At 46.6% G+C, this 132,796-nt stretch overlaps 1 protein-coding gene across 1 annotated transcript; it reads left to right on the top strand.

The window, feature by feature from the left end:
• The first annotated feature begins 33,067 nt into the window (after window positions 1–33,067).
• On the top strand, window positions 33,068–101,221 carry LOC125944275 (uncharacterized). The gene is made up of 4 exons (XM_049664620.1): window positions 33,068–33,529; window positions 96,080–96,319; window positions 96,667–96,715; window positions 101,215–101,221. Exons 1-4 carry the CDS (start codon window positions 33,439–33,441, stop codon window positions 101,219–101,221), a joined length of 387 nt encoding a protein of 128 aa, XP_049520577.1. The 5' UTR covers window positions 33,068–33,438.
• Window positions 101,222–132,796: the final 31,575 nt, after the last annotated feature.

Here is a 132,796-nt window from a genome sequence, read left to right as displayed (position 1 = left end):
CTTGAATATGCTTGCGTTGCATGGGATCCCTATACTAAAGTCAATATTAACAAACTTGAGAGAATACAAAGAAAATCTGTTCGTTTTATTTACTCCAAGTTCAAAAGTTCGGATTCGCCCTCAGAGTTGATGTTGGCTAACGACATTCCTTCGCTTGAACAAAGAAGACGGAAACACAGGCTAGATTTTTTACATAATCTAATCAATCACAAATTGGCTCTGGACCCTTCACTATATGTGAGTCTTCTCTCCACAAGGTATACACGACACCATCGACCGGATACACTGACACCTATCTATGCTAGGACAGACAGCTACAAGTTCTCCTTCTTCCCCCGGACTATTTCTGAACGGAATTCGCTGCCCGCCCCTTACAACATGTGAATGCGTTGTATGTAAGTTCTTTTATATTGTTTTATTGTTTGTTTTGTTTTTGTTTTTGCATAGAATGTGTTCTCCTTGCTGTTGAATGAGCAAGGCAAGTCGTTGACTGTGAAACTCCCTTGCCTTTGGTGCGCAATACCCTAGCCTTTTTTTTCTTTTTACATCGTTCTGTTAATTGCACCATAGATTGATTAAGGTATTGCGTTTTTGATCTCTTCACGAAATGTTTCTGTGAGCAATATATAATTGTAAAGTCTATATATATGTATATATATATGTGTATATATATAATGAGTGTGTGTGTATATATTATACTGTATATGTCTTGCATTCAATGTCTGCCCGTCCTGCAAGGTCCACAATGTGGTCTGCAGTATGTACTAAATAAATAAATAAAATAAATATACAACTCCACCATATTCTAGAAAAGGTCATATTAGCCCAATTTATATAAAAAGTTTAACATTGTTGGTAGATGATTTTAGCATTCGCTGCAGCTATGAAAGTTCGTAAAAAGCTTTAGCACAAATATTATCAACATGCTTGGACAAGGATAAATGATAAGACCAGATGAAGCCTAAGCACTTGTATTGAAAAACCCTGTCTAAAGTTAGCCTGTTATTTGAATGGATAGAAATATTTGGTGATGTCTGTTTTACGAATTACTATATCACAATTTTGTTGAAATCATTCACTGCATGCCAGGACACAAAATTGGGAAAATGAATAATTCAGGCATTGACAGTCATAAGCAGAATTAATTTTGTGATATAGAAAACAATCACCAGCATACAATCAAACGCTACTTTCTGTGTTACTGGGAAGGTCACTTAGGTAAAGTAAAAAGAGTAAGTTGGCAAGCTCAGATACCTAAAGAACACCTGATGGCGCCTAGTGTGGCAGAATCAAACGAGTTGAAACTAACAAACTGCAAACAATTCGAGAGAAAGTTAGAAATGCAGTCAAGTAATGCAGAGTTTTAAGGATAATGCTCAGCTTATTCAGTGGTTAGAACAAATAACGGAACAAAAATAACAAAAATGGCATCTAACTGGATTCTAATGTCAAAAGCACGATCTCACGTAGCACGTAGGTCCTCTGTCGTTTGCGTATGTCTTGAAGGCGGCCCTGGACCACGTCAGATGGAATTGTCCGTGGTTCCAAGTGGCTGGTAGGTACTGGTAGAACAGTCCTAGTCTGGCGTCCCATCAGCCTCTGCACGGGGGACTGGAGCACATCATCACGTGGGGTATTGCGCTATTCAAGTAAAGCCATTTGAAACACCGACATTTTAAAGGAACACTTCTTTAAAAGATTTTTTGCTTCCTGAACCACTCTCTACGTCATGCCATTGGAACGCGGGTGATACGGGCTTGACGTGATGTGATCAACACCGAAGGTGTTGAGAAAGTCCTTAAACTCACGGCTGTTAAAAGGCGGTCCATTGTCCGTGCACAACTTCCTGGGCAAGCCATGGACCAAGAAAATTTGAGAATACCACGTGTTAAGAGAGCTTGCAGTTGTACGAAAATGCCGAATTTCAAAGGAGTAGAAGTCGACATTAAGGGCAAACTCATGGCCTTCAAAGGAGAACAAGTCCGTGCCAACAACTTCCCATGGTAGTGAGGGTACATCATGACTCAGGAGTGGCATTTTAGGGTTTCGAGGCTGATGTGTTCGGCACACTTTGCAGGCTTTACAGAACTGCTCGATTTTGCTCGAAATATTGGGCCAGAACATCACGATCAGTGCTCTCGCCCTTATCTTATCTACTACCACGCGCGCCGCGTGAAGAAGACTCCTCATTTCCGATATCTTTGATTGCGGTACAATTACCTTGTTGCTTCGAAACACCAGGCCGTCCTGTGCACGTACCTCGTCCCGGTATGCCCAGTACGGCCTAAGTGGCTCAAGGACTTCTTGCTAGTGAAGCGGCCACGTTGTATTCGCGTACTCCAGTAGCTTGATGAGGGTGTCGTCATCATTGGTTGCTGCTAGTAAATCTTGCAGAGAGTGTTGAGAGGCTGAAACACATTCAAGAACATTCACTTGAAATTGCAAGTTTTCTTCCATGAATCTTTTACTAGGAAACCTTGATAAGGCGTCAGCGAGGAACAGCTCTTTGCCTGGCTTGTACGTCACATTGATAGGATAACGTAGAGTTGGGCGCATGCGTTGCAGACGTAGCGGGCACTGGTATAGCGGCTTACTGAATATAGCAACTAAGGGGCGGTGGTCAGTTTCAACTGTTACTGCATGCTGTGCAAATATGTAGTCATGAAATTTGGTGCATCCATGAACACTAGCTAGAGTTTCTTTTTCTATTTGAGCGCATCTTGTCTGTGCCTCTGTGAGTGTCCGTGACGAAAAAGCAACGGGCTGTGCATCCTGTACAAGCACAGCGCCTACCCCCAGCTGGCTTGTATCAACTGATAGCGTTACGGGTTTGCTTGGGTCAAAATAGCGGAGGACAGGTGCTTGAATCAGAGCCTCACGCAATCTAAGAAAGCTTTCTTGCTGTTTTTCTGTCCAAACCCATGCGACGTCTTTTCGCAACAAAGTTCGTAGTGGCGCTGTCACTACAGACATGTTTGGGATAAAGCGCTGTGCAAAATTCATGGTGCCCAAAAGCACTTGATGTTCCTTACAGTTTTTTGGTGTCGCCATTTCCAGAATGTCTTGAACACGTTGCGTGTCCACACGCAGGCCTTCGGCGCTGAGAACGTGTCCCAGGTAGCGCACCTCTCGCTGCAAATAGAAGAATTTCTTCGAATTTAATCGAAGATTCTGTTCTCGGCAGCGCGTTAAAAGAAGCTGCAGACTGTGGTCGTGCTCTTGCTTAGTCTTGCCCCAGAGAAGAATGTCATCCATTACTACTGGGACATTTGGCAGACTTAGGACGCGATGCATCGCTGCCTGAAATACCTCCGGAGCAGAGGCAATGCTAAAAGGCATGCGCAAGAAGCGGTAGCGTCCATACAGTGTACTCATTGTACAAAGTTTGGAACTTCAGGAAAACAAAGAGTGAGGGAAGAAGAACGCGCCGCCTTACCAAAAGGGAAAGCTGGCAAAAATACATATCAGGCATAAACTCTTACACAGACGGAAAGAAAGCCTGGAACCGAGTTACCAAATTAAACTGCCTGTACACTCATCTGCCATTAGTAAACAACCAGGGAAACACTCTTGAAGACCAGGCTGATTTTCTAGGTGCCCACTTCGAGTACATTTCTAGCTCGGGTCATTACACAGATACATTTCAAAGATACCAGCGGCAAGCAGAGCAATTGCCCCTGCATCGGAAAATAACAAAGAATAACCTTACAACCGTCCATTTACCATGGCGGAATTTCAGGCATCACCGAGTTGCTGCAATAAGACAGCGCCCGGAAGAGACAGAAAAACTTATGACATGATCAAACACTTTCACCCTGAAACTCACAGAACACTTTTGTCGCTTTTTAACTCCATATTCTGTGGTGGGTATACCCCGGCTGCCTGGAAAGAGGCAATAATTATCCCTATTCTCAAAGAGGGCAAGGACCCGACTTCGGCCAGCAGTTATAAGTCTATAGCCCTAACAAGTTGCCTGTGCCAACTTTGAGAAAATGACTAACCAGCGCCTGATCCATTTTTTTGAGAGTAACAAAATACTAGATCCCTTACAGTGCGGTTTCAGGGAAAGTAGGTACACAACAGACCACCTTGTCCGCATCGAGACAAACATCCGGGATGCCTTCGTGCATAAACAGTTTTTTCTTGTCGGTGTTCTTAGACATGGAGAAAGCAGATGACACCACATGGCGTTTTGGAATCCTTCGTGATCTGGCAGGAATGGGCGTCCGAGGTAAATTGCTGAACGTGATTCAATGTTATCTCTCGAACCGCACATTCCGTGTTCGAGTTGGTAATGTCCTATCTCGTCCATTCACCCAAGAGACTGGTGTACCACAAGGAGGTGTGCTGAGTTGCACTCTATTGTAAAAATGAATACTCTCCACAGTGTCATACCACGAACAATGTTTTATTCCGTGTATGTGGATGATGTGCAAATCGGTTACAGATCTTGCAATTTTGCTATCTGGGAGGGACAGGTGCAGTTTGGCCTCAACAAGATTTCCAAGTGGGTGGACGAGAATGGATTTAGACTAAACGCACAAGAAAGCACGTGCGTCCTCTTCTCGAACAAAAGAGGTATGCAACCAGATCCCGTTATTGACCTTAATAGAGAACGGCTATCTGTGAGTCATGAATATAAATTTTTAGGCCTCATCTTAGATCCTAAGTTAACTTTTGTCCCTCACCTGAAGTACCTGAAAACAAAGTGCCTGAAGGCTATGAATCTGCTAAAGCTCTTGTCACGCAAATTATGGGGAAGCGACAGGAGATGCCTCCTTAGCTTATGCAAAAGCCCTGTATGGTCACGCCTTGACTACGGACCGATAGTTTATAACTCTGCAACACGTAGTGTTTTAAAGATGTTAGACCCCGTTAACAATCTGGGTATTCGGCATGCTACAGGCGCCTTCAGGACTAACCCTGTAGAAAGCCGGTATGTGGAGTCCGATGAATGGTCCCTGCGTCTCCAAAGAGCGTATTTAAGTCTCACTTATTCCCTGAAGGTAAAGGCAGATGTAGAACACCCATTTCATTCCACTATAAGCGACATATCGGCTGCCAGGCTGTATCAGAACCTGTCGTCTGTGAGGACCTCTTTGTCCCTGCGCCTAGAAGCGTCGGCGGAAGAAACAGGCATTCTACTTCAAGAGAATGTCTTAACGGCTCCCGGGCGGCTTCCACCACCTTGGGAGTAGCAGACTATTGAGTGCGATGTCTCTTTCATAGCGATCTCCAAGAACGCACCTGAGACTCATATACGTTCACACTTCCTCGAGCTTCAGGCGAAGTACTCGTGTGCAAAATTTTGCACTGACGCTTCCAAATCTGCTGGTGTTGCTTACGCAGCTCTGGGACCTTCTTTTTACACATCTGGTGCACTAAATCCACATACAAGTATTTTTACAACGGAAGCATACGCAATCCTCTCGGCAGTTAAACACAAAAAGCTAATGAATGTTACCAAAGCAAATGTGTTCACAGATTCATTGAGCGTCGTTAGAGCTATATTGAGTCTACGAAAACACAGAACTCAGTTTTTAACGAACTCTACAGCTGGTTATGCTCAGCTTACATGGGCAACGAAGTGGTCATAGTGTGCTGGGTACCTGGTCATAGAGGCATAAAAGACAATGTAGCTGCAGACGAAAGTGCCACGTCAGTAGTTTTTAAACATACAGATACAAACATAGCTATCCCTCCCACGGGACCTAAAGCCTTTCTTGCGCCATCAGTTGCGGAGATTTTGGCAAAGGCAGTGGGACAGCGAAGTGTCAAACAAGCTACATATGATGAAACCAAGAATAGGGAAATGGATGTCCGAGGAAACGGCAAGACAAAAGGATGTGCTTGTCTGCAGGTTAAGAATAGGTCATACCTATGGCACACACTCTTACCTCCTTTCTGGAAGTGATCTTCCAAAATGTGACAGGTGTGGCGACATTCTTACAGTCCTCCATGTTCTTTCCCAGTGCCCTGAAATAGATGCCCAGCGTAAAAAGTAATTTTATCCCACATATCGTCAGCACATCCCTCTTCACCCAGCATTCTTTCTTAACCATGAGCCGCCTTTTGATTTTAATACAGTCTTAAAGTTTTTAGCAGACTTAAACACTTTACAAATCATCTGGCCAGGGTATCTGTAGCGCAGCCTCGTCTTGCAGGCTGCAGCTGCAGTAGAAAACGTGTTTTCAGCACGTGCCTCTCAGCCCTTGATTTCAAGGAACCTGCTGAGGCACCAGTGCTATTGTATACGTTTTAGTACATCAATTATTAATAACGGAATTTTTATAGTCATGACTCTAATCATTAGTCATTGTCAATATTTTATTACCATTTTATTTTACACAATTGACAGCGTCTTTTAGGCCTTTTACAGCCTCGTTACATCAACCATTTTACTCATACACCATTCTATTTATAGTACACAGAAAAACCATCACCATTTGTCATGGCGCTCTTTGGCCATATCTGAGCCTTGCGCCAATAAAAACCACATATTATTATTATCATGCGCACGTGACGAACACTTGCGCTTTCTCTCTCGGGCCTTGACGGAGGAGATCGGGCAAAAGGGCACACCTACTGTCGCGGTATTGCATGATGGGAGAGGGCATCGCCTCGACGTCACGTGACCCTCGCAAGCCTGTCTGATTTGCACGCTTTTTGTCCGCGCAAGCTCTCGCTGCATTTGAAGTGCAACTTGGTGAGGACAAATCGAAATGAGCCAAGCGTTTCAACGCGCTGGCTTGCTGCTGAGGAGTTCATAGCTAGGACTGCTCAGAGGTGGTCAATTAGACATTATAGCTTAAAAATGCACAACTCATAAGAGCTTTGGTGCCCTCAGATATTTAAAGCCACTACTGCCGTAAAATGAACTGTGAACCGTGAAGCGCATAGTAGAATGTAGAGTTTTCGCTGTTTGCTAATCATTGTTCGAAATTGCTGTGTACAACTAGTTTAGCCTGTAGAAGCAAATATAAGATGCATGCTTATTGAGATATTTTGATGTCTCTTTTTTGTGATGCTTGTTCACTCGTTTGCCACTGGAACATCACATCACGCAACACCGTTGCGCCACACTAACGGTGTCAAGTGGTAACACTGCATGATGATCACATCAAAGAGAAGCGAAATAAGTACTCTTGTTAGGTGTGCATTATCACTTCCAGCAGCCAAACTAGAATGGCACAGCTGTCTCCAACAGTGAATGGTAGACAGCGCGAGCTGTAACCTTGGCCACATATGTATCCTGCTGTTTGCATTTCATTTGACACTGATAGCACTAATGCAATGGCTTCTTGTATGCCATTGGTCTTGACAAGGTACATCCAGTATATAAATTGGCTTGTAGTATCAGAATACTAATTATGCCAAAAATCAATAATTTAGATGGGACTGAAGCATATTTTTTTGCTACTCTGGCTACAGCTGTGTACTATCCGCACATACAAACTTTCAAGTATTAACTAAGGGGTCCTGAAGGTGCATATACATATACCAGCTGTTTGTTTTCATGTTATATTTACTTATAGGCTCATGAAGCGATAGCACAATTAATGCGACTAAAACAAAGAAAGAATAAATTTCTACCTAACTGCGCACCTTTCATTACTGCTGCATTTGCACAGCTGAAGTTAAGCAGCAATTATTCTCTAATCTTGACACTGACACTGCTAAAATTGAAAACCTGGCTTGAGATACCCGTACAAAAATGACTGTTGATTTTCCGTTGACGTATTGTTGGGGTATTGTTGAATCAACGGACTTTCAACAAAGTCTCTAAAGTCTTTGAGTTCGCTCAACAGTTGCACAATGATATTACCATTGAGAGCTTCTCAATAAATAATTTTTTGAGTAATTTGTGTAGATTTTCGTAGTTGTTTTTTTGTTGTGTAGCAGTTGAGTTTAGCATATACTAATTAGGACTCGCATATGAAGGCGACATTTCAAAACTTTATTAAGAAGCATTCTTTGCCTCATTCTTGTCACTTTGCGGTAGGTAGGTAGGTTCTAGTTTGGGCTCGCTTTCGTAAAAAGAAAACAGTGTGTGACCGACTTTGGCACCGAACGTTGACCGTCGAGCGCAGCAGCCCGGTGCTCTAACCTTTAGGCCACGAGCGCACGCGTACGTCTCTCGTTCCGAAACCAGTCAGCGTTTTGAATGCTCGGCGCGCGCGCCCCATGTAACTCCCTCGTCTTCTTGCGACAGCTCGCGCTTTCAGGCGCCACGTTAGACTGTACTATGTCCGGGACCAGCCCGCTTTCGTAGCCGTTTAGGCTACGTAGAAACTGCGACTTTGAACCATCTTCATGATCGCCCACGAGTGACTTGCTCGCCGGCGTACAAATGCCATCGTCGTTTTAACATACAACATATGGCATAGCCATAGGTGCGATCCAAAATGTGCACGTTTTAGGGAGCAAAAGAATGTGAAAATCACTTGCAAACACGGTGACTGCGTGCATGGGGAGTTCCCCAAAAGTAGACACGGCGGCAGCGCGGATGGTGGCGATAAGGCAGGCGCCGACAAGCGACGACGGTACCTTTGAGCACCGGACGCGCTGTGCGAGCCGTAGGATGCAAGCGCGCACAGGCTGTAAACATACACTTCAAAGGTCTTAGAATCTCCTGTGCCACACCCTGTGTCTCGAAAGCATAACACATTTTTTTATCCCACGGCCGTGGTGCTAGATATCAAACAACGAACGCGCTTTGAGAGCACAGCGCGTTGAAAGAGTTTCGGATTCAGCAACAGCCGCAACATTACGCAGCTAATCGCTGTCTCAGCGGCTGCTCCCGACACTCGCCTTGCAGAAGCATGCCATGGAAGCCTCCCTAGCCTGCAGCTCTCCTAGGTTCAGTGAAACAAACGAAGGCCAAAGAGAAATGAAAGAAATCAAACAACAGTTACGAGCCCACGTTATACCCTACTTTTTACCGCGTCATCTGCAAAGATGCTGCAAACTACTTAAACAAGTTATTGTTCCTAAAAATAAAGATGTTAGTCATAACTTTTACTCATAGGTGACGCAATGAACGCCAAACTAGTGTTTGAGCATGAGCAAGTGTGTGCGTGCGTGCGTGACTTAATTGTGAGCAGTCTACAGTGCACTAGAATAGGGGAGCAGTCTTTTGCAACGGTATCCAGTGTGCCGTTAGTTTCGTAGTCGCAATTTTGTTAATCGTATTATTTATTTTTTACGCTACAAATTAAGTTTTCCTTCAAAATTTATTATGTTTTCTATGAACAAAAATTATCAATTATTATTTATGGATTTTAGTGGTTATTTTTGGTAGGAACGATTTTATTAACTTAATACGATACTGAGGCTGTGACCGGTTTTCGACTCTGTCACTCGTCTGAACTTGTGCGGTGGTTCGTGCCGCGCGCGCTTTGTTGGAAGCATTTTTCTTTTGTTTTTCGACATCATGACGCAAGCTTTAGTGAAATTGCTCTATGATGATAAGTGGGATGTTTATCCGTTGAAGACGTTTGCTGACGCAGCTACTGGTCTGCGGGTGATGTTCGAGCCTGGCAGTTTTGATGAGTTGCGCGGCAGAATTCATGATGGAAGGAAGGCGAACAAAGCCGCAGCCTAACTTCTGCACACAGGTAAGTGATTTCGTTTTCTTGAGCACATAGCCGCGTTTTTTTCTTCACTTGGACGAGCGTGAGATGTTAAGCACACCGTTCACTTTCTGCAGGCAAACTGCATGCCCTGGAGCGATAGCGTGCGAAGCTAGCGCTTGCTGAAGCCGCTGCTTCGATTGAAATGTTCGTAATATTATCTACTAATTTGCTATCGCAATCGATGCTTCGCCTTTGGAGCGACACTGCGATATTAAAAAAAATATTCTTAATCTGTAGTGGCTCATCGTATACCTTAAGGCAAGTGTGCACATTTTCTCGCCTAGTCGTTAACTGCGGCTCTGCGTTGTGGCTAATGTCGCGGTGTGCTGCAAAATATATTTCGCCTTTTCGGTATGTGCGGAGAACAGCCTACCGATAAGTCCTGCATCGGCGCGATGATTACACGGATACACATCGTAAATGAACAGAGGCGTGGTGGCGACGTCGGCAAAGCCGCCGACGGGCTTGCCTTATCACACATCGCCACCCCAACCGCAGTAAGCATATTTATCAAACGTAACGTGTTGCCGTTTAAGGCGTACTGCACGCTTTTAATAGGCGATAACTCAAGCGCGCCGCCGTTCTCTGATACCTCTTTGAGCTGGGCCGACTCGAATGTGCGTTGCTTGCAGAAACTAAAGGAACGCCAGACGGCTCATCGGCGCCTCAAGCTAAGCGCCGCACTCGAGCACCGTTAGCGCGGCGAGGAATGGCTCGTTCATGAAGATAGCTCACTGCACAGACGCAAGCGTGCAATGCGCACAGGACGCGTACGCAACGCGCGGCACACAAATCGCGCGGAATGTTCTTAGCCACTCAGCAGCGGATACTAAGCTTCAAAGAAGCGGTGCCGGTTCTCACTAGCACGCTCGCGCGCGCATCGCTCTCGGCGAATTTTTAGGTCTGCCCTGCTGCTCCCGAAGATTCGGACTGCTGCTTGGTATCGGCTGTGTACTATAGCATGGTATTTCGTGTTGTGAGAGAGCCGGGAATATATTTCACCGGTGTGAAACAAACATCGCTGTGCGTATCTTTCGTAACATTTACTGTAACGCTCCATTTCATCATTTTCGCGACGGCCCTCTTGAAAGAGACGCAAATTTTTAATTGCCAGTGTATTGTGTACTAATATTTAGTGCGTGGTTATGTATATTGTGTGACATTTTTAATTTGCATTATCTAATTCTGTCTACATTCCCTTCTCTACAGGTTACACATGCACCAAATGCCCAGGTGCTAACGTGTCGTTCGTCAAGAACAGCTTGGCGTCGTTTCTCGGAAGAGACATCCATTCATCTGCGGCTGATTCACCAGGAAGCTTGCATCTCTGTTGCCACTCTGCGCCAAGTGGGATTTTTAACTATTTTTTATTCTGCCCTGTGGTGTACGCTGTGACGCTGTGAAGACTTACTTTCGATGTGTTCTGCCTTTTAGTTGTAAAGAATTGGCTACCTTGTGAGTGGAGGTAGTTCCTTTTTCTTGTGAGAATGTTTATCCTAACCAAGTGGTACATGCGTACTTGAAACAGCAGCACAGACGAGGGTAATGAAGTAAGTAGGAACACATACAAGCGCCGACTCAACTAGAAGTTTATTCTTGAAGACAGGTTGTAAACACATTGGAACTTGACAAAGATAATAAACCATGTATGCGTGGCCTTTGTGATTAAACAAAATTGTGTTTTCTGCTGTAAGGGGTAGAACGAACAATTGTTTCATCACAAAGACGAGAACACAAGAGAAATTATGGAAGCCTTATTTATTGATTTCAAAGAAGACAAATGCATAAGCTATCTGTTGCTCTTAATGGGAAAGAGTTGGGATTTTTAAAAGAGCTCTCCTTGTTTGGTGGTATCACTTATAGGACATCTTTGACTGTTTTTTTACCTGCATATTTATACTACAAAACACGTCTTTCGTTCCTTTTTTTTTGTTGCACCGGGCTGTCTGCCACGCATGCATGGCTATTTCTTTGTCAAGTTGGCCAGTGTGCTTAATATCTTTGTCGTCACGAACAAACTTCTAGTTGAGTCAGCATTATTGTGTGTTCCTACCTTGTTTCACCGTTCTCATCTTTCTTTGAGCTGTTTGTAAAGTATGTACACACACCAAATTACCAAAGTATCCGTAAAATTGAGATACACGAACTTATTTGCATTATTTATTTCTGCAAGAATGGTATAGCTTCTCATCTCGTTTGTTCTTAACGTTGTTGTACAGTTTTTGTAATATATAGCTTGGAAAGACGTTTTCTGTCAGATTAAATATGCATGTATGTCACTTTCGATATTTTTTTCAACATGGGTAGTGCAGCTCCTTCCGTCTTTCAGTTACTGCTTTGTCACAACTTTTATATATTTTATGCAGCGAAATGCTGGTGGAATTATATATATATTTATGTGCGCAAGTGTGGTAAATGGTGTTTTGTATGTGCTTTTATTTGCATTTTTTACTAGCTCTCCAATCTAGCTGTACAGTTATTGAAACCTTTTCTCATGCTTTATAATGAGTCGTTCTGGGCTCTTTGATGATGCAGGTGACCATTTATTTCACTGTTGGGAATTGAGTTAGCTGTGTGTCACTCCAGTTGTCTGTGTATTTTATGTCACTTTATTATATCGTTGAAAGTATTAGCCTTGCATTAGCTTTTTATTGACCGAGGTACCAGTTAGTTGCTGTGTAGGGTGAAAAAGGCCAAAAGAAATGATTTCGTTAGCTTTGTTCAAGTCCAGAAAAAATTCACTGATGAGCTCACTAAATTAGAAAATGCCACCAGTAAACTCTTCCGTACCCAAAAGTAACACAAAAAATTAAATACTGTTCACACTCGAGAGGGAAACAGCGCGAAAAAACACGTCAAGAAGGGAGACACACACCAGCGCTTCTTGTCCCTCTTGTCTTGTGTTTTTTGCGCTGTTTCCCTCTCGAGTATGCACCGACTAGCCCAAGCCTCTACTGTCTTGAAATACTGTGCAGTTCTTGACTTATGCCGGGGGGGGGGGGGGTGGTGAACTGCTTTTACAGCACAAATGTTTTAGAAGTTTACCTCTGAAAAACACGATTCAGGTGTTTTGTATATATACACATGAAGTCATTTGTTTCCAGTTTACTTGTTATTTTGCCTACTCACAGGCAGCCGTAAACCCTTCTGTGAGTGTTTACTGGGTGTGTGAAGTATTTTACTGTAAGGTATCCAGTGGTCTTCATTTTTGTATTTATGCATGCAAGCCAAGAGTTCATGTGTTCAAAGTTAGTTACAAGGGTATGCTTAAGGTCTGCCTTTGAGTCACTTGACTGTTGTTTTTACAAAATATATTTTTTTCTGCTGTAATTGTGAAATATAATTCTTTCTGCTGTAATAAACTTCAAGTTGAGTGAGCATTCATGTGTATTCTTGTCTTAATTCAGCGTTCACATCTCTGTTTGAGCTGCTGTTTGTCAAGTCTGTACATACACCAAATTGCCAAAGTGCTCGTAAAATTGTGACACATAAGTCTATTTGCATTGTTTATTCCTGCCAGAAGGCCATAGGTTTCCATCTTCCGTTTGTTTTTAACATTGCTGTACATCTTTGTAGGTCAAGTTCAAGGAGTCCCTTAGGTAGCCAATAAGAGTGATAACTTTGGAAAATTTATTAATTTCATCCATCATCATCACTGTTTTAAACCCACTAAGTTCTACTTTTCAGTTCTCATGACCCTGCTTTGTGCTGTGCTGTACAGGCACAGGAAGCTTTTTTATGCTGTAAGTGCAGGTGGTGTTGTATATCTTCCAGAAAAAATTGTTGCGAGTTTAACTAGGCATGTGTACGCTTTTGCTACATTTTTTCAGCATGTGTGCTATAGTTCTGCTCCCTTACACTTAATAGCACTGTACGCACTAGCTTATGTCTTCGGGTTTCATACAGTTGTGCCTTATATACTGTAATAATGTGTCATGTGCATGCTCTATTACATATTAGGGTACATGAAATATGTCAGTCGCTCCTTTGCTTCTGTTCGGATTAGGGAAAGTTATGTGAAGAGGCACCGGGGCATGCAAGTGCAAATAGCAAAGCAATTTCAAAATTAAGTGCACTAAAATGCCACAAGCCCAACAAAATATCAATCATATTTCAGTGGCAATTTTTGAAATATCAATGCCATCTCAACAGGCGCACAATGTACTTTTCAATGCTGTGTCAATAATCACTCAACAAATGGTCAACAGAACAATCACAACATTTCAAGACTGCATCAATGGAAACCCAACAGAAATTTAACAGAAATTGCACAATGATATGTATGAGCACAATGTGCTTTCAATACAAACTCAACAACTATTCAACATTGACTCGCCCAATTGTGTTTCAATAAAATTTCAGTGGCCAATATTCAAGAGCCCTCAACACTTTGCTCAATGATATCCCAACAAACTCCCAATGAATGCTCAATAAGATACTCAACATTGACCAATGATATTTCATTGCATTCTCAACAAAAATTTTTGTAAGGGTATATACACTGCTGTTTTACAAGTATAAGACAGGCGCTTTAGGAATATAATTTCAGCGTGCGAATTTATTTGTAGCACACTTTGGAGACAGACACCTTGAACGTGGTTTTATTCTCAAATTTTACTTAAGTGCTACCTCATTTCAATTCTGCAACTCTGATATGCCCATAACTAACTATTTATCTATTAATAATGAATATCGTTATTTGGGTAAAATGTGATTTCCGACATCCAGTATAGTCTTAGAATACCATACACAGACAATGTCTTCCTTCATGCCCGCATAGAATAAATGTGCAGCCTCTATAGATTATATGATCGATATAATATCATCAGCCTATATTTATGTCCACTGCAGGATGAAGGCCTATCCCTGCGCTGTTCAATTACCCCTGCTTTGCGCTAGCTGATTCCAACTTGCGCCTGCAAATTTGCTAACTTCATCACCCTACCTAGTTTTCTGCCGTCCTCGACTGCGCTTCCCTTCTTTTGGTATCCGTTCTGTAACTGTAATGGGCCACCGGTTATCCATCCTACGCATTACATTGCCTGCCCAGCTCCATTTGTTCCGCCTAATGTCAACTAGAATATCGGCTATCCCTGTTTGTTTTCTGATCCACACTGCTCTCTTCCTGTCTCTGAACGTTAGGCCCAACATTTTTCGTTCCATCGCTCCTTGTGCGGTCCTTAACTTGTTCTCGAGCTTCTTTGTTAACCTCGAAGTTTATATACATTGCTTAATTAAACAATCACTCCACAACAAAAATTTATACAGACCAATGAAGACACCAAAGAGGGCCAATTCTCTGAAGGGCTTCTTTCCCTTTCTTCCAGTTAGCAAAAATGTGTCAGCAAGCTCATCGGTTAAGCATCTCTTCATTACCCTTCTTACGCAGTCCTTCGGACATGACCCTCCATTAAGTCCAAAGTGGTGGATCTAAAAGACATTACAATGAGGCTTTATTGTTTTGCAGTGTTTTAAGAAAACATTACAATGGTGTAATCATGCATGCAATGAAATAGCATTGAAGAAGGTTCTTTGATTTTCATATGAAAATATTTCAAAAAAGGAAAGCAAGGACACTTGCCAAGGCTCTTCTGTTATCTTTGTTGGCAATAAAATCTTCCAAGAAAGACACCGCAGGATCGTCCGACAACGGTCAAATTGCGAGCACGCCTTCTTTGGCTGATGGAGCTTCTGATTCCGTGGTGTTTGCCAGGGCAGCCTCAATCCTTTTTAGGCCATTTCATTGTTCATATAATTTGGCTTCGATAGCTATAACTTTTCTGAGAAGGCCATCGAACAGTGCTGCGAATGAGAAGTAAAATGAATACTTGTGTTTAAGTCCTTTGTGTATAGGCTACCAACATTACATTCATGCACAAGAATTGCTGAGTGTAGCAGTGTAGTAATTCCATATACAGGGTGTCCCAGCATATTACGCACCTAAAGCTAAACAAAAAAAATTTGCTATGCAAAGAAGATAAAGTGCGTATGTAACATTTATTTCTGTAAATCACAGGAGTAATTTGCTAACTGTGTATTTCTTTATTTATTTGTCAAGCTGTCAATTTGAGGACCATAAATAATTGTAAGCGACATGGCAATCAGGTGTTTCCTGCAAGGTACACGGTGTGAGTTTGCTTTTTCGTCGAAGCAAGAAAGCTTGCATAATATAAAAAATGCCTTGCGACTACACACCTGTGAGCACATCATAACAGCGCCATTGAAGAGTCTCAATGGCAAAGCAATTAGCTGTTCATCTGTGGCTGGCTATTCAGCTAGCTAGGGCAGGGCGTTTCTCTGATGTTCACTCACAGTATTTTCTGGGCACTGTTGGCATGTTGATTGTCGCCACTCAGCTGGCCAGTTACAGATGATAAGCTATTGTGCTTCCCCGCTGAGACTGTTTGGTGGCACTGTTATGTCATCCACGCGAGTGCACAGTCACATGGTATTTCTCATATTTCGCAGCCTTTCTCTAACAGAAAAAGTAAACATATACAATGTGCACCTCAAATGCTATATTAACACGAGAGCTTCTTTGTTGCATTCGCCTGACCCTTTGTGCATGCATCAATCGCAAGAGAGAAATCTGGGTACTTGTTGCTTAAGATTCTGGCTTCTTAAAATCTGCATTTGCCTAGGTACGACGAAGTACGATGTGCTTTTCTCCTGTTTAACCGCTGCATGAACTGCATGAAGTTGAAACAGGGCCATAGTGGCTGATACAGAGTCCGTAAAGGAATCGGGAGCTTTCCGTCACCAGTGGTCGGCCCAAGTCAGTGGGGTGCTGGTAACAATAAAGCACGCAGCTTTGGGGTGTGCCTTCAGCACTCTTGCTATTTTGCCAGCGTTACTACTGCCATTCATAGGGTCATCGGTGATCGCCGCATTAACCACACCTGTGCGGTTGAAAACATAATTAAAGCGCTTTCGACATAAAAGGTGCCACTCAAGGCAATATTTCAACATCGCAGCAATATACGAAAGTAATGAATAGGTGTATGAGTACGAGTCCAACCAAGGACGTCACAGTCTTGAGCTTTTGTGCGGTGCCATAAAACACAAATGCGAACAACTTAGGAAGTATTTATTCGTGGTCGTGTGTTGCTTGCTCATAGCAGTTCAGCTAGGGACAAATGGAGCATAGCGCATACTTCACCGTAGCACCTACGCAAAGGCAGACGTTAAGAAGCAATAGTCCGCAGATTTCTGCCTCGCAAATCACAGACGCACAATTCAGCGTCACGCAAACTTGAGAAATAAGCATCTCATGATGGAAACAACTCATTTGGATGTCTCTTAAGGTTCTCTGTAATCCTCTAATTGACATCTGGAGTATTAGAACAAGAATTAAAAGGTTTTTAATATGCCAGGTATGTGGGCTTCCGAAAAAGTAAATAAATTGGCTAATTACTTCCAATTAACTAACTGGATGTCAGAGACAAGAAAAGTTACTGGCGGTTTCGTGACAAGATTGTAATCTGCATGCCCTTGGTCTTGTATTTGTGTAGCAACATCAGTTTTCCCCTAAAGCTTGGCGCATGATAGCTGGAATGTCCTGTATGTATGCAATGTACACTCTACATGAACACTTTTTCCTGTTTTTATTTCAAAAGCATCTCTAATGGTGGGTAATGTTTCACTATAAAAACAGAGAAATTGTATTTTACATTCTGAGAAATCGCGGAAGCAGGTCACCTTTGTACAAACAATATAGTCAGTTGCAGAGCCTTAAAAGAGACATGGGTACAGCCATTAACTGCATTTGTGAAAGCAAGATCTTATACGTTCCTCAAAAACCAAGATACACTGAAGTGTAGGCATTTATACGTATCTTTTAGTCCACTCTGGCTCTGTTCCCCTTGCTCGCATCGTGCTCGTGCCAGAAGAGGTGTGAACCTAGCAGGAGGGCTCACCAACGGCAATGATGTTCCATCACGTGCTAGGCTTTGCTGCCGTGGACTGATTGTCTCGGAATCACTGTCACTGTCAGAATTCACAATACGGGTCCTTTTCCGCATTTGCTGGAACCTTTCTGGAACAGCATCCTGCTCCTCGGCTTAAGGTATGCTCAGGCTAGCTGCAATTCACAGTAAACATATATGCACTGTACTATACTCTCCGCCTTCTTTCCATTCACACAATATGGCCCATGTCACTTTTGTTTATAGTGCTCGATGCTCGAAGTGTCAGAGAAGGCAAAGGAAATGTAACCTAAGCGCAAGAACTACAACTATGTGGCTTAAATATTTTCACATATGGTCATACATATGATGTGTACTTTGCATCCGCATTCTTTAAAGGGGCCATCAAACACTTTTCTAACCAATCATGAAGTGGCATCACTGTTACAAAGGATGTCATCTCACAAATCTCATGCCATGCACATTTTTCGAATCCTTCAAGTATAAATGCAATTATCACGCTGATATGCAGCTCTCTTTTCGTCTCCGGTAGCGCGATGGAAGCCGTGCAGGGGAGAAGCCAAAAGGGCGAAGCCTCGTCCAAAATCTGAATCTTGGCAGTGATAGGGCTCATCATGGCACGCTGTGGTGGCCGCGATAGACTACACTACGTCACCGTATGTCACGCGCAATTGTTGCGTATAGACCGGCAGTGTAAAGAAATGGTTGTCTTTTTGAGATCACAGACATATATATGTTTCATGCATTTAACTAAAAATTAGCAATTGTGTATTACTGAGAATGTTCTCACGAACACGAAATTGGCCAATAGCTGGTGGTGGGTCCAGCTGCTCTAATGATGCTGCATGACAACATTCAGGAAGTGAGAGCAAGCGAATTTTTGCGGTTTTCGACAGGCGACTGTGAATTCCCCGCTGCATGCACTACAATAATACTTGGATCACATGTTCACATGAGCGTCATGCCCAATTCGGCGACGTTTCCTTACTTCGTTGAAAAAGTGTTTCAGGACCCCTTTAATAATCGTATCTTGTCTCCACAGCAGTCAGCTTGAGTGCTCGGAGGTTCTAGTTCAATTATTGAGCGGCCTTTGGCAGAATATGCTGTTGATTTAGCACAATGAAAGCTCGCGTAAAGTGCCATAGTTAGTGCACTAATTATGTGTACCTAATGCTCTCTAAAATTCGAAATAATATGGAGGATCTTTGTCTTCATGCTCAAGAGTGTCAGGATTGGTTATGCAATAGCATGCTATAGACAAAGTGCTGTGCCACATTTCAGGTGTGCCGCACACTTACTCTTAGGATAGACTGCACCTATAAAGCACCTATGCCTACAGCTATGTAGCGCTGAATATAAAAGAAGGCATACAGAAAACACTGGATTGTAAGGGAGAAGCAAACTTTCAATGATTTTACTTGGCAGTGCAATATTGTGCTTACTAGAACAGATGGCGCTGGCAGTAGAGCCCCTAGGCATTCTTGCCTCACCCTCTTGTTCTGTGGCATCAGTTGTGAAGTCAGGCTTGAATTCGGCCTTTCTCTCCTTTCTTTTGGCCTCTGCATATGTGCCTAGATAAAATGCACAAAAGTTAAAAATGTTATCTAATGACACTTCAAAAGAAAACAATCACTTGCAAAATTCTTGCTATTTGTGCGGCAGCAAGTGGAGTTACAGACCGAGATCAGTGTTCTGTTTGCATGTCCCAAAAGGTTTCGCATATATGCAGTCTTATTTTCAGCTGAACGTTTTTTGTGAATATATACTTCTAGATGAATTTTCACCTCTTTCCAGTAGATAATTTTTTGTGTGTGTCGGGGTTACCAGTTTTCTTTTGTTGAACTTCACTAGTTTTGTTTATGGTGAGACATGCTGCATGACTGCACATCTTGCTCCGCAACACTGCAGCAATAGCTGTTCTTCATGAATAGAAGTTTTTGAAAGGCATTCCATAAAACTACTAAGATGTCTGTAGGGCACGCACGTACATAAGGAAAAAATAGTTCAGACAGTGTACTATTGTTCTGATGTAGTTACATTATCAACGTACCTCATTCCATACTAACAAGCCCAAATTGTCACGACTGTTAATCTATAGCAAGGACACGATGCCATACTGCGATGCGACTATGAAGGAATTAAGAGAGTGCATTTGGTATATTTGAGCACTAATAAGCCGACTACATTTGTAACATTAGGCAGAAGTTCCAAGCTCTGCGGAGCTCCAATAAATATAACAAGGAAAATGACTAGGTAACCACAACCTTGTGGTACATACCGTGAACCTGCCCAGCTCCTTCACCACAGGGGCTGAAGCATGAAGGCTGCAACAGCGGCATGGGCAAAGGTTCCCAAAACATATGTTTGTTGTCTCAAAGTAATACAAGAAAACTGGTTTGCAATCATATCGACAGGCATAACAAGTGCTTGCTATAAAGCATCTAACTCCTTTATTTGTCTCTCATGAAATCATATAGCTCAGTCTGTAATGTTTTCATGTTTGTGCACAGAAAAAAAAGCTTCTTACGAGGATAAGGCGAATTAAAAAGCTGTGGTCCTAATTCATATTGCCTAGGTTTAAGACTGATTTCAAGTGTGAGACAGCATTGCAGCACACTGTATATGTTTGGATCATGTACAACAGGTACTTGGCACACATAGAGCCAAGAGCAAGTAAACAAAGCTGAGGGCGACAGACTTCTTACTAAGAACAGTATTAAAATATCTATTTTCCATTACCACACAGATGCGGAATGTGCATTGGGCATACATTTGTAGCAGTGTATTGGACAGTTTATTCTTGGCTAATGGGCTTTCCGCTTGCTCCAGAGTTATTTCATAGTTTGCAAATGCCAAATCTGTGTGTTAAGAGCTTTGGTGCCTCTGCGAGTTCTCACACGCCGATATAAATGTTCACTCACTTACATATTCATAGCTTCCATTTAGTCAAGTTGCCTTTCTTTCCCAAGCTTCCCTTCGTGCAACCGGCAAATCTTGGATAAACTCCCTGCCTTTCCTTTTTTAGCTCTCTCTCTCTGTCTCTGTAAGTGCTTATATAGCAGTTTTTTTATCTTGCCTACATACTTTGCATGACGCAAATTAAATTTTGTAAGACAGCATATGTGTAATCTGCTCGCATGTCCACGATACCACATTTACACTGTTCCTGTGATGTTATGCCGTTGGTAAAGTGCTAACTAAGGGTCTCTTCAATTTGCCTACGATCATTGCACTAATTCATGGAGCGCAGCACTGTCATCTATGATTTGAAAGTGCAGCACATGTTGCTTCCACTTGATTGTACTTCATGAAAAAGGGGTTCAGCTCGAGTTCAGGCCTGCACTCACTACTAAATTTGGGATTTGGGAGTGCGGGCATTGTGCAAGCTCTTGGGTATGGACATGACATCATGGAAGTTGATTAGCTGTGTGTGGACATAAGTTTTTCCCTATTTCGTAAAACGTCCTTGGAAGCAAAAGATGGCAAGCTGGAAGTCTGATTACTACGATATTGTTATGGCATGCTAACAAAGGCTTACAATGTGTGAAAGTTTTGTCATTTAAGCTGCTCTCTTGCTACATATTTTCCAATAAAAATAGCATTGCACAACCACTTCACTGTGATCACATACACCATCACGATAGACATTGTGATAGTAAAATTGGAACAGCCTTGGCATTCCTGCGTGTGCTTTCGTCAAAAAGGCTCAACATATGGCAGATGACAGAGCTTATCTGCCGCTGTGCTTTTCTCATCGATTTGCAAGGAATGCAAGACACACAAGTTCCATGCTGCACTTGGATGAAATGAACTCATTCAAGTGTGAGCATGGCAATCTTAAGGACTAATTCAGAATGTGTTGCCAAAGGAAAAAGACCTTGTAATTGGGCTAAAGGAGAGCCAACACAAGCAATGACTGGCAAACTAGAACTTCTGCTGTCTGCACTTGTCCTTCTCCGTTGCACATGTTACAACACTAGTTACAAAAAAGTGGGACACAATTTTTGTCAGCACTCCTTCAACAGTAAATAAGCTTGCTGGCGGACCATTTAAAAGCCCAATTACCCATATTAGGTAACTTCTTAGTGCTTATCGTTAGGTCTCCAATGTTCATTGGAGGTTTTTAATGGTGAGCTCATAAAAAATTGGCTTTTAAAAACAGAACCAAGTCCCTCATTTTGGAGCAAGCTCGCACGAGAGTTCCTACTAAATCAGCGATAGTGAAACCGAGCGTCAGGAGTCGTAAGGAGTGGTGTTCGTCAAGACCACGTGTATACCTATGGAAGTTACGTAAAATATATGGCAAAAGCCAAGCCACGAAGCGAAAGGTCTCTTCAATTTTGCTGCACATTCCTTCTTTCCTTAGTCTGACAGCTAGTGCAACGCGCGCTGCCTGCACTGGGCAAGAAGAAAATAACCACGATCGACTGTACAGTTCTACACGCGATCGCTACTTTGAAAGTGCAGGCGTCACGCAAGCTCTTGGTTTTCCATGGTAGGCGTATTATGGCGAATAAACAGCATATCCATGGCCAGAATTCCATTCCCATGACACACAATTGAGAATATTACGATAATGAAAAATATGCGCTCCCTTTTGGTACTTGCAGCTATGTCGAAAAGGCTTGATCTCCCACAGCTATAGGACAAGCTCATTTGTTGCTGCACTTTTCTCCTCAATTTGGAAGGGCCACGAGGAATGCAGGTGGCGCATTGCATGTACGGTTTGACTGAAACGGTACTGTGCGCGGCACTCAGTACAAGAGGTTCAGAAGGTGCAGCCAAATTGAAGAGAAAGAAACCTTGCGGCGACTCGATGCTGCTGCACTGAAATAAAACAGGCGCCCTAGATTCACAGATATGCGAACGCGCTATCATAATTTTGAAAAGAGAAATGCCGGCCAAAACGCATTATGTACAATGTATTGTTTATTCCATTCCGTGTGACAAGCACTACGCCGGCCAAGATCGCTTGTCTCGCCGGCGCTCCACGGTATGTCACATGCTCTTTGCGTCACATGACGAAACTTTAGGGCGTGGTCACGCGTGCTTTTGACGCGCACGGTTTCGGTTTCACTCTGAAAATGAGTGGGAACTGTTCGCGCCAGCGTGCTTTAAATGAGGACTCTTTATCAATTTTAAAAGCACGCTTGTTATAAGCATACTATTAGTTACAAACGTCGAGTTGGCAGTGGCGGCCTAAAGTTACTACCTAATTGAAAAGTTGATTAGCGAATCTGTTAATTATGCAGCTAAATGATTTGGCAGGGAGTTTTCTTTTGCCATATCTTGTGAACATTTTCCTGTAAAAGGTATTGTGTCTCAATTTCCTAATTTTACTGATTAGAGATAGTCCTCCAAACATCCGCTATACGCTGTCGCATAACTAACTCATGACAGTAACATCGATCACTTGATAAGTCTCAGTGTATGAGAAGGAAACAAATTAAGCAGGAAAACCTCACATCTCCGACATTCGACAATCAATCGTCAGTTACTGTCAAAGTTGTGAGGTGTTGTGAAGCTGTAAGTCAGTCAGTGAGTAATTCACGCATGCATTGACAATGAGGGAGCAATTGCCTCTAGATAAGGAGTAATGTGCCCAGTTACGTGCGTACTTTGACTTTTTTCTTTCGTTTTTGGGCCGCAAACAGTGTGGAGTTTTACGCCGTTATACACAAACAAACGCCTCTTTCTGCGCTTCCGTTTCACTTACAACTAGAAGCTGGTTTGATAGAAATTCCACTGCAAAGCTAGATGATTTCAAGGACGGCCTCGAAAAATACTTATTCCCTGTAGCTACACAAGATCCATAAATAAAAAATGAATCACGTAACTTCGTTTTGCGCTCCTATCTGGATCGTTATACCTAGAGGCTGATATAACCTGGGCACACGAATGGTAACATTAACGTCACAAGGGTATAAAATGCACTCATGGTAGAAATTTTGTGCAGTTAAAAATAACCCTAATTATATGCATGTACCACTGCTGTCCCAAAGGAAAAAAAAACACTTAACTTGCACTCGGCCACGCAACGCTTGAAACAGCGAAGCTGGACGATCCTAGCCCAGATTTCCGGAAGTGCGCGCGAAGTTTTCATTTTATTACTCATGATGATGATAATTTCTTTTCGCGCGTCTCGGACTTACGGCCGTCATTGCGTGTTGCATAGCGCAGCTTGCAACACCGACACCGCGTACGAGCGGACCCGCTCCGTGAATGCGTCTCGCTCTCATGGCGCGCAAAACCTCTTCACGCCGCAGAGCACGAGCGTGCAAACGCGCCAGCTGTGGACGAAGACGATGACAAATGCATATTCTGCAAGGGTGGTTACGACGCTCGCCTTGGGACCGCGGGTTCGAATCCCGCCTCGGCAGGAAAGTTTTTCTTTCATTTATTGATAGTTTCTTGATACGAGCCACAATATACGGCTCGCTTAAAGTGCTTCGCTGCTAAACTCATTAGGCGACCAGCGCTGCGACCAGCGCCAAGTGTTAAATGCACCATTTCAGTCCCACCGATGCAACACAAGAGCTCGCGAGTGCGGCAAGAGAAATAGAACTCAATTCCGAAACAGGGTTGTGGTTCACGGCTGCTTCAAGTTTCCACCTAAATGGTGCATTTATTGCGGTCAGGTATCACAGAAAAAAAGGAAGGAAAATAATAAAAAATGAAGCATAGGATAAGGAAGAACAAACGGAGGCTCGCGCGAATTTATTGTCAATGATAACTTGCATCACAGACGACCGGACAGAACAACAAAAACTGTACCGGGAAGCACATGTGCTACGAGGATCAATGGTTTAAACGTTACTTACCTGCTGACGCCAAAGCGTAACAAGTGACCAAGTCAGAAATGCTTCCGCCACAAGGTTTGCTGAACCGCGCACGGACAGAGGCAGGCTTTGCACAAGATCAAACCTACACGACGATGAGTATGGCTGGCGCAGCCGTGCGTCTTCCTTCCTATCTCAAAGTTTCTGTTTCAAGCCCGTTTAGCGCGCAAACGGTCACGTGGTTGAAACAGACCCATGCTGCACGCTCATATGCTCGCGGTCAAGCATAGCCTTTCAGATGCAAAACAAAACTCAAGCTGCGCAAGTCGCGTTTTTATGTTTTTGACATCAAGCATAGGCTTCGAGATTAAAGACAAAATGCAGTGTTAAATTTTAGACGCTGTAAATATCTGCATTGCTAGGGCTGTGTGTTCTCAATTAGATAAACATGGAAACAGTATTATTGGACAAACTTTTTGTTATCTTAAAATACGTTTGATTGTTCTTATTGCGGTTAGTTGTTTATACGCAAATGTCGCAGAAGGAGCTCATTAGCGATGGCTTCTAGTAAAACTACGCAGTGTGAAAGTAGTAGATGGCGCGGTGTGAAAGAAGTGAGTGGTGAATGGAAAAACTGTAGTCCGTTTTGTAGGAAAGAGAAATATCTGCCTCATCGGGAGGTGAGTTTGTTCGCAGGTACACCTGTCTTCTGGCAAACGACGAGCAGCTCACAACTGCTGGCCCTGTATTAGCGGTCGTCTGGTGCAAACGTTTGTCCTACATGCGTGATTTGTGCGCCGCATATATTGTATGCTGCAGGCGTTGTGTCTCCTCATCCCCGTTCTCCTGATGGTTGCGTGTACGTGTTTTGTATACTGTGGAGTGATTGTTTTCGTGCGTGCGGGCAAACGCGTTCCAACAGTTGTGAAACTGGCCCTGTATTAGCGGTCGTCCGGTATGCGTGATTTGTGCGCCGCATATATTGTGTGCTGCCGGCGTTGTGTCTCCTGATCACCGTTTCTCCTGATGGTTGCGTGTACGTGTTTTGTATACTGTGGAGCGATTGTTTTCGTGCGTGCGGGCAAACGCGTTCCAGCAGTTGTGAAACTGGCCTTGTATTAGCGGTCGTCCGGTATGCGTGATTTGTGCGCCGCATATATTGTGTGCTGCCGGCATTGTGTCTCCTGATCACCGTTTCTCCTGATGGTTGCGTGTACGTGTTTTGTATACTGTGGAGCGATTGTTTTCGTGCGTGCGCGCAAACGCGTTCCAGCAGTTGTGAAACTGGCCCTGTATTAACGGTCGTCCGGTATGCGTGATTTGTGCGCCGCATATATTGTGTGCTGCAGGCGTTGTGTCTCCTGATCACCGTTCTCCTGATGGTTGCCTGTACGTGTTTTGTATACTGTGGAGCGATTGTTTTCGTGCGTGCGGGCAAACGCGTTCCAGCAGTTGTGAAACTGGCCCTGTATTAGCGGTCGTCCGGTGCGCGTGGTTTCGGCGCCGCATATATTGTGTGCTGCAGGCGTTGTGTCTCCTGATCACCGTTTCTCCTGATGGTTGCGTGTACGTGTTTTGTATACTGTGGAGCGATTGTTTTCGTGCGTGCGGGCAAACGCGTTCCAGCAGTTGTGAAACTGGCCCTGTATTAGCGGTCGTCCGGTATGCGTGATTTGTGCGCCGCATATATTGTGTGCTGCCGGCATTGTGTCTCCTGATCACCGTTTCTCCTGATGGTTGCGTGTACGTGTTTTGTATACTGTGGAGCGATTGTTTTCGTGCGTGCGCGCAAACGCGTTCCAGCAGTTGTGAAACTGGCCCTGTATTAACGGTCGTCCGGTATGCGTGATTTGTGCGCCGCATATATTGTGTGCTGCAGGCGTTGTGTCTCCTGATCACCGTTCTCCTGATGGTTGCCTGTACGTGTTTTGTATACTGTGGAGCGATTGTTTTCGTGCGTGCGGGCTAACGCGCTCCAGCAGTTGTAAAACTGGCCCTGGATTAGCGGTCGTCCGGTGCGCGTGGTTTCGGCGCCGCATATATTGTGTGCTGCAGGCGTTGTGTCTCCTGATCACCGTTCTGCTGATGGTTGCGTGTACGTGTTTTGTATACTGTGGAGCGATTGTTTTCGTGCGTGCGGGCTAACGCGCTCCAGCAGTTGTGAAACTGGCCCTGTTTTAGCGGTCGTCCGGTGCGCGTGATTCGTGCGCTGCATCTATTGTGCGGCATGCTCTATATGTGGCATGCTCACCGTCGCAGTTCGTGCAGTGGAGAGTGTCAGTGCAGTTGTCGGAAGCGTGTTCTTGTTTGCCACATTTTGCGCAAGTGAACCGGCCGCGGCAGCTTTGCGAGCCATGGCCAAATCTCTGACATTTGAAACATCTGCGTGGATTCGGAATGTAGGGTCTTACTCGTGTCTTTGTGTAGCAAGTTTCGAGAGAGTCTGGCAGTACACTCGTCGCAAAGGTGAGAATGAGATATTTTGTACGAATTTCCTTATTGTCTCGTTTGATCATAATTATTTGTAATTTGATAATATCCTGTTCCTTCCTACTTCAACTAGTTCTTCTTCGCTCAGATTCATAAGATCATCATCGGATACCACGCCTCTGGATGTATTCATTGAGCGATGTGGGGTTACCGTGATTTCGTCACCACCAAAAGCAAGGAGATTTGAAATCTTTTCATTCTGTAGTTTGTCGCGAACTTCAAGCAGTAGGTCGCCGCTAGCCATTTTAGTGATGTTGTATCCGGGACCCAGTACGTCTGTGAGAACTTTTGCAACGGTGAAAGGTGAAAGGGTGCTGACTGTATTTTCGGCGCATTTGCTATGTGTAACACGGTAGTGTGGGAAGGATTCCTTGCGTTGCACAAAAAATTGAATTTCTTCGGTGCGCCCTCTTTTCGAAAGAGGGCGATCAGGCAGTCGGGGAAATGTACTTCAAGCCATAAATACTTTTTGTTTTCGGCAGCTACGCCAGCCGCCCACCACCGAGCCCAACAAGGGGACACTACGAGACCCGAAGGAGACGCAGACGCCAGCTGTAACCTACTATAACCTAATATAAATATCCTAGGTTGGATAGAAGACACCAGGTTAACCCTTTCTGCCTGCGAATCGGAAATACGAGGAAGAGCGGAGGATACAGGGAAGATTGCAAGTGAGAGAGAAAGATGAAGATCGGAGAGGAGGACAGGAAAAGGCAACTACCGATTTCCCCCGGGTGGGTCAGTCCGGGGGTGCCGTCTACGCCAAGCAGAGGACAAAGGGGTGTGTTGCCTCTGGCGAGGGGCCATAAAGGTCCGAACACCCAGCATCGGCTCAACCCCCAGGATCCCCTTTCCCCGGACACGGCTAAGCCACGCATGGATAAGCGTGGGAGGGTCCAACCCCCATGCGCTCGTGTCCGTGCTGTCGCAACACACCAAACGCCTGCGGGGTATTCCTCTATAGACCTCAGTATTGCATCTGCGACCCTTTTACCTGAGCTTAAATGGAATGTTATTAGAAATCCATACGGGAGCGACCATTTCCCGATATGTCTGTGTACACCGAAGATGAATGAATATCCCCCACAGTTCCTCGGTGGAAAAATTCAGCCGACTGGGAACTGTTCGGAAAAATTAGTCTCATATCGCAGGCTGACATTTCTGCTCTAAGCCTACACGCTGCGGTTGAATACTTCACCGTTCTTTTTTGATTGATGCCGCAACCAAATGTATCAAAGAAACAAATCTAACAAACGCCGTGTTCTATGGTGGAACGAGGCGTGTCGTACGCGCATAAGAAGCAGAACACAGCATGGGGGTTGCTCCGCGATTCTCCGACAGAAGAAAACATGGTTTATTTTAAGCATGTCAAGTATCAGGGAAGGAGAACGCGCCGACAAGCTAGAATAGAGAGTTGGCAAAAATATATATGAGGAAAAACTATTACACAGATGAGACAAATGTCTCAATAGAGTGAACAGAATAAAAGGTCGACAACCTTACTAGCTAGCCTTAGTAAACACTCAGGGAGATAGTATGGAAGACCTGGCGAATTTTCTCGGCGCACATTTTGATCAAGTGTCCAGTTCGTCGCACTACTCTGACATATTTCAAGGACGCAAAACACGAATAGAACGGCAGCCATTAGAACGAAAAAGCGCAAAAGGCGAGCTAGACAACGGAACATTTGGCACAGTAGAGCTTGAAGCAGCACTAAACGGCTGCAACAAATCTGCCCCAGGTTCTGACCGCATTATATATGAAATGTTAAAGCACTTGCCATCTGAAACACAAAAAACCCTTCTTTCTATTTACAATGCTATATGGTCTTCTGGCCAGACTCCCTCTGTCTGGAAAGAGGCCATTATAATTCCCATTCTGAAACAGGGTAAGGACCCTTCCGTCGCAAAAAGTTATAGACCTATAGCGTTGACGAATTGCCAATTCAAACTCTTTGAAAAGGTGGTGAACAAACGCTTGCTGCACTATCTTGAAACCAACAAAATATTAGACCCATGCCAATGCGGCTTCAGGGAAGGTAGATCGACGACAGACCAGCTTGTTCGCATGGAAATGTATATCCGGGAAGCTTTTATCCAAAAACAGCTTGTAGTATCGGTATTCTTTGTTATGGAAAAGGCTTATGATACTACTTGGCGCTTTGGGATCCTTCGGGATCTTTCTAGAATGGGTTTACGCCGCAACTTGCTGACCATTATTGAGAGCTACCTCTCTGACAGAACGTTTCGTGTTAGAGTTGGCAAGGTGCAGTCTCCATCATTCACACAGGAGACAGGTGCAATGCAGGCTAGAGTGCTGAGCTGTACGCTCTTTATTGTAAAAATGAACTCCTTACATACCATCATACGTCGCACACTCTTTTATGTGGACGATGTACCGATTGCTTTTAGGTCGTGCAATCTTAGCATCTGCGAGAGACAGCTACAGCTTGGCCTAAACAAACTCTATAAGTGGTCACAACAAAATGCTTTTAAATTTAACCCTCCAAAAAGCACATGTGTTCTCTTCTCGAACCAGAGAGGCATATCACCAGAACCCTCTATTGACCTTAATTGGAGAACGACTATCCGTCAGCCGCGAACACAAATTTTTAGGTAGTATCTTGGACACAAAACTCAATTTTATTCCCCACTTGAAATATCTTAAAGCGAAGTGCCTGAAGACGATGAACCTGCTTAAGCTACTTTCTCGAACAAACTGGGGCAGTGACAGGAGGTGTCTGCTTAGCCTGTATAAGAGTCTTGTAAAATCACGCCTCGACTACGGAGCCGTTGTGTACCAATCCGCATCGGGTAGTGCTCTTAAAATTCTCGACCCAATCCACAATCTAGGTGGCTGGCAACAGGCGCATTGAGGACAAGTCTGTATGTCGAGGCGAACGAATGGTCCTTACACTTACGCAGAACATATCTAAGCTTATCCTAGTTTTTGAAATGTACATTGAATAACGAACATCCGTGTTACTCAACTGTACTTGACCAATCTTCTGTAAGACTTTACCGTAACCGCCCATCTGTTCGAACTCATCTGTCTGTGCGCTTAGAACAACTGGCTAATGAAACCGGTATTCAACATCGAAAAACAGTCCCAATGACTCCCACTTCTCTTGCACAACCTTGGGAATGGCAGACTACCCAGTGTGATATGTCTTTTGTCGAAATACCAAAACATGCGCCTGAGGTGCATATACATTCACACTTTCTCGAACTCCAGGCGAAGTAGTTCTGCGCGGAGTTTTTCACAGACGCTTCAAAGTTTTATGGTATAGTTTATGCAGCTCTCGGACCGTCATTTTCAACGTCCGGTGCATTACATCCAAACACCACCATTTTCACAGCGGAGGCATACGCGATCCTCTCTGCTGTGAAACAGATAAAGGAAACTGGTATATTAAAGGTTGTCATATTCACAGATTGTTTAAGCGTTGTTCGTGGCATATCAATTCTACGAATACACAAATACTCTATCCTAAATGAAGTCTACAACCTTCTATGCTCAGAATACATGTCGAACAACATAATGGTTCTTTGTTGGGTGCCTGGCCATAGAGGCCTAGAGGGCAACGTAGCTGCTGACGAAAGGGCTACATCTGTAGATTTTTGTGATGCAAATAATAATAAACCTGTACAATACATAGACCTTAAACCATCTTTACTATATAAACTACGGCAAAATAAGGCACAGGCAGTGAGACACGCAGGTATCCAATAAACTGCACCTAATAAAACGAAAAATGGAGAACAGGATATCTGAAAAAACAACAAGACACCAGGAAGTTCTGCTCTGTAAATTAAGAATTGGGCACACGTACAACACTCATTCGTATCTTCTAACTGGAACTAACCCTCCGACATGCAATAGGTGTGTCAGTTGACTTACAGTCCTTCATGTTCTCGTTTAGTGCCCATTATTAGGAGAGGAGAGAAAAAAGTTCTTCCCTTCCTTATACCGTCATAATATACATTTGCACCCAGTGTTCTTTTTAGGCAATGACCCTCTATTTAATTTTAAATCAGTAGTCAAGTTCTTAGGAGAAACGAATACCATAGAAATCATTTTATCAGGCTATTTGTAGCACAGCCCCTCCTTGGAGGCTGTAGCTGCAATGCAGTCACTTACAGAACACATGCCTCGCAGCCCTTGCGCTGAAGGGCTCTGCGGAGGCGCTAGTGCTGCTACAATTAACAAGTTTTATTATATTATTCTTCATAAAGTACTTTTATAACCATAGGACTCGCTTTTAATTGACATTATTTTAATAGTTACGTACCTTACACAATATACAGCGAATATTTTAGGCTAATATACAGCCACTCGATTTCCACCATATTCAACTTTTGCCATTGCCATTCATCACCAAGTGTCATGGACGCTCTTCGGTCATTTCAGGCCCTTGCGCAAAAAAAAACATTCATCATCATCATCAGGCATTACTGGACTCTTAAAAAAGTACGGGCCTGGACTGTAGGCTTTGAGTAGACCAGATTGCTTGCCATATGTTTTACATCCTCGTTCTCTTGTCATCGTCACTCATCATGCGCCTCTTTCTTCCCTTTTTCCTTTCCCCCAACGCAGAGTAGCTGGCTAGAGGAATATACCTTAGGCCTACCTCTCTGCATTTCGTATCATTAAACTTCTTTGTTTCTCTCGTGCTGCTTGCCTGGATGTCTGCAAATGATGGAAATTAGATAGAGAGTATCTGTCATAAATAGTTGTGTTGCCTTAATGCAATCTTCCCAAGCGTATGTTGTATTAAACTGCGACATCCCAGATTAGAGCTCAATACCTTTTGATTTGATGCAGGGTGATAGCACGCGAGTTTCAGAAAGAGTGGAACTGCTGGGAAACTATGCTCGCTTTCTCTGAACAAAAAATATATTAGCTATTATGGCTGCCCTTCCACTATTAGACTAGCAATGAACTTAACAAAACAGCACAAAACAAAGCAACGAAACGCAGAAGATAGCAGTTTGCCCCACAAGAGACAGCTTGAATTTGAACAACCAGAAAAACAGAAAACAGAAAACAGTGGCAGGAAGATGGCCTCTAGAAGAGATATCTAAGCTTAGCAACGCAACATGACTCCCTTCCACATGTCTTGCTGGAAACTAGCCTCAGCTGACTGGACATGGTTTCAGGAATACACCTGCCTATCACAAGATTTTATAAGTAATTGTAGTATAGATGATGCCGTATCATATTTTACTGCTTTTATTACTGACGTAGCTGAGAAGTTATTCATCAAACAAATGGGAGTTCGCTTTGGACGAAGTCATGATCCCATGAGGTCATGTGGATGCACTCCTTACTTCAAAAGAACTGGTATCATCACCAAGCACAAAGACAGAATATCTCGTGAGCTTGCTGAAGCCTTCCATATAAAAAAGGTTAGTCCATGATTGTGTATCGGAGCCATCTACTGTTTTGTTAGATTGCGAACCGCACTTCCTTAATAGCTATTTCTACGCTATTTAGAACTCCTGCGCACGCAGGCGTGTGGCCTTTTCGTGTTTTCTTTTTGAAGCGTTTGCTTCAATAAATTTGAGTTGTTGGACAGCGCTCTTCCTGTGTCCCTCTACCTTCGTGTCCTCAGTTGTCTCGCGCTGACCAATAAGTACACTTTTACACTGATCATGACTTCGGTACAAACCTGATAGAAGTGACCCCTCGAGCTTCAGTGCATGCACAGCCCATCTCGTGGGAGCCGACTGTCAGCAGTGAATACTTCACCGCGTGCGGCGAGAGCTCCAATGTTTACGCGCCAATTTTGCCGCCAAGGATCTGCACTTGCTCGTGCGATAGAAAAGTGCCCAGTGTGAAGGCGTCACAATAGTCAGCCTTCGCCGACGAACGCGCTCAGAAAACATGGTCGCGCGAGAGTACGCGCATATGGCACCGGTGCCTTTGTATGGGCGGTGAAAGGGCGACCACCGCCGAAATCCTTGAGAACGGGCGAAAGAGCCAAAGAAAGTGATTCACTTTAAAATGGCACTTTAAATAAGGGCTGCTGGTATTACTGATTTCTGCCTTCGCATCTGCCCTTGCACACTCGTTCATGTGGACAACAGTGACAACGATAAACACAGAGAATAAGCCTTTAAACAGCATGCAACAATGCTGCAGTGATCTTACTTACAGACGCAAACGAAGTAGCAGTGACCAAATTGGCGATATCACCAAGCACAATATTCGAGCGCATTTTAGAACGAGCTCGGCAAGAGAGCCTGATAACGCTTCGCATTGTACTGCATGTGCTGTGAGCAATGGCCACAGGCGCAGCCGGTAACAACGTTTTGTTGGGAGCGCTTCCTGTTCATTTCGTGTGATTTTAATGTGTTATCCTCTCTTTTTTTCAACGTAATAAAAAAACATTTATTCAGACTATTTCGTGTGCATTTTGAAACCATCTATCAGTATAGCTAGACAGTTTCGCGCCCGGCCGCCGCACGACTCTAGTGGCCACTTCTATCATTCCCCATATTATTGTATGTATGGAGTACACTGGCTTGACTCAGCCCGTGTGTTGTACAGTGGCACTGTGGCTTTGCTACGGGAAACAGTGCCTACGGCGGTCCGCTAGCAGCATCGATGAACCTCGCGGCACGTGACTGGAAAAGCAGCCCGACTACGGCTCGGCAGCTGGGCTTCACATGCAGCACGCCTGGGGTTCGCTGCACCGGTAGGAGGATTTCCAAGTGTCGGTAGTCTTCGACGCTGTGTGTGGTGTAGCTTGATATAACCCGCCGCGAGCGTCTTGTCGTAAAGTCGAGCCGCGTGGTTTTCCCTTCTGTGTCGCAAAGGGTTGGCGAACACTATTTCTTCATTTATTACATAGTGCTAGCCTTAATTCCAGGCCTTGGGCCGGAGTGAGTATACAGACTCACTGAAGTTTGGCGATATATTGATTATTTTTGTTCAGCAAGAGCTACGAAACCGGACAGTTATGTTAAAGAAGAATGAAAGCTTAATCGGCATGCGCGTAAGAAAATGAAACTGAATAGCACTGCCTGTTGACCGAGTAGAAATACAACAAAAATAAAACAAAGAAAAGAAGAATTACCGCGGTAACTGCTCTGGGACCCGCCGTGGTTGCTCAGTGGCTATGGTGTTGGGCTGCTGAGCACGAGGTCGCGGGATCGAATCCCGGCCACGGCGGCCGCATTTCGATGGGGGCGAAATGCGAAAACACCCGTGTACTTAGATTTAGGTGCACGTTAAAGAACCCCAGGTGGTCAAAATTTCCGGAGTCCCCCACTACGGCGTGCCTCATAATCAGAACTGGTTTTGGCACGTAAAACCCCATAATTTAATTTTTTTTAAACTGCTCTGGGACTTGTCTAAGTATGAGTAAGCATTGTGCCACATGCTTCTCTCCTCGCAGTCCGGTGTCATTATCAGTGTTATGAAACCTGCTCCGGCGAGTACAAACGACAGCGCTTCGGCGAAACGAACTGTTAAGGTCGGCGGCACAAGGCGCATTGATAACACAAGCAAAGTACTGCACCTGGCGACGCCAGGTGCGCTGATGACGCTCCGATCATTATAAGCCATTATCGCTCTTTAACGCCTTATCCATACGCGATGAACCATTAGGAACCGTGACCAAACGTACTCCGCCAGCAGCCGGCTGCATATGGGACGGCCGCGCGGACCGTATCTTGAAAGCGATCCGCGATGCCCACAGGGAGTGTTCTCACCACATAACGATGAACAGAGACGCGCGGGCCCGTATATTGAAAGCGATCTGCAAAGCGGGCAAAGTGCGGCGTGTGCCCAGACCTCCGTAAGCGCTGTGTTCTCGCCACTTCGTTCGCGTTGAAGCGACAGGCAGCACGAAGGTAAAGTCGTTTGCTGCTGCGGGCTCTACGTTGAAAGCGATCGTCTTACATGACGGACGGACGGACGGTTTTCTCTTTGGGTAAGCATAGAAATGCTTACGCATTTACAATACATTTCAAGCTTAGAAAAAGTACTCGGACTGTGTTAAAGCATGGTGCCAAGCGCGATAACAAATTAAGTCATTAAGCTATCCACAGTCTCAGCGGGCAGATCCTTACAATTCCAAATGTACATAGGAAGAACGATGTTTAAAAATATTAGCTCTAAATTAATTCTGTTCATTCGCGAATAGCGTTTCCGCGCCGAATAGTGAAATGGAGAAGTGTTGTTAGTCTCGCGCCTTTATTGGCTTATCTTTTATCGGCTCGCTGAGAGTATTGGGGGCGACGGCTTGCAGAGTCGCCATCTGTCGGAAGCGCCTCGCTTGCGTAGTATGAGGGATAACGCGGCGCGCTCCTCATAGGTTTGGCTGTCGGCGCGCAATAATAAAAAAAAAACACACGGGAGCCCTCCTGGTCATTTCTGTAAGTACTCTCCGAACGAGGGACGTTTCTTACTGTCAAAATAATAATATTGGGCAAACAGAAAGCGCAGAATAGTTTACAGGCGCTATCTCTTTACCGAATACGTACAGTGAACGCCCATTCCGCGCGTTCGCCGTGATGGAGTCCCCAGAACCAGCTTCATCCGTGATAGGTAGGCAATCGCTGAGAGCAGATTATGTAAAATATGTCCTTATAGTGTGCTGTCTGTATAACCAAATGGAGCATAACAGAATGAGCATAACAGAATGAAGCCTCAATGCAACGATCGCACGGCTTCACAGCGACCGACTGCGCGTCTGCATGCATGTCCGCGCACAATGTTTCGCTTTCGTTGCGAGCGCGTTTTCGCACCGTGCCGTGACCTTTGGGCCGCAGCATATGAACATTTGACAGTACACAAGCAATCATTGTGGCGTGGACGCTACCAGAGCTGTTCAAAATTAATTTCGTTTTAACTCCGGACTTCGACGCTATACGGCGACTCGTGTTGTGCCATCGCGAGGATTAAGTCTTGTTTTTTTTTATTTTCTTCCAAATTCTTAGACGCCTTCTCAAGTTGCGCCGCACTGTATGCGTAATGTTCTTCTCAGCAATGAACTTCCCGCTGCTTCTTTCTGTTAATCCAGTACATTCATTGTTTGGTGATAACACAAACATGAGTATTGAAAGCTTTCACGTGACGTAACAAACCCACCTTATAACAGTTTTGGGGCATCAACATGGCGACTACGAGCACTTCAGTCCAATCCATCTTATTGAAAGCTTTCACGTGACGTTACGGACCCAGGTTATCATCGTTTCGGTGCACCAACATGGCGGCTACAATGACGTCAGTGCAAGCCATCTATATGCCATGCCTTTTTTGGAAGTGCCTCCTACCGTTCCCTTTCCATTCTGGTGAGCTTGCCAACTGGTCTGAGAGCTGGCTAACCTCCCTGTCTTTCCGTCTATTCATACTCTATTGCCAATATCTAGCATAAACAAGCTCATAGACCAAATCTTCATGACATTAACCGGGCAGCGCGCGGGCGAGCTTCCCAGTGGGCGCTTTCTGCTACTCACCGAACATCGCCGCCTTAAGCCGTAGCAGAAACCTTCCTCGCGGAAGTGCCTGCTACACACCCGAGTTGTAGGCGATGGCTGCCTGCCGGTTCTAAGTTTCGCAATCCTAGCTACACGCAGCTTCTTGGCCTGCGGGTACGTCTGAAGGCGGCACTGGGCTCTGTTGCCTACGCGTACGGCACTGCGGTACCGAGCAAATGCCTACCATATCGAACGCGTTTAAAGGCAGCCGCTATATTTTACATTGCTTTCAAGTGTTGTCAAGCAGACACCCGAAGCGGAAAAACATCCCCACTTAATCAGAACCGTAGCGCAGGTGGGACTAAGCTTTTCGTTTTCAGCTCGCTTCGGCGTTTCCGAAGCAGACGACGCGGCCCCTGGGTCCACGTGATCCCTCATACGACGTCACGCCGATGGTGGCGCCAGCTTTTCCAGTGGTGGAGCTCGCCCCCAAAATTACCGTACGTTGATAGCATAGAGCCTGTCGTCACGCGTTCACCGCAACTTTCTTGCACCCGTTTTTAAGCTATAAAAGAAATAAACCTATTTTGCTTGTTGTGTTATGGCGTGTTGCCCATCGGGTTCCTTGCTCAAGAATCCCGTGAATTGAGGCTTGGACTCTATCAAGCTTACTTACCAATCAATAACGGTGCATTGTCAGCGAAACACAACCGTTTATAGCGCATTTAATAACGTTTCATCTAGCTATGGAATACAAGAACTCGAAGAAATGTGGGTTTGAGTCAAGTACAGCTTTAGAAAATTGTGTACAAGTATTGAGGAATGAAGGTTTGGCTAAATGATAAAGGCGTTTAGCAGCAAATACACGAATATTGCTACCGGCAAAATGTCACAGTACAATGCTTCTATTAGTCAAGATGTAAATCATATTGGCGTCGTAATCTGTGGAGCAAGCGGGAGGTAATAAAGAAACAATTAAGTTTTATTGTTGCGGGATTTTCGCCAGCTTTTGTGCTATTTTGTGCACTATTTTCCATTGTCTATGAAAGTAAATTTCGTCGCCGTGACGATACAGGAAACGAGATTATTTTTTCAGCTGCAGTATGGTTCTGCGTTACCAGCCACCCTCCCTCCCCCTAAAATTAAATAAATGCATATAAATAAAAGTTCTCAAACCTGAATCGGAAGATGTAAAGGACAGATCACTCCCCGCATACACATTCTTGATCTGCTATTAATTACCTAGAACGCTAATTACGATAACGCATGCTTTGTTTGTGGCCTGGAGAAATCTGCCATATCTAGCACTCAGAATTTCAATATAGCGCAGCTGGATTTATTTATCCTGATTATATAGCGCAGCTCGATTTCCTTATTCTGATTACTCATGTCATATTTTCTCTGAACTGAAATCTAAAGTAGGGATGCGTAATCTATATATCTACCGCTCAATTGTAAGTTTTCAGTTGGTAAAATACTCAATGTTGAGTTGGTAAAGTAGGATATTGATTGCTTTCGCACTTTTGAGGTAGCAGTTTCTAAATGCGTTCGGGCCAAGATCGGTATGCTCTCCAGGTCTTGGACCTGGCAGAAGGAAAATGGCAGAGATCACTAGTGTTTCTTACAGAACAGCCCGATTCACTCTCTGATATTTTAAGGAGAGTATTAGAGTCAAGCATCCAGCCAGGAATGGAAGCGGTCGCACTTAACCAGCTCCTAAGATGGCCAGAATCGTCAGAAAGCTGATCAGACAGAAAATGAAGAAAGTCGAGAAGAATTGGCAAAGGAGCATTGCGATAGTGAGGTTTCGGTTAGAAACATCGCAAAACGCTAAGTTTGTGCGTGATCACATTCTGGAAGTCGCCCGTTTTGGTTGACCTTTTGACGTCAGACCACCCTCATAGACGTTTCGCGTCAATGAACAGAAGTGCACGACGGCGTTGCTGAGCGAAACGCTTGAGAAGCGCACACGAATTCACCATCGAACGAGCTTCAGCCGATAAAATGACAATTTTCGTTACATTGGTGTTATAAATTGTTCGTAAATTTCATCTCCATAGCTATCTTCGTCACGTTTTGATGATGAAGCTACCAAGCGCGAACACATTTTAGCCAACCGGTATTACAGGTTTTCTATTCTTCTCCTAGTACATCGAGCCATTAGCCCAACGCTTATCTTGCCGTATAACGGACAAAGAAAAAAGCGTCTACTCAGACTACTGCGCATCTTATTTGTTTTTTCATGAGTATGGCCCGGACTACATCGAGCTTTCCACCAACGACTCTGTCATCCACTTAGATCCGCACCGTTTGTAGGCTACCATTGAATGCGCACGTTTCTGAAGCAACGGCTGATCCCTCAAGTTATGCCCACACCTAGAGCTGTTTGCGCAGAAAAAATGAAATCGTAACGAAAAATTGTAAGGGACACTCCGGGGTGGCGTTCGCGCGCTGGGGAACAAAGCGTCTGCTGAGAAATGAACAAATTGTGTTTCAAGGGATGGATGTATAGATTAAGTTCACCGCACCCTCCATCCAGTCCTAGGGTGAAAAGCTTATAATACCTTGAAAGAGAGCTTTAATGTTGCGCATCTCGCAGTTTCTGATTCAGCATTTACCTCATGAAAAGATAGCATCCGCATACTTCTTGTTGGCTCAACTCGGTAACTATTTTAAAACCCTTGCGAGGGCATTCAGCACATTCAAGTTTGTGAAACCAGATACTTTGGTTACGCGCAGATCTTCTGATGAAGTAAATACTCTGCACCGGCTTTGTCTGCTATTCTGTATAGCATCTATATGAAACATTTAGATTCAGTTCAGTACTTGGCGCTTCCGTGGCATTTCAGACTTATAGCTGAACTTTCTATTTTAGGACATGCTCAGTCCCAGTGTGCTTGTTTTCGCTAGCTGCTGCAAAAAACTCACTAAACCGAGACTTAATCTAGGTTACAATAGTACGCTTTAGACAGCGGTGAAGCTTGTGAAGCTGTACGCTCAGAGGTCAGGTAATCAATAAGTGAATGGGTTTTCCTGCCCAAATGTCAACAATGGCTCTTGGAGGAAGGCTGTGGTCGACGTCTCTTGAATAATTAGGCCTTTGGGGAGGGGGGGGGGGCTCTTCTGCTTTTTTTTCGTTTTTGTTTTGCTTCAGAGGCCTTAATTGTACAGACATGAATAACCACCAATTTCACCCATCACAGTGCGACGGCTCCGGTAGGCACAGCCCGGTATAGGCAACCTGCGTCCGCCAGGAGCCACCACTGTCGAATTGATATCAGCGCTGCCGTGCAGCATACCCTCGCGTTTGGGAGGAACCTCCTCCGACGTCAGGACGACGTTGTACCTCGTAGTGCGCTGTTGAAGTTGATGTTTATTTATATGCAAAACATAGGTACATCAATGTAATATATAGACGAGGGTTCCAGAGTATTAATACTGAAAACGGGACCCTCGGTTAGAAACTACAACAAAATTGTAAACTTGTTGGCAGCATAGCAGTGGATAGGATAATAGCATATTAGTTGCAAGAAAAAGCAAATCATAATAATAAAATAAAACACAACAAACAACGCTGTAATCAATGTAATGTAACAGAAATAACAACGGAAGTGACAAAAATTATATAGCTACTAAAGGCAAAATGAAAAAAGAATGAACCAAGAGAAAAAGAAAAGTGGCGCAGTATGAGCCCTGCAAAAAAAGAACAGGTCATACTTATGAGTGAGGTGACTATGAAAATACAAGAATTTATTAGAGTAAATTATCAGAGGTTAGAAGAAAATCATTTAGTGAAGATTTGAAACGCTGAAGTGTGAGTAGTATGTTAAGTGAAGCAGGAAAACGATTGCAAAGTGTAATGGTAGCGAATGTAGATGTTTTTTACCATAGTTAGTTCGAACTGATGGTAACAAAAATTGTGATTAGAAGCGAACCTAGTGAGGTTGGCATTTCTAAGGGAGCTACTTTTAATATATCGGAAGGTCAGCTAGAATCAAGCAATTTATAAAATATTATTGCTAAATGGTAGTTGAATAACTTTTTTACACATAAAATTTTGTAGTGCTCAAGCAGGCCAATAGCATTAGAGCGCGGTGAACTGTGGGTGATGATACATATTGCTTGATTTTGTATACGCTGAACTGAAGACAAATATCATAGATATGTGTTACCCCAAACGATTAATCCGTAGTTAATGTGTGAATGAATGAACGCAAAGTAGAGTGAAAGCAAAGCACAACGAGAAAAATAGTGTTGTGCCTTGATAAGCGCGCGGATACCAAACGCGCACTTCAGCTTGACATGGTTGATGTGCAGGTGAAACTTCAGATGGCTGTCTAGGATCACACCTAGAAATGAAACGGAGTCACTAATAGGAATGGAATGATTGCCTAAGGTTAACGAAGGAGAAATAATTAGTGACTTTTGGTGCGAATGGGAAGCTAAAAATTTCGTTTTAGATGGATTATTAACTAGATGGTTGTCGTTGCTCCGTTTCAATAGGTGGTGAAGAGTCTTATTTAGTTTGATTACTAGAGCAGAGATACGCTTATCAGCTATAGATATAGTTGTATCGTCAGAATACAGAACGTAATGACTTAAGTCTGTGACGTCTGGCATATCATTAATGTAAATAGAAAACAGGAAAGGCCCCAGTATTGAGCCCTGTGGTACCCATTGGTTAAGTTTTTTTAGAACGGGAAAAAGTTTCATAAGCATATACAATAAATTCCCTATCAGACAAATAAGTTTTCAAGAAGGCTAGGGTAGGGCCAGTTATTTTATATGCTTTAAGTTTATGAAATAAAATCATATGAAAAATAGTATCAAATGCCTTAGTAAGGTCTAAGAAAACGGAACCGAGGAATTCGTTATTGTCAAGACTATTCTTATTAAAATCAGTTAAGCAAAATAGAGCTAAGTTAGTGGAACTTCCATACCGAAAACCGAACTGGCAGGATTTAATTATACTGAATTTTTCCAAATACTTCCTTATTCTAATCAAAAACAATTTTTCAATTATTTTACTTAGCGAAGAAAGAATCGAAATTGGACGGTAATTTGAAAGTAATTCTTTATTACCTTTCTTAAAAACTGGAATAACCTTTGTACGTTTTACCAATTCCAATTTAACAACTCACTAGATTTAAAGATCAGGTTAATTACAACGCTCAGGGGCTCACATAGCGCATCAGCGACTAGTTTTAGGTGGCGCACTGCAATACCATCTAATCCCAGACTTGTGTTACGAAGATTACGCGTAATAGAAAGCACTTTATGCGGCGTGACAGGATGAACGAAAAATGAATGGCTCAGGCGGTCATTTTTTGGGCTCCCCCGCAGGGACGTCGGCTTCAGCAGGCGTTTGGTGTGTTGCGACACCACGTACCTGAGCACATGAGGGTTGGACCATCATGCGTGTAGCCGTGCGCGGCTTAGCCGTGTCCGGGGAAAGGGGGATCCTGGGGATTGAGCCGAAGCCGGGTGTTTGGACCTTTAAGGCCCCCCTGTCAAAATAATAATATTGGGCAAAAAAAAAACACACGGGAGCCCTCCTGGTCATTTCTGTAAGTACTCTCCGAACGAGGGACGTTTCTTACTGTCAAAATAATAATATTGGGCAAACAGAAAGCGCAGAATAGTTTACAGGCGCTATCTCTTTACCGAATACGTACAGTGAACGCCCATTCCGCGCGTTCGCCGTGATGGAGTCCCCAGAACCAGCTTCATCCGTGATAGGTAGGCAATCGCTGAGAGCAGATTATGTAAAATATGTCCTTATAGTGTGCTGTCTGTATAACCAAATGGAGCATAACAGAATGAGCATAACAGAATGAAGCCTCAATGCAACGATCGCACGGCTTCACAGCGACCGACTGCGCGTCTGCATGCATGTCCGCGCACAATGTTTCGCTTTCGTTGCGAGCGCGTTTTCGCACCATACCGTGACCTTTGGGCCGCAGCATATGAACATTTGACAGTACACAAGCAATCATTGTGGCGTGGACGCTACCAGAGCTGTTCAAAATTAATTTCGTTTTAACTCCGGACTTCGACGCTATACGGCGACTCGTGTTGTGCCATCGCGATGATTAAGTCTTGTTTTTTTTTTATTTTCTTCCAAATTCTTAGACGCCTTCTCAAGTTGCGCCGCACTGCATGCGTAATGTTCTTCTCAGCAATGAACTTCCCGCTGCTTCTTTTTGTTAATCCAGTACATTCATTGTTTGGTGATAACACAAACATGAGTATTGAAAGCTTTCACGTGACGTAACAAACCCACCTTATAACAGTTTTGGGGCATCAACATGGCGACTACGAGCACTTCAGTCCAATCCATCTTATTGAAAGCTTTCACGTGACGTTACGGACCCAGGTTATCATCGTTTCGGTGCACCAACATGGCGGCTACAATGACGTCAGTGCAAGCCATCTATATGCCATGCCTTTTTTGGAAGTGCCTCCTACCGTTCCCTTTTCATTCTGGTGAGCTTGCCAACTGGTCTGAGAGCTGGCTAACCTCCCTGTCTTTCCGTCTATTCATACTCTATTGCCAATATCTAGCATAAACAAGCTCATAGACCAAATCTTCATGACATTAACCGGGCAGCGCGCGGGCGAGCTTCCCAGTGGGCGCTTTCTGCTACTCACCGAACATCGCCGCCTTAAGCCGTAGCAGAAACCTTCCTCGCGGAAGTGCCTGCTACACACCCGAGTTGTAGGCGATGGCTGCCTGCCGGTTCTAAGTTTCGCAATCCTAGCTACACGCAGCTTCTTGGCCTGCGGGTACGTCTGAAGGCGGCACTGGGCTCTGTTGCCTACGCGTACGGCACTGCGGTACCGAGCAAATGCCTACCATATCGAACGCGTTTAAAGGCAGCCGCTATATTTTACATTGCTTTCAAGTGTTGTCAAGCAGACACCCGAAGCGGAAAAACATCCCAACTTAATCAGAACCGTAGCGCAGGTGCGACTAAGCTTTTCGTTTTCAGCTCGCTTCGGCGTTTCCGAAGCAGACGACGCGGCCCCTGGGTCCACGTGATCCCTCATACGACGTCACGCCGATGGTGGCGCCAGCTTTTCCAGTGGTGGAGCTCGCCCCCAAAATTACCGTACGTTGATAGCATAGAGCCTGTCGTCACGCGTTCACCGCAACTTTCTTGCACCCGTTTTTAAGCTATAAAAGAAATAAACCTATTTTGCTTGTTGTGTTATGGCGTGTTGCCCATCGGGTTCCTTGCTCAAGAATCCCGTGAATTGAGGCTTGGACTCTATCAAGCTTACTTACCAATCAATAACGGTGCATTGTCAGCGAAACACAACCGTTTATAGCGCATTTAATAACGTTTCATCTAGCTATGGAATACAAGAACTCGAAGAAATGTGGGTTTGAGTCAAGTACAGCTTTAGAAAATTGTGTACAAGTATTGAGGAATGAAGGTTTGGCTAAATGATAAAGGCGTTTAGCAGCAAATACACGAATATTGCTACCGGCAAAATGTCACAGTACAATGCTTCTATTAGTCAAGATGTAAATCATATTGGCGTCGTAATCTGTGGAGCAAGCGGGAGGTAATAAAGAAACAATTAAGTTTTATTGTTGCGGGATTTTCGCCAGCTTTTGTGCTATTTTGTGCACTATTTTCCATTGTCTATGAAAGTAAATTTCGTTGCCGTGACGATACAGGAAACGAGATTATTTTTTCAGCTGCAGTATGGTTCTGCGTTACCAGCCACCCCCCTCCCCTAAAATTAAATAAATGCATATAAATAAAAGTTCTCAAACCTGAATCGGAAGATGTAAAGGACAGATCAATCCCCGCATACACATTCTTGATCTGCTATTAATTACCTAGAACGCTAATTACGATAACGCATGCTTTGTTTGTGGCCTGGAGAAATCTGCCATATCTAGCACTCAGAAGTTCAATATAGCGCAGCTGGATTTATTTATCCTGATTATATAGCGCAGCTCGATTTCCTTATTCTGATTACTCATGTCATATTTTCTCTGAACTGAAATCTAAAGTAGGGATGCGTAATCTATATATCTACCGCTCAATTGTAAGTTTTCAGTTGGTAAAATACTCAATGTTGAGTTGGTAAAGTAGGATATTGATTGCTTTCGCACTTTTGAGGTAGCAGTTTCTAAATGCGTTCGGGCCAAGATCGGTATGCTCTCCAGGTCTTGGACCTGGCAGAAGGAAAATGGCAGAGATCACTAGTGTTTCTTACAGAACAGCCCGATTCACTCTCTGATATTTTAAGGAGAGTATTAGAGTCAAGCATCCAGCCAGGAATGGAAGCGGTCGCACTTAACCAGCTCCTAAGATGGCCAGAATCGTCAGAAAGCTGATCAGACAGAAAATGAAGAAAGTCGAGAAGAATTGGCAAAGGAGCATTGCGATAGTGGGGTTTCGGTTAGAAACATCGCAAAACGCTAAGTTTGTGCGTGATCACATTCTGGAAGTCGCCCGTTTTGGTTGACCTTTTGACGTCAGACCACCCTTATAGACGTTTCGCGTCAATGAACAGAAGTGCACGACGGCGTTGCTGAGCGAAACGCTTGAGAAGCGCACACGAATTCACCATCGAACGAGCTTCAGCCGATAAAATGACAATTTTCGTTACATTGGTGTTATAAATTGTTCGTAAATTTCATCTCCATAGCTATCTTCGTCACGTTTTGATGATGAAGCTACCAAGCGCGAACACATTTTAGCCAACCGGTATTACAGGTTTTCTATTCTTCTCCTAGTACATCGAGCCATTAGCCCAACGCTTATCTTGCCGTATAACGGACAAAGAAAAAAGCGTCTACTCAGACTACTGCGCATCTTATTTTTTTTTTCATGAGTATGGCCCGGACTACATCGAGCTTTCCACCAACGACTCTGTCATACACTTAGATCCGCACCGTTTGTAGGCTACCATTGAATGCGCACGTTTCTGAAGCAACGGCTGATCCCTCAAGTTATGCCCACACCTAGAGCTGTTTGCGCAGAAAAAATGAAATCGTAACGAAAAATTGTAAGGGACACTCCGGGGTGGCGTTGACGCGCTGGGAAACAAAGCGTCTGCTGAGAAATGAACAAATTGTGTTTCAAGGGATGGATGTATAGATTAAGTTCACCGCACCCTCCATCCAGTCCTATGGTGAAAAGCTTATAATACCTTGAAAGAGAGCTTTAATGTTGCGCATCTCGCAGTTTCTGATTCAGCATTTACCTCATGAAAAGATAGCATCCGCATACTTCTTGTTGGCTCAACTCGGTAACTATTTTAAAACCCTTGCGAGGGCATTCAGCACATTCAAGTTTGTGAAACCAGATACTTTGGTTACGCGCAGATCTTCTGATGAAGTAAATACTCTGCACCGGCTTTGTCTGCTATTCTGTATAGCATCTATATGAAACATTTAGATTCAGTTCAGTACTTGGCGCTTCCGTGGCATTTCAGACTTATAGCTGAACTTTCTATTTTAGGACATGCTCAGTCCCAGTGTGCTTGTTTTCGCTAGCTGCTGCAAAAAACTCACTAAACCGAGACTTAATCTAGGTTACAATAGTACGCTTTAGACAGCGGTGAAGCTTGTGAAGCTGTACGCTCAGAGGTCAGGTAATCAATAAGTGAATGGGTTTTCCTGCCCAAATGTCAACTATGGCTCTTGGAGGAAGGCTGTGGTCGACGTCTCTTGAATAATTAGGCCTTTGGGGAGGGGGGGGGGGGCTCTTCTGCTTTTTTTTCGTTTTTGTTTTGCTTCAGAGGCCTTAATTGTACAGACATGAATAACCACCAATTTCACCCATCACAGTGCGACGGCTCCGGTAGGCACAGCCCGGTATAGGCAACCTGCGTCCGCCAGGAGCCACCACTGTCGAATTGATATCAGCGCTGCCGTGCAGCATACCCTCGCGTTTGGGAGGAACCTCCTCCGACGTCAGGACGACGTTGTACCTCGTAGTGCGCTGTTGAAGTTGATGTTTATTTATATGCAAACCATAGGTACATCAATGTAATATATAGACGAGGGTTCCAGAGTATTAATACTGAAAACGGGACCCTCGGTTAGAAACTACAACAAAATTGTAAACTTGTTGGCAGCATAGCAGTGGATAGGATAATAGCATATTAGTTGCAAGAAAAAGCAAATCATAATAATAAAATAAAACACAACAAACAACGCTGTAATCAATGTAATGTAACAGAAATAACAACGGAAGTGACAAAAATTATATAGCTACTAAAGGCAAACTGAAAAAAGAATGAACCAAGAGAAAAAGAAAAGTGGCGCAGTATGAGCCCTGCAAAAAAAGAACAGGTCATACTTATGAGTGAGGTGACTATGAAAATACAAGAATTTATTAGAGTAAATTATCAGAGGTTAGAAGAAAATCATTTAGTGAAGATTTGAAACGCTGAAGTGTGAGTAGTATGTTAAGTGAAGCAGGAAAACGATTCCAAAGTGTAATGGTAGCGAATGTAGATGTTTTTTACCATAGTTAGTTCAAACTGATGGTAACAAAAATTGTGATTAGAAGCGAACCTAGTGAGGTTGGCATTTCTAAGGGAGCTACTTTTAATATATCGGAAGGTCAGCTAGGAATCAAGCAATTTATAAAATATTATTGCTAAATGGTAGTTGAATAACTTTTTTACACATAAAATTTTGTAGTGCTCATGCAGGCCAATCGCATTAGAGCGCGGTGAACTGTGGGTGATGATACATATTGCTTGATTTTGTATACGCTGAACTGAAGACAAATATCATAGATATGTGTTACCCCAAACGATTAATCCGTAGTTAATGTGTGAATGAATGAACGCAAAGTAGAGTGAAAGCAAAGCACAACGAGAAAAATAGTGTTGTGCCTTGATAAGCGCGCGGATACCAAACGCGCACTTCAGCTTGACATGGTTGATGTGCAGGTGAAACTTCAGATGGCTGTCTAGGATCACACCTAGAAATGAAACGGAGTCACTAATAGGAATGGAATGATTGCCTAAGGTTAACGAAGGAGAAATAATTAGTGACTTTTGGTGCGAATGGGAAGCTAAAAATTTCGTTTTAGATGGATTATTAACTAGATGGTTGTCGTTGCTCCGTTTCAATAGGTGGTGAAGAGTCTTATTTAGTTTGATTACTAGAGCAGAGATACGCTTATCAGCTATAGATATAGTTGTATCGTCAGAATACAGAACGTAATGACTTAAGTCTGTGACGTCTGGCATATCATTAATGTAAATAGAAAACAGGAAAGGCCCCAGTATTGAGCCCTGTGGTACCCATTGGTTAAGTTTTTTTAGAACGGGAAAAAGTTTCATAAGCATATACAATAAATTCCCTATCAGACAAATAAGTTTTCAAGAAGGCTAGGGTAGGGCCAGTTATTTTATATGCTTTAAGTTTATGAAATAAAATCATATGAAAAATAGTATCAAATGCCTTAGTAAGGTCTAAGAAAACGGAACCGAGGAATTCGTTATTGTCAAGACTATTCTTATTAAAATCAGTTAAGCAAAATAGAGCTAAGTTAGTGGAACTTCCATACCGAAAACCGAACTGGCAGGATTTAATTATACTGAATTTTTCCAAATACTTCCTTATTCTAATCAAAAACAATTTTTCAATTATTTTACTTAGCGAAGAAAGAATCGAAATTGGACGGTAATTTGAAAGTAATTCTTTATTACCTTTCTTAAAAACTGGAATAACCTTTGTACGTTTTACCAATTCCAATTTAACAACTCACTAGATTTAAAGATCAGGTTAATTACAACGCTCAGGGGCTCACATAGCGCATCAGCGACTAGTTTTAGGTGGCGCACTGCAATACCATCTAATCCCAGACTTGTGTTACGAAGATTACGCGTAATAGAAAGCACTTTATGCGGCGTGACAGGATGAACGAAAAATGAATGGCTCAGGCGGTCATTTTTTGGGCTCCCCCGCAGGGACGTCGGCTTCAGCAGGCGTTTGGTGTGTTGCGACACCACGTACCTGAGCACATGAGGGTTGGACCATCATGCGTGTAGCCGTGCGCGGCTTAGCCGTGTCCGGGGAAAGGGGGATCCTGGGGATTGAGCCGAAGCCGGGTGTTTGGACCTTTAAGGCCCCCCGGCAGAGGCAACACACCTGTTTGGCCTCTGCTTCACGTAGACGGCACCTCCGGACTGCCCCACCCGGGGGAAAACGGTAGTTGCCTTTGCCTGTCTCACTCTCTCTCTGCAATCTTCGTCTTTCGCTCTAACTTTCAATCATTCCTGTCATCTCCTCAATTCTTTTACTTCCGGTATTTAGGCAGCGAGGGTTAACCTTGTGTGGTACAACGAACCTTGGCTGTACATATTTGGTTATAGCGGAAACGTACAGTTGGCGACTGCTGGGCTTTTTTTAAAGATCTGCGGCGTCCCCTTGTTGGGCTCCACGGTGGGCGACTGGCGTTTCTGCCAAAAACTAACGATTTTCTATGGAGAATTGTTTCCCCAAACTCCCTGATCGCCCTGATAAGCGAGGGCCCACCGAAGTATTTCAGTTTCATGGCCTTCAGCGTGAAAACTTCCAAGGTATCATGTGATACATTCTGAAAGACCAGAGAAGAGCGTGAGAGTCATCTCACCTTTCCTTGTAGCAAAATGTCTGTGATTCTATAGGCCCCGGTTACACAGCTACGAAGCTAGCTAGTGGTGACCTCCTTTTGGAGGTTCATGATAAGCAATATGAGAAGTTACAGAACCTTGTCTCTTTTGGGAACATTCCAGTGACCGTGATCCCACACCGAACCATGAACACTATGCGCGGCGTTATTTCAGATGAAGATATGATGGAGCTAACCAAGGCTGAACTTTTGGAAGGATCGAAAGAGCAAAATGTGATCAATGTGACACGGATTAAGATGAGGCGAGACGGGAAAGAAATTCAAACAAAGCACCCTGTTCCCACCTTCGGCTCAAGCGTGCTCCCCGAGACAATCGAGGCAGGATATGTTAAGATCCGAGTCAAACCGTACATACCGAATCCCCTGCGATGCTTTAAGTGCCAGCGATTCGGGCACAGTTCACAGAACTGCCGAGGCTGGCAAACTTGTGCGAAATGCAGTGCTAATGAACACCTCGCTGAATCATGTGAAAACACCCTCCACTGTCAACTGTGATGGGGAGCACGCCTGTAATAGCGGTCGTGCCCATCATGCAAAAAAGAAAAAGAAATCGTAACTATCAAAGTGAAAGAGAATATTTCATTTAAAGAAGCATGCAGGCGGGTATACTACCTGCCAAAGAACAGCTTTACCGAAGTGGTGCGTCAGGGGGCAGCGCCACAACTGCTCCCGGCGGCTGTCCGGCCCACGCAGAGTGAGCCGGCGGTGACGCCACCTGCCCTCTTCGCGGCTGCAGCCGGTGCTGCTCCGCCGCCCCAAAAGGGGCCATCGACCTTCGGGTTAGTGGCCTAAAGGGTATCGTCTCTTGAGACGAAGCCCTCTCGTCAACCACAGTGCTCACAAGAGGCGATGGACGTAACACCGACCGTGACGGCGCATCCAGCTCCTAAGGAGCGGCGCGATTCTATCGACCGCTCCAAAAAAGACAAACTTCGTGTCATGGCGCCTGGGAAAGGCCCCATGAGCTAATCTTCGTTTCTCCAACACTCAGCACAATTAACACGTCTCTCATTATGCAAGCACAAATCCTCCAATGGAACGTTAGAGGACTTGTCCACAACCTAGACGATATCAGAAAACTCCTCCATAGATACAATCTAAAGGTGCTGTGTGTTCAAGAGACGCACTTGAAGCCCACACATACAAACTTTCTCCGAGAATACACCATTTTTCGCAAAGATCGTAGCGATGCTACTGCCTCGTCCGGTGGTGTAGCCATCATAGTTGATAAGTCTGTGCATGTCGCTCTTTTGAACTTCGGACGCCTCTTAAGGCAGCCGCCGCACAAGCAATCTTATTTAACAAGTTAGTTACAATCTGGTCGTTATACTTTCCACCTAATCAACAGCTCAAAAAAACAGATTTCTATTGCCTAGTGGATTAGCTTCCTAAACCCTACATGATAGTAGGCGATTTCAATGCCCACAACAGTCTGTGGGGCACTAGAGGGCGACTCGTCGAAGATTTTCTTTTAAGCTCTGGTGCATGCCTTTTTAATAAAAAACCCATATTTTAGCTTCACACATAATTCATACTCATTCATTGATCTCGCCATTGGCTGGGCTTCACTAATTCCTGACCTGAAATGGGAGGTAATCTAAAATCCACTAGGGAGTGACCATTTCTCTATAATACCTAAACTAGTAGAACAACATGACCGTTCACCACATACGCATCGATGGAAGCTTGCAACGGCAGATTCGAAGCAGTTTAATGAATCTTATCATTTAACACAAGATTTTATCAACGATTTTAGTATAGATTATGCAGTACGGCATTTTACAGCTTTTACTATCAATGTAGCAGAAAAGTGCATACCTCAAACAAATGGCCGTTCATGTAAACGACGCGTTCCATGGTGGAATGAGGAGTGCAGACAGGCACGAAAGAAGCAAAATAAGGCATGGAACACACTGCGTCGATCACCAACTGCAGAAAATCTCGTAGAATTTAAACGCATCAAATCGCAGGGAAGGCGGACAAGGTGACAGACAAGGAGAACGAGCTGGGAGAGATTCCTCTCCGGCATAAATTCCTACACACAGGAGGTGAGTTTGGAATAGGCTTAGGAGACTTAACGGGCAGCAGACCCACGCATTACCCTTGGTCGATGATCAAAGGAATACGTTGGAAGAGCAGACAGATGTCCCTAGCTCAAGTAATTATTCTAGGCTATCCCTTAGATATATAGAAATAGCTGAACGTAAAACACTACACCGAAAATGCCGACCGATTGAATCCTATAACCGTCCTTTCAGCATTTCCGAGCTAAAAGTCTGATTAAATGCATGTCGGAGCTCTGCACCCGGAGCTGACAAGATTGTATATGACATGATAAAAAACTTGCACCAAGACGCAAAAATAACACTCCTTGCACTCTTTAACACCATTTGGGCTCCTCGATATGTTCCTTCAACATGGAGAGAGGCTAATGTAATTCCTATATTGAAATAAGGTAAAGGTCCATATTCAGTTAATAGCTACCGCCCGATAGCGCTTACAAGTTTTCTTTGCAAGCTATTGGAGAAGATGAAAAAGGGGCGTTTGTTACATTTCCTCGAGTCTAACAAAATACTTGACCCTTATCAATGTGGTTTCAGGGAAGGTCGCTCTACAACATGACCATCTAGTACGCATAGAGTCGCACATACGTGATGCCTTCATTCATAAGTAGTACTTCTTGTCCATATTTCTCGACATGGAAAAGGCGTACGACTCAACGTGGCGGTACGGGATATTGCGAGATTTGTCGGAGATGGGTATTGACAGAAACAAGCTTAACGTTATAGCAAGCTATTTGTCAAACCGCATATTCCGTGTCAAAATTGGAAATGCTCTCTCCAGGCCATTTCTCCAGGAAACTGGGGTGCCACAAGGTGGTGTACTAAGCTGTACTCTTTTTATAGCAAAAATGAGTTCTTTACGCTCATCAATTCCGCCTACCACGTTTTATTCAGTATATGTTGATGATGTGCAAATAGGTTACAAATCGTGTAATCTCGCTATTTGTGAGCGACAGGTTCAGCTTGGCCTGAACAGGGCCTCAAATGGGCTGATGGAAATGTGTTTAAGCTAAATTCCCAGAAAAGCTCCTGCATCCTTTTTATAAGGAGGAGAGGCCTGGTCCCACATATTGATACTGAACTCGATGGACATCGCATACCTCTGCGCAAGGATCACAAATTTCTGGGTGTCATGCTTGACTCCAAGCTATCCTGGCTAGCCAACATTAAATACATTAAGAATGAATGCTTAAAAACAATGAATATTCTTAAATTTTTGTCAGATACAACATGGGGCAGTGATAGGAAGTGTCTAATAGACCTGTATAAGAGTTTCCTGCTATCCCTGTTTGGATTATGAAGCTGTAGTATATTACTCTGCCACACCCAGTGCGTTAAAGATACTGGATGCCGTTCACCACTTGGGCCTCCGCCTGGCCACAGGTGCCTTCAGGACAAGTCCTGTACCCAGTCTGTACGTAGAATCAAATGAATGGTCACTTTACCTGCAAAGGTCATACACTAGTTTTACGTACTTCCTCAAAGTGCTTTCAAACCCAGAACATCCTTGTTATGCAACTGTAAATGACATGACGTGTGCTACACTGTTTCATACTAGCCCAACGGTCAGAGGACTCTTCTCGCTGCGTGTTAGAAGGCTTAGTCAAGAAATGGTTGTCTCGCTTCTAGAATAGAGTCTAAAGACCCCAGCAAGGTCCTTACCGCCGTGGCACTGGGAAATCATAGAATGTGACACGTCATTTGTGCAAATCTCAAAGCGCTGCACAAGAACAGATTCGTATGCACTTTCTAGAACTGGAAGCGAAATACTCCTGCTTGGAATTTTACACGGATGCATCAAAGTCGCATGCAGGCGTATCCTATGCAGCAGTTGGACCATCATTTTCGTGATCAGATGTTCTGCACCCACTAACGAGCATTCTTACGGCTGAGGCCTATGCATTATTGTCGGCTGTAAAACATATAATGGATCTAAATTTAGAGAAGGCAATTATATGTACAGATTCATTAAGCGTACTTAAGGCTTTAATGTCGCTACAAAAGCACAGAAATCACGTAGTAAATAAACTCTATTCGCTTCTGTGCACTAGTGTTCTGCTGAACAGCGTATCATAATATGCTGGGTTCCTGGCCACAAAGGCATTCAGGCGAATGTGCATGCTGATGAACTCGCTACATCTACAGCAACGAAACCTCGCAACGCTCCTATGGCTGTCACAGCTATAGATTTGAAACCTTTCCTGCGGATAAAGCTAAGAAGCTATTGACAACACCTTTGCGATGTTGAAACGTTTAATAAGCTTCACCTAATTAAACCTCAATTAGGGTTCTGTCCATCAATAACGAAATCATGGGCAGCCGATGTCCTCTTAACTAAGTTAAGAGTCGGACACACCTACGGCACACACCCACTTGTTGACTGGCGATGAACCTCCAAGCTGTGGGAAATGTAGTGAGAGGCTGACCGTTATTCATGTCCTACTGGAATGTCGATAAGCAGACGCGGAAATGAAAAAAAAAACACTTTCCTCTTGCGTACAGACTATCTATTCCTCTTCACCCAGCAATGCTTTTTTGGTAATGAACCGCTATTTAACATGAAATCGGTACTATATTTTTTCGATGAAGTCCACTTATTGCATGTTATCAGCCCCAAAAATTTGTAACGCGGCCTCTCTTCAGAAGTCGCTGTTGCAACGGTAGCGTTTTGTATAGCGCAGGTCACTGTCATAATTTTACTTAAGTATACATTTTACGCACTGTACAGCGAAAGTTCTTAGGCCTCTATACAGCCGTGTCACATATACCACCTGATATTATTCACAACATCGACTACATCATACCACTCTCTGGCGCTCTTTGGCCTTCCCTGGCCCTTGCGCCATAAAACCCCATTAATCATCATGTTTTAGGCTCGAAAGTTGGTAGCTCGATTCTCTCAGGTAATGCGAAATGGTCCGAAAAAGCGTTTGCTATCTGAGAAGGCATACAAAAGGCAAGATTGTCGCGTACAATTTTAGAGATAAACTTAGGCGGCTCAGTGTTCAAAAAGTCATTCAGCAACTGCCATTGCTTTTTATGGTTGTTTTTATTCTGCAGGAACGGTGTTTCATAGTAAAGCCTTTTGGCTTCTCTGGGATTCCTGTTAAGAATGTTGCAGTATGTTTTGTACCGATTTATCAGAGAATATAGGTAAATGGTTGTCTTTTAGTCTTCTTATACAAATGATCTTTTTTCTGCAAGCCCTTCAGGAGACCATTTGTCATCCAAGCGTTGGGGCGTTTAAATCGATTTTTACATCGCACAGTTCGAGAGCAAGTACTTACTGCTTTAGTGAATAAATTGCAGAAAAAATTAAGAGCCTCTATAGGGTCTTCAATAAAATTCAGATTTGACCAGTCAGTGGAGATAATGGTAGAAATGAATTTATCTGTGTCGGGTACCGTAGTTAAGCAAGAGGTGACAATGTTAGCCAAATGGGTTTTGATGATTGCAAAAATCGGAAAGTGATCAGTGAGGTCAGTGGTAACAGCACCCGCCAAAATGGATACGTTTAGGTTTGTTGAAACATGATAAATTAGTCAATGAGAATGCTCACCAACACATCTTGTAGGCGATGTGATGAGAGATTCGAGGCTGTATCCACTGACGCCGTCGGTGTAGGCTCTATACAAGCTAGAATTAGCATCCATCAGGTTGATGTTTATATCACCGACTATCATTACGCTCTGATTTTCCGACAGCAGTTTGTTAACTACGTTATCAAGAGCGTAGATGAAATATGAAACGTTAGAGCCTGGTGACCTATAAACACTACCGAGAACAAACCTTTTAGTGCTGCATGCCTCGAGGGGTTCGTTAGTTTCCACCCATACCGTTTCGCAGCAATCGACGTGAAAGTTTAAATCATTTCGCCGAGTGTAACTGATGCGGGGAGAAACAAAGATGGCAGACCCACCATGCCTACAGTTTAAACGGTGACAGTATTCAGGACTGTAAGAATGGAACCCATACATAATACTATTATCTCTAGAAAGCCACGTTTCGGAAACACAAATAAAAGAGAACTCATGGTCAAGCGAAGATAAAAAATTATTTATCCCCTCATGATTCTTTCGTAGACTGCGTGCATTAAAATGAATCAATGAAGGATTATTCTGACAAAGTAAAGAACGAAGTTCAGAAGAATCCGTACGGGACATTGCGACGAAAAAGCGATCCGGGCACGTGTAATCAGCACAATAGGCACTCTTACGTGAATATGCGCAGATCCGACTCGTCTGAAATTAGGAACACCCTGCTATCACTAGCTTTCCGTGTTTTGATCTGGCTGTTTTAAGTCCAGAGGTACTGCCACTTTTTTGCCCTCTTCAGGCCAAGTGCCTTGGTAAACAGCGTTTTTTTACTGATTGTCAGATGAGCGTTCACGTAAACAGCCGTGTCGTTTGTGCCAGAAATTCCAAGGTGGCTCACAAGGAGCCGGGCCTTGCGGGCCCTGTTTACAAATTTATTTCTTGTCTCTTGAAACAGAACGAGCAATTAAATGTTGATCGGCTGATTTGGACTGAACACGATGAACAGTCTCAATGCCCGTTTCAAGTACAGAACACTCGATGACATCGCCCATAGGCTTCAGAATGGCTCGGCAGTCCTCACCCTTCGTCAGAGGAATTCCTTTAATTTCAATGTTGTTTAGCCTAGAATGCTGCTCCAAATCAGCCACCCTTATCACAAGCATTTCATTTTGAGCCAATAAGGACTTGCTCGAAGTCATCAATTCATCCTGCCTGGCTCTGAACTCATCAAACAGGATACTCATAAAGTCAATGCGTTCGCGAAGCGAGGCATTTTTAGACAGACCAAAGTCGTTCAATTTCAGTTTTGATCTTAGAGCCCATTTCTAACGTCAGGGATTCTATCCTATCGTTGAAACGTCGCTCTAGGTGTTCAATTTTTTTGGCAAGTTCTTGACACGAAGGCATGACGTAACAAACGTGTGGACAAGCAAGAAAAAATTCAAGAAAATAAAAGTTACAAGAAAATGGCAGCAGTTGCGGCTAAATAGAGTTGAAGCAGCTTATAACAAGGATGAAAACAACCAACCTGAAAGTACAAGTGCTGATTTAAGGCACTGCACAACTGCCGCAACTACCACTGCCAAATGATCCGAGACGCTGCTGAAGTTGTGAGCGTGCCTTTCGAAATAACAGCGTGGTTTCAGTTCTTACGGGCACTGAGACTTTCCTTCGGAAAAGCATCATCATAAATTGAAACCTATATTAGGATGAGCACGTTTACGGCAACAATGAAGTTGTGACCAGCGGAGGATGACAGCGAAATCCGCTAACAAAATCAAGCGCGCTCCCGAAAGCAGCTGAACTAATAATAAATATTCTTCACAGGTAGAGAGTTTGTTAACATGAAGAGCGACTGGTGGAGCTTCGATCACGGACCAATGTATACACGCCACGGTTGGTGCATTCTTGATAGGATCGTCTATCGATCGCATTCATCGAGGGAATAATTGCGTATTTCCGCTGTAAAGTAATTTTTCACCTGTCCCAAGCTAAGTGGCTGAAAAGGTGATGCAGAGTAAAAGAAAAAAAAGAAACATTCTGCAATAAGAATTCTGTGTCGTACGTGCCAAAACGACAATTCCATCATGATGCACGCCGTAGTAAGGCACTCCGGATCAGTTTGAGAGCATGGTGTTCCCTAACGTGCGCCTAAATTAGAGCATACGAGCATTTGTGCACTTCGCCCTCCATGACATTCGGCTGCGAGGACCGAGATTGAACCTGCGACCTCGATCTCAGCAGCCCAACGCTATAGCCACTTGTCTACTGTGGCGGTCATTCTATAATAAGCCAAAATTTTAAACGGACGTGGCTTACAGTTGTCAGATCAGACTAAGCGAAGCTATATAACCAAAAGATCCGAAAGAGAATTGCCGATAGCGTGCACGAGAGAATGTTTATTTGATTACTCACAAACACGTCTAACGGGAGCGTTCACGTGATAATTACAATCTCACGCATAAGTTCTAGCACAAGCACAGCAGTCGGCGGCACTGTACCTGTAATCTCATGAATAATGTAGATTCCTTTCTTTCGGATAAGTAACCGGAACAGCATCTCGAAGCTCCTTTCGATTATTATTGCATTCCGATATATTCATTCAATATCTTTGTACACATACTTAAAATCGCTGATACAGTCTATTTTAATTGTTCGTCTGCTGCATGGTGCTACTTTTTGTGTTCGATTTAGAATCCCGAACAAGCTTTATGCTGTGTACTCCTGAATAATCTGCACACAGTCTGTCCGTTTCATCTGCACTGCACAAAAACAAAAGCGATACGCGAATCGAAGGCGATAAACAATATCTTTGGAATCAGAATGTCGGCGAAAAGGTGAAGTGCGCACATGCGCTACCGCTTTCCGAAGCAATTCTGACCGGTTCATCGCGTGTACTACTGGAAAATTCGGGAAAAGGAAAGAATGCAGCAGATTTCTTATGCTGCAAGATGAGCCGGGTCGGAACACTCGTGTGGTTTCCATAGTATTCCTTCTTTGCGAAATGTTGAAAGGTTTTGCCGTGAGAATTTGAGCAGGTACAGTCGCAAAAAACACTGAACGACGACGCCAGGACGACACTTCCACCAAGGCACAATGACACCGACGGGTACCACCGCTGTCCTACCAGAACGCCGCCTACTAGAGGTGTCCACCACAGCGCTGGAGTCACATGCGCAGGGGGCCGGTATACCACGGCTCCCTTGTAGGAATAATTCCTCTCTGGATATTTATATATTGTCACGTAGCAGTGACGGTGAAGAAACTACTCGCAAAACTGCCAACAAAAGCAACTTGCACTCGGAACACAACAATAGCAGGCGAACACAGTCGGCGATCGTCAAAATCTGAGCAGCGGCGAAACGCGTCGGCTTTTATGCATGAGTCATCGAAGGGTCCAGAGTAATCCCTGGTGCCCGCGTGTCTTCCGGAAAGTACTACACAATTCTCGTCGTTCATACAACCAGGTTACATAAGTGTTGGTGACAACAGACAAAGGATAGAAGCAACGATAACGTTCGAGAAACTTCCGATACATGCAGGCGCGCCCTGCGCCGAGCGATAACGTTTAACATTTGTTAGCCGGTGAAACGCGGTCACCGGTGAAAGATAAACAAGTACACATGTCAATATTTATTTATTTATTCGAAATATTCTCAATGCCATTACGGCGTTGCAGACAGCAGCGGTACAGTTGTGGTACATTGTTGCAGATGTAAGTCTTGAATGCAGATTGATCCGAGTTGCTGGCGATGGAGGCGGGGAGGTGATTCCATTCCGTTCTTTGGCACGAATGAATGAAAGTACAAGTTGACGCTGCAGCTGGGCGCTTGAACTTTCAAAAGATGATCAACACGTGATGAGATGTGCAGTAAAGAGAGTGTTCTTGAGTTCATGGTTGGTGAAGCAGATTTTATGAAAAAGACAGAGACGTGCAACTGTTCTTCTGCAAGATAGATGAGGAACGTTAAGGGAAGACTTCATACAGACGAGAATAATTGAAAAAAATGAATGAAACGAGCAGAAGGCTTCTGTATGGCCTTGGGATCAGAAATGAGCACTGATGACGAGGGTTCCCTGATTGATGGTGCGTATTCTAGTTTGGACCTAACTAATGTTTTGTGGAGCATTAGTTTTAGTGAGACGGGGGCTTAATAAAAGTTACGGCGCAAAAAAACGAGGCATGCGGTTTGTACTGTTAATTACCTAATTATGCTCATGTCATGTTAAGTCATTAGAAATGTGCACACCAAGATATTTTCAGAAGTGGCTGAAACTAATTTCGATCCGTTGAGAGAGCACGAGAACGAATGTTTAGGAACACTAGTGCGCAAAATGCCCATTAATTTGCATTTATTATATTAGGTTCATTGACCAGTCACTACATCATGAAGAATTACTGTCTAGGTCTCACTGATGAGCGCCACACTCATGTGGTTTAGTCACTATACGGTAAACTACACAATCACAAGCAAAAAATTGGCCGCATATCTGCTTGCTTCGCTTCAAATGACGTCGAAAGACGACAGTCTCCTGCCGCCCCTGATACGTAACACCTTCTCCTCCTCGCTCCCACCCCTCAGCGCTCTTCCCCTCCCCTCTCACTCCTGACATGATGGATGCAATGAAGGTTTTGCTGAATTGAATTCACATTTCCCGCGTTCGTCCTGCTCTCGCGCCATCTGTTGGGACCGTTTATTACTGTTGGCGTTTGGGAATTCTACGGCTACAGAGCCGCGGCTTCAGTCGGCTTGTCTTTAACGCGTGTGCGTTGCGACACCACGTACCCGAGCACATGAGGTTTGGACCCTCCCGCGTGTAGCCGTGCGCGGCTTAGGCGTGTCCTGGGAAAGAGGATCCTGAGAGTTGAGACGAAGCCGCGTGTTGGGAATGGCCCCTCGGCAGAGGCAACACACTCATTTGACCTCATGTTTCACGTAGACGGCACCCCCGGACTGACCCACCAGAGGAAAATTGGTGGTCGCCTTTTCCTACCCCCTCTCCGACCTTTTGCTTTCCTCTCTCCTTTCGTTTACTATCCTATCATCTCTTCTCTTGTGTCACTTCCTAATTTACACTTGCAGCATGGGTTAACCTTGTGTATGTGCCCTCCCTTGGGTATAATATATTAGGCTATAGTGGCAATGTACGGTTGGCGCCGGCAGCATTACGCGTTAAGTGCTGCAGCATCCCCTAGTTGGGCTCCGTGGTGGGTGGCCACGATTGCCGTCGAAATAAAACAAACCTTAAGGGAACACCAGAATTTCCCCGCATACTTGATCGTCACCCTCTAAAGAGGGGATACACCGATGAACTTAACATATATTTCAACCGACCAAAAGAAAATTATCCGTAATACCATGTTGTACACAGTGAAAACGCTGAAAGACCGGCCAGATCCATTTCTCCATTCATAGTTGCGAATCTTTGACCGAAGGTTTAGGGTCAGGTTACAAAGCCATCAAAATGGCTAGCGGAGAGCTTCTTCTTGAGGTCCCTCAGAAATATCAGTACTAGAAACTCAGCATCCTTGTGACGTTCGGCAACATACCAATCTCTGTATCACCACACCGATCAAAGAATAGCTCACCCGGAGTCTTATCAGAAGCAGACCTCCTAGAATTATCAGAAGCAGAACTCCTGGAAGGGTCGAACGATCAAAATGTCAGCAATCTAAAACGTATCAACATCAGACGGGACAACAAAGAAATACCCACCAAACATCTTGTCCTAACATTTGGATCTAGCGTTCTCCCTGAAACCATCGAAACAGGATACATTAAGTCCGACCATGTGTCCCTAACCCTAGACGGTGCTTCCAATGCCAAAGATTCAGCCATGGCTCGCACAGCGGTCGTGGTCAAATAACTTGTGCAAGGTGTGGAGTCCAGAGCCACTCCTCCACCTGCAGGGGCGTCTACGTCGGCAGGCGTTTGGTGTGTTGCACACCACGTACCCAAGCACATGAGGGTTGGACCCTCCTCGTGTACCGTGCGCGGCTTAGCCGTGTCCTGGGAAAAGGGGATCCTGGGGGTTGAGACAATGCTGAGTGCTTGGACCTTTATGGCACTTGGCGGAGGCAACATACATCTTTGGCCTCTGCTTCATGTAGATGGCACCCCTGGGCTGACCCACCCAGGGGAAATCGGCTGGTCGCCTTTTCCTATCCCCCTCTCTGACCTTTTTCTGTCCTATATGCCCTGTCTCCTCTCGTGTCCTGTCTTCTCTTCTGTTACTTCTACATTTTCATAGATGGCTTGTGTTAACCTTGTGTATGTGCCTTCTCTTGGGTATATTATACTGGGTTATAGCAGCAATGCACGGCTGGCGTCTGCAGTCTTGCACGCGAAGTGCTGCAGCATCCCCTAGTTGGTTTCCGTGGTGGGTGGCTGCCATTTCCGCCGAAACAAACGAAAATAATATGGGAACCCCTGCATTTCCCCGTTTGCTTGATCGTCACCCTCACAAGAGGGGATGCACCGATGAAATATTAAACTTATTCAGACCGAAAGAAATTTTTCCCCGATTCCAAGTTGTACACAGCGAAAAAAACTGAAAAACCAGCGAGAACCGTATCATCTTTTCTAGTTGCAAAAGGCCTGATTGAAGCCCTTGTCCCTGGTTATAAGGTCACCAAAATAGCGAGCGGGGACCTCTTGCTTGAGATTCGTGATAAAGAGCAGCACAGCAAAATAAACAAGTTTGTGGCATTTGGCCACATACCTGTTACCGTTTCACCACATCGGTCTATGAACACAGCACGTGGAGTAGTGTCTGATGCAGATCTCATCGACTTGTCCGAAACCGAACTATTGGAAGGCCGGAAAGAACAAAATGTAACAAACGTATAGCGCATCGTTATCAGAAGAGACAATAAAGAAATTCCCACAAAACACCTCATGCTGACCTTTGCAGCTTGCGATCTGCCACAAACCATAGAAACCGTAGACACAGACAGCTGTCAGACTATACATACCTAATCCACGAAGATGCTTCCAATGTCAAAGATTTGGCCATGGCTCGCAGAGCTGTCGTGGTAGACTCACATGTGCGAAATGTCGAGTGCAATGTCATGTCTCAGAGAACGGTGAAGCGACACCTCACTGCGTTAATTGTGATGGCGAGCATCCGGCTTACTCTCGATCTTGTCCTAACTGGAAAAAGGGAAAATAAATTATCACTCTCAAAGTGCGTGAGAACATCTCCTTCAAGGAAGCACGTAAAAGGTGCTTGCCATTCCACAGCACAACATATGCCGATGCGACGCGTGATGGGGCAGCGTGGCACCGGCTTCCGCACCTGCCCGGCCTGCGTGCAGCGAGCCGCCGGCTGTGGCAGCCGCCCCTATGGTGGGAGCAGGAAAGGCTTCCTTGCCATCGCCGAACTTGGCCACACAAGTGGCCTCTGCTAGCTCTGGCAGCAGCCAGGACAGCACGGAGGCTAAGGAGGTACCTTCAACTCCCGCACTGGTGGGGACACGACGTACTCATCGCTCGCTAGAGCGTGTGTTCAACGCCTCGCAAGAGGCAATGGACACAACTCCTTCTCAGACGGCACACAGGGTGCCTAGGGAGAGACGACTCTCCCAAGAACACTCCAAAAAAGACAAAACACCAGTTACAGCACCTAGAAAAGGCTCTGTAAAATAGGCTGTACACTTTCCTTGAGAAACACAGCACCTAATATTTTCCTCCAACAAGAACACAATAATGCAGTGGAATTTAGGCTGACTAATGAAGCAACCTAGATGACATCCAAGAACTTATCAATAAATTTGATCCAAAGGCGCTGTGTGTTCAAGAAAGACACCTCAACTCGAGAAACACCAACTTCCTACGTCAGAATATTGTTTTCCGAAACGATCGCGAGGATTCTGCCGCATCATCCGGTGGTGTGGTCATCATACTCGACAGAAGTGTAGCCTTTCAGCAACTTCCACTCAATACGGCACTTGAGGCGGTAGCCGTTCGTGCTGTACTTCTGGGTAAACTCATAACCATTTGCTCGCTCTACATACCCCCACATTATCCTTCACGCAAGCATGAATTTCAGTCATTTATAGATGAATTACCAGAACCTTACCTCGTTCTTGGCGATTTCAATGCACACAGCAGCTTGTGCGGTGACACGCGTATCGATGCGCGAGGACGCCTAATCGAACAATTTCTTTTCTCTTCTGGTGCGTGTCTCCTGAATAAGAAAGAACGCACCTACTACAATCTCGCAAACAAAACATTTTCTTCTATTTTCTCAGTGTAGCTTCCCCGTCTATATTTCCTGAACTTAAATGGGAAGTTATAAAAAATCCTTACGGGAGTGGCCACTTCCCCATACTGCTGAGATCACCACTACAAAACGAACATCCACCACAGGCTCCCCGGTGGAAGTTCGATACGGCAGACTGGGAGAAATTCCAGTCTTACTAGGGGTATCTCGTGGCCAGACATATCTTCGCTGGGAATTGATGCAGCTGTTGAGTATCTTACATCTTTCATAATCGATGCCGCTTCTGAATGTATACCTTAACTGAGTGGTGCGACCTGCAAACGCCGCATCTCATGGTGGAACGATGAATTCTGCAACGCTCGTAGGAAACAGAGCAACGCCTGTGGGTTGCTACGCGACTCTCCAACTGCGGAGATTCTTGTCAATTTTAAGAAAATAAAATCGGAGGGCAGAAGAACGCGCCGACAGGCGAGGAGAGAGAGTTGGGAGAAGTTTTTATCAGGTATCAACTCATATACAGACGAGGGCAGAGTCTGGAAGAAAGGTAATAAGATAAAAGGGTTACAAACTTATTCAATCCCGTTGGTAAACACACAAAGCGACAGTCTGGAAGACCAAGCTAACTGCCTGGGAGCACATTTTGAACATGTGGCCAGCTCGTCACATTATTCCCAAACATTTAAAAGGCACAAGGCTACAATCGAAAAACAGAAACTAGAAATAAAATGTACCGGAGACAATGCATGCAACTAGCCATTTTGCATTACTGAGCTGTATGCATCGCTTAGTTTTTGCAACAAGTCTGCCCCAGGCTCTGACCGCATAGTTTATCAAATGCTAAAACCCTTTCCCCATGAAACAAAGAAAACTATCCTCTCCCTTTACTATGCTAAATGGTCGTCCGGTGAGATCCCCTCTGCCTGGAAAGAGGCCATTGTCGTCCACATACTGAAGCAGGGCAAGGACCCATCGTCTGTTTCGAGTTACCGGCCTATAGCACTAACAAGTTGCCTCTGCAAACTGTTCGAAAAAAATGATAAACCGCCGACTAATACATTTTCTCGAATCGAACAAACTGCTTGGCCCATACCAAAGCAGGTTTCGAGAGGGTTGGTCCACCGCCGACCATTTGATACGTATTGAGACGCAAATTCGTGAAGCTTTTGTCCATAAACAGTTCTTTTCTGTCTGTATTCCTCGATATGGAAAAAGCCTACGATACCACGTGGCGGTTTGGAATACTTAGAGACCTCTCACACGTTGGTATACATGGTAACATGATAAATGTCATAGAAAGTTATTTATTTAATCGCACATTCCGTGTTCATGTGGGAAATGCTGTATCAAGATCATTTGTGCAGGGAACTGGAGTGCCACAGGGCGGGGTGCTCAGTTGCGCTCTCTTTATCGTAAAAAAATCACATCATCTCACCCCACGGGCAACCATGGTGGGATGCGAAAGCATCGCGGGAGGTGCGCATTGAGTTTCTGTTTCGTTTCACTCAGCAACACAACCCAATGAAAGTTAGAGTGAGAGAATGTATTGAGAATGGATTGTATTGTTGCTGAACTGGCGTCGAAACACACCGACGGCCGCGTTACGCTGACGTTCGTTCTGGACGCTCCCGACCTTGCTAAGGTTGTTGTCGAACCAAAGCCAGTCGGACACGTTGCAGCTGTGCCCGAAGCTCTGATCAAGGAAGTCGCGCTTGAACCGCGCGTCAGTACCGCCGAAGCCCGGGCGTTGTAATGGCCTCGAACGTGTTGTTGCTCTGGCCGCAGACTCGCGTTGCCTCGTCGCTTCAGGATCGGGAGCTGCCGCTCGATGCTGCCGTTGCGCTTCGACTTTCAGAGCCCGGAGTTCGGGGTCGGCTTGATAACACTGACGTTCCACTTCGGCGTGCCGAGCTCATTTGCTTTCGTAGAAGTTTCCTGCCGACGTTGACGTTCAGCTTCCCTGGCCCGAAGTTCGGAGTCCGCTTGCCGAAGCTGACGTTTACGTTCGGCTTCCCGAGCCTTCCTCTGTTCCGCGGCGGTGGCGTTGTCAGTGCAACTAGCACCGACGTTGACGTTGTTCATGGCGTTTCACACATCGTTGCAAAGAGAGAGAATGACGGAAGCACAGTGAACGCGCGCTTTATACTGCGCCGCGACACTTGCGCCGCCTACCGGCGTACCCTTAGAGAGAGAGGGAGAGAGTGAGAGTTATATGCAATGATTTGCTGCGCCGCACCTGTGGCGGAGAGGGGGAGAGGGGAGGAGGAGAGCGCACACCTGCGTAGGAGAGGAGAATGAGGGAGAGTTGTGCATGCGCAGTATGGGTGCGGACGCCGCAGAACGGACGCTGCCCCGAGCATAAGATGCTCTCGCATCTAAAATGAGTTCCTTGCGTCTGTGTGCCCCAAGAAACATGTTTTATTCTTCATACATCGATGATGTACAGATAGGTTTCACCTCGTGCAATCTTGCAGTCTGTGAGCGGCAGATTCAGCTTGGTCTGAACAAGGTGTCTAAGTGGGCAGACGAGAATGGGTTTAGCCTTAACCCACAAAAGACCACCTGCGTCCTGTTCTCCAGATAGAGCAGGTCTGCACCCCGATCCCGACATTGAGTTGCAGGGATAACGTGTCGCCGTAAAAACCGAACATAAATTTTTAGGTGTGATTCTAGATACAAAGCTTACATTTGTGGCACACATATTGTATGTACGAAACAAGTCTATGAAAACAATCAATATTTAAAAGTGTTGTCACGCACCGCTTGGGGTAGTGACACAAAGTGTCTTTTGAATTTCCATAAGAGCCTCATACTCAGAAGATTAGATTACGGCGTCATAGTGTACCATTCCGCTACGCAAAGCGCCCTAAGGATGCTGGATCCTGTACATCATCTAGGCATCCGCCTAGCCACTGGTGCCTTCAGGCCAAGTACTGTGTCAAGCCTGTATTTAGAGGTGGACGTGTGGTCGCTTGACATGGAGCATTCATACTTAAGCCTCACCTATTTCCCGAAAGTTAATTCGAACCCGGAACATTCGTCCTTCTCAACCGTAAATTATATGACCAGTGCCACACTCTTTAATAACCGGCTGACAGCAAGAGAACCCTTCTCACTACGTGTAAGAAAAAATAGTGCAGAAATGGATATCTCACTACTTGAAAATAATTTGATAGCCCCAGCAACGCCAGTGCCACCGTGGCAGTGGCAACTCAGAGAGCGTTATACTTCGTTTGTAAAGGTCACAAAAGACGCTCCAGAGGCACATATCCAAATGCATTTTCTAGAACTCCAGTTCAAGTACTCGTCCTGCACTCAGTTTTACACTGATGCATCCAAGACACATGCAGGGGTGCAGTGGCGCACCGACGGGGGGGAGGGGAATTCGGGGGTTGGAACCCCCCCCCCCCTGAGGCCGACTTAACCCCCCCCCCCTTTTGTTTAACCCCTTTTCTTTCCTTACGCATTTCAGTACTTCAACTAACATGTAAGACGCGCAATCGTCTGCACACTCGCAAAAAACGCATTTTTTGACAATTTCCCGTGAAGAAATCGAAATTAGTGCTGTTTAGATGGTACTGGCACACTGTCAACCCCCCCCCCCCCCCCTGGCAGAGATACTGGGTGCGCTACTGCCGGGGTGTCTTATGCAGTAGTCGGCCCATTGTTCTCTGAGTCCGACGTACTGCACCCGGGAACAAGCATTTTTACGGCTGAAGCCTATGCACATTTATCGGCTGTAAAGAGTATAGGCAAATCAAAACTCAAACGATCAATAATATTTGCAGACTCCCTAAGCGTTGTAAAAGCCGTCATGACTCTACATAGACACAAAAATCCAGTACTTATTGAACTGTATTCTGCTCTGCGCAAAGCCTACATGTCTAACCAGCATATTAATATATGCTGGGTGCCTGGCCATAGAGGCATCCAGGGCAATGTTCTGGCTGATCAAATGGCCACATCAGCTACATCGCGAGCCCTTAACCCTACCACCTTTATCCCTGCCGGAGATCTTAAGCCCTAGTTGAGAAAGAAACTTCGAAGCCACTGGCATCGCTTGTGGGATGCCGGAACGAACAATAAGCTCCACTTAGTTAAGACACAAATAGGTCCCTGGCATCCCGTTACGAAAATACGAAGAACTAATGTCCTATTCTCTCGTCTGAGAATAGGACATATATGCGGCACCCACAATTTCCTCTTAACTGGAAATGACCCGCCAAACTGTGGTAGATGTGGAGAGAGACTTACCGTGCTCCACGTCCTCGTGGAGTGCAGGGAAGCCGAAAGAGAGCGAAAAAGGCACTTTCCTATAGCGTACCGGTACTGTCTCCCTCTCCATCCCCCTATGTTTCTTGGTGACGAACCTCTCTTTAACACCAAAGCTGTCCTGGATTTTCTGAGCGATGTTGTATTGCATGTTATTTGCCCAGTAGTTTCGTAGGGCATCCTCTCTCCAGAGGATGTCGCCGCGATAGTAGTTTTTGCATAGCACGTGCCTTCAGGCCCTTGCGCTTCAAAGGGTCTATCAAGGCAGTAGTGCTTTTGCAAATGCTTTATCTGTGATATATATTCGTTTATTATCATCAAATTGCAATTTGTTCTTTCGTGTTCATAGTGCACCTTATTAGCCATTGCCATATTTTTTCCCATATATATTTTACGCATATTACAGCGATTGTTTTTTAGGCCCTTTTACAGCCACGACACATCTACCTTTCGCAATTCATTCCTCCATTGTCAAGTCATGAACACTGGCCTGGCGTTCTTTGGCCATACCTGGCCCTTGCGCCATTAAACACCATACATCATCATCAGGGCCACTCCTCCGACAACTGTAGTGGCACTCCTCACTGTGTGACCAGCAGTCGTGACCACGCATCCTACTCACGTTCCTGTCCGAACTGGAAAAAAGAAAAGGACTTAATCACCCTAAAAGTAAAAGAAAATATTTCTTTCAAGGAAGCCCGTAAGAGGTACTCACTTTTCCACAGCACACCTTATGCTGATGCGGCGAGTCGGGGAGCAACGTCGCAGCGGCAACCGCCACCTGTCCAGCCCGCGCGCAGCATGCTGTCGCTTGTGGCTCCTGCTCCTGGGGTGCAAGGAGCTAAGCCTACTCCACCCAACCAGCAAACAGGGCCGTTTACCCTAGGGTTGTCGGTATCACAACAGTCCTCGGCGACAGCCTGCGCTACGCGTAGCGAACCCGGAGGACCACCAGCAGCTCGCACGGTCGGGTGCAGTCAAGGCAGCCTCACCTTCTCCGGCCGCTGCTGGCGCTGCCACAGCCGGCGCAGCTCGAGCCGAAATCAGCCCCATCGACCTCCGCGCTGGTGCGCGCAAAGGTCTCGTCCTTCGCGGCGAGACTTTCTCGCGAAATTTCTCGCTCGCAAGAGCGCGTATCCGGCGCCTCACAAGAGGCAATGGACACTACACCCATCCCGACGGCGCACCAAGCGCCTAAGAGGCAGCGAGGTTCCCTTTACCGCTTCAGAAAGGACAAATCCCGCGTTACAGGGCCTAGAAAGGGCTCTGTAATCTAAGGCAACACTTTCTTTTTTTAGAACACACAGCACCAATTTACATTTAGTATGGATACACAAATGATACAATGGAACGTCAGAAGCCTTCTTAGGAACCTCGATAATGTGCGAGAACTTCTCCACGACCGCAATCCAAGTGCTGTGTGTACAGGAAACTGACTTAAAATGGTAACATGCAAAGTTTCTCCGACAGTATGTTACGTTTCGCAAAGAGCGTGATTATGCTCTTGCATCTTCAGGCGGTGTTGCCATTATATTCACAAAAGCATAGAGTGTCAACGTTTACAGCTGCAAAAGCCGCTTGAAGCTGCGGCAGTTCGACTTGTTCTCTTAAACATACTCGTCACCATTTGCTCGCTTTACATACCCCCACATTACCACTTACACAAACATGAATTTCAGTCCCTTATAGACGAATTGCCAGAACATAATCTTGTTCTTGGGCATCTCAATGCACACAGCGGTCTGTGCGGCGACTCTCGCATCGATGCGCGAGGCCGTCTAATTGAAGGCTTTCTTTTCTCATCCGGTGCGTGCCTGCTAAACAAAAAAGAACCTACATATTATTGTCTTGCAAACAAAACTTTTCTTCTGTAGATATCAGCATAGAATCTCCATCCATATCTGAATTTGAATGGGAGGTTATAAAAACCCTTACGGAAGCGACCATTTCCCCATACTGCTGAAAGCAAGAAGACAATAAGAATCTCCACCACATGCTCCCCGGTGGAAGGTCGATGCAGCGGACCGGGAGAAATTTCAAACACTTACCAGTACGATGGCGTGGACTGACATGTCTTCGCTTGAAAATGATGATGCCGTCGAAAACTTTATAATTGATGCAGCTTCTAAGTGTACCCCCCAGACAAGTGGACTTTCTAGCAAACGCCGTGTTCCGTGGTGGAACGAACAATGCCGGACCGCGCTTAGGCAGCAGAACAAAGCACGGAGGCAGCTTCGCGATTCTCCTACTGCTGCAAACCTTGTCAATTTCAAGGAAATCAAGTCCCAAGGTAGGAGAACGCGCAGACGAGCCAGGAGAGACAGCTGGCAAATAATCTTATTAAGTATCAACTCATACACGGATTCGGCCAAGGTTTGGAACAGAGTCAATGGAGCAAGAGACAACAAACACATCCGCCCGCTCTGGTACACATGCAGGGAGACAGCCTGCAGGACCAAGCAAACCATCTAGGTGCACATTTTGTACATGCGTCCAGTTCATCGTACTATTCTTCCGCACTTACAAAATACAAATCAGCAACATAAAAACAAAAACTGGACCGAAAGAGGACAGAGAACGAGCCTTATAACCTACCCTTCTCTCTAGCAGAGCTGCATGAATCATTCGCCTGTTGCAACCAATCTGCCCCAGGCTCTGACCGCATACTATACGAAATGTTGAAAAACATGTTCTCTGAAACGAAAAAAAAACTCTTCTCTGTCTCTATAACTCTATGTGGACCTCCGGCGAGATCCCCTCTTCCTGAAAAGAGGCCATAGTGTGATCCCTATTCTGAAGCAGAGCAAGGATACATCGTCCGTATCGAGTTATCGGCCCATAGATCTAACAAGCTGCATCTGCGAAGTCTTCGAGATGATAAACCGCCATCTGATACATTTCCTAGAATCAAAGAAGCTGCTTGACCCATACATGTGTGGGTATCGCAATGACCGATCCACCACTGACCATCTGATGCGCATAGAGGCTCAGGTTCGTGAGGCTTTTGTCCACAAGCAATTCTTCCTGTCTGTTTTCCTCGGTATGGAACAAGCATACGACACCACGTGGCGGTTCAGAATACATGAGAGACCTCGCACACATTGGAATGTGTGGCAATATGCTTAATATTGTTACGCGTGGGGAAAACGAAGACCGGTGAACGTGCTTGCGGCCCGGGTTGGAAAAGAGGAAGAGGACGACGCTGAGTGCATCAACCAGCCAGCCGCTCTTGCGCTCACCTTCGTGACCTAAAATAAACGGTCCCCTTCATCTGTAAGGCTTACAAACGGTCTCCTTTGCGCGTAACAAAGTGGTGGAGGTGCTGGGTAAGCGCTCACAACAACGGAACCGTCACTGCTGCAGCTTCGTCGAAGCCGTCGACTTGCCGGCCTCCCGCCATCTGCCGTGACCATCTTCGCCATGCCTGAAGAGGGAGCCGCTCCAAGGGCAGCGCCGAGCAGTCCGCTCCCGTACTACCGAGTTCCACCCACCTTCGGAGGAAAAGCGGGAGAAGATGCCGACGAGTGGCTCGTCCACTATAAACGAGTGAGCAAGTCCAACGGGTGGGCTTCAACCGCTCACCTCACCAATGTGGTGTTCTCCCTGACCAACACCGCACTCGTGTGGTACGAGAATCACGAGGATGCGCTTACGACGTGGGAACTTTTTGTTGGAGAGCTCAAGGCCTGTTTTGGGGACTCAGTCGCCAAAAAGAAGCGTGCTGAGCAGACATTGTCGCAACGGGCGCAGCTACCAGGTGAGACAGGCACCACGTATATTGAAGAAGTTTTAAAGCTGTGCGAGGTGGTCAGTGCTCGCATGTCAGAAGATACAGTCGGACATTTGCTGAAAGGAGTGGCTGAGGACGTATACAATTTTCTAATCGGTAAAGACAGCCTAGGTTCTGTGTCCGACGTCATTCGGCACTTCAGAACTTTTGAAACGCTCAAGATGCGTCGGATTACGCCAAAGTTAGGTCGGATGGCAAATGTTACGAGGGTTGCCAGTCTGGATACGAGCGCTTGCCTCGCCCTTCCTTCGACCATCCGACAGATTGTCCTCGAGGAACTTTCCCGCTGCGATGAGATGTCGCGTTCAACAGCTGACCACATGGCATGTACACGTCGCGTGAGGATATGACTGCACCACATTCTGCCCCTTGGCAACGGATGGTTAGCACAGTGGCCGCAGAGTACAGCGCGGCCGCACAGTCTCGGATGACAACACGCTCTCCGACTCCACGCTATGACCGACGCGCACAGCGCACGCCTTCTCGATCCCCGATGTATCGTCATGACAGCCGCCATGCACCAACTGAATACACAAGAGAAAATGACAATATTCGCTTCATCGACGAACAACCAAGGTTTCGACCTCCCCCCGGTGTGTTTCTCTTGCGGTGTCCCGGCTCATATATCGCGGTTTTGTAACCAGCGTATAAACACGTGGTATGGCCAGCCTTCAAAATTTTCACGGCCCTCCGAACGGCCCCATGGTGTGCCGTGGCCAGCCCACGCATCGTCTGGCTACGAGTATTGGCCGCGCAGCTCCCGGAATCGCTCCCCAGCGTCTGACAGGAGTTTGACGCCCCCACCGCGTCCTCGTGCTTCCCATTCTCCCTCACCGCTACGTCGCAACGCATCCACTTCGTCACCGGAAAACTAGCTAGCGCGGCCGATGGAGGTGAGGCCGCTGGAGATGTGCTGCTGACAGAAATACCTCCTGTGTTGATGCTTAAAAACAAAGTGCGCGTTTTTGTAGATAATGTGCCTGTGATGGCTCTGGTGGACACAGGCGCAACAATTGCGGTCATGAGCGCCTCTTTGAATGACGTGTTAGGGCGAAAGGTGTTGTTTAAATGGGACGGATATTTAAAGTTCTGCGGAGTTACTGGCGAGCCATTGCGACCTAGTGGTGTTTGCAGTGCTGACGTGTCTTCGGGAGGCCGTGTTATTCCCACAGAGTTTGTAATTATTCCTCGGTCGACCCAAGATGTGATCCCCGGCATGGATTTCTTGCGGTAGTGTGGTGCCACTGTCGACTGCCGCACAGGGAAGGTATTCGAAAGTGGAAAGATTCAGTCAGGACTCCTTGAGAACCCTGTAGATGGCGAAACTTCATTGTGTGTTTGTGGTGATACGGTCGTACCTGCATCATCTACCGTTTGTGTTCCCGTTGCCTGTTGCGGCGCCAATTCCGACAGCTTCGATGCTACCGTAGAACCGCTGCACATTAACTGTGTGAAGAAGAATGTGTTGGTGCCACATTGTGTGGTGTAGATCGAAGGCGGGCGCGCTGGCTTATGGACCGTAAACTGTTCTCAGGAGCCCGTTATACTTCCAAACGGCTTGAAATTAGCCTTCGTTAGGGAGCACGCGTCCTTATCAGTGGCTGAACTTACAGAAGTGCCGGAAAAACCTGATGGCCACAGTTCGGAAACGGCCCTTTTGGCGATGGTAAATAAATCGGTCAGCACAAGTGAACGCCGAACGTTAGTGGGTGTGCTTTCGAAGCATGTTTCGGTATTCGACTTTGCGCAGAAGGACAAAATTCCTGCAATTCCCGCGTCTCGAACACGCCATACCATCAACACGGGTTCGGAAAATCCGATTAGACAAAAGCCATATCGCGTTTTCCCATCACAGCGCCAGATTATCAACGAACAAGTGCACGAAATGATGAAAAAGGGAGTCATAAAGGAGTCAGCGAGTCCGTGGGCAGCTCTAGTGATTCTTGTTAAAAAGAAAGATGGATCTTGGACATTTTGCGTCGACTATCGCCGGCTGAATGCTGTAACAAAAAAGGACGTGTACCCACTCCCACGTATTGATGACGCAATAGACGGCCTTCATTCCGCCTTTATTTTCCTCAGTAGACTTCCGATCCGGCTACTGGCAAATTCCGATGCATCCTGAGGACAAGGAAAAGACTGCTTTCGTAACCTCTGACGGGCTCTTCGAATTTAATGTGATGCCATTTGGACTGTGCAACGTTCCAGTAACATTCGAGATATTTGAGGGAAGGTATGAAGTAACAGCGCGTAATGAACAAGGACGAGAAAGGAACGAAGACCACAGGACAAGCGCTGACTGCCAACTGAATGTTATTACTAGAAAACCAGCCTTTTTTTATACATACTCAAAATACACGCGCACATCAAACACTCGCTAATCACAATGCCAATCTTTCTTTCAAGAAGTTCAAGATTTCTTTCTCCGATAGTAGAAGAGAAGGCGAACTGACACAATTGTCACCTTCGATGCTGATGAAAAAGGCCTCTAAAATTTCTCTTTCCTTCTTAGATTTTCCTTTTCCTATAAATTTTGTTTTATTAAACATCGGAGCACATGTGTCATGATATGGACGGAAGCGCGCGAAAAACAAAAAGACATTGCCGTGTTCGCCGTGCGGGGGCGATGACGAAGTGGTGTGATCGTGTGGCGCGTGGCGCGTGGTGCGTGCAAGTGTTCGGAGCTGCTCGGCGTTGAAGGCCAGCGGGTTCTCGCTGGACGCCCGGTCCAGAGAACCCAGATCGCCCACTACGCCGTCCTTGGACGCAAAGGACCTGCGTTCCTGCTGGGCAACCGGTCCAGGGAGCCAGGCGAACGAGGTAACTCGTTCTCGGATGCCAGTGACCTGCGTTCCTGCTAGGCAACCGGTCCAGGGAGCCAGGTGAGCGGGGCAACCGCGGTCCAGAGAGCCAGGCGAGCGGGGCAACCGTTAGAGAGAGCCAGGCGAGCGGGGCAACCGGTCCAGGGAGCCTGAAGGGCCCGTGTTCCTGCTGGACAACCGGTCCCGGGAGCCAGGCGAGGTGGTCGCTTTCCCGGGCCACTCTCACAACCAGCCTGCCGTGCGGAGGCGACAGCAGTAGCGAGAGCTGTTGCACGGCTACCACGGAGGCGACAGCAGTAGCGAGAGCTGTTAACAGCACGGCTACCACGGCTGTGTCTGCTACCGTCGCTGCTGCACCGCAGATTCCATGATGCCGTGGGTAGGCCCATGGTGACGTCGTCCAGCCGTCAGCCGACCCTTCGGGACCGACATCGGCCTCTACGCGTCAACGGGCTTCACGCAAAAGGAACGCACGGCGAGAGACCTTAAAATATATAACAGGACACTCTAGTAGCAGCTTCGGGACTGCATGCATTAACAAACTTAAGTACGTGTCCATCGTGATGTCTGTACGTCTTTGTGCCGTTAATATATATTCTGTGTTTGTGTGCACTCGAGCGGTCGATTGCGTTCCTTGGTGAGTGGTCCTGGGCCCAAACCTCATTACAGTCTCATCACCAATCAAACAACAGCACTACATAACCATCAGTTTCATCACAATCTGGCGAGCTTGCCAGGATACCGCTCGTAAATTCATCGAAGGAAATTATCCTCCCTCGAGTGCACGCTCACAGAGAACTAAACGATGGATACAGAAAGATTAGCCACTATTGGATCACAGCTAGGATTGTCCGGTGTGGAATTGCGTACGTGGATTGAGAATGAACAGGCAAAACAAAGAGCGGAACGAGCTGCGGAGAGAGAAGCAAGTAAGGAAGCCGACGAAAGAACTCGACAAATTCTTGAGCTCAAATTGAAGCTTCAAGAAGGAGCTCAGAGTGAATCCGCACGAATCAACACTGATTCGATGTCTCTTCCGAGTGCCGCCTCTTCAGTTCTCAACCCGCAAAAGTTGCTTCCGTTGTTCGATGAGCGACGCGATGATTTGCATGCGTACTTGCAAAGATTCGAGCGCGTGGCAACAGGACAAGATTGGCCACAAGAGAAGTGGGCCTTAGCTGTGAGCATGTGTTTGAGTGGTGAAGCACTCACAGTAATTGGCCGAATGACTGCCGCTGATTCATTAGACTATGAGAAAGTAAAGAAAGCTTTGCTGCAGAGGTTTCGATTCACTGCACAAGGTTATCAGGAGAAATTTCGCAAGGCAAGGGCAGAGGATGGAGAAACCGGGAGACAGTTAGCTGCTAGGCTTTCAGGGTACTTCGACCACTGGATTGACATGGCTAACGTATCCAGAACGTTCGACAGCCTTCGAGATCACATGGTCACCGAACAGTTTATCCGGTGTTGCCATCCAAAGCTTACTATATTCCTGAAAGAACGAGAATGCAAGTCACTCCAAGAGCTAGCTGATGCGGCTGATCGGTTCATTGAAGCTCAGAACTTATCGAATCTCGGGAAGGTACCGGAGGACGCAATAGACGTCACTAGGAATCCCACCAACGCTCCAAGAAAACCACCACCAAGGTGTATGCTTTGTAAGCGCCTGGGGCATCAAGCTCATGAATGTCGCAACCAAGCTAAAGAAGTGACAAAGTGCAAGTTCTGTGGGAAGGTTGGTCACAAGAGCGATGACTGCTGGAGCACGAAGGCGCATAAAGAAAAATGTTCAGCCTGCGTGGTCAACGAGAACCGCGATGTTTTTTCTTTGTGTCACCCAACTGGAAAACACAAGAAAGGGAAAAGTCGTGACACGTTTGATAAAAAACCGGATGAAAGAAAACCCGTTTTTCTGGTGGAAGGAATGCCAGTAGTTGAAGGGCAAGTTCTCGGTCGAACAATTAGGTTTCTTCGTGATACGGGCAGCAATACTTCAATTATCCGAAGAGACTTAGTTCCTGATCAACGTTTGACTGGAAAGAGTAGCAGAGTCCTGCTTATTGATGACTCTGTAATTGATGTGCCAGAGGCCAAACTCCACGTACATACACCGTACTTTACTGGAGAAATCACAGCATTATGTATGGACAAGCCGCTTTATGATCTTGTGCTCGGAAACCTACCGGGTGTCAGAGGACCTCACCAGCCAGATATTAACTGGAAGCACGCTTCAGTCGACCAAAGAGACACTGCGTCGCTAAACTCCAGTGTGCAAGCGATACCTGTGGAGCACCCTCACTATGTTTCCGCCATGGTCAAGCCACAACAGGATAAGCTTACTCCATTGTGCGCACCAAAGATAAAGTGGTGTGACGTTACCAAAGACCAATTTTCAGAAGAACAGCAGAAAGACAAAACGTTGAAGTCTGTGTTTGCTAAAGCCGACAGAAAGTGCAAGTCACCAAAAGGCCACTGCTACTCGTTCCTTGAAAAAGGTGGGCTTCTCTACCGACAGTACTGTCTTGCTACCGGCAGGACATTTAACCAGCTTGTCGTGCCGAAGATGTTTAGAAGACCTATACTTGAAGTCGCACACGAAGGTCTTATGGCCGGACATCAAGGCATTCGGCGCACGACTGATCGAGTCTTGGCGGATTTTTACTGGCCAGATCTGCATGGCGACGTGAAACGTTTCGTCAAGTCCTGCGATAAATGCCAGCGAACAACACCAAAAAGCAAAATAGGTGTTGCGCCTCTGGGCAATATGCCTATCATACGTACACCTTTTGAGCGCGTTGCGGTCGATTTAATCGGTCCTTTCTCACCAAAATCAGACCGTGGCAACCGCTATATTCTAACCCTCATAGATTTTGCCACACGATGTGCGGATGCCATTGCTCTCCCTGCAATTGATGCTGTGCACGTGGCAGAGGGAATGATTGAGATCTTCTCTCGCATTGGTCTACCCAAAGAGATCGTAAGCGACCAAGGAACAAGCTTCACAGCAGAACTCATGGAAGAGGTGGGCCGTCTACTTGCCATCAGGTTTCTCCGAACGACTCCCTATCATGCCATGGCGAATGGGCTCGTTGAGAAGTTCAACGGTACCCTGAAGACCATGCTGAAGAGGATGTGCCAGGACAAACCTCGATCATGGGACAGGTACCTTGCTCCACTGCTCTTCGCCTACAGAGAGGTGCCGCAAGCAAGCCTGGGCTTCTCGCCTTTTCAGTTGATTTATGGCCGACACGTACGGGGACCACTGACAGTGCTCAAGGAGCTGTGGACCAATGAAGATATCGACGGCGAAACTCGCACAACATACACCTATCTTGTCGATCTTCGAAATCGCCTTGAGGAAACATGCAAACTCGCCCATGACGAGTTGGAGAAGGCATGCGCAAAGCAAAAAACCTACTTTGACCGGAAGAGCCGTCCTCGCAAGTTAAACGTTGGCGATAAAGTACTTCTTCTATTGCCGACTGATTCCAACAAATTACTAATGCAGTGGACAGGTCCATTTGAAGTCGCCGAACGGAAGAATGAGGTTGACTACGTTTTGAACATAAGTGGAAAAAGAAAAATATTCCACATTAATATGCTTAAGAAGTATGAGGAACGCGAACCTTCACAAGTGCAGCAGGTCTCTGCCATAAGCGAGATCACCAAGCCTTTGACAGAACTCACACGGAAAGGACCAAACAACATTCTCGCGTGGGGACCGTCTCAAGAGCAAGCGTTCAGCATTTTCAAGAATAAGCTCGGCAATGCTCCCATTCTACAAGCATTCAACATGACAAAGAGTAGGATAACATCGGAGCGGATTACCTGAGCCGTGTCTAAATCGCTGAACGAACAAGTGTATATTGCCATAGAGTTAAAATTTTTAACCTTTGGATTGCTAAAGGACAAGAAGACAATTACCGACTTTACTTTTAAAGCAACAGTTGTATATGTAGTGGACTCGTTGTGAAAGTGTACCTCCGCGCAACACGTTGGCCTTTGTTTTCCGCCTTCTTCCCCATTAGAAAAGTTGTAAACAACTTTCTTAAAACCGGGGGTTGTCATGATATGGACGGAAGCGCGCGAAAAACAAAAAGACATTGCCGTGTTCGCCGTGCGGGGGCGATGACGAAGTGGTGTGATCGTGTGGCGCGTGGTGCGTGCAAGTGTTCGGAGCTGCTCGGCGTTGAAGGCCAGCCGGTTCTCGCTGGACGCCCGGTCCAGAGAACCCAGATCGCCCACTACGCCGTCCTTGGACGCAAAGGACCTGCGTTCCTGCTGGGCAACCGGTCCAGGGAGCCAGGCGAACGAGGTAACTCGTTCTCGGATGCCAGTGACCTGCGTTCCTGCTAGGCAACCGGTCCAGGGAGCCAGGTGAGCGGGGCAACCGCGGTCCAGAGAGCCAGGCGAGCGGGGCAACCGTTCGAGAGAGCCAGGCGAGCGGGGCAACCGGTCCAGGGAGCCTGAAGGGCCCGTGTTCCTGCTGGACAACCGGTCCCGGGAGCCAGGCGAGGTGGTCGCTTTCCCGGGCCACTCTCACAACCAGCCTGCCGTGCGGAGGCGACAGCAGTAGCGAGAGCTGTTGCACGGCTACCACGGAGGCGACAGCAGTAGCGAGAGCTGTTAACAGCACGGCTACCACGGCTGTGTCTGCTACCGTCGCTGCTGCACCGCAGATTCCATGATGCCGTGGGTAGGCCCATGGTGACGTCGTCCAGCCGTCAGCCGACCCTTCGGGACCGACATCGGCCTCTACGCGTCAACGGGCTTCACGCAAAAGGAACGCACGGCGAGAGACCTTAAAATATATAACAGGACACTCTAGTAGCAGCTTCGGGACTGCATGCATTAACAAACTTAAGTACGTGTCCATCGTGATGCCTGTACGTCTTTGTGCCGTTAATATATATTCTGTGTTTGTGTGCACTCGAGCGGTCGATTGCGTTCCTTGGTGAGTGGTCCTGGGCCCAAACCTCATTACAGTCTCATCACCAATCAAACAACAGCACTACATAATCATCAGTTTCATCACAACATGCATGTTTTTTACAATGTTCAGCTAAATGGCTACCATATCCGTTCTTTACATTGTTGCAGTGTTGTCGAGCACGATCATTGAAACATTGTCCGCTTTGACCTATGTAAACTTTTCCACATTTCTTTTCCACATTCCACATACTAATCGAGATATTTATGGACACTATTCTGCGCGGCTTAAAGTGGAACATCTGCATGTGTTACCTCGACGACGTCGTCATCTTTGGCCGCACCTTCAGCGAACACAACTCGCGTCTGGATGTTGTCCTGAACTGCATCAGGAACGCTGGCCTAGTTTTAAACTCCAAGAAATGCCACTTCGGAGACTGCCAAACCCTTGTGCTTGGACATCTTGTCGATAAGGACGGTACCCGCCCTGATCCCCAGAAGACAGCAGCCATTGAAGCGTTCAGTGCACCACGCTCTGTCAAGGAGCTCCGTAGTTTTCTGGGGTTTTGTTCCTATTTCCGCCGCTTTATTCCTAAATTCGCCGACGTCGCGTATCCGCTGACATGTCTGCTGCGAAAAGATATCCCCTTTGAGTGGACTCCGGAGTGCGACTCTCCTTTTCATCAGTTGAAGTTTCTGCTGACGTCACGGCCTGTTCTCCAACTCTTCAATCCTTCAGCTCCGTCGGAACTCCATACGGATGCCAGTGGCATAGGTATTGGTGCCGTCTTAGTTCAACGCCATGGTGACCGGGAATACGTGATCGCATATGCAAGTCGATCCTTAAGTAGGCCTGAGCAGAATTACACTGTCACGGAGCAAGAATTCCTCGCGGTAATATTTGCGCTTCAGCGGTTTCGTTCTTACCTGTATGACGCCCCTTCACAGTTGTCACCGACCACCATTCATTGTGTTGGCTTTAAATCTTACTGACCCTTGTGGCCGCCTTGCGCGCTGGGCGCTCCGACTGCAAGAATACAGCTTCAGGGTTTCTTATAAGAGTGGTCGACGACACGCTGACGTGGACTGCCTCTCGCGTGTGCCACTTAGCACTACGGACTGTGACGCCGACGATTTCGATCACCTTGTGGCTTCTCTGTCACCGCGTTTTTCAGACTTCGACTGTTTCCAAGCCGAACACCGAAAGGACGCTAAATTAACACCGCTCTTCACCGCTACGACCACCTCTACTACAGCACATGATTTCTGCGTACGTAATGGACTCCTGTACAAGAAGAACGTTTCCGGCACAGGCGCACGTTTTCTTCTAGTGGTGCCGGAGAGCCTTCGCATAGCGATCCTGAGTGCTATGCACGACGACCCTACGCCTGACCATTTAGGCTCGGTGAGGACGCTCTACCCGATTCGGGAACGATTTTATTGGCCTGGAATGCGACAGTCTGTTGAAACGTATGTGGCCAGCTGCATGCCGTGTCAGCGCCACAAACGTCCATCTACTGGTCCAGCAGGTCTCCTGCAGCCGATCCCGCCTCCAAGCACGCCTTTCCAACAAGTGGGCATTGACTTCATGGGCCCTTTTCCGAAATCAGCCAAGGGAAATCGTTGGATAGTTGTTTGCGTCGACTACCTCACACGCTACTGCGAGACGGCGGCCGTGCACTCCGCAACTGCCAATGACGTTTCAACATTCCTGCTGAGATATGTCATCCTGCGACAAGGTCCGCCTCGCGTGATCATCAGCGACCGTGGACGACAATTCACAGCGGATGTCGTGGAGGAGCTGCTTCGTTTGTGTGAATCCCGCTTGCGTCACTCGACACCGTCCCATCCACAAACGAATGGGCTTACGGAGCGCACCAACCGAACAATTGTAAACATGATATCTATGTATGTTTCATCCGACCAGAAGAACTGGGATGACGTACGGCCTTTTATCACGCACGCGTTCAACGCCGCCAAGCATGAGGCTACCGGGTATAGCCCTTTCTTCCTGCTGTACGCACGGCCACCCCAGTACACAATCGACACTGTTTTCCTTTTCTACAGTCACGAAAATCCCACTGTCGCCGAGACTCTCTGCCTTGCCGAAGAAGCTCGTAGTATTGCTCTTTGCGCACTTTGGCATCGCAGGACAGATCAAAAGCACGCTACGACATTCGCCACCGTCCGGTAATCTATCGCCAGGGTGATTTAGTCTGGCTGTGGACTCCAGTACGGAAACGCGGGTTATGCCAAAAGCTTAAACCACCTACGATGGCCCGTTTGTGATTATTAACAGATTCACGGAAGTCACCTCTAACATAGCTCGCCTCATGGCGAGTGGTAGAAGAGAGAGAGAAGTTTAATGATGCGAAATGCAGAGAGGTCGGCCTGAGGTTGAAGAGCTGCCAAGACCCAAGTGGTCCATGTCGCCGCTTGAAAGTCTTCACTTCAAGACAAATGAATTGACTCGCCCGGCGGGCTTCGTCTGCGACGGGAGGAATGTTACGCGTGAGGAAAACGAAGACCGGTGAACGCGCTTGCGGTCCCGGGTTGGAAAAGAGGAAGAGGACGACGCTGAGTGCATCAACCAGCCAGCCGCTCTTGCGCTCACCTTCGCGACCTAAAATAAATGGTCCTCTTCATCTGTAAGCCTTACAAACTGTCTCCTTTGTGCGTAACAATGTCATTGAACGTTACCTGTCCAACCGCAGATTCGACAGATAGCTATCTCTATCAAGACCATATGTGCAGGAAACTGGAGTACCACAGGGTGGTGTGCTTAGTTGCACCCTCTTTATCATAAAAATGAACTCTCAGCGTCTGTACATACCACGCAACATATTGTCACATTTAATGAACAGGCGACTTCTAAAAGAGGCCGTTAAGGTAAGTCCGAGTCGCCAAATGGGCAGCGCAGCACCGACAAAAAGACCAAGGCGCTAGCTCGTGAACAAGACTGTCCTCGTCTTCTGGGAGCAAGTGGCATAAGAACGTGGCACTACTACTCCTCCTCCCAGACGAGCATCGACTCGATGCTAAACAAAACATGGACTGGCGGAAAGACTTGTCCCAGGAGAAACGTAATGGTCCGGAAACCATGACTATTATGGTGTGCGATATGGTTTTAACCGCACTACGTGCACAATCATGGGCCGTGGTTGTCGGCGTCGTGCTGGCTGGGTGCCGTCCGGAAGAACTTCATATTAGAGGTCACTCACTCGCCGAAGCACTTTGTAAGGGCCGAAGTACCGACTGAGAAGTTTTTCCGAAAGGCCTTTACGGTGGACGGGGGGCCAAACTAGCACTTGATCACCCGGTTGGCACTCAACATGTTGCACGAAACGCTCAGTGTCTTCATCAAGATTGTGGAAATTGTCACATAGTAACATGCTTCTAACATCGTCTGCACTTCACGACCGTAAACAAGAACAAACGGCGTGAAGCGTGTGGTCTCTTGCGTAGCGGTGTTGTACGCAAACGTGATGTATGGTAGTACCTCGTCCCACGTCTTATGCTGCACGTCTATGTACATCAAACCATTTGCTCGAGGGTGATAGGCAGTCGGCTTTCGGTGCGTGGTGTAACTCAGCTGAAAAACTTCTTCAAGCAGCCTTGCCCTAAACGCTGCTCCTAGATCTGTGATGACACAGGGTGGGGCGCTATGACATAGTACGATGTTCTGTACGAAAAACTTTGCAACCTCAGAAGCTGTGCCTTTAGAAAGAGCCTTTGTTTCAGCATAGCGGGTTAAATAGTCTGTGGTGATTATTATCCACTTGTTTCCGGAAGTAGACAACGAAAACGGGCCCAAGAGGACCATGCCGACTTGATTGAAGGGCCCCCGAGGCAGCTCGATAGGATTCAGCAATACCGCAGGCTTCACATTTGGCGACTTTCGGCGTTGGCATTCACGGCAGGCTTGGACGTATCGTTTAACACAAGTGGCCAGTTTCGGCCAGTAGTACGATTTTCGCACCCTGGCAAGGGTTCGAGTGAAACCCAAGTGGCCAGATGCAGGCTCATCGTGGCACGCGAACAGGATTTCGTCACGAAGCTCTGCGGGTACGACCAAAAGATAGGTGTTGTTGCTGGCAGCAGGATTCTTCTTGTATAGGACGCCCTGTCGTAAACAAAACGACGACCAACCGCGAGCGATTTGCGGGGGCAGAGTGACGTTGCGGCGTTCTAGATGTTCAATTATAGGACGCAATTCACAGTCTGCTCGCTGCCGTGTCGATACGTCTGCCCCCCGCTTATGGCGGCGAGAAAAACGCTGTTGTCTTCGATGTGTTGATCGGCAGGTTCTACAGGTGCGCGCGACAATGTGTCGGCATCGTCGTGTGTGCGGCCTGACTTGTAGACGATGGTCACATCGTATTCCTGCAGGCGCAGGCTCCACCGTGCTAGTCATCCAGAAGGGTCTCTTAGGTTTGCCAGCCAGCATAAGGAGTGATGATCCGTCACGACCTTGAATGGGCGGCCATAGAGGTAAGGACGAAACTTGGCAAGTGTCTATACGACGGCAAGACATTCTTTCTCAGTAGTAGTGTAATTGGACTCGGGTCGTGACAGGGTGCGACTGGCGTAAGCTATAACCCTTTCGTTATTCTACTGCCGCTGCACGAGCACCGCACCCAGACCGACGTTACTGGCATCGGTATGAATTTCTGTTTCGGCGTCCTCATCGAAATGTCCAAGAACCTGGGGAGATGCCAGGCGATGTCGATGCTCGGCAAAAGCTGTTTCTTGTTCAAAGCTCCAGATGAACGCCGTGTCGTCTTTAGTGAGACGAGTAAGTGGTGCAGTAATTTTAGAAAAATTGCGTATATTGCGCCGGTAGTATGCGCAGAATCCCAGGAAGTGTCGAACCCTTTTCTTGTCTGTATACAGGAGTCGGAAAAGCACCTACAGCGGCAGTTTTCTCGTGATCGGGACGGACGCCTTCCGCGCTCACGACATGCCCAAGAAACTTCAATTCTTCATAACTGAAGTGACATTCCTGAGGCTTTAACGTGAGGTTAGCCGATCGGATTGCCTCGAGCACTTGCCACAGTCGCTTAAGATGTGCGGAAAAGCTGCCTCAAAATACGACCACATCATCCACGTAGACGAGACAGGTTTCCATTTTAGGTCAGCGAGCACCGTGTCCATTATCCGTTGGGAGGTTGCCGGAGAAGAGCACAGCCCGAACGGAAGTACTCGGAACTCGTAAAGTCCATCCGGAGTGACAAAGGCTGTTTTCTCCCGGTCACACTCGTCTACCTCAATTTGCCAGTACCCACTTTTCAAGTCAAGGGAGGAAAAATACTTGGCTCTCCGTAGCCAGTCAAAGAGAGTTATCTATGCGCGGCAACGGAATAAACGCCCTTCTTTGTGACGTTGTTGAGTTTTCTGTAATCAACACAGAAGCGGAGAGTGCCGTCCTTCTTTAGCAGGACAACCGGTGACGACCACGGACTGTTTGAAGGCTGGATGACACCATCGTCAATCATCTCCTTGACTTGTTGAATTGCTTCTCGTTCTTTCTGCGAAACAAGACATGGCTGCTGGTGTAAAGGACGTGCATCGTCGTAAGTAATTATCCTATGCTGCGTGATTGGCGTCTGACTCACTTTCGACGATCGAGCAAAGCAGTCCTTGAATTCCCGCAGTCCCCGCAGTGGCGCCTTATTGTCCTCCGACAGCTCGTTATTGATGTCGATATCTGGGACGCATTTTTCATCGCTTTCGCTCTCTCCACAAGCGAAACACTCAATGACGTCTTCCCAGGCTTCAGCATAAGCGACGGCAGTGCCCTGGAAGAGGTGTCGGTGCTCATTTGTGAAATTGGTGATCAAGACGTCAGCTTGGCCATCCCTAACGTCAATGATTCCTCGAGCCACGCAAATTCCGAGGGTAAGTAGAAGGGAGGCGTTGCACTCTGCGCAGACTTCGCCTTTACGTATGCCCTCGGACGTAACCGGAATCATGACACTAGCATGAGGTGGTATCGTGACGCTGTCGTCGGAAATTCGAAGAGCGGCTGTGCGGCGGCTGGCGTCTCGTGTCGTCACTTTCTTTGTAGAGAAAGAGATACGGCGTCGGCGGAGGTCGATGATGGCGCCATACTCTCGAAGAAAGTCTATTCCGAGTATTAATTCACAGGAGCAGTCTTGGAGAACAAGGGAGCTGATCGGGAACGTAGAATTTTGAATTTGCACCCGAGAAGCGCGCACACCAAGCGGTCTGACGACGTGTCCACCAGCTGTCCGTACGTGCGTCCCTGTCCAAGGCGTAACGACTTTCTTTAAACGGCTTGACAGTTTTCTGCTGATAATCGAATAGTCAGCGCCAGTGTCGATTAAGGCAGTAACATTTCGATCGTCAATCAGCACAGGTATATTCATGGAAAAGTCTCCAGTCTGAGACACTGGCGCCGTCAAGTCTCCGTCAGTTTGAGGTCGCATTTATTGGATTCTTCGGCACGTCCAGTATCAGCGGCCTCGCCTCGACAGGTCGCTGACATTAGTTTTCCAGGCGAGGGCTCGGGGATCTTCCTTGAGACATCCGCCTTGCCCCTCCCGAATAGCATGGTCGTGGTGACGGCGATCGCGACTGGCGCCTTGATGACGGTGGCGCGCGCTGTCGGGCGATAAAATCTTTGATCTCGGGTGGCCGTTGTCGGAAACGGGGTCGGGGTGAATTGGCAGGAAACCCCTGCAGTCCAAGGCACTCTCGGTATAAATGACCCGCTGGTATTTGATCATGGTAGGAGGTGTCGCCGGCGACGGGGCGGTGCATCTTGAAACGTCAGCGTTGGTTGCGCGTCGAGGTTCAGTTGATGTTGTGGAGGCCTCAACTGGTGGAGCGGCCTGATGTGCTGCTTCGTAACCTGGTGCGCCGAGCGCATGCTGTACTTCGTCACGCACGACGCTAGCGATGAAGTTGGCTGAAGGCTGCTGCATCTGATGCAGCTGTCGCAGATCGTCTTGGACTGCCGCTCGGAAAATCTCGCGAAGCGACTCGACGTCGGTCGTAAGAGCTCCTATGCCGCCGGTAGCAGAGCAGAGATTCACTTGCCGATCGTATTGGTGCGAGCGCTGGTGCAGGGCCTTCTCCATGGCGACGGCGTCAGTGACAAACTCCGCAACCGTTTTGGGCGGAGTACGAACGAGTCCACCAAAAAGCTGCTCTTTCACTCCGCGCATCGAGTGACGCAGCTTCTTGTCTTCCGGCATGGTAGCGTCAGCTTGCCTGAAGAGACGCACCATGTCTTCCACGTACGTAGCCCCAGTCTCGTTGGGTTTCTGAATGCGAGACTGGAGGGCCCATTCTGCTCATTCTCGGCGATCGGAGCTGGCGTAGGTGTCCAAGTGCCTGCGACAGAACTCACGCCATGTTGTCAGGACGCCTTCGCAGTTCTGGAACCACGTGCGAGCACCATCCAAAAGACAGAAATAACCGTTTTTGTGCTTCGCCTCGTCGGCCCATCCGTACAACTCTGCTACGCTCTCAAATTCCGCCAGCCAGTCTTCCACGTCTTCAAGAAGGTCGCCATGGAAGGGACTTGGCACACGCGGTTTTTGCACCATGTAATGAGCAGGTACCGGATTTACCGGAGTAGCCGTCGCAGGGTTAGTTGAGGTAGTAGCGGATGTATCCATACCTGCCGACGTTGTCATTGTCCTCTGAGGTATAGGCTCAAACTCAGGGGCCAATCCCTGGATTCTCCGGCTGGCGCGGTGTACTGGCGTGAGCTCCGGTATTGGTCTAACGTTCCTGCTGCTGGGAGGGGTCTGTTGCATGGGTCGAGAATACCCAGCACCTCCACCAGAAAAATGTCACGTTTAATGAACAGGCGACTTCTAAAAGAGTCCGTTAAGGTAAGTCCGAGTCGCCAAATGGGCAGCGCAGCACCAACAAAAAGACCAAGGCGCTAGCTCATGAACAAGACTGTCCTCGTCTTCTTCTGGGAGCAACGGCACAAGCGCGTGGCAATATTTCATTCAGTATATGTCGAAGATGTACAGATAGGGTCCACCTCATGTAACCCTGCAATCTGTGAGCGGCAGGTTCAGCTTAGTCTGAACAAACTGTCTATATGGGCAGACGAGAATGGTTTAGGCTTAACCCACAAAAGTCCACATGCGTCCTCTTCTCCAGGAAGAGACGTCTGCACCCTTATCCCAGCATCGAGATGCAGGGTGAGGTTCTACCTGTGAAAACTGAACACAAATTCCTAGGCGTAATTCTGGACGTGAAGTTAACATTTATCCCACATCTAAAGTATCTAAGAAACAAGTGCATGAAGGCAATGAGCATCTTGAAAATGTTGTCTCGCACTACGTGGGGTAGTGACACAATATGGCTATTGAATCTCTATAAGAGCAGCATTCGATCACGCATAGACTACGGTTCCATAATGTATCACTCCGCGACGCCGAGCGCCTTGAAGATGTTGGACCCTGTCCACCATCTGGGCATTCGCCTTTCTACGGGTGCGTTCAGAACAAGCCCCGTAGAAAGCCTCTATACTGAATCAAATGAATGGTGGCTCCATCTGCAGAGAACGTACTCATCCTTTGTGTATTTCTTAAAAGTAAACTCAAGCACTACGCACCCTACCTACACAACTATAAATGATCTGTCCAGTGCCCAAACCTTTCAGAACCGCCCTTTCCCGAGAAAGGCCTACGCACTGCGAGTAAGAAGTCTTGCCGAAGAAATGGATGTGCCGCTCTACGAGCACGATGTCATGCCCCCTCCTGTTCAGCTGCCGCCATGGCAGTGGCAGGTGATTGACTGTGATCTGTCCTTCGTTGATGTTACAAAGCATGCGCTGGTCATAGATCCTCAAATTGCAGCACAAATACTCTTGTCCGGAATATTTTACTGACGCTTCAAAGTCACACACTGTTGTGTCTTACGCGGCGGTCGGTCCATCTTTTCGGTTGCCGGAGTTCTACGCCCAAACACAACCATCTTTACAGCGGAGGTCTACGCCATTCTAGCGGCGGTTAAACACATCAAACGGTTAGACATACCCAAGGCAGTCATCTATACTGACTCTTTAAGGGTGTTGAAATGTTTAAAAACTCTAAGTAGGCACAGAAACCCCGTAATTATAGGTCTTTATTCCATCATTAGCACCGTGTATGCATCCAAGCGGCAAATTGTACTGTGCTGGGTGCCAGGGCACCGCGAGATCGAAGGGAATGAGTTGGCCTACAAGGTAGCCACATCCGTTTATACAGACGTTCCCACTTCGCCCATAGCCGTCCCTGTAATGGACCTAAAGCCTCTTATCAAGAAAACTGGCAGCGTCTGTGGGACAGAGAAATAAGCAACAAACTACACACTATCAAGCCTTATCTCGCTCATTGGCCGCGAGAATCGAAGACACGCCGCACACAGGTTACATTTTGCAGACTAAGGATAGGACACACATGCAATACACACGTATACTTATTGTCCGGTGTCGATCCACCTGTCTGTGATGAATGTAGTGAGCCACTCAGTGTACTGCATGTCCTCCTGCAATGTCGTGAACTGGGGCCTCAGAGGAAAAAACATGTTCCAGTACCATTACGGCAAAATATTCGATTACATACCTGTATGTTTTTGGGCAATGAAGCTCTTTTTAAATATCAATCACTAAAGGATATACACAATTTCCGTGTTATCTATCCAGGTGACCGGTAGCACGACCTCTCTGCAGAGGCCGCTGCTGCGGTATTTTATTAAATAAAGCACGTGCCTCCTGGTCTTTGTCCACAAAGGCCTTCGGTAGGCGTCGTGCAACTTTATATGTTTAGTTTTAGCACCATGAACATTTCTCATCCACAGATCATTCCACACATCACTGCCATAATTGTATTTGATATATGTTTTACGCTTCTATACCACGATTTGCGCTTAGGCCCCTTTACAGCCACATTGCATCCTTTCATCGAAAATCACTGATCATGGCAAACATACCATTCATTGTCTTGGCGTTCTTTGGCCACACTTGGCCCTTGCGCCACAAAACACGAAATATCATAAGCATGTTTTTAACGCGTAGCGTCACTTCGACCCTATTTCAAACGCGTAGATTTTTTAATTTGCAGCGTTTATTTTTCATTTCTTTCTTTCTGTCTGTGTTTCTTTTTTTCTCTCTCTCTCGCTATTTAAATGTCTCTCTCTCATTTTCTCTTTCTCTCGCCCATGGCAAGTTCTGGTACAGTCGTTGGTACAACGCAATCATATGGTTCCCATAAATGCATGCGTCGCCTTCGGACCGTGGTTACCCGGGCTCGAATACCGCCTCGCCCACAAAGTTTATTTTATTTGTTTATTACTCTCGCTCTCTGTCTGTCTCTCTCTCTTGCACCTCTTGTCCTCATGCTTGGTTTTGGCCGGGCGGTTGACGAGTGACACCCATACAAAGTTTTTCGCGTTTAGGTAGCCCAGGAAAGGCTGCCGTCCTTAATAACCAAATAGTTGAGGAAGCGCATGGACGTAAGCCATTGATGTAAATGAGAAATAATAGTGGCCACAGGACAGTGTCCTGTGGCACGCCAGGAGTTACGGAGCAAATATGCGAGTTATTACCGCTGGCATTCGTGTTGGTTTCTATTGCCTAAGAAGCACTCGATCCATTTTAGGTTGGTGTAGGGCAATGTTAAGTGCGCTGATGTTTAGAAGAAGGTGAACCGGAAACTGTATCAAAGATTTTCTGAAAGTCGAGAAGTATGCAGTCTATAAATGAACCAATGTCAACAGAACAGGTCATTAGTAAAAAGTAAAAGTCGAGTTTCGCAGGATAAGTTTTTCCTGAAACTATGCTGGAAGCTACTGAAGAACTTAGTTGATTCTAAAAATGCACCTAAGTTCGAGTAAATAACATGATTAAGGCTTTACTTGGGACACTGGTTAGTGATATGGGCTTGTAGTTTGATTATTTAGCTATGTACCCTTGTTTGAAGATAGGTATCACTATCTCCGCCTTCAAGTCGCTGGGTAGGACACCACATTTAAATACAGTAGTAGAATTTGCGCCAAAATAATTGAACACGTAGCGTTTTATTTCGGGAATTCAGGAGGTAATTCCGCCAGCACCAGGTGCACAGTTCTTCAGGTTTTGTATTATGTTAAATATTCTGAATGCATCAATGATAATAGGATCCATATAAGGTAAATCAGGGAATGAAACTTAAGCAACACGATGTTACTATTGTTCGAAAATTATAATTTGCAGACATTTTGTGATATGGGAGAGCACCTGTTGCTTGGAATATGTTTTGCATTCGTTACCATTGCTGGAAGCAACCATACATTTTACGACGGACCTCTTGTTTTTGCCTGTTTCTCTATGCTATACTCATCATTTTACCGCAGAAGCGGTTTTCCTCGAGTCGACACCAAATGGCTCAACACAGCAAAGCACCCCCGCAGGGGCGTCTGTGTGAGCAGGCGTTTGGTGTGTTGCGACACCAAGAACCGAGCACATGGAGGTTGGCCCCTCCCACGTGTGATCGTGCGCGGCGTAGCCGTGTCTGGGGAAAGGGGGATCCTGGGGCTTAAGCCGATGCGGGGTGTTCGGACGCTTAAGGCCCCCCGGCGGAGGCAACACACCTATTCGGCCTCTGGTTCCCATAGACGGCACCTCCAGACTGACCCACCTGGAGGAAATCTGCAGTCGCCTTTTCCTGTCCCCCTCTTCAGTCTTTTGTCTTTCTCTCTCACTTTTTCATCTTTCTTGTCTTCTAGTCACTTCTCACTTCCGAATTTCTGGGCGGCAAGGGTTAACATGGTGTACTTATCCAACCTTAGGTATCTAATATTAGGTTATAGCGGCGATGCATATCTGGCGTCTGCAAGTATTCCAACCTTGTAGCGTCCCCTTGTTGTGCTCGGTGGTGAGTGCCTACCATGGCCGCCGAATTTTGAAATTTTTTATGGCAAATGCTTTTCCCCCACTTCCTGATCGATAAATGTAGGGAAGCGTGAAAAATCAAAATAAAGCTTGGTACCACCTTCCGTAACTTTCCGACTACAGAAAACCTGATCAGCTTTAGCAAAATAGTCTGAAGGTAGAAGAATGCGCCGCCGTGCCAAAAGGGAAAGCTAGCAAAACTATATCTCTGGCATTAATTCCTATACAGACGAAAGAAAAGTGTAGAACAGGGTTAAGAAAATAAAAGGCCGCGAAACTCATCCTCTACATTTAGTAAACACACAAGGAGACACTCTTGAGGACCAGGCTGATTGTCTAGCAGCACATTGTGAGCACATTTCTAGTACATCCCATTACACAGATACATTTCTAAGATACCAGCGACAAGCAGAGCGTCAGCCTCTGGGTCGAAAAGGCACAACCAATGAAGCATACAATCGTCCATTTAGCATGGCGGAGTTTCAGGCTTCACTGAATTGTTGTAACAAGTCTGCTCCAGGAAATGACAGAATATATGAAATGGTAAAACATTTACACCCTGAAATCCACAGAACACTACTCGCACTCTTTAACTCCATGTTCTCTGCTGGCTACATTCCGTCCGCCTGGAAAGAAGCCATCGTAATTCCTATTCTAAAAGAGGGCAAGGACCCTTCTTCACCCAGTAGTTAAATGCCTATAGCTCTGACCACGGCCGGGCTCGACTGGCGCGCACGCTCGGTTCTTACGGCCTTCTCACCCGTCGGGGAAACAATGGGAGAGTTTCTCAGCACGTTTCGCCACCCGTCGGCGGTAGGGGCGCTGCGACCCTGACCCTTCCTCCCCTGCTGCGCTTGCCTTCGCGCTCGCAAGATCGTTTTCCCGCGCATTTTATTCGGGGCTCTGTCAGTGTTGTTCAGTATGCAGTAATTTGTGGGCTCCTGGAGACGGTCGCACAGCCTTTAGTACGCGCTGCGACAGCCAAGACTTGGCGCTGTTCATTGCACATCGGCATACTATAACTGCTGTGTGATGGTGTATTGCTGTCTTCCGTACTGCAAGTCCCGTTTCGGGAAAATACCCGGTGCTTCTTTTCACCAGTTCCCAAGCAATGAGTTTCTAGCCCGAGTTTCTAGCGCTTTTGGACAAGATATTTGGACAATATAGCATCAACTAATAAAGGGGAATTATAAGATGGACAAGATCGTAGCCTTCTCCTTCGGATACGCTACTCGGCAAATCCATAACTTCACTATAACTCCTTTTTCCTCACGCAGCAACTCTTTTAAGCATTCTTTTTTTTTCGCGCACAATAGTGGACTGGAACCAGCTAAAGATCACGTCGTCTCTGCACCAACATTAACTTCTTTTTTATCACATTTACAGTGACATTATTTTGTTTGTGCCATGTTTGCAGTGACAGTGTTTTACTTCTTTAGTGTAACGTTACGTGTGCCCAATCTGTACGCTTTGTATTTATTCAAATGACAGTTTTCTTTATTAACCTGTGCATTTTCTGTACATACCAATGTATTCGTTATGCTTGTACCACCCTGCTAACATCACCGCATGGTGATTGCAGTATTTATAAAATAAAAATAAATAAATAATAGTGTTTTTTTTTTTCGACAAGGCCTCCGAACACCTGCCACGCCGGAATGTACTAGAAGTACTCGAAAGAGCAGTCCAGCCCTATTTACAAGGCGCTCCCATCTTGAGCTGCCCTAAAGGTGTTGACGACAGTCATGCGATACGATCCGCAAATCTAATTGCCGAGAAGTTTCTGAAAATACTCCTTGTAAATCAGTCAAACCAACTGACTGGCGAAAACGACAAGCCTTCGGCCTATGTACACAAGCCGCCAAGGAAACACTTTAGATTGTAATTGTGAATAAGACACACTTGTGAGCTACTGTGTCTGCAAGAGTTTTCGCCAGAAAGAATGGCAACCATTGTAAGTGCATACGAGCAATAAACATTTATTTTCATTCCTCGAAGTGCGTTTGATGGCGGAGAGCTGTTCTCCCGGCGCATGCATCCCCAGTGAATTTAAAGAAGTTCGATGTATTAATGCAGTTACACTGCATCCATTTATAAGAAGCCTAGATGAACCATTTACGCGTCCTCTATAATTAGGCGACTTGTTCTTGAATGCACGGTGAGGTAAGAAGCACGCCCGACCCAATCTTCCAGCGTTGCGCGCGCTGCACAGATCGGCTGGGAGCAGCTGAGCAGGGTGGGGTCGCAGCGTCCCCCTCCAAGGAGCGGCGATAGGCATGAACTAGCCCCGATGCGAAGGCCGTAAGAAGCGAGCGCGCGCCAGTCGAGCCCGGCCGTGCTCTGACAAGTTTAAATGCAAACTTAGTGAGAAAATTATTAACCGACGCCTTATCTATTATCTTGAAAACAACAAAATACTCGATCCCTTACAGTGCGGTTTTAGAGAAGGTAGATCCACAAGAGATCACCTTGTCCGCATCGAGACAAATATCCGCGATGCCTTTGTTCATAAACAGTTTTTCTTGTCAGTGTTTTTAGATATGGAAAAAACATACGACACAACTTGACAGGCCCTCGAACGCAAATGTGCGCCAAATGAGACATACAATCGACCATTTTCTCTTGCTGAACTTAAGTCATCTCTAAACAGTTGCAACGACTCCGCACCAGGTGGCGATCGTATCATTTACGAAATGATTAAGCACCTGCACCCTGAAACCCTAAACACACTATTAAGTCTTTTCAATGCCATGTACGCAGCTGATTACATACCATCTTCGTGGAAGGAAAGTGTGATCATCCCTATACAAGGCAAGGACCCATCCTTAGCCAGTAGTTATAGGCCAATAGCATTGACAAGCTGTATTTGCAAGTTATTAGAGAAAATTATAAACCGGCGCTTGATCTGTCTGCTTGAAAGCGGCAAATTCCTAGACCCCTTCCAATGTGGTTTCAGGGAAGGTACGTCCACAACAGACCACCTTGTTCGCATTGAGTCTAACATTAGAGATGCTTTTATACATGAACAGTTCTGTCTCTCAGTATTTCTGGACCTAGAAAAGGCTTACTATACGGCATGGCGCTACGGAATCCTCCGAGATCTTTCGGCGATGGGTGTCCGTGGCAACATGTTAAACACAATCGAAAGTAATCTCTCTAATCGTACATTCCGCGTAAAAGTGGGCAACGCTCTGTCTAGGACCTTCACCCAAGAGACCGGTGTACCGCAAGGGGGCATGCTTAGTTGCACGCTATTTATTGTCAAAATGAACCGCCTGCATACAGTCATTCCACGCACAATGTATTATTACGTTTATGTCGACGATGTGCAAATAGCCTTCAAGTCATGCAATATTGCCATTTGTGAACGACAAGTGCTGCTTTGAATAAGAAAATAGTCCAAATGGGCAAATGAAAATGGTTTTAAAGCAAACGCCCAGAAGAGCACTTGCGTACTCTTCACAAACAAGAGAGGCGTAACGCCTGTCCGAAGTATTGAAATCAAAGGAGATGCGCTCTCTGTGAGCAGTGAGCACAAGTTTTTAGGAATCATTTTATATTATAAACTCACATTTATTCCCCATCTTAAGCATTTGAGGGCAAAATGCTTGAAGACAATGAACCTTTTAAAACTGCTGTCGCGCACAACATGGGGCAGTGACCTAAAGTGTTTGCTTAACTTGTATAACAGTCTTGTCTACTCACGCCTTCATTACGGGTCTATAATTTATAATTCAGCAACGCCAAGTGCATTAAAAATACTAGACCCCGTCCACCATCTGGGTATCCGCCTCGCTACTGGTGCTTTCAGGATAAGTCCTATCCAGAGCCTCTACGTAGAATCGAATCAGTGGTCGCTCCATCTGCAGCGGTCATACAGTAGTTTTACATATTTTCTGAAAGTACAAGCGAACATTGAACATCCTTCTTATTCAACAATAAACGATGTGACCGCTGCCACACTCTTCCGTAACGGACCTGCAGCGAGAAAGCCGTTTTCTTTGCGTGTAAGAAACCTTAGTGAGGAAATGGGAGTTCCAGTTCTTGAACAATGTCCTATGGCTCCAGCGAAACTGTTACCGCCGTGGCAGTGGCAACTCATAGATTGCGATACATCGTTTGTAGTGGTCACTAAACACGCGCCAGAAGCACACATTCAAATCCATTTCTTAGAACTCCAGTCCGAGTACTCGTGTACAGAGTTTTACACAGACGCTTCCAAATCACATACAGGGGTGTCTTATGCAGCCGTCGGGCCATCCTTCTCGAAATCCGATGTACTCCACCCGGAAGCGAGTATCTTTACGGCTGAGGCCCAGCACTACTGTCGGCTGTGAATCATATAAGGGCTTCAAAACTTCAAAAAGCAATTGTATTTACAGACTCCCTAAGCGTCGTGAAAGCCTTGATGTCACATCTGCAAACACAAAAATCCTGTACTCACAGAGCTCTATTCCACTCTACGCAGAGCGTATATATCAAACCAGCATGTCATTATATGCTGGGTGCCTGGCCATAGAGGCATCGAGGGCAATGTACTAGCAGACCGGTTGGCCACATCAACTACATCGCATACTATTAATCCTGCCGCTGCTATTCCCTCCACAGATATGAAGCCTTTTTGCGAAGGAGACGGCGAGGCCACTGGCAGCGCCTGTGAGACGCAGAAACAAATAGTAAGCTTCCCTTGATAAAGCCACAGATAGGTTTCTGGCCCTCCACAACGAAGACACGGCGAACTGATGTCCTATTTTGTCGACTCAGAATAGGACATACATATGGCACCCACAGGTTTTTGCTGACTGGCGATGAACCACCAACCTGCGGTAGATATGGTGAGAGGCTGACCGTCCTCGATGTCCTCCTGAAGTGTCGGGAAGCCGAAACGGAGAGAAGGAACCATTTCCCTGTACCATACCACTATCCTATCCCTCTTCATCCCACGTGTTTCAGGAGCTCTGTGTAGGCACTTGTGCTTCTGACCAATTCTTGCGTCTGGTATATTTTCTAAATCGTATCATTCTTCCTCAATGCATTCTTCATTTTCATAGTACACCTCATTGGTCACTGCGATGATTTTAGTACATATATATTTTACGCACTTTACAGCGATTATTTTTAGGCCCCTTTACAGCCACGCCTCATCTACTTCTCAGAATTCATTGCTCCACTGCAAGGTCACAAACACTGGCATGGCGCTCTTTGGCCATAACTGGCCCTTGCGCCATTAAGCACTATACATCATCATCATCATCATTCTTGAGTTCCTTGAGAACTAGCTCTTTGAGACGCACGTGCTGTCACGCAAGAACTTTGGGTCGTCTGAAAGATTCGATGATGTGGTCGGCGGTGGCACTTGTCGTGTTTCACCGTCGCTAAGCATTTTCTTGCCTTCGGGTTCATGCTCTGGGAGTGTAGCCTGCTTCTGTGGGCAATACATATTTATATCCCATATAGTAGTTAAAACTCATTTGTGGCTACGTTCACTGTTCCTATGGCACTCAGCGGCCGGTGCTTCTGCGGTAACCTTGATTCGTTCACAAATCAAATAGTCAAACTTTTTATTTGTCATTAACATGTTTGCTTTGTACGTAAGATGCAAAAATTAATATATTTTTTTCTCTTGCAGTGTCACCAGCCCAAACACCTCACTTGGATGAGTTGCAACCTGAGATGCGTCGTACGGTCAATGACCATGCAAACACTTCATGGGGTGTTGCAGTGGTTGGCAGTGCTGTCATTCTGTTTGCCACAGGCGTGTTTTGCACCTCGGGCCTTTTCTATGTCTACTTCGTGGATACGTTCTGCGTGAGTCGTGAAGCCGCTTCGTGGCCAGCCAGTGTAATGGGCGTGACACTTACCTGCTCAGGTATGTGCACACGTACCATTTATCACCACGTGTATTTTCTCGCTGTCACGTTTTCGCAGCAGTAAACTCCTTAACCCAATCTGCAGCACAAATGTCTATTTAGTTCAAACATTTAAAAAGATTGTTCAGTCCTTCGGCTCAGAACAAACATAATGCTGTTGCCATCCGTGGCTCACTTATTTCATGAGATCAAGAGTATAAAGTAATGCACTTTTCAAATTCAGTCCACCTGAGCGCTAGATTATCCTCGTGTGCACATGTATTTCCATGCGAGTGCCTTCATGACCCTGACAAAGGAATTCCTCCTACATGTACTTTGTGTGCACGTGCTCTGGTATTTTTAGCAGCCAGCGCTATCATACAGCTGGGAGATTCCACGATGGATCAAAACAGGTCGTATGTGTTAAGGTTTAAATTTTTATACGTTTTATAAGTCGCGCACCTTTCATCGAAAATCTCAATTATAAATTTAATTTATTCAGAAATAAAATTGCTTACGGTGTAAAGTATTGAATGGCTTCCTGCGGAGAAACTGTTTTTGTGGATATATATTTTTCTTAAGAAGTGATGTAGCAAAGGCAATAACAAAATCGCGGCAATTATTTATCTTGTAGCAAAATAACGGCTCGTAAAGCATAAAAGTCGACTATCATTTAATTGCTCTGTAGGCTACTCAATATATTGTCTTCTTTCTTCTGTCAGCTCGTGACAGACGGTCACAAAGGACTTATTTTTATTTAAAGTTTCTTTACGTTGCAATGCTAGAAGGTGTCTTTTATTAGGCACTAGAATAGGCATGTGGATAAAAAGTTTCCATATGCTTGCCTTATGTCTTATGTATATTGCAATTATTGTCTCTTTGCGAATGTCTAACTCCTTATATTACTTACCCGCCGTGGTGGTGCAGTGGCTTCGGCGTTGCACTGCTAATCCCGGCCTTGGCGGTCTCATTTCGATTCGGTCGATATGCAAAAACGCCCGTGTCTCGTGCATTGGGTGCCCTATTAAGAACCCCAGATGGCAAACATTATTTCGGGGTCCCTCACTACGGCGTCCTTCACAATGATCTTGTGGTGGTGGCACGTAAATCCGCCGAATTAAAAGCAAATAAATTACTCGTTATTACATTCTTCAAACAATGCGCGATTCGAGAGTTTTAAAAATATACGACTTCGTCTCGAGCTTTTGCCGATGGGCTGTGCGCCTGCCCATCGTTAGTTAGGTGCCGGTATTTGTGTCCTACAATTTTTCCCTAGTCGGTTAGCGCTTACTTCTGAACGTCGTGCTCGTAGTCGATAAGCTTCGGCGTCTCCTTTCTGCCCCCTCCTTCTACCCTGCTGTAGACAACAAACACGGCTCAGTGAAGCCGTCCTGTAACTGCCATTCCTTTGTACACAGTATGATTTTCAAGTGATGGGACTAGGAACGCTGCTCACCAATTAACAGCAAAGCGGCAATCGAAAAAGGGCTCGTTTCTGTTGGGCACACAGCTCCACGACGCCCATTGCGGCGGTATCACAACCAGCATTCCCCCTTCAACTGTTGGCTCCTTTGCTGGTGAAGCCAAGCCACTGAAGCGCAAGTAATAAAACACAAAGACCCGACACCACGGGCGCTACAATAACTTCACAAAGTGTCGATCATCCAATCCAAGTACAAGATATTTTGTGCCTCGACTCTGAAAACGTACTAATAACTTTCTGTGTGGTTTGCATATATATATATATATATATATATATATATATATCCACACGAACCTTGCAATGTGCTTTATTGCATGGGGCGCAGTCAGATGCTTTGTCGTGCTCATTAAATTTTGAGGATGTTAACATATCGCGGAGGATCTTACACCGTCGGTACATGACGAAAGATATCGGAAAGTTGTCCACTTTGGGCAAGGATACTGTGATGGCGTTTCAACGTAGAAGAAACTTTTCGCGCTGATGCTGAGAATGTTAGCACAAGATTGGTATTGGTTCTTCTTTCGGGTAACCGGTTACTGCTAAGAATATCGGCTTTACTTAAGTGGTCTGCCGTTTAACGCGAGCACATTCAAGTTGCTCGCAATTAGAAATAAAATCTTTGCGATCCGAAACACCATAGCTTGAAACTGTGAGCATGACTGTAGGGGATACCGGTTTTGCTATGTCGTACATGGCTGCTCTGGAAATGTAGAAGCTGGTTGCTATCAGTGAGTTTGTGATAAAGTTTTGTCATCAGGTGACATTGCGATAGCGTAACTGTGACGTCTAGAATGTTGACCTAACATGAGTAATTGCGCGAAAATTTGATTGAAGGGCGAAAGTGATTAAACCCTTCTATGAACTTTAACAGGCTAGCTACCACATGTGCCCAAATCAAGAAGATATCGCCAATAAAGCACTTATAAAAGAATGGGTGTTGGTTAGTTTTGGATAGAAAATAATTTTCTTGAACACCCAGGAGATATTAGTGTAATTTGGGACTATTCGAGTTCCCATTGACCTACCATTGATCTGAACGGAATGACAATTATTAAATTCAAAGTTAATGAGCTCAAGAATAAACTTTAACAGCGATCCCAGGGTACTTTATCAAGAGGTTTCTCGAAACGAGAATCTTCATAAATATTAAGGACTACTGCAATTTCATCGGCATGCGGTATGTTACTATGTGACGTCGAGCGTTACGAGGATTGCGTTAAGCAGAATGGCAATATTTAATATATCTTCAAGAAAATTATTCGTATCCTTTACAAATGACGGAAATGTTCCGCAAATCTGGTTGATAAGAGAGTCTGCGTAGCGTGACAAGTTCTCAGTTGCATTGTTTACGCCGAAAATAATCGGCCGGCCTGGGTTACCTTTTTTGTGAATCTTCGCGTGCAAGTAAAGTCTACAAGCCACAGGCCTGAGCGGTGGATTCATGGATGCTTTATACGGTTAGCATTCAAAAGTGCCTGTATTGCACCGCCATCAGACAAAAAAAATAATGCAGCTCTGTGTATGTGCATTCTTTATGTGCTTTCTTGTGTCCTTTTCCATTGTTCACGCTGCAATTCGCTCGTTTCAAGACGAACAACCAACAAGCTCACATCGCCAGTCTCGTAGATCTAACGCAGATGTTGGGATTCCTGGGAAACGAGGCTTTGGCGAAGCGCTTCAGTAAGTGCGAAACAACTGCATCCGATGCGTAAAATTATTTTTTCACTTCGACGCAGCGTTGTCGCGATGACTAAAGCGATGTGCGATGATTTTCGAGGGGAGAGTTGTAATCAAAGGTGTACGCACATGTAAGTATGACAATAATTGAAATACACACAAGGATTAGGCACTTATGGCATAGTGCCATACACCAGTTCTGCAAGATTTGCCATGAGTGGTCACCTGTCCCGCCTGCACTTTCCCAATGAGACAAAAATGAGTGCTTATAACAAATTTAAAGAAATAAAAGACCCGTTAGGTATCGTGCGCGGTTATAATATTTCCGTGTGCTTTGAAGGTACCTGTCAGCCTGTATTGTAAGGTCTTAAGTTGCGAATCATTGTTTTATTACTTAGAACAGAGGGGCACTCACTGGCACTACTTTTTGCGATATAACGTCAGTGATATTTCATCCGGAGCATCGAGTGGCACACATGCAGGTGCTCGACAATGACGTAGGCGAAACTTTTTGAATATAAATAAAAATAACGACACGAATATCATGCGTTCTTTCACTAAAAGCCAAGTGCAACAAGATTGCACGTTGGATAAAATTCTTACCCATGAGTAGTATAGTGACTCGTGTACTCATTACCTTTTCGGGTGACCGTCTTTCACCGCCTAACCAATGTTGAAATTGGTCGCCCAGGACAAGACGCGCCTTTCTGTATCTGAAATTTCTCCAATCTGATTGTACCCGACAACGGAATTGCGTAGTATTTTCTTAACGTCGTGCGGGCCCTAGCAATGCCGCTGGAACCTTGGACGAGTCATGCATAAAAGCCGTCGTGCTTGATCCGCAGATCACCTTTCGGCAATCACCGACCGCTATAGTTGTGCTTTGAGTGTCCCTGGATTTTGTGGGGAGTAGTTTGCCCAATAAAGGTCGCTTTCGTAATACACAATTTTTGCTGCTGTCTTCTTTACCGTCAGTAAAACGTGACAATATACCACTAAAGCAATAACGGCAAAGCCGCAGGGCTGGTAATTGCATAGTTCTCCTGTTAGCAGCCATTAAACAGCACCTAAGCAGCCGACGCATTCACCTAGTGGTGGCCGCTGTGGCGTAAGTCCCAGCCTCCGAGATTTCTCAACGCGCCGCGAGCATCCGCGGTTGCCGTCTTATCTCAGAGGTCATTGCGCAAAGCCGAGCATTATAGGCCATGCGTCACTTCTGGCGAGCGGTAATGGCGGCATTTCTTCCGTCATGGTAACAAAAATAGCCACTTTTGCGAGTAAGCTCCTCTATACTTATATTATCTTACACTGGACTTTCTACGCAGTCAGAGATTTCATTGCCGTTCACCTGAAGAGTTCTGTGTGCTTTATAGATTGATATATGCCCAAATTATACGCACAAAGTGTATGTCGGCCAAAAATGTTTCATTACAAAGAAAACTAGTGCTTTCATTGGCACCATACTTGCTGGTCAACTTTTGGTGCTACGAAAGCCACCGTTATTGGCTATTGGCGACACAGCGCCGAAGAACGTGATACGCAGGTTGCCTGAAAAAAAATGCTGTGCTTAAAAATGACCTGTAATAATCAGACAGTTACGTCAAATTACAATTCTTTATTGATACTTTTATTTATCTTGCAGGTCTCGTTGTTTCGTTGCTCCAGTGCTTCCTGAGCATTTTCCAAATTTCCCTACTTGGCAGCATTCTTCTCTGGACAAGTCTCATGCTGTCAGCATTTGCGCCTAACATGCAGGTCATGACTGCACTTTTGGGAGCTCTTCATGGTATGTGTTTAAACTCGACTGCCTGTATAGTATCTGAAAAAGGCACTGAATTGGCTTCACATCATAGAGTAGCTTCGCTTTTGTTCGTTTTGTCTTTTGAACTCGCAAGCGCCCGGCGAACGGTTCTGAGCGAAAGCTCTTGTATAGACATGAATACTGGCAAGAATGAGCTGGAGCAGTGTGACTGCGAAATAAAGAAACACATGCACTCAAGTAAATTTCCCATTTTGAATAATATAGCTTGGTCTAGACAATTTCATAAAAAATTTGGATGCCACAAAATATAACTGACGATTACGATACTCACTAATGCGAAATTGGAGCTCAGCTCTATACGTGTTTTATTTCGCGATATATTAAATGGCGCGGGCAATGTCTCGTGTGGCACGTTGCAAACAGAGCGAAGTGTGGCGCGATTGACTCGCTAATCGGGAGATCGCGAAATGCAGTGCGTGGGTGACGCGTGGGCGCGATTCACAGCAGCCACCGCAGACAGACCTCCGATCAGGCGGTGCTTTGTTTCCATATACGGTATCGGTGGTGTCATCGGTGAGCAGACCAGGCGCGTTACTCTAGTGCTATCTCATAGCCATCGTCGCCGCAGAGCCCGTCTTGCGCGCTATTACGCTTTTCTTCTCACGCTTTCGCCATACCCTTCTTCGCTCTCCTCGGCGCGCTCTCTTCGCTATCGCCGTCTTTCATCCCCCGCTGCGCTCGGTCATCAGGGACGCCGATGCTCACCGCAGGAACGGGAGCCTAACAGTTGCACTCTTATATGGCACAATTAGCGAGCTAGGTGGCATGTGCCAGCTGCTCGTTTCACAAACGATGCTCACATCACAAACTACTGCTTTCATTGGGCCGCCACCTACCATAAATAAATTGAAAATAAATCCTGGAGTTTCATGTACCGAAACCCGATCTCATTACCAGGCTGACATTACAGTGGGGTCTTCGATGTACACCTAAGTCTAAGTCCACAAGTGTTTTTTTTCGCTTCCATCGAAATGCAGGCGCACTGCGGCTACGATCGGACCCCTAACCTCGACCTCAGCACATCGTCAGAGCCACCGCGATACCGCGGCTGGTAAGAATTCCAGCTGCTCTAAAAAGAATGAAGAACAGCTTGAACTGACGAGGACGAGACGACTAGCAAGACACATGTGGCGCTGACCTACAACTAGTGTAATGCGGTTTATTGACAACTCAGAAACGCGACCGTCTCAGTCGAGCTTCAGACGCCGAGATCGCGAGCCCATCTTCGTCGGCGGGCTGATGATGATAGTGCGTCCATAGAGCGCACCAGTCTTCTTCGCTACAACTTCCCCCTGGAGAAGAAGGAGCCATCCTGGTGACTCAAGGAGAGGAGAGGACAAGGGGGTCGTAATAGGGTTTAAGCCTCTGGACATGCATTGTCTCGCGTCCACGACGCCTCAAGTCAGTAGATGGTGTTAGCGGCTCGACGACGTAGTTGACTGGCGTCGTCTGCTGTACGACGCGGTAGGGACCGTGGTATTGAGCAAGGAGTCTAGAGGATAGACCAGGGGTGCTTGAAGGTATCCACATCCAGACTAGTGAGTCCGGCTGGTAGGTGCTGGGAGGTTGGTCATCATCGCGACGGAATTTTTGGAGACTCTGGCATTCCGCCGTGAACGAATAGGCCAGCTGACGGCATTCCTCGGCATACTTGGAGGCTTCAGACAGAGGCGTGCCCTTTGATGGGTCAGGCCGGTAGAGGAGAATGGTGTTGAGCGTACAGGTAGGTACGAGAAAGAATGGCGAAATTCCCGTTTTGGCCTGTGAAGCGGTGTTATAGGCGTACGTAACATGTGGCAAAACGAGGTCCCAGTTGGTATGTGCCGATGTCATGTACATAGATAGCACGTAGCCCAAAGTACGATTGGAGCGCCATGTTGTGCCGTTCGTTTGCGGATGATAAGATGTAGTGGTGCCATGGACGGTATGGCACACGGTCAGAAGGGCGTTGAGAACTTCGGAAAGAAACGCACGCCCTCTCTCACTCAGAAGTTCCCGCGGTGCCCCATGACGCAGTATAAAGTGATGCAGGAGGAAGGCCGCAATGTCGCGGGCTGTCGCTGTTTGCAGTGCCGCAGTTTCTGCATAGCGGGTGAAGTGGTCGACAGCGACATTAATCCAGCGATTTCCAGCTGGTGTGCAGGGAAGAGAGCCGTAGAGATCAATGCCGACGTGGTCGAATGGTCGGGACGGACAAGGAATGGGCTGCTGCAAAGGACCAGAAGGACGAGGAGCAGGAAGCTTGCGTTGTTGGCACGCTGTGGAAGAGCGAATGTACTGTCGCACAAAATTATACATGCCACGCCAATAAAAGCAGGAGCGAAGCCTGGTGGAAGTCTTGAAGAGGCCGGCATGGGCGCATTGCGGGTCTGAATGGAGAGCGGAGCATACATCTGTGCGCAGATGGCGGGGAACGACTAACAACCACTTGCGACCATCGGAAGCGTAATTTCGACGATAGAGAACATCATCCTGCAACTCGAAATCAGAAGCTTGGCGGCGGATAGCGCGTGAAGGGCGTGTTGTTGAAGTGTCAGAAATGCAATCCATAAGTGCCGCAATCCAGGGATCTTTGCGTTGCTCCACAACCATGTTGACGTGCACAGGCGACGAAAACGCCAATTCGATGGCTGAAATGCAAGTCATGTCACTTGGTGTAGGCGACCGAGAGAGGGCATCCTCGTCGGTGTGTTTATGGCCAGACTGGTAAATGACACGTATCTCGAAGTCTTGTAACCTTAGAGGCCATCGCGCAAGGCGGCCAGACGGATCTTTTAAAGTCGATAACCAACATAGAGCATGGTGATCTGTAACGACGTCGAAGGGGCGGCCGTACAGGTTGGGTCGGAATTTTCCAAGGGCCCAGATGATACCAAGACACTCCCTTTCGGTGACGGAGTGGTTGGATTCAGCTTTCGTTAGTATTCGGCTGGCGTAGGCTACTACGTATTCATCATGCCCACTTATTCGCTGTGCAAGCACGGCACCAAGTCCTACGCCGCTGGCGTCGATGTGGACTTCCGTGGTGGCCGTGGGGTCGAAATGGCGCATTACAGGAGGCGAAGTGAGCAAACGCCGCATAGTTTCTAAAGCATCGTCGCAAGCTGTGGCCCAAGTAGAAAGTCGTGTGACGCCGCGAAGCAGCTGAGTCAATGGAGCAATGATAGAAGCGAAATTCCGGATAAAACGAAGAAAGTAGGGGCAGAGCCCGATAAAGGTCTTTCAGGGACGTGTTTGAAGGTCTTTCAGGGACGTGGGTTTCGGGAATTCGGCGACGGCGCGAAGTTTGGAAGGATCAGAGAGTATGCCATCTTTCAATACATGTCCGAGTATAGCAAGCTGCTTGGCTCCAAAGCGACATTTCTTCAAATTGAGTTGGACGCCTGGCTCGGTGATGCACTGCAGGACTTGTTCGAGACGGTACAGATGTGTGGGAAAATCGGAAGAAAAGGCGACGACATCATTAAGGTAACATAGGCATGTCTTGCATTTTAGCCCACGAAGCAGATTGTCCATCATTCGTTCGAATGTTGCAGGGGCATTGCAAAGGCCAAACGGCTTAACGTTAAATTCATATAGGCCATCTGGGGTCACGAAGGCTGTATTCAGGCGATCGGCAGGATCCATAGCCACTTGCCAATAGCCTGAGCGTAAATCGAGCTAAGAAAAATACTCCGCGCCTTGCAAACACTCTAGAGCATCGTCGATGCGCGGTAAAGGGTAGACGTCTTTGCTGGGAACGGCTGCGCAAGCGCTCTTCAGCACGGAGCATCCGCACCGCAGGGAGACCGAACACAATCTGACCAGGTGCTGAGGCCGGATTCATGGTTGTGGTACCACACGCTAGCGACACTCGTAAGATAGAAGTTGGCGCACCTAAGCTTCGCAGCACCGTCCCATTTATTGTGGCCACTCACCCGCTCGTACAACGAGAGCCAATCTTCTACGTCGTATTTGTCGGAGCCGCTGAAGATGGGAGGATCGCGTTGACGCATTGAGCCCGGACAAATAAATGTTGGCGATGGTGTTGTTTGGCTGGCGTCGTCAGGCATGATGGCCGATAGTGTCCGATTGCGTAGTTCCAAGGTTGGGCAAGTAGAACCCAACTCAGCTCCATCAAATATGTAATGCGGTTTATTGACAACTCGCAAACGCGACCGTGTCAGTCGAGCGTCAGACACCGAGAGCGCGAGCCCATCCTCGTCGGCGGGCCGATGATGATACTGCGTCCACAGGACGCGCAAGTCTTCTTCGTTACACTAGTTTTATTTTCGGAAGTAGACGAAATATATAGCATACGTATATTATACGAATAAAGAAACCGGCAGAACAATCACGTGTATGGGCTGGTCGCTTCATAGGAACTGCGCGTTCCTCTGAACAAGGGCTGCACAACATACGGCCCGCGAGAGAATAATCAGCGGTACGCGGCCGCGTTTTCCAGGAGGATGCTGACATCCGTCACATGTAGGAGGTAAGCGTTCATTCACGTAGAGTTTCGGTTTCTGTAGAGGGTAACGACTTGCTCATTATCCGACAGGTGGCGTGGACTATCTTACAGCGCTTGTAGTTTCGAAAACGCCATTTTGAAAAATGAGCGCTCTTACAAGGAAGAGAAATAACCACCAGGATTAGCGAAAATTCAACAACGACCTGAGCGCAGGTACTTCTGTGTCGGATTCCCTTTTCGTACAAAAGGAGCACAACGTTAGACGCCACTACTAGACGAACCACTCGCGTCAATTCGGCGCTCTTTGCGACGTTGACAGAAAGACGACCGCCGCGAACTTGAAACGGAAGTTGCGTGCGGAGCAACGTACATTCACGGAAGTAAATAATACATCTGAGGCAGCTATGAGGGCGTCATTCCGAATAGCCCAGGATTTCGCACATTCACATCGCGCGTTCCCTGATGGCGACGTCATAAAGGAGTGCTTTATAATGAGCTGCGAAAAGAGGTGCCCGGACAAGAAGTTTGCTTTTTAAGCTCTCAGCTTTTCAAGATTGACGGTCCAGCGACGTGTGCTCTATATTGCAGAAGAGAAACTAAACAGCTCCAAGCGCGCTGCAGCAAGTAAGCCTACTACTCCCTAGCTTTGCACCGGAGCAGACATAAAAAACGTAGCCCAGTTGCTTGTTTTTTAGTCGAGGTGTGGATGGAACTTGCAGAGCTCTGTTCCATGTGCGGACGAACACCATGGGAAGAGATAAGCAAGTAAGTCAGACAATTCGTGGAGAAACTCAATCTGTTGTGGAAAAAGCTCGCAGATGTCTGCGCATATGGAGCCCCAGCCCTGGTGGGTATGAGAAGCGGAGCCGTCTCGTTGCTCGACGCTTGCATGGAATGGCGTGGAATTTACGAATTACTATTGGTTGGCTGCATTACATAGAAGCGACCTGTGCGAAGCGTAGTAAACTTGAGCGGGTCATGATGATTGTGACATCAGTCGTGAAGCTCGTACGTTCTCACGGGTTGAATTCTAGAACATTTCAAGAGCGCTTGCAGGAAGTAGAACGCGATCACTTGTATGTGTCGTGTCACACTGAAGTCCACTGAGTAAGCCGTGGTAGTGCCTTGAATCCACTCGTGTCTCTTTAAGACGGCGCCATCAGTTTCTGAAGCGACGAAGGGAAAAACACTCCTGAGCTCGAAGACGAAGAGTCTTTCGGGTACCTAGCATTCTTCACTGATATCGCGTGTAATATCAACACGCTTAACACAACCCTGCAGGGAAAGAGCATCTTATTGCGGACACGGTGAGCGCCATATTCGCGTCCTAAGAGAAATTGCGCTTGTTGATGTCGCCGCTCAAGTGGGGGAACATACAGCATTTCCCTACCGGCTAGAAGCTATCTCCTGCTCGACAGAAGCAGACTTCAGTAAGCGCCATCTATGTGCCGCCTGTGCGGCACAGTTCCAACAACGTTTAAGTCATTTGAAGAGGAGAATCAGTGCTACCACCTATTTGGGGAACTGTTCACGGTGACGCCTGAAGACTGCGACTCCACAGTGCAGCTAGAGCTCATCCATCTGCAGTGTTTGCCGCACTTGAACTCCCTGCACAGGGAGCAGCGCCATCTTCGGTTTTAGAAGAACGTTCATAACCACAAATGCAGAAATATAGCTAACAATGCGTTGAAAGTAGTGTCTTGTCTTCGGAAGCACGTGCATCTGTGAGCACCCGCTCTCTTTGATGATCCTTAATAAGAGGCGCCTTCGGCCTTCAATGACCGATACGACAATAAAAAAAATGTTGTCGCAGTTTCACCCGAAGGGCGAAGCATCAATTACGATAGCAACTTAGTAGAGAGCTATACGGAGTAAGGGTAGTAGTTTTATCCGCTGTACAAACTTGGACATGCAGCAGCACCGGCAACACACAGCACTGTTGTCGACGCCGTAGGCGTTTTGCCCGCGTTCGCACAAAATGCGTGCGGCGTTGGTGACTGTTGCCGGAGCCTCTGATATAAATAGGCACTTGGTGCCGCAGCTAAACGTCGCCTCCCTTCCCTGCCCCCCCCCCCCCCTTCCACGGCCTTTCGTGCGGCAGAATAAGGCGCGTTTGCTCTACATATATGGTGATTGTAAAGGAGGAAAGAGACGCCTACTTCTGCAGCCCTTAAGCACGGTGTAGGAAATTTCTTACACCGTGCCCTTAAGGGAGCACGGCACAGAACGCGCGTTTGTTCTCCGCCGTGCGTTCACTCCCCGTGAAAGCGCGCGTCCCTCGCGCCCTTTCACTCGCACATACAGCGTTCGGCGGCGCGCGGCAACGATTTCATCTCCATTGACGTCATACGGAACCTCACGGCGACGGCGACGGCGACGCCGACGGCAGAAATGTGCTTTGGAGTGTCCATATAATTGCTATCGCAATAAAAACGTGCTGAGGACTGCAACAAGTGCGTTTACACCAACCATCGAATGCCTTTCTGCAAGTAGAACATCAATGTTTTAAATTGAAGTGAAGCCCATGTGGTTCCCAAAATAGTTGGTTTTGCCATTTCATTTAGTTGTGCAACCCTACTTGAAACATACACAGGAAGAAATGAGAAAGGGGAACCTCTCTCATCCTCCTATCAATTAACACAAAAATTGTAATCTGCGACCTTTTGTGCAATTATTGGAGAGAATACATTTATTTCTGTGCATTCAAATACCTTAAACTGTGCCATGTTCCCTTTTCTTCTTCAACAAACTGAAGTCGCAATGTATGTTAGTCACACCTTTTTTCTGATTTAGTGCCATTTTGTGCCTTACCCGCGACCATAGTTCAAGGTCTATGCGTTGACCTGCTTAGCTCGATGTCGCAGATTCGATCCCGGCCGCGGTGGCTGCATTTCGATAGGGGTGTAATAGTAAACAGCTCGCGTACTTAGCAGGAAAAAAAATCCAAGTGGTAAAAAATATTCCGGAATCCCCCACTACGCGATGCCTCATTATCAGATGGTGGTTGTGGCATGTCAAATTGTCCTACTTTTTATTTGATTACTTCAAGCGTGTGTTCGTGCATTAAATGGAATTACACGGTATTGAACAACTTTTCTGTTAAACAGGTAACCACCACGTTTCCATATGTTCAGGACAATCTGCACAAGTCGCAATGACATTTAGCTTATGTCGAAAACGTGCGTTTACCTCGGCAGCGCCTCGCACTAAACTTTTATTTCTATTTTTAATCTTTTATAGGCTTGGGAATCGGCTTCATAGAAAATACAATGGCGGTGACTGTAGCGACCTCGTTCGTGGAGCAGCAGTCTTTCGCAATGGGTTTGAAAGATTGCGGGCACACCTTGGCTGTTCTTGTTTTCCCTAGTATTGTATCCAATTTAAATTCAGTATACGGCGTCCGCAGCACACTGGCACTTTGTGGAGCACTTCTCATGCACGTAACATTACTAGTGCTAGTGCTACGGCTGTGTCCGATTATGGGACGGCCGCATTTTCGCCGCACAAACAAAAGTATGTGCGCCGTGACACCTAGGCCAGTAGAAAGGAGGCGCCATTACAAAGAATCATTCCGTGAAAATAGCAGCACAATAAAGGTGGCAACTATCGATTTTATGTCCTGCAAAAACTTTGAGGAAGCATCCACATGCCGGGACAATAACATTGTGCTGCTTGGAACGGCTAAGCGAATTTCATGTAGCGAAATAGACTTAGACTGCAGACACGAAAGCTGCTCGCGGCACCGCACCATCATCATCAAGCACTACCTCCAAAGGCAGCAACATCAATCTCGTAGAGCAACTTCGTGTGCGTAGAAGTACTGCCTCCCCGTCATCACAAGCACATGAGTGCATGACAGGTTTTGCAAAAGTTTTCCCTGCCGCAAACTGCGAGTACGCCTCTGCAGAATAATGGCAAATTCTTCACTGACAAGCAACGTTGAAAGAGCAGCCCGTGATGAGGACGAAAAGGCTCAGTTGCAGTCAGAAAGCAACGCCAGACTGTTCCTTCTACTTACTGACCCAAGGTTTTACGTACTCGTGTTCCAAAATACAGTGATTAGCTACTCGGCAGTTATAGTTCGAGCGATAACAGTAGACTATGGAATGGATAAAGGTGTACCCTTGGCTCACGCCGAGTTGGTGGGCACATACTGCGCGGCCACCGATCTCCTTCTAGGCAACATGGCGCTGCCCTTCCTGGCCGACCGCGGATTTGTGAACCGAACCTTGCTTGCGTCGATAGCGTTTGCTCTTCTCTCGGCAGCAATGTTTGTGCTAACCACTTCGCAAGGATTAGTATCTTTCCTTGGCTTGTTTGTACCAATGTCCCTCCTCATTGCGGCGACTGCGTCATTCTCGCCTGTGCTGATCACCGGTTATCTTGGCCCTTGCCGGGTTCCCCTAACCTATGGCGCCTCAGGGCTTGTGACAGGCCCTCTGCTCTTGGCGACACCCCTAATAACTGGTAAGTGCGCTTCTTTTGCTGATTTTTGGTGGTGCTTTGTCTTACTAGTAGCAGTGCTTTGGATGTTCCAATGTCGAACTTCTGGCATTTTTACCTTTCGTTAATTTCTTAAAAATACTCAAACAAATTATGTCTCAAACGAAGGAAACATATTTATGTGACGATAAGGGGTGAAATTTGCCTGTTCTAGTGCCTACTACGGGCGCTAATTTCCAATGCAGAGGGAAAGAATGGCACGGGCCCAATTGCGGCAAAGCTGAAGCAACCACGTCAAGGTCGAGCTTACACTAGGCCTTGCAGACTGCGAGGGCGCCTCATCGTAATACACCAGACCCCAACATCACTGAAAGAACGCACTCTCCCAGACGAAGACTTCACTTATGCACGAGACAAAGAAGGCAGCAAATGGTTACACCCTCGACGCAAACATATGCTCCAGATGCACGCCACCTCGCAACCTCTAGCTCCCGTAACGCCAGCTGCGCTCGCACCGCTTCATTGTCTGAGTATCCGCAAGAACCTCCCGCCTTTACTTAACATAACATTTGTAGCCGCAGCCACATCGTAGTTCGTGCCATTGGTATGGCATGCTCAGGTATTTGCCTAAATCCTCCATCAGCTCACAGCCCGCATTAGAAGAGAACACAAGCTCGTGGTATACAGCGCACCAGGCGAAGATACCTCATGCGCACTTGAATTGGTCAAGACTCTCATGCTAAGCGATTATCAACATGAAGTTCAAGCCTTTGTCGAAGCCCCCAACGCCTTCAGAAAGGTATTATTTCCGGCACTGAAAATAATACCACCAATTATCTACTCGGCATCGTTAAAAAAAATTCTGGGGTTTTACGTTTTAAACCACGAATGAACTATAAGGCACGGCATAATGTCAGACTCGTGCTTTATTTTGACGGGCTGGATTCTATAAAATGCACCAAAATATAAGCACACGAGTCGTTCTACATTTAACCCTCATCGAAATGCTGCAGCCGCGGCTGAGATGAAGCCCGGAATAAACCATGCCAGAAATGGAACAGTTTCATCACCTGGTCGACATATACATGCAACCAGCGCCCTCAAGACACCAAACACCAGGCAGCTACTGCGTGCTTTAATCTCTACATTGGCCCAACTAGATAAACCACAATGGCCGCCCCTGCGAGCCTTCTAAGAGCGATCATGGACTGCCACCTTCGAATAAATCGGCACAGGCATATTCCCTCCATATCTGGAAATGGAACTCTCGAGAGTAGCGTTACAAATGGGGTGCGATCATTCAATTTTGCCCCGCCAAGGCGGAAGCACCTATCATTGCGCTCCAAGAAACCAACCGCTATCATTCCTGCCAGGCTGCTCAACATATAGCACCACCCACGATGGCACCAACCCTTGGTCGCTACCCTGGTGACCAATTCGATCGCAGTCATCGAGAACACATTTGACCATCCACAGCCCCCTTGTCGCACCTGAACTTTTGTTCATAACACATCCTCAACCACTACAGTTCAGCCCAAACTCGTCGCAATGACATTGATCCACTCTTTTCGGTGGTCACAGAACTCCTCAACTACGTAATCACTCTCGGTGGCTTCAGCGCTGTCCAACTCGCTTGGGCCTTTAAGTCGGATAATACTAATCACCGAAATCTAGCCTACACTAACTCGCTCTCCTGAACGGAGCAGTCGAATCCACACGAATGGGGAGTGATGTATGTCGCGACATCAATCCAGCCCTCAATAAGGTCAGAGGCTTTGCTCACTGCCACTGGACCAGTTTAGTGTAAGTTATCGGCAGCCACCACTATATTGTCACGTTGTAGCGACGGTGAGCAACCAGATAGTAGCGAAAACTATGAGTCACTAAACTAACTCTTTATTGGGGGGACCTGTGCGCAGAAAAAAAAAACCAGAGAAACTTCCTAGTGGGACTTGTCAGGCAGTTTTAAGCAGTATTTCCAGTCGCTCATCTTGCACTCATGTACCGAATGATTGATTGAGTGGCCGAAATACGCACACCGCTGCTCAATGTGTCTTGAATGGCGCAGTGTGGTACAAGTTCTTGCAAGGAGCTTGACAACGACCAAATTCATGAATCTATTTAGTCGGAATTAATAATATTGGGCCGAAATATGCAACCAGACATAATCTGAATGAGGGTCAATGTATTGTGAGTTATTCTTCATTACGCATGTTAATCTTCAGTAGGCTTAATGTGTTCGTAATTGATCTTGGTCAGGCTTAACCCATTATTGCCCATTGTTGCATATCTCCAACACCCTGTTCCGCACCCTGCCGTTTGCGAGGATCCTAATGCAGCGTTAAACGTTGTCCATACTATTGTAACTTAAGGGTTTTTCATTCCACCAAGTTACTATCTTAGCCACTTGGGAGCCAAACGTCGTCGTTTCTGCAGTTTCCAAAATGGCGGCACCCACGTGGTCCGCAAGCTCCGCAAACAAGATATTGTAAACTTTTTTTATGAGCCGTTAAGTGGTCCTGCGTTACTTTTTTCACTTTATATATGTAGAGGACCGTAGAATTTCACTTCACTTCTGTCGTCGTAATGGGGAGACAACGTTTACGAGGGTATTAGCCATTGCGTCCATGGCTCCCTTCCTTGCGCACCAACATGACTGGCTTGCACTAAGAAAAAAATTCAGCAGTGGACGAAATCTTGATCCCTTTCCGTGGACGTTCTTACATCCGTCAACGCATGCCTAATAAACCGAAAAGCAAATGGGGCCTGAAGCTTTGGGCGCGTTCCGGAGAATTATGTCTGTGCTGCGATTTTTATGTATACCAACACTGCAACAAACGTTTTTATGGCTACCAGGATGGCTACCAGCTTCGATTAGGAGCTGGTGTTGTGCTCCAGTTGTGTTCGAGCCATCCGAAGCGAGAGGACAATCTAGTTGTCACTGACAACTTCTTTACTGGCCCTCAGCTTGTAGAAGAACTAGCAAAAACGGGGATCTACATTGTCACAGTCCACGAAAACCGACTCAACTGCGGCAAGTTAAAGGATGAGAAATTGATGAAAAAGCGATGTCGGGGTACATATGATAGTTGTGTTGCCTCCTGTGACCAAAAGACAATGGTGACCGTGAATTGGTATTACAACCGCTGTGTGACTCTCCTTTCCAACTGCATTGGTGCCAACCCGGTTACCTCCGTGAAAATATGGGATAGCAAGGAAAAAAAGCGTGTCGTACTAGATTATCCAGCGATCGTTCCTGCCTATAAAAGATCGATGGGCGGCTTGGACATTCTCGACAAAATCAGCTTCTCATATCGTTGTTCCGTCGAAACGCAGGTAGATGTATTTATTTCACCATACGCTGAATACGGCTGCTGTTAATCTATGGCTCCATGCAGAAGAGCATCCTTCAGCAGCAGAGATCGTCGCCCACGCTCTTGAGAGAATTCCTCTCTGAGCTTGCTACAAGCCTTATCTTGCACAACAAGTGACCACCAGGGCACCCTTCAATTGAGAATGTCACGCCACTCAAGTGTGCCTAAATGTCCTTCGCGACGTCAGAACAGACAGCAACGCACACTGGCCCACATGGAATACACGGCGGAACCGCTGGAAGGCGTGCCCAGAGGGGTAGACGCATGTTTCTTGTTCTAAGTGTCAGATGATGGTTTGTTTGAACAGGGATCGCAACTGTTTAGTAACTTACCACCAGTAGGCTGCGAACAGGCCTACTTATGTTTTGTGTAGTTTTGGATGTTATATGCGCCAAAAGTTTGTTCACTTAGCTTGGTCTCAGTCTTGTACATTACTGCCCAGTGTTGCATATATGCAACATTCCATAATTAATTCACAGACTATACCTTTGAATTTTTTATTGAATATTGGTCCTCCCAGTGACTCTAAGAATACGAGGAATAAATATTTTAAAATTTCGAATAGTGTTTCATATACTGGGAACTAATGGGTTAAGTCATATTGTAATGAATGATACAAGGACTTCTGAGATGACTATTTATTGAGGGCGAACTTGTGCCCGGCAAGTAAATAAATTAAATAGCTGCAGCGTTCCAAGCAGGACATCAAGAAGCCTTCCTTTTCACGAGCGGCGCTTCACTTCCTCTTCTTTTTGACAACGGTCACATATATCCCAGTGCGTGCGGCCAATGCAAGTGCCATTACGTCTTCGTCTTTGTTGTTCTTACTAATACGCCGTTGTCCTCTTGGAGGGCGCACGAACCTGCGCGCGTTATTTAAAGACTGTTCATGTCTTGCGTCAATATTAAGAACCCTTAATTAACCCTGAATTGTCCGAACAAATTAATTAATAATCAGGCAAAATTATGCCTATTTATTCCTAATTACCATGAATTATTCTTATCAGGTTTAATTATTTAAACTATATTACTACTGATTAGGCTTAAGGTCTTAAATTAAATAATTTTAATTCTCACAATTATATTTAGTGTCAATTATTCGTCAATATTCTTAAGTAATTTCGTCGTAATTAATCACCATTAGGCTTCCTTGCCCTTGATTAGTCTTAGGGAGTACTATTTAGGGTTAAACGATTTTATCATACATATTCCCGATGAGGCGTAAGTCATCTAATTACCCTTAAAATTCCTACTTAGCTTTAGTGAATCCATCATCTTTAAGTCGATATCAGACCTACTTAATCTTATGTAGCCCTAGTTATCTAACCCTAATCACTGTTGCCTAAACAAAAATTTTATATAAATTAATGTCCGTCAGTTTTGTACTTCTTTATTTAGTAATTAGTTGGAATTCTCAATTATTTAATGTCTAATAAGCTTCCTTACCCTTCATTAGCCTTAGGGAATCTTAGTCAGTCTTAAATAATTTCATCGTAATTAATCTGGTTTGTCTTAGTAACCTTAATTTTTCTGAACAGACAGTTGTAGCAGAGCGGCCTTACCGTATACCGCGAGCGTTGCCAATACTGGCTGCCACGACTACGCATGAGCGTATCTTCGCGGGCTCCGGTATAAGTTTACCGGAATGACCCGCAAGACCATCGCAGCCCAGTCTGCATACCTGGATGCTAATTCGCCCGTGATACTTGCTCTCCTTCATGACAGCAAGAAATAAATCCTAAAACCTGCCATCGCTTAGTCTCATGTCACGCTGACGACAAATTATAAACCTGTTCGCTCTTCGTTAGTATTGAGATCAGTTGTTTGTGTTGACGCCGCTAGACAGACGGCATGCGCTCTCGCCACCCGATCTCGGAGGCGTTGGACGCGGAAAATTGTGCCGACTTCCATGTAACAGGTGGCGCCACAGCATTTAACATCAATAAACGCTGTACAGTCATGTTTCGCCATCTATTGTATGGAAATCGACTCACTTTTCTGTGTCGATGGCGTCCCTCTAGGCCTACGCAGCGCCACAACAAACAATTGTCTCAGTGATAACGACGAAACAGCGTTCATACTTTAACCTTGGCGTAAGATGAGACTAAGCGATTGCTGATTTTGCCATTTATTTAATGCTTTGACTGCGGAGACCGAGTATCACGGCGCATTCGGGTCGAAGCCATGGGCGTATGCAGGAATCTCTCTTAGGGAGGGGGGGGGGGGCAAACTCGTTGCATCGCGGCGAGGATGGGGGGGGGGGGGGGGGTTAAAATAATAACAGCAATATCTACAGCGTACGAAACACCTCATTATGTAGTAGGGAGAAATCGTTTTCTGTTTTGAAGGGTTTCAAATTTTAACACTTTTATTAACGTTTGTACAATACAACAAAAAAAAACACTCAGTTATGTACATAACGGCAACATTTTATTAAACAGAATGATCGAGGGCACAGATTTTCTAAGCAAGTGTCGTGTTCGCGATCAAATAATGATGTACAGTTAAATGACGTTGAGAAGAAAGATTACGAAAAATAATTGTCGCAGTTTCACCCGAAAGGCGAAGCATCAATTGCGATAGCAAATTAGCAGAGAGCTATACGGAGTAAGGATAGTAGTTTTATCAGCTGTATAAACTTGGAGATGCAGCAGCACCAGCAACGCGCAGAACTGTTCTCGACGCCATCCGCGTTTTGCCCGCGTTCGCATCGAACGCGCGCGGCGTTGTTGACTGTTGCCGGTGCCTCTGGGGGCGGCTCGAAGGTTTTCGACGAGATCAAAATGGGACACTCTTACAAATCTTACCCACTTTCTCGCCTCGCAACGTTTTTATATAAATACGCATCTGGTGCCGCAGCTAACGTCGCCTCCCCTCCCGCCCTTCCGTCCCTCCACGGCCTTTCGTGCGATGGAAGAAGTCGTGTTTGCTCTCCATATATGGTGATTGTAAAGGAGGAAAGAGACGCTTAATTCTGCAGCCATTCAGGGAGTTGGCGCAGAACACGCGTTTGCTCTCCGAAGTGCGTTCGCTCCCCGTGAAAGCGCGCGTCCCTCGTACCCTTTCACTCGCACATACAGCGTGCGGAGCGCGGCGACGATTTCATCGCCGTTGACGTCATACGGAACCTCACGGCGACGGCGAAGACGACGGCAGAAATCCGCTTGGGAGTGTCCATATAGGTGCAATCGCAATGAAAATCGTATATGCTTTGTGCAGACCCATTCGTACAGACACTGGTTATCCATAAATACAAGCAGCATGCGTCTTGCGCGCGCATCGCGAAGTGGCTTACAACTTCCTCCGCGAGCGCCCTTTGCCCCTCCTTTTCATTTTTATTGCGATAGCAATTATATGGACACTCAAAAGCAGATTTCTGCCGTCGGCGTCGCCGTCGCCGTCGCCGTGAGGTTCCGTATGACGTCAATGGAGATGAAATCGTCGCCGCGCGCCGCCGAACGCTGTATGTGCGAGTGAAAGGATGCGAGGGGCGCGCGCTTTCACGGGGAGTGAAAGCACGGCGGAGAACAAACGCGCGTTCTGCGCCGTGCTCCCTTAAGGGCTGCAGAAGTAGGCGTCTCTTTCCTCCTTTACAATCACCATATATGTAGAGAAAACGCGCCTTCTTCCGATGCGCGAGAGGCCGTGGGGGAGGGGGAGGAGGGAAGGGAGGCGACGTTTAGCTGCGGCACGAGGCGCCTATTTATATCGGAGGCTCCGGCAACAGTCACCAACGCCGCACGCATTTTGAGCGAACGCGGGCAAAACGCCGACGGCGTCGACAACAGTTCTGCGCGTGGCCGGTGCTGCTGCATGTCCAAGTTTATACTGCTGATAAAGCTAATATCATTACTCCGTATAGCTCCCTACAAATATGCTATCGCAATTGATGCTTCGCCTTTCAGGTGAAACTGCAACAACTTTTTTTCACGATACAGCGAAGGTATACAGAGTCCAGGCAGACAGTTGTCGGACATTAGACAGTTTTATCAGAGCGCCGCTTCCGCTCCGCTCCGCTCAGATTTCACGCTCTGAGATACTGCAGGGAACTGCGTAGATTTAGCATTTGATAAGCGCGTCTTGCCGAGACGCGAGCGACGCGCTATCAACTCGGCTGCAAAACAACGAAGAGGCCGAGTAGACACGCTGTCACGCTCCACTCAGTCGGCTTTGTAGCGGAGCGAGGGTTGCAGTCTTCGTTCCGCTGCCGGCATGAGCGTTGTGCGCAAACGCAATAGCGTACCCGCTAATCGGTTGTGTAGCATTTGCTAGCTTATGCCGGTCTGAGCGGAGCGGACAGCAAGCGCTCAGCTAAAACAATCTATTGTCGAACGAAACCACGTCTTCACACACCGCATCGTGGTGAACGAACGCTTGGGACAACACGTCGTCGCGGGTGATGTGATGGCCGTTTGCAGAGCGCGACAGATGGCGGGATAGATCCCCTCACCAAATGCTAGAAGATTCTTCAGGGCTGGTATTTCGTAGCGATGCCTTTCCGATGCTAATGCCTTTTCGCGCTTGGTCAGTGGTCAGTCAGATCGACGGTCCGCTCACGTTATCAACGGGATCAGCCGGAGGAGAACGCTGGATAATAATACTAGTATAGATTAAAGCATAACGCATCGCTACAAAATACCGACTAAGGTCTCCATTGAAGTCCTTGTTCATCCACTATCAACGCGAAAGTTGAGCTTCACAGTCAAAGTTATCGAAATGGAAGTACTTCTTTACTGGCTCGCGGAGCTTCGTCTTAAAATCTTCCTCGGAAAATTCATTCAACGCCTTTGGGTGCAATAGAAGTAAAGCAAATGCCGGAGTTTTTTGCTCTCCAAATATTTCTTATAGTGCTGATAGCAGAGAGTCCAATAAAGGGATGAAGATGCTACGGCGGTAGTATTCCTCCGGAGTTCCCGGAGTGTTCAGCCTGTTCATTTGGCGCGCAACCATTCGCGGCACGTTGACTTCTATACGAAGCTGTCCTGCTGTCTCCTCGGACTCTGAATAAAGGTCCGTAAATACTTCTTCCGCTTTTATCCTGCGCTCGCTAATTGTTTCCGTCAGGTAACGCATGCCCCCACAGGGGCGTCTGCGTCAGCAGACATTTGGTGTGTTGCGACACCACGTACCCGAACACACGAGGTTGGACCCTCCAGCACTTAACCTGCGCGGCTTAGCCGTGCCCGGGGTAAAGGGGATCCTGGGGGTTGAGCTGAAGTTGGGCGCTTGGACCTTTATGGCCCCTCGGCAGAGGCAACACACCTCTTCGGCCTCGGCTTCAGGTAGATGGCCCTCCCGGACTGACCCACCGGGAAGAAATCGGTAGTTGCCTGTTCCTGTTCTTCTCTTCAATCTTAGTATTTCTCTCTCACTTTCAATATATCCTGTTTTCTTCTTACTTCACTTTACTTCCAAATTCCCGGGCAGCAAGGGTTAACCTTGTGTGGGTAGCCAACCTTGGGTATACCATATTTGCTTATAGTAGTGGCGTTACAGCTGGAGTTTTGCGGGACCTGGCTTTTCCAGGTCCTCCAGCGTCCCTTCGCGGGGCTCCATGGTGGGTGGCTGGCATCGCTGGCGAAAATTTCACCTGTACTTATCGCCCCGACTCCCTGATCGCCCTCAAAATAGAGAGCGCACCGAAGATGTCTTCCAGTTTTTTGGACGGTAAACACAGAACTTCCCCCGATTTCATGTCATTCACTCTGAAGTCAGACAAATGAGTAAGAAAAATTTCATCATTCCTTGTGTCAAAGTCTCTGACTGATATTTTTGGACCAGGCTGGAAAGCATCCCGGAAGGCAAGAGGAGCTCCAAGAGGAGACCCCCGGGGGTCTCCTCTTGGAGCTCATGATATTAAACACTATAAGAAACTGCAAATCTAGTGCCATTTGGGGACGCCCAAGTGACCAAGATGAGTGGCCAAGATGACATAAAAGGACTGTATGACAACGAATACGTGACGATGAATGTATGACGACGATCGCATAGCAATGGCGATATAACTGCGATTGAACGACGACAGCATGATTGCGATGGAATGGCGGAGAAGGAATGGCGTCACTGGAACGACGAAGGCGGTAGTGAGGACGGCATGGCGGCTATGGGATGACGAGTGCGTGGCGGCGATGACGTAAAGACGACTGTATGACGATGATGATCTGGTGACGACAGCGCGACAACGATAGCACGTACCCCGTGGCACGACATATCCATTTGCAGATAATAAGCGGCACATGCCCATGGGAACTGCAGACCGCAGTGTCTCCCCGAACGGCCCACCATTGCGCAGGGCGCCAACGGTGCAAAATTGAGCAGCAGCTACGAAAAGCTAACACTTTAAAAGGCTGCCTCCTTGCTTTCTCATTCTCACTGAGTCGTACCAGCTACAGCAATGTCCCCCTTTTACTGGCCGCCAAAATGAAAAACTTTCTCCAGCAAACCATCAGGACTGATTCTAGCATTTCCTACTAGTTAGTGCATTCCCTACGACTAGCTCATCTGCATTGCCAGGCGGTTTCGACTGCGTGGCTGCGCTTCTACTTTCTAAGCGCAAAAATAACGTGTTTCCGGTTATTTTGTTTTTTCTCAAATTGCGCAATAGTTTCATTCGGATTGTTCAATAAACAATTAGAACTTTCACTTGCCTGCTTTGTCATGCAAACAGTGCGAAATACCTTTCGGCTGCACCCCTCGTGTCCACATCACATCCAGAGCAATTATAGAAAACTACACTCGAAGGCCATGTTTTGCCGTAGTGCAGGCGTCGAATGCGAGCCACTAACGCCATACCCAACATGGCGCGCTAGATCGTCAAGTTATTCCTAACTGCTTACATTCCATTTTAAACACTAGCCCTCCGCAACTTGCAAGAGCATTTTGGGCTGCGCCCACTTCACCCGCCTGTCACATGACGTCACGAAAAATGCAAAAATTTCCCAACTAATATGATGTGTACACACTCGACATGCACAATTAAGCCGAACAAAATTTTTCAAATGACTATTCTACTCCGTTCTCGCCATTAGTCCTCAGACAATTTTCTGTGCTGCGCTCACTTCGCCTCTCTGTCACACGACGTAACAAAACCGCGAAAACTCACAACGTCAAAGAGACACTTACGCACTAAAGCTGCATTAATATGCCGAACAAAACTGAAAAATTTTCAGAATAGACGGAGACTGCCCCTTTCCGAAAGGAATAGAAAATGGCTGCACGCCGATCATTATGGCACTGGCTGCTCGGAGTTGGCCACGAACAATATTTTAATTTCGTGTTAGTATAACGTTGTCAAAACCTTTCGGCATGTATGCGACATCGCGCTGCCGACTGTGTGCTGAATACCCGTTATAGCGTCATATTTAACTCGACGTTGCACGCCGCAGCAATTTGGACGAGCTACCGCAAGCTAAGCAAGGGGGTGCGGTCCAATCGCAGACGCCCACACCAATCCCCGTTTATCGACTTCCTCTGCGCTAGCTTGGTCCCATCAAAACTAGCCACTTTACCTGGCATCTTGTCAGGCAATTAGATTAAAACAAACTATCAAGGTAGGCAGTGCCATTTGCTTTGGAAGCAGAAAAAAAGCCACCTCCTAAAAATGACGAGAGAGTTGAATTACGCTGTTCAAAGAACCCTGCGGGTCAGCGCCCGATGCTTGCGTCGCCAGTTATGCAAGTTAGACGTCAGGAGATTGGAATAAAATGCGATTGGAATAGTTTTACGTTATACGGCTCATGCTTTGGAAATAAAGCACTACGAGGGACGCAAACAAAGTAAATTCGGATTTCTTGTCCTTCGACAAACCAGGCAAGTAACAGTTCCAATCGTTATATTGAGCAATGTGGGCGAAATAGAGCGGTCTTTCTGCATGCAGGCTTCGAGTTGAAACAAGGCAGCGGTATGTGGCAAGATCTTTTAATATTCACCTTAAGGAAAAATGAAGGTCACTGGGCCTTTACCCTGGCTGCTGGATACGAGATCGCAGTTTCGCATTCCCGCATTGGTGGCCGCATTCTGACATTGCGGAAGGCAAAAGCGTTCGTGGTTGAAGGATTGGGTGCAACTTGAAGAACTCCGTTTGGCAGCAGTGAATCCAGAGCCGTCCACAACGACGTCTGCAATAAAACTCTGTTGCTTTCTAACGTTATATCACTTAGCGCGTATCTTCTGCTACGCAAGGTAACAAGCTACGCGTTAGTATACGATATTGACTTTCCGACGGACCCTTTCGATGCACTGTGGTTACTCAGTTTGCGTGGTACGTGTCACTGGGCCACAAGGCCTTTAAAGATCGCTCGATCTACGCGCAAGCACAACAAACCCTGAATACGCTTTTCAGTCAATGTTGGGGACACAGTACATTGACAATCACTGGAAAGCTTCCAGGTTGCCACGCTCTCGCTGCGATAATTGTGATCACGTAACAGCTTATTTCGTGCGTCGAATGTTATAGGAGACGGCGCATGGCTTATGAACGTTATAATTAGGTTTTCTGACACCAAGACATATATTCTATACCACCGTTCTTGTCAGCTACACCAGTGCGAAGCGAAGTTTCACTTGCAGTTCGCGTTTCGCTTTTCTCACTGGCATCGTCTAATATACCGAGCGTTTTGCGCACAAATGCACTGGAACTGCCCTTGATAGGTTGTGTTCGCAGTATATCCTACAGCACTGCACGGGCCCTGATGCCGGGAGCGCTGGGTTAAGCGATTTTTGACGGGCCTGGGCCATGCTCGGGTTTGAAGCCGTGGGCCTGGGTAAGGCTCGGACTCGTTCACTGTGTAGTCTAGGCCCGAACTTCTAACACAAGCTGGCGCTCTGCATAGGTACAAGCGCTTCTCTTGAAAGCTCAAGTGAAAATTTGAAAAGCCTTGATCTTGACTACCTTAGCAAGCAAATATAAAAAAGAGTTCAAATTTTTATGTCTCGCATTGTTTGTAAAAGCGTGTTTTAACTCTTTTCGCTGCTACAAAAACCGCCTTTGTTCTCGCGAAATCGAATTCTACACTTCAGAACGCTGTTTAAACGGTCTAAAGTTTACCCTTTTACAACTGCGCAATCGCATCGCTCTCGATACGCTTACTTTATTGCAAGTGGTGCATTTTACCACTTCTTTTATATATTGCACCCGATTGACTCTGTAATATGATCACCGCAGTGCACGCACATTGATTCCACTGTAAGAGCGTTCACAGTGTTATTTGTGGGCCATAAATGTATACACGATACATTTTTCGTCGTCGGCTCACAGGGTTGGTACGGTAGTGCATTTCCCATCTTCATTTTTTTGGTGCTCAAGTTAGAGAAGGCGCGTTCTAATTTTTAGCTGCTTTTGCAGCTACCATCAGCTACCAGCCTAGCCGGGGTTCCATCGCATTCCGCTCCGTGTAGCAAGATGGGTCCCCATCACGCTCCCTACAATCGGCTTCGCCGCAGCCAGGGCAGCGTTCTGGCTCCCACTGATGCCGCGAGCGTTGTGCGCACACATTTGCTCTCCTACTGAGCAGCCGCGCGCTTGCCACACTGCGGTGCAATCACTAGTCTTGGCAGAAAACACAGCACACATCAGAAAAACTCCAGCGCTGCCAAACGCCGAGACATTTCTCAGTTTTCCGTCGGTCTCAGATGGTGCACCATCGAGATGGGAGACCAGTAACGCCATTTCCGACACTCCTCACGGCAGGCGTTTGGCCGGGCACCATTCCTATCGCGCACCAGCAGTAGTGTTGCCTGCTACGTCGTGCCATGACGCCTCCACCTATTGCTAGAGCACCGTACGAGAAGCAACGCTAAGTCTCGTCATCGCTGCCTTCGGGTGAAAGTGTCAAATATTTTACATGTACATTCTTGAGGTTTAAAACATTAGGTGCTACGCAAGTGTTTTGAATAAAATTACTTGCCAGATATTCTTAACACAAGTTTTGCGCATGTCTGCCTGTTCAAAGCTTTTCACAACGTTTTATTGTCACTAAGAGCAGAATTATTGTAATATTTTAAAGTACACCACCTAAGCAATGACAGTTTTATGTCTTGTATTGACGAAGTTCCTCTGGCGGGCGTGGGTTGGGCTTTTATATGGTCGGCTTCATACGGTGGGCCCCGGCCAAGCATGAGCATAATAAGTCGGTGCCTGCAGTTATCCAGTAGAGTATCAAACTGTCGTAAAGACATGTTATTTATTATTTATTCTTTGAAAGTCCCATGTGAAATCCAAACGCGACATTTTAGTACGCATATAAACGTGACACACAGTGGTTCGCAAGGGTGCTGAATAGTGTCGCAAAGTTTTCTACGTTACACGTAAGCCTACCTAAAAATGTAAAGCGCAGTTTCTTCTGTTTATTTCCGCACCTATTATATTGCAGATGTAATCCTTAGCTCATTCTGCTGCTAATTTTTCTTTCTATACCATTTCCTAACAGGCTTTTTCAGGGACACCATGGGTTCGTACGACAACCTCCTGCGCCTTATTGGAGGGTTGGCTGCCATCTCCGCAATATTGATTCTGCTTCTTAGGATAACAGGAAAAAAGTCCTGATGTTCTTCAAACCTCAAATAAATTTGAAGTCGTGAGCCATAAGCACGTTCTGTCTCACTGGAAAAAAGACCGTCAGTAGTATTATTTTTGGAGAAGATTGAAGATGTCTTTTACCATGAAGTATTAGCGAAACCATCATTGTTTTCTATAACTCCCTCCGCAATTTGGCCATTATGGACGCCTTTGTTACTGTTTTAGTTTTATTAGTCATTACAGTTAGCACGAATTAAGTCGTACGCTCGGTTTGAGCGCTGAATTAAATGTTATGCGTAAATGTCAAATGACCCATTGAGCGAAATGTAGCTCTACTAACGTGAAATATGAGGACGGGCAGAGCATGCAGTGATGCACCGCTAACGGGCTCATACTGCCTTAGGCTATGGCTCATAACCCCGTAAATGCGGCCTACCCATAGACGAGGCAACGTGAAATTCGCCCGCGCGGCACCAGCGCCGAATGCTCCCCTAGCGGACGGATGGAAGTGCCGAAGGTCGTCGCTGAGCCAGCACGCATCCGTGTTCTCTACGGCGCGACCGCTCGTGCGCGTCGTTTTCGCGACGGCGAGCGCGACCTCATCAACCAGGAAAGGTGGCACGCAATACTGCTGTGTTGTTGGTTGCCACAAAAGCCTCCAAAGGTCGAAAGCCTCCCGTGAAGTTCTACAGAATTCCGAGGAGGTGGTACCAGAAGAACAGACGGCAAGCATGGATAACTGCTGTGCGCCGAGTCAAGTAAGTCACGTACTTTCGTATTCGCGTGCACTATCATGGTCCGCTCGATAAAAACGCAATAGTAATATGCCTGTATTTAGCCGCATGGCAGTTTTCCCCTTACAGCGTGTCTTCTAGTTGAATCTTACAGTGACATCTGCCGTGTTACGCCGCTAAGCTCGACGACGCGAGCTCGATTCCCAGCCACGGCGGCTGCATTTCGATGGGGGCGAAATGCAACAACACACGTGTTACCGTGTGCTTTGATTTTTGTGCACGTTATAGAACCCCCGGTGGTCAAAGTTATTCCTGATACCCCCTATTATAGCGTGCCTCATAATTATATGGTGGTTTTGGCACGTAAAAACCCCGAATTTAACTGATTGTACTGTTCATTCACACGCGATCGGCAGAGGACGAGCTCAAGAGAATTATATCCCTTTTACAAACGCTGCAGCTTAAATTGTTAGTTGTGCAGGCAACAAAAGGGCCGCGCCCTACTTGTCTTTTCTGTGGTGGCAATCCGTATGTGATGCAAGTTGCGGTCAAAGCGTGCGTCGGTAAGCCGCAGATCGGAAAGCAGCTGCCCGAGACGTGCGCGTTATGTTTGTTGCTTGGCCATGCTTTCAAGGTTCACAATATCCAAGCATGCTTTAAATTAATTGCCACCTTGCACATTCTTCCTGCTTCAACCTTCCTGCCAAGAATCTTCGTTTTGTGTAATAGCCGGCCATCAGTGTTAGCTTACATTAGCTGCGGCAGGGCATTTGAGCGACGAAAAACTAGATTTGCTTTGATAAGGCATGTATCGGCGCTCGTGCTGCTGGTCCCAAGCTAATCGCTGGTTACCGTGATCTGGGTTCATTTGGCGGAGCAGTTTGTACCGAGCGATTTCTCATGAGCAGTGAAAAGATACCTTGCTCACTAATGCAATGAGTTGCCATGACTCTAACATCTGCATTGAATAAGGCATGATATACATTAAATATTTATACAGCGTGATATAAGGCATTGTGCGCATACGTAGTCGTTAACTTTATTGGCTTACTGGTGCCTAATGCATGGGTTCTTTCTGTGCTGACAATGCTGATGCCACTCCTTGGGAGTCAAAATGAAAGCAGCCGGGTGTGCGCGCCAAGCGACCAATGAAACCAACCGCAATGGTCACCGTCTCTGCACATCTCTGAAGGCAGGCATGACTACCGCTTTGTGACTGCACCATAGAGAAACAAAACTGACTAAATTACTGAACCCGGTGTGTACCTCTAACTCGATGTCGTATACAATCTTGTTGGACACCTCCGACACGCACTTGGCTTTCACTGTCACATCACCGCCCACAATTTGTTCAACTCCATACACGCGTGGAAGTGGTGGTGGTTAAAACTTATTTATTGTCCTTAAAATTGCTGCGAAGAGACTCCGGCTGGTCGGAGGTTCTTGGCTTGCGGTAGGGGGCCCTCAGTCCAGGGCTCCGCTTGCGGCTGCCGTTCTGCGGGCCCGGTCAATCAGACTTAGCTGATCGTCCAGGCTCTCGCTGGCCAGCAGCTCTTCCCATCGCTCCGCTGTGGGGGGTTGTATGGGGGGTACGGCAGTAATAGCCTGATATGCCCACGTGACATGATATAAGGTTGCTTTATCTGAGCACCATGGGCACCGAGAAGGGTATGTGAGGATATGCAAATTGGGATACATGCCAGTTTGGATTTGTCTCCAACTGACCGATTCCTCTTTATTTATGTTCGGTGTGGTGGGGAATAGGTTTTCCTAAGTCCTCTATAGTGGTTTAGAATGGCCGAGTAGTCGCACGGGACGGGAACGGGTTCCTCAGGGGAGCATTTCGGGGGTGCTCGGCTCGTGTACCCTCGAGCTACCCTATCCGCCGCCTGGTTTCCCTCTAGCCTCATGTGACCCGGGGTCCATATTATCCTATGCCGTATTGGGTGTGTGTGTGTACTGAGATGCTCGCCAGTGTCTGTCGCGCTTAGGATGATACCGAGGGCAGGGTGGCTGATGCGCCCTTTAGATAGTTACGGCAAGCCGCTTGGGAGTCCGTCAGAACTGTGAGCGATCGTCTATGTCTGTAGCCATGGGCAAGAGCGAGCGCAATAGCTGTTTCTTGGGCTTCGGTGATGTTGTGGCATCGTATGGAGGCGCTGGTCAGTTCTTGGAGTGTGTTGTCCAGAACTGTGGTTACTGCCTTGCTGTTCGTGCGGTCGTAGTTGGCAGCGTCAACATAGTATGTGGTGTTCTTGTGCCCGTACTCTCGTTCGAGAGCTTCCACTCTGGCTTCCCGCCGTCCCTGATGTAGTCGGGGGTCCACATTACGAGGGATTGGGGCGACCTTATAGGTGGTGCGAAGGTGGTCTGGAATGGGCTTGCGGCGAGCTGCTTCATGGAGCTGGCCGGTATAACCGAGGCGTCGGAGTAATGCGCAGCCCGTTGGTGTCTGTGCAAGTCGCTGCAGCTGCGTGGTGAGCTGCACTTCGCAAAGTTCTGCATAGGTGTTGTGCAGACCCAGTGCGAGGAGCTTGCTCGTGGGAGTGCCTTGTGTAGCTTGAGTGCCGCCTTATAGGCCTTCGGAGCATGGCTTCCACTTGGTCCTGTTCGACTTTGGTAAGTCGTTGATAGGGCAAACTCTATGGTATCCTACTAACCACGAGGTTGCGTATGAGTTTCAGGGTGTCCTCTTCGTGCATACCGTGGCGACGAGTGGCGACCCGGGATATCATTCGGGCAACCTGCAGCGTGGTAGTGCGGAGGATAGTGAGGGTGTGATTCCATGTTGGTTTGACTGGATCCACATTCCCAATATACGGATGGTGGTTTTCTCTGGGATTTGTTGGCCGGCGACAACGACGCGCAGGCTGTAGCCTGGGTCCTTCTGCGCCGATTGGGGGGCTTGTGTTGCCAGATTCTCAGGAGCTCAGACTTCTCGGTTGCACAGGTCAGGCCACGTGCCTGTACGTATTGTTCGACGCAGGTGGCTGCTTTCTGCAAGTTATGTTCTTTTTCTCCAAGGGACCCCCGCGTAGCCTAGATTGTGATGTCATCCGCGTACACTGCGTGATGGATGCCATCAATGCGATGGAGTTCGTGCGCAAGACCAACCATGGCTACGTTGAACAGTTGCGGGGAGATCACTGAGCCCTGTGGGGTGCCCTCGTTCGGAACCTTGATGATGTTTGAGCGGATTGAACCGAGACCGACCGTGGCGGTGCGGTCCGACAGGAATGCCTGAACATAACTGTAGGTGCGCTGTCCGCAGTGAAGGGCAGCGAGGCCGTCGAGAATGGCTTGATGGCTCACATTATCAAAGGCGCCCTTGATGTCCAAGGCCAGAATGATATTTTCTCCTTGCTTTGGGGCAGTGTCAATGACTTCTTCCTTTAGTTGAAGCAGTACATCCAGGGTTGAAAGATGTGCCCGGAACGCGCACTTCGAATGCGGGAGAAGGTCATTGTCCTCGCGATAGTTTTGCAGGCGGCTAGTGATGACGCGTTCGAAGAGTTTGCCGAGACAGGAAGTGAGTGATATTGGTCGAAGGTTCTCGATCTCGAGCTTCTTACCCGGCTTCAGTATCATCATCACCTCTGCATGCTTCCACTCGGGGGGGGGGGAGCGTGCCACATTGCCAATGGTCGTTTAGGAAGTTCGTGAGTTCTTGTACGGCGGTGTCGTTGAGATTCCTGATAAGAGAGTCCGTGATTTTTTCTGCCCCCGCTGCTGTGTTGCGGGTGCTGCTGCGAATGGCAGCATTAACTTCGTCCAACATTATCGGTCGGTCCAGGGTGTGGTTTGCATAACCTTGATACGTCGCGCGATAGGGAGGCGGCTGATAATCACCATAGCATTTGCGCTGTACTTGAGCAAGTAGCTCGTCGTCCGTGCCTTCAAAGGCGTGTATGAGGCGCTGGACTGATTTGTTTGTCTCATTATTTGTTCGAGTAGGATCAATCAAGGCTCGTAGAACGTGCCACGTGCGGGCCGTACCCAGTGAGCCTCGAAGCGAGTCGCTGAACAGGGCCCAGTTAATTCGTGCCAGTTGCTCAGCATACTGCTCAGCCTCGAGGGTGAGAGCTGCGAAGTAGACTCTCCCCTGTCTTGAGGTTGCCGCCACGAAAGAAACTGTCGGTGTCGGCAACCTTCTTGAGACCGCATTGCAATCTTTGCATCGCTGTTCAGCAAGCAGGCGATCTGCCGCCGTCGAAAACGAAGTGCCGTGAGCACGAGCAGCGATGGAAAACGCGGGTGAAACAATGTAAACAAAGCGGAGACTGCACCACGGCGCGACCCCGCTGCTTGACATTTCCACATTGGAGGCGCTGTAAGGAGGCGCAGTAGCGCCTTCTGGCGTTCGCTTTCTGGTCTATTACGACGACAGAGGATAACTGAAATTCTAGAACTTCTGGATCAAGTCCTGCGGGCGGCGGAGGCCAGTGGAGCCCTGGACGGAGGGCCCCAGTCATAATACTCTAATACCCATTCCTTTTTTCCTCGTGAATAAAGTCTTTCATTCATTCGTTCTAAGCCGGAAGGATGAGCGGCAGCGTAGCCAGCTGTGGAGGACGACGACGACGACGAACGCGGGAGCAGTGGTACGAGCGCGCGCCCGGGGCGCGCCGCTTGCTTCAACGCAGCCAGCTGTGGAAGACGATGACGACGACGAACGCCTGTGCAGTGGCACAAGCGCATGCCGAGCGGGAGCACGAGCCGCTTGCTTTACCCTGACGCCGAGGACAGGAGACACCGACAGCCCGAGAGCATAAGGTAATTGGCACCTTATATTGTTTGCTTTCAGATTGTTGCGAAAGCAGTTGTACGGACACTGGAGGTGCGTTCTCCGCGCCGAGACCGTGCTGTGCTCTCCTGCACGACACATGCGCGAGCCGCGCATGAAGTGTTATAAAGTCATCCCGAGAAATGCTTCGCATTTAGCTACAAAAATGACGAACAAAGTGGACACACTGTCACACTCAGCTCAATCGGTTCTGCCGCAGCCAGAGAAGCGTTCTGGCTTCCTCTGCTGGCATGATCGTTGTGCGCACACACATTAGCGTTTCTTCAGAACAGCTGTGTGCGTACTGCTCCGTGGTCATGAAAAGGTAGGCAAGTCTTACAGGTTTCTAAAACATGAAGACGAAAGCCTGCCAGCTGTTGAAGACGACGACGAACGCGCGACCAGTGGAGGGCGAAGGACCGTGTGGGAACGCTGGCATGATCAGCGGCATCGGAGGCAGCTGTGAAAGAAGACGACGACGAACACCCGAACAGTGACACGAGAGCGTCACTGTGACCACGTGACAAATGCAATCAGGCACGCACTAGGCACACCTTTAGTAAACCACAACCATAGAGCAGCCGTGGCTCCATGGAAGCGTGCTCGTCTCGCACAGTGCAGTGTTGGCCTGCTAAGCAAGAGGTTAAGGGATCGAATCCCGGCCACGGCGGCCACATTTGGATGGAGCTGAAAACACCCGTGTACTTAGATTTAGGTGCACCTTAAAGAACCCTAGGTGGTCCAAAGTATTCCGGAGTCTCCCACTACGGCGCGCCTCATAATGAGATTGTGGTTTTGGACCGTAAAACCTCTTAATTAAATTTTTTTCGCACAGCGGAGGGCCGGGCTTGATTTCCACCCGGACCGAACTTTACCAAATTTTCTTTTCAAAGGCACTAAACTAAGGTACTTTATGTACAGGAAGCCCTCTGAGAAATGTGACGTCACACGCGAACATTCTAACGCGGTAGCGTTTACGGTCCCGTGTGGCAGAAAATCCGGCGTCGGCGTCGGCATTGCCGCCCACGGCTGAGAAAATCATCCCCAACCACGCAGGCCCTCCAATTATATTTTACCACTAAAGTTGCTCACACTTTGTCTTGTGTTCTTTAGAAAGTTATTCCTCGAAATTTTGCGAGTTACATCCCACAAACAATTGTCATGAAACAAAGCACCAACAGTGCATGCCTTTTATGCTAAATCTTCTTACGCTGAAATATTAAAGGTGCAAACAATAAAAGTAGGCCTGCCCACGAAAGAGGCCGCGTTTCTACCAGAAAGCGCGCCTTCGTGCATAGCGTTCACCGCTAGCGCTTCCCGATAAACATTACGGTTACATGAGCTGCAGTTGCCGGCAAGTGTGAGAAACAGTCAAGGATCTTTGAATGCTATCGCGCTCCACTCTTGAAGGCGAAGCTTAAGCGTCCTCCAAATTTTAGACGTGTTTTAGGGGCGAAGCTCCTTAGGGTGTGGGTCTGTCCCTCCTCTGTAGTATGTAGTAGTAGTAGTAGTAGTAGTAGTCGTCGTAGTAGTAGGTAGCCACGTCTACTTTTATGAAAAAAAATTCCGAAAGTTGTGTCCGTAGCGCGGAATCGAACCAGGGGCCCCTCGCTTCCGAACGCGCGGCGCTAACCACTACGCCACGAAGCGCAGATGCACACACGCACCACGGCGACAATAAATACCCAACATTAACGAAAGACTGCGCGTTTCTAACGCGTTTGTGCTAGCGCGTTACGGCCCGTGTAAGAAGCTGGTGTAAGACGCTGTGGCCTCTCCGCCTTACCCCCGTATTCATAAACGCTCCTCAACTTGACTAGCCACCGCCTTGGGCAGCGCGTTCGAAACGCGTTGAAGGCGGTGGCAAGTCAATTTCAAGTCGAGGAGCGTTTATGAATACGGGGGTTATACTCTCTCAGCAGTCATGTGATAGCGTCGGCAAACGCGGTGCACGTTCCGCATGTGTAAACGGCTGCGTAAGACGCTGTGGCCTCTCCCCCTTACTAGAGAGTAGTGCACATTTCTAACGCGTTTGTGCTAGCGTCCCCTTAAGCGGGAGATGGTGCAATTATAATGAAGGGCGCTGTTATAAAATAGGAATGACGTCACATATGGTGCGTGTCATTGGTGGAAGTCAATCGTTCGATTTAGTGCGGCGAGACTGGGCGAATTACACGGAAGCTTCACGGTTTACCGATGATTCCCTCCGGAGCTTCGCCCACTCATCATCATTCACCCCGTGGATATGCGGTGTATTTACTCTTTGCGGCGTCGGCAATTTTTCCCCACGGCTCAGTTTCGCCAAGGTCACCGCCAGTATAGACACCTAAGGCTTTCGCTTAGGTGTCTGTAATGAATTCACCATATTCTTGATGAATCATCCTGCGCTGACTGCATATTCTTAGACTTCTCGGCGGCATTCGACAAAGTGTGGCATCAGCTACTACGTCACAAGCTAAGTTTTCTTAACCTCGATCCTAACCTTTTTAAGTGCATTGAATCTGTTCTTCTTAACCAATTAGAATTTGTTAGTGCTAATGGTTAAACTCATCCTTTACTGACGTACAATCTGGCGCTCCTCAGGGGTCCGTGCTTGGAGCCCTTCTGTTCTTAATTTACATTAATGATCTGCCTTCCGTTGTTTCCTCTGACATCTTTTTTTCCCTGACGATTGTGTAATCTTTTGTCAAATTAATACTGATAGGGATATTAACACTCTTTAATCTGACATCGTGGTTCTATCCAATTGGCGTAAAGTATAGCGAATTGAATTAAGTGTCAAAAAAAGCAAGGTTATGCATGTCGCAAGAAACACTAATACTCCTGCTATTTATCTTTTGAACAGTGTTCCATTAAAATCTGTAACATCATACAAATACCTAGGTGTTCTTATATCATGTAATATAAATTGGACAGTTCTCACAGAATACGTTATTAACAACGCTAATCATATGCTAGGATAGTTACATGGCAGCTTTACTACCGTTCCTTCATCAGTTAAACTAGTACTTTACAAAATCTTAATACGATCAAAGCTTGAATACTCTGCTTCTGTATGGGATGCATAGGAATGCATGTAAAATTAATCACTGCTCTGGAACTTCTTCAGGATACCTCGACTCGTTAATAATTATGGGGCTTTACGTACCAAAACCACGACCTGATTATGAGGCACGCCGTAGTGGGCGACTGCGGAAAATTTCGACCACCCGGGG

This window comes from Dermacentor silvarum, chromosome 3, assembly GCF_013339745.2.
Source record: "Dermacentor silvarum isolate Dsil-2018 chromosome 3, BIME_Dsil_1.4, whole genome shotgun sequence".
NCBI lineage: Eukaryota > Metazoa > Arthropoda > Arachnida > Ixodida > Ixodidae > Dermacentor > Dermacentor silvarum.
This window is presented reverse-complemented; position numbering and strand designations above follow the sequence as displayed.

Bases quoted from the DNA above. Each gene is read 5' to 3' on its own strand.
- LOC125944275 (XM_049664620.1), top strand. From the start codon at position 33,439: ATGAACCTCGCGGCACGTGACTGGAAAAGCAGCCCGACTACGGCTCGG. The intron at 33,530-96,079 runs GTAGGAGGATTT...TTTCTCTTGCAG, and splicing joins GCCTGGGGTTCGCTGCACCG to TGTCACCAGCCCAAACACCT. The intron at 96,320-96,666 runs GTATGTGCACAC...TATTTTTAGCAG, and splicing joins CGTGACACTTACCTGCTCAG to CCAGCGCTATCATACAGCTG.